The sequence below is a fragment of the Prionailurus viverrinus genome, chromosome B2, assembly GCF_022837055.1.
Source record: "Prionailurus viverrinus isolate Anna chromosome B2, UM_Priviv_1.0, whole genome shotgun sequence".
Lineage (NCBI taxonomy): Eukaryota > Metazoa > Chordata > Mammalia > Carnivora > Felidae > Prionailurus > Prionailurus viverrinus.
In genome coordinates this window covers 81,412,209-81,556,387 of record NC_062565.1, presented here as the reverse complement: position 1 = coordinate 81,556,387, position 144,179 = coordinate 81,412,209, and the positions used below count along the sequence as shown (strand labels likewise).

Here is a 144,179-nt window from a genome sequence, read left to right as displayed (position 1 = left end):
GGAGAGATCACAACCAACACTGCAGAAATATAAAAAATAACAAGAGTATATTATGAGCAATTATAGGCCAATAAATTGGGCAATCTGGAACAAATGGGAAAATTCCTAAAAACATATAAACCACCAAAACTGAAACAAAGAGAAATAGAAAATTTGAACAGACCCATAAACAGTAAAGAAATCTAATTAGTAATCAAAAATCTCCCAAAAAACAAAAGTCCAGAGCCAGATGGCTTTATAGGGGAATTCTACCAAACTTGAAAGAAGAGTTAACACCTATTCTTTGAAGCTATTCCAAAAAATAGAAATGGAAGGAAAACATCCAAACTCATTCTATGAATCCAGCAGTACCTTGATTCCAAAACCAGACAGAGACCCCACTAAAAAGGAAACTACGGACCAATTTCCCTGGTGAACATAGATACAAAAATCCTCAACAAGATATTAGCCAACCGGATTGAATAATACATTAAAAGAATGTCAACCATTAGTATGATAGATGGTTCTCCATCCCCTTACTTTCAATCTGAAGGTGTCTTTAGGTCTAGAATGGGTTTTTTGTAAACAGCATATAGATGGATCTTGTTTTCTTATCCATCCTGTTACCCTATGTCTTTTGATTGGAGTGTTTAGTCGATTGACATTTACAGTGAATACAGAAAGATATGAATTTATTGCCATTATTTTGCCTGTAGAGTTGGTGTTTTTGATGGTGTTCTCTTGTCCTCTCTAGTCTTTGTTGCTTTTGGTGTTTTTTGTTTTGTTTCATCTTTTCTCCTCTCAGACAGTCCCCTTAAAATTTTTGGCCAGCTGGTTTGGTGATCATGAACTCCTTTACTCTTTGTTTCTCTAGGAAACTTTTTATCTCTCTTTCTATATTATTTCCATATTATTTCACCAAGACCAAGTGGGATTTATACCTGGGATGCAGGGCTGGTTCAATATCCACAAAACAATCAATGAGATACATCACATCAATGAAAGAAAGGGCAAGAATGACATGATCCTCTCGATAAATGCAGAGAAAGCATTTGACAAAATATAGCATCCTTTCTTGATAAAAACCCTCAAGAAAGTAGGGATGGAAAGAGCATACCTCAAGATCTTAAAAGCCATATATGAATGATCCAACGCTAATATCATCCTCAATGGGGAAAAACTGAGAGCTTTCCCCCGAAGGTCAGGAACACGACAGAAATGTGCACTCTCACCACTGTTGTTCAACATAGTATTGGAAGTCCTAGCCTCAGCAATCAGACAACACAAAGGAATAAAAAGCATACAAATCAGCAAGGCGGAAGTCAAACTTTCACTCTTCTCAGACAACATGGTACTCTATGTGAAAAACCCAAATGATTCCACCAAAAAACTACTAGAACTGATCCATGAATTCAGCAAAGTTGCAGGATATAAAGTCAATGCACAGAAATCAGGTGCATCTCTATACATAAACAATGAAGCAACAGAAGGAGAGATCAAGGAATCGATCCCACTGATAATTGCACAAAAAAACATAAAACACCTAGGAATAAACCTAACTAAAAGAGGTGAAAAATCTATATACAGAAAATTATAGAAAGCTTATGAAATAAATTAAAGAAGGCACAAAAAATGGAAAAATATTCCATGCTCATGGATTGGAAGAACAAATACTGTTAAAATGTCAATACTACCCAAAGCAATTTATATATTCAATGCAATACCTATCAAAATAACATCACCATTCTTCACAGAGGTAGAACAAACAATCCTAAAATTTGTATGGAACCAAGAAAAGACCCTGAACAGCCAAAGCAATCCTGAAAAAAGAAAACCAAAGCTGGAAGCATCACAATCCCACACCTCAAGATGCATTACAAAGCTGTAATCATCAAGACAGTATGGTACTGGCACAACAACAGACACTCAGATCAATGGAACAGAAGAGAGAACCCAGAAATGGACCCACAAACGTATGGTCAACTAATCACTGACAAAACAGGAAAGAATATCCAATGGAAGAAAGACAGTCTCTTCAGCAAATGGTGCTGGGAAAACTGGACAGCAACATGCAGAAAAATGAACCTGGGCCACTTTCTTACACCATGCACAAAAATAAACTCAAAATGGATGAAAGACCTAAATGTAAGACGGGAAGCCATCAAAATCCTAGAGGAGAGAGCAGGCAAGAACTTCTTACTCAACACATCTCCAGAGGCAAGGGAAACAAAAGCAAAAATGATTATTGGGACCTCATCAAGATAGCTTCTGCACAGCGAAGGAAACAATCAGCAAAACTCAAAGGCAACCAATGGAATGGGATCAGACATTTGCAAATGACATATCAGATAAAGGGTTAGTATCCAAAATCTATAAAGAACTTATCAAACTCAACACCCAAAAAACAAATAATCCAGTGAAGAAATGGGCAAAAGACATGAATAGACACTTCCAAAGAAGACATCCAGATGGCCAACCAACACATGAAAAAATGCTCAACATCACTCGTCATCAGGGAAATACAAATCAAAACCACAATGAGATACCACCTCACACCAGTAAAAATGGCTAAAATTAATAACTCAGGCAATGACAGATGTTGGCAAGATGCAAAGAAAGAGGATCTCTTTTGCACTGCTGGTGGGAATGCAAACTGGTGCAGCTCTGGAAAACAGTATGGTGGTTCCTCAGAAAATTAAAAATAGAACTACCGTAAACCCAGAAATTGTACTACTAGGTCTGTATCCCAGGGATACAGGTGTGCTGTTTCAAAGGGGCACATGCACCCCAATGTTTATAGCAGCACTATCGGCAATAGCCAAAGTATGGAAAGAGCCCAAATGTTCATTGATGGATGAATGGATAAAGATGTGGTGTATATATACATATATACAATGGAGTATTACTTGGGAATCAAGAAGAATGGAATCTTGCCATTTGCAACTACGTAGATGGAATTAGAGGGTATTATGCTAAGTGAAATTAGTCAGAGAAAGACAAATATCATATGACTTCACTCATATGTGTAATTTAAGATACAAAACAAATGAACATAAGGGAAGGGAAGTAAAAATAACATAAAAACAAGGAGGAGGACAAAACATAAGAGACTCTTAAATATAGAGAATAAACTGAGAGTTGCTAGAGGAGTTGTGGGTGGGGGAATGGGCTAAGTGGGTAAGGGGCATTAAGGAAGACACTCGTGGAGATGAGCACTGGATGTTATACATAGAGGATGAATCACTGGATTCTACTCATGAATCACTTTTGCACTATATGCTAACTAACTTGGATGTAAATTAAAAAATAAATTTAATAAGTAAATATTAAAAAATAAGAATGAACATAGTGGTAATAAATTTTAAAAATAACAACTTTTGTTAAAGTCTGAAAGAAACTTTTTTAAAAGTAGCAATAAAAACAAATTAGAGAAATATAGTAAATATGACATAATACACACAGTAAGTACAATATAAAATAATATGAGGGGTGCCTGGTTAAGTGGCTGACTTCGGCTCAGGTCATGATCCTGCAGTTTGTAAGTTTGAGCCCCAGGTCAGGCTCTTTGCCATCAGCGCATAGTCCACTTTAGATCCTCTGTCCCACTCTCTCTCTCTCTGCCTCTCCTCTACTCATTCTCTCTGTCTCTCTTCAAAATAAATATTTAAAAAATAAAAAAAATAATAATAATATGACACAGCACTAAACATGTCATATCAATAAATGTGAATTAGCTTAACTTGCCTGTTAAAACATAAACACTTTCAAACTGGTTCATGAAACAAAACCCAGCTAATTTGTATAGAAGAGATACATCTAAAACAGTGATTTTAAAAGGTTAAACATAAAGTTATGGGCATAGATGTATAAAGAAAATGGAAACAATAAGAAAGCAGAGTTTGTAATCCTACTATAAAGCATAATTCAAGCCAAAAATCAATAAACAAGAAAAATAAAAACTCTATGTAATGTCAAAAGCCAGAATTCACAAAGGAAATAGAATATTTGTGGATACCTATGCCCCAAGTAACACATACATTAGCAAATCAAAAATGATTGATGATGCAGGAAGAAAGAGATGAAAATTTACAAATAATATTTGTATTTGAAATTTTACAAACCTTAATACCACTCTTAGTACAGAACCAATCAGATAGAAAAATATAAGTGAGCACATAGAAGATTTAAACAATATAATCAATAGAATATGCCTTATAAATATAAGTGAAATACGCTACTCCTGAAAATAAAAAATACTTTGTTTCAGGGTACTCATGAAAAATCCACCAAAATTGATGTTACATGACAAAGAAAACATCATAAAGTTGCATACAGTAGAAACATTACAAATAACACACTGATCAGAAATATAATAAAATTAAAAGTGAAAATGTAATAAAAAATCAAAAAGGCCTTTCAACTTAGATTTTTTTTAAATTTTATCAAACAACTCTTTGAAAAGTAAAAAAATACCAAGAGAAATTGTCAAGCTTGTGAATAATACTAAAAATGAAAATACTACATTTCAGAGAGTCTGTTGGATATATTTATGGCAGTGATGAGAAGAAAACCCATAGCCTTAAACATCCATATTAATTAAAATGAGGGGCACCTGGGTGGCTCAGTCAGTTAAGCATTTGACTTTAGTCCAGGTCATGATCTCATGGTTCATGAATTCAAGCCCCATGCTGGGCTCTATGCTGACAGCTCAGAGCCTGGAGCCTGCTTCAGATTCTGTGTCTCCCTCTCTCTCTGCCTCTCCCCTGCTTGCACTCTGTCTCTCTCTCTCTCAAAAAAAAATAAAAAAATAAAAAAATAAATAAATAAACATTAAAAAATAATAAAAGAATTAAAATATATAAATTAAATTCCCAAAAGCAACAAAGTAAACCATAAATAAGCACCAAAAAGGAAGATAAAGTAGAAATAAATAATTCAGAGAATTTTAAAAAAATTTTTTTTTCAACGTTTTTTATTTATTTTTGGGACAGAGAGAGAGCATGAACGGGGTAGGGGCAGAGAGAGAGGGAGACACAGAATCGGAAACAGGCTCCAGGCTCCGAGCCATCAGCCCAGAGCCCGACGCGGGGCTTGAACCCACGGACCGCGAGATCGTGACCTGGCTGAAGTCGGTCGCTTAACCGACTGCGCCACCCAGGCGCCCCAAGAGAGAATTTTTTAAAAATCAAAATTTTAAAAACAAAATTCTGATTCTTTGGTAAAAATTAACAAATTAGACAAACCACTGCTTAATTTAGAAGGAAAATAGCACAAATACACACTCTAAAAAAGGAAAAGGAGGAAATACCTATTGATAAAAGATTGGTTTTGCATATCCCTATGTAAATAAGTGCACAAACTGGGAAATTTCTTAGAAAAACACAGTTTATCAAAACTGATTCCAATAGAGATAAAGAGTTTAATGCACTTATTTTTATAAAAGAAATCTCATTATTTGGGAATTCTACACCAAAAAAAAATTTTTTTTTAATAAACAGGCATAATGGTTTTACAGGCAATTCTACTAAACTTTTAGAGGCCAGGTAGTCCCAAGGCTATATAAATTATTTCTGAGAATAAAAGATAACAAAACTTTGAAATTGCATTTATTAAAAAAAAAACCACTAAAAAATATGGGGCACCTCGGTAGCTCAGTTAGTTAAGCGTCTGACTCTTGATTTTGGCTCAGGTCATGATCTCAGGGTTCAAGAGTTCAAGCCCCAATCAAGCTCTGCACTGATAGTGCAGAGCCTACTTGGGATTCTGTCTCCCTTCCTCTATGTTTATTTATTCATAAAAATAAATTTTTAATGAATAAATAAATAAAATACATTATAGACCAATACTATCTATAAATATCAGTGCAAAATCCTAAGCAAAATATTAATTAACAAATTCTAATACTGCTTAAAAAAATAATACAGCATGGCTAAATGGGATTTATACAAGGAATACAAAGATTTCTGGTATTAGAAAATCTATTAACATAATTCACCATATTAATAATTTTAAGGAGAAAAATAATATATTTCTCCATATAGATGCTAAACACAATTTAGAAATTTAACATGATTCTTAGTAGAAACTTGAGAAAATAAAAACAGAGGGATATTTCCTCAACATGGTAAAATATATGTTATTTAAAGTCTGCATCTTAATGAGTAAAGACTAGAGGTATTAACACTAAGGTCAAGAAGGTAAAGATGCCCACTATTTCCACTGCTATTTTATATTGTGCTAGAGTGTTAGCTAATGCCATTTAACAAGAGAAAAATAATTAGAGGCATAAGAATTGAAAGGAAGTAGAAAGGAGGAGGCTGAGAGAAAGAAAACGTCACCTTACAGGGCACATTTTTAGTATTTCAGCTTTGTTGAGGTATAATTGACATAAAATCATAAAATACTTAAAATGTACATCATGGTGGCTTGATACATGTATGCACTAAGAGATGATTCCCCCATCAGGTTAATTAATGCATCCATCATCTCACACATATATTTTTGGGGGAGGGCAGGTGGTGAGAACATTTAAGTTCTACTCTCTAAGCAAACTTCAATTATATATTACAGCATTAATGACTATAGTTAGGTTTTACATTAGATCCTCAGAACTTACTTATCTTATAGCTAAAATTTTGCACCCTTTTGCTGACCTCTCCCTATCTCCCCCATCCCTCAGCTCATAGCCACCACTTTTCTACTTCCTGTGTCCATGAGGAGGACTTTTTTTTTTTTTTTTTTTAGATTTCATATATAATTCAAACTGTTCACTATTTGTCTTTTTCTATCTGGCTTATTTCACTTACTATAATGTCCTCAAGGTCCATACTTATTGTTGCAAATGGCAGAATTTCCTTCATTCTCATGGCTGAGTCCATTGTGTATATATAATACATCTTGTTTCTCCACAAATTTTTATGTTTCCATATCTTCACTATTGTTAATAATACTTCAATGAACATGGCAGTGTAGATAAATTTTTAAGATCCTTTTTTCATTTCCTTTGAATAAATATCCAGAAATGGAATTGAATATCATATATAGTTCTATTTTTAATTTTTTTTAAATCTCCATACTATTTTCCATAGTGGCTGCACCAATTTACATTCCACCAACAGTGTGCAAGTGCTCTGTTTTCTACACATCCTCACCAACACCTGTTATCTCTTATCTTTTTTTATGATAACCATTCTAACAAGTGTGAGGTATTACTTTAGTGTGGTTTTGATTTGCATTTCCCTACGATTAGTGAAGCTGATCACCTTTTCATGTACCTGTTGGCCATCTGTATGTCTTCTTTGGAAAAAATATGTATTCACTTCCTCTGCAGATTATTTATTTATTATTTTTTTTTAAATTTAATGTTTATTTTTGAGACAGAGAAAGAGCACGCGCAGGGGAGGGGCAGAGAGAGAGGGAGACACAGAACCTGAAGCAGGCTCCAGAGCACAGCACAGAGTCCAAACACGGGCTCCAACTCACAAACCATGAGATCATGACCTGAGCCAAATCAGATGTTTAAACTGACTGAACCACCCAGGCACCCCCTTTGCAGATTTTTTAATCAGATTGTTTGGGTTTTTTGCTATTGAGCTGGATATTAATCCCTTATTAGATATATGATTTCCAAATATTTTCTCCCATTCCAGAGACTGCCTTTTCATTTTGTTGATGGTTTCCTTTGCCGTGCAAAAGCTTTTTAGTTTAATATAGTCCTATGTATTTATTTTTGTTTTTGTTACTTTTGCTTTTGGGGTTAAATCCAAAAATTCATTACCAAGAAAGATGTCAAGAGGCTTACCCCCTATGTTTCCCTATGGGAATTTTACGGTTCCAAGTCTAATGTTCAAGTCTTTAATATATTTTGAGGTGATTTTTGTGTATGGTATAAGATGGGGTCCAGCTTCATTCTTTAGCATGTAGCTGCATTCTCCCAGCACCATTTATTGAAGGGACTATCCTTTTTCCATGTGTGTTCTTGGCACCCTAGTGAAAAATTAGTTGACCATATATGTGTAGGTTTATGTCCAGGGTCTCCATTCTGTTCCATTGATCTATGCATCTGTTTTTATGTTAGTATCATAATGTTTTGATCACTATAGCTGTGTAATATAGTTTGAATCACTCTATTGAATTTTTTAGCACAATTATATTCTTCAGCTCTGTGATTTCAGTTTGGTACTGTATTATATTTTTTATCTCTTTATTTAAATTCTCACTTTGTTTATGCATTGGTCTCTTGACCTCAGTGAGCGGCTTTACAACCATTATTTTCACCTCTTTATCAGAGACATCACTTATCTCCATCTCATTATGTTCTAGGGTTTTATCTTATTCTTTTGTTTGGAACATATTCCTCTCTTTCTTCATTTTTCTTGACTCCCTGTATTGGATTTGGTGCAGTAGATAAAACAGCCACCTTTCCCATCTTGATGGAGTGGTCTGTATGGGAAAGGAATCTTATCTTTCAGCTCAGCTCTAGCCCTTGGTTGTCTCTCAAACCGTTGTGATTGTCCAAGTTGACTTCTTTGTTCTTAGTGGCTCCCAGTAGTTGAGGTTATGCACAAATCTGTCAGTATACCAAAGCGGAGGATCTCAGTCAGCATCTAGATGCAAGCTGATGGGAAGCCAAATACTCAGACCGTAGCTTTTAAAGTATGCAAGTAGACCTCTTTCATGGAAAAAGACTGAGAGCTGGGTGTTTCTGTCTGTTCCCTCTGCACTGAGCCCTGGGGAGATAGCCAGTTTATAACTGTTTCTTTGTTGTCTACAGTCCAATGGGGCCAGAGAACATAAGCCCCAGTGGCTACCAGAGCCAGATGATCAAGGGGTATATCCTCTGGTGGCAGCCACAAAAGCCAGAGCTTCAGACATGTGTATAAGCTCCTTCCAGGGAGACACCAGCAACCTGGAGCAGAGAGGAGGGAAGACATGGAGAGAACATACACCAGCCTCCTATGTCTCAGGGGAGGATCACAATCAACCCCTAAAAGTATACTAAATTAGAATCCTGACCCTCAGATAGCAGCTATTACAGCATACAAACAGACCTCTTTCAGAGGAAGATTGGGAGATGGTGTTTCTGTCTGCTCCTTCTGTGCTGAGTCCTGGGAAGAAGAGCCACACTGAGTCCTCTTAAATCCATTAAGAACTGTTTCTTAATATATATATATATATATATATATATATATATATATATATATATATATTTTATATATATATATTTTTTTTAATTTACATCCACATTAGTTAGCATATAGTGCAATAATGATTTCAGGAGTAGAATCCAGTGATTCATCCCCTACTTATAACATCCAGTGCTCATCCCAATAAATGTCTTCCTTAATGCCCCTTGCCCATTTAGCCCATCTCCCCACCCACAACCTCTCTAGCAACCCTCAGTTTGTTCTCTATATTTAAGAGTCTCTTATGTTTTGTCTCCGTCCCTGTTTGTATATTATTTTTGCTTTCTTTCCCTTATGTTCTCTGAGTGACTAATTTTTCTTAGCATAATATACTCTAGTTCCATCCATTTTGTTGCAAATAGCAAGATTTTATTCTTTTTAATTGCCAAGTAACGTGTGTGTGTGTGTGTGTGTGTGTGTGTGTGTGTACACATCTTCTTTATCTATTCATCTGTCAATGGACATTTGGGCTCTTTCCATACTTTAGCTATTCTCAGTAGTGCTGCTGTAAACATTGGGGTGCATGTGTCCCTTTGAAACAGCACACCTGTATCCTTTGGAGAAATACCTGGCAGTACAATTGCTGGGTCATAGGGTAGTTCTATTTTTAATTTTTTGAGGAACCTCCACACTGTTTTCCAAAGTGACTGCACCAGTTTGCATCCCACCAGCAGGGTAAAGGAGTTCCTCTTTTAAGAACTATTTCTTAGCTTGCTACCATCTTATATGTTTCATGGATGCAAGCCCCTTTGACTTTCAGAACTAGATATTTTAGCAGCCCATCCCTTAGGTGGAATTTTTAAAAACTGAGGTGCTGGATGTTGAATTCAAATCCTTTGCTCCTCAGGGAGAAGCTAGGAGTTGTGAATTCCTTCTTGATTGTATGTTATTTTGCTGGGAGTGGGGTTTGTGGTAAGAGTTTGTCTCAGCCTTTCCTGTCCATTTTAATGTGTATATTTTCTTATTTGCCAATATGTAGTAGTTATTCAGCTAGTTTCTGGATTTCTTTCAGAGGAAATTTCTCTACTTATAGCTATGAATTCAATGTGTCTATGGGAAGAGGTAATTTCAGAAGCTTCCTATATTGCAGTCTTGAACTGGAACTCACAAAGAACATTTGAATACATCTAGAAACCCCTAGAGAATCAGTGATAAAACTATCTTAAGAAATTAAAGAATTAACAAAGATATGAATACACATAATTAATATGTAAAAATCAGCAACCTTCAAAAGCACAAATAATAAATAGAAGATATGATGGAAGAGAAAAACCCATTTACCATAGCAACAAAAAGGATAAAATTCTTACAAAAATACTTAACAAGAAATGTTCAAAGTGAAAATATGAGTAAAACTATAAAACTGTATGAATAAACTATAAAACACTCGTAAGTGAAAAGATACTCTATGTTCTGGGTTACGACATTTCAATATCACCAAGATGTCAGTTCTCTACTAAAGTTAATTTACAAATTTAATGCCATCCAATAAAAATACCTACAAGTTCCTTTTCTAGAGCTAAATAAGATGATGGTAAAATTCACATGGAAAAATAAACATCAGGCAAATTACAAAATGGGAGAAGATATTGACAAAGTACATATGTGATAAAGGGTTAGCATCAAAAATATATAAAGAACTTATAAAATTCAACACCCCCAAAAAATGAATACTCCAATTAAAAAATGGGCAGAAGACATGAATAGACATTTTTCCAAAGAAGACATACAGATGGCAAACAGACACATGAAAAGATGTGCAACATCACTTATCATTGATAAATGCAAATCAAAACTACAGTGGGATATCATCTCACACCTGTCAGAATGGCTAAAATCAACAACACAACAAACAACAGGTGTTGGCGAGGATGTGAATAAATGGGAAACCTCTTGCAGTATCGGTGGGAATGCAAACTGGTGTGGCCACTCTGGAAAACAGTATGAAGATTCATCAAAAAGTTAAAAATAGAACTACCCTACAATCTAGCAATTGCACTACTAGGTATTTACACAAAGAATACAAAAGTACTAATTCAAAGGGATACACACACTCTGATGTTTATAGCAGCATTATCTACAACAGCCAAATTATGGAAGCAGCTTGAATCCGTTAACTGATGAATGGATAAAGAAGATGTGGTGTGGGTGTGCATATATATGTGTAAAATATATGTGTATATATACATATATATATGTGTATATATATATATACATACATAGAAACAGACTCTTAACTAGAGAGAACTGATGGTTACTAGAAGGGAGGTGGGTGGGGGGATAGATTAAATAGGTGATGGGGATTAAGGAGTGCACTTGCTGTGTTGAGCACCAGGTGATATATGGAAGTGTTGAATCAGTATATTATACACCTGAAACCAATATTACACTGTATGTTAACTAACTGGAATCTAAATAAAAACTTAAAACAAATAAACATGAAAGATTACCACAGGAAAACACAGGAAAAGAAAAGCTATGAAAGGGTACTATCCCTATCAGATATTAAAAGACACCATAGAATAGTATACTACTAATGCATGAATAGACAGACCAATTGACTAGAATAAAAAGTTCAGGAACAGGGCCACATGTATATGGAAATTTTGTATATAATAAAGGTGATTTCTCAGATTACTGGGATGATGATGAATGTCTTAATAAATGGTATTGGGACAACTTAATAGCCTTTGGAAAAGATAAAATTAAATCATCCCTAACACATACATTAAAACAAATGAAACAACACAAGCACTATAAGAAAACACAGGTAGATTCCTTTACAATCTGGCTATAGGTAAAGACTTATTAATAATGACAAACTCCAGGTACAATAAAAGAAAATTTGAAAAGTCTTACTGCATAAAAATAAGATGCCATTTGTTTGACCTAAGACATCACAAGACAAAAACAAAAGACAAATGATAGATGGGAGAAAAATCTGTAACATGTATCACAGATACAGGGGTGATATCTCTGACATAAAAAGAAATAAAAAATGACAAAAATCCTCTGGAAAAGTAGACAAAAGACATGAACAGTAACTCACCAAAAAAAGTTTTTAATGACTCTAAACATATGAAAAGATGTCCAACTTCACTCATAATAGAAAATTAAAAGTACACTGAAATACCACTTTTAACCCATCAAACTGGCAAAAATTCAAAAGCTTAACAATATATTCTTTTCATAAAATTATGCAGAAAAGCACTTTCATACAAAACTCCTGGGATGCAAAATGATACAAGCCTATGGAGGGAAATTTAATAATACATAACAAAACTGCAAACACATTTACCTTTCAATCCAATGATCCCATTTCCAGAATTTTACTGAGAAGTTACAACAACATGAGACTATTCATTTCCACATTATTTGCAATTAAAAAATCCAAAACCCAAACATAAGAGATTGAATGCATTAATTATGGTACAAAAACACAATGAAGTATCATGTAACAGTAAGAAAAGAATAAAGAGAATATCTATGAACTGATATGCATTGATTTTCATATCAATGCAAAAATGCATATACAGTACACTACCTTTGCTTAAGAAGGAAAAGTAGGAAATATACAGGAATATGCTTGTTTTTAGAAAAGCCACAGAAAAGATCAACTAGAAAATCATGAAACTGATTGCTTATATAGAGGTGAGGGGTAATGGAATGAAAGGGATTGAAGAGGGATTGAGGATACCTAAGTATATCTATTTGGATACTTTTGAAAGCATGTTAATGTTCAATATATTTTTAAAATATACATAAATCAACAGATATAAGGAAAACTATAAAATTAAATCCAAACATAAATAAATGATCCAAACTGTATTTTAAATAAATAATATAAGCATACCGTGTGAGAAAAACAGAACTGATCTAAATTACTTTTGAGCACTGGCTAGCAAATAAAAGAACTACAAACAAATCTGGATCTCATCTTAACAGGTTTGTTTTTGTGGTGGTAAAGGTACATGAATTCTTAAACTAGTTTATGTGCATTGAAGGGATAACCAAATGAGTAAATGTATTGATGTGGCCAGAGCCAGAGTTCTCCCTGCAGAAGAAACATGCAAATATGAAAGAGAGAAAGGCAAGTAAAGAACTTTGTGAATTTGGACTGAGCACATTGAACATCTCATCTTTGTTTCTAAATGCTACTAAACGGAACAATAGCTCCTTGCAGAAATGCTAACTCTAGGTCTGTGGTAGGAAAAGTTTGAGATCAGTCTTACACATCTTTTTATACCAGAAAATAAGAAAGCGCTCAAAAAAATGATGGAAGCATGTCAGAAAAACACAAAGCCAGCTTAAAGGGCCTCCCACTCACCAAATCTGGGGCAATCTGAGCATGAAAATAAACATAGTAAGAATTATAATCCAATGAATAAAATAGGGATCCTTGAGTCCATACTGGTAGTAGATGACAATGATAATGATAGATGGTAGACAGATACATACATACATACATAAACTTTTCTAGTATATCTTGTTTCAATATTAATCTTTGATGACTACTAATAATAAATTTTAGATCCTTTTATTTCTTCTTTGAAATGCCTGCCATGTTCTTTCTTCTTATTTTGATTGGAGTTTCAGTATCTTTTATAAGACTATAAGCTCTCTCTCTCTCTCTCTCTCTCTATATATATATATATATATCAGATAGATATATGATGGCGAAGCCTTATTGTATTTATTGCAACTATTTTCCTAACTTGCTATTTTCCTTTCAACAAAACTTCATCATATTTACTGCAACTATTTTTCCTAATTTGTCATTTTTAATAAACAGGAACTTTTTAGTTTAAAAACTCCTTCTGACACTATATACACGTTAAGAAAAATACTTATTGTGTTATATTCCTTCAAACATATTCTTTAACTTTTCCTCACAAAAATAAAATAAAATGTCATCCAAAATCCCTAGAAGGCACCACTAATGCCAAAATGGAAGAGGAAAGGAAAGAGATAGAAAAGAGGAAGCCAAACTGTGAGGGTTAATGAGAGAGGAGTCATATTCCCTCTGTTGTGCCTTAAACCATTCAATTGCAATTGGGAAGGACATCAGAAGAGAAAAATGTGATCTTCTTCCACAGAGAAATTAATTACTTTCTTAGATTTGAAACCTTTCCAATGAAAAATTTCCTGTTGCCCAGAAGCACCTTTCTAATTAATGATCTTTAGTTTCTCAGGTAAGCTCATGCTGCACAAATCCCTTCTCTGCTTATAAGGAAAGAGGCATTTAAGAAGTGAACTGCAAGCTGAAAGAACAGGAGAGTTACACAGAGGAAATGAACTGACAGCTGGAGTCCAGGCGTCCCACTCTTATGCTTGGAGCCAATGAGGGGCTACAAGGATCTTTGTCCCCTGGCTCGGTGGAGAGGAGTGTGTGCTGACTCAAAGCTCCGGCACATTCTTGAAAAATCACTGCACAGTTAACTTCTAAATTACTGAGGACAATTGTAGAGATCAATAGAAAACACCAACCTCTAAAGACATTTCCTACAGCATAATTTGAAGAAGTAGAATACATGAAGCAGTGAGCCACAGAAAATCAGGTCTTAGCACTAATTAGAAATTTTTCTAAGCTTTCCCTCCCAAGAAAATCAGTTCATCGGATAAAGGACCAATTTGAAACATGGTTGGTTTACAAATTATCATTTGGGCTGAAAAAAATTACAGCCGGATATTTGAACCAACATTCTAAATAAAATTGTGAGACTCGTTAATTACTTACTGTTAATAAAATTGTAATGGAAATTGATTATTCGCTAGTAGTTAAAAGCTGTTTTGCACATATCAGAATGAAGACAGCCTATGAAGCAGAAAAAATAAAACACTAGAGTATCTCTTTTAATCACAAAGGAAAGAAAGAAGCTTAATACTGTGTCCCCAGAAACATAACTTCTTCCCTTAAACTTTGATTTTATAACATTTACTTGCAAAAAATTAATAAATACTTACCTCATGATTAACTATTAAACTAAACTAGGAAAGCAATCTTTTTCTTTTTAAAAAATTTTTAAAATTTTTTATTTATTTTTGAGACAGAGAGAGACAGAGCATGAGCAGGGGAGGGGCAGAGAGAGAGGGAGACACAGAATCTGAAGCAGGCTCCAGGCTCTGAGTTGTCAGCACAGAGCCCAAAGTGGGGCTCAAACCCACGAACCGCTAGATCATGACCTGAGCCAAAATCGGACACCTGACGGACGAACCACCCAAGAGCCCCAAAAGCGATCTTTTTCTTTTATAGCTTGATCCTTCTTGACCTAGAGTCATTGTGTGTGTGTGTGTGTGTGTGTGTGTGTGTGTGTGTTTCCCAAGTAATTCACATAGAGGTCATTTCTGCTCTTCCTAAAATAGAAATTCCTGCTTAGCTTCCACTCAAATCCACCCATCTCATTTGATTTTTGTATGTGTGGTTCAACTGTTTACACTGATGTGTTGCCTGAATTACAGTACCCTGAGAATACACCTGCCAAATGCTACGCTTTTAAATAGAAGTAAGAAAATAAACTTCTTGAGCAGATCAATTAGACCATGTTTCCTCCTCAAAGGGATTTAACCTTATATAAAGGCAGGCAGGTGTTAGCCAAACCATCATCTTTTTTCTTTTTTTTTTTTTTCAATTTTTTTTTTAACGTTTATTTCTTTTTGAGACAGAGAGAGACAGAGCATGAACGGGGGAGGGGCAGAGAGAGAGGGAGACACAGAATCTGAAACAGGCTCCAAGCTCTGAGCTGTCAGCACAGAGCCCGATGCGGGGCTCGATCATGACCCAAACCGAAGTCGGACGCTTAACCGACCAAGCCACCCAGGCGCCCCATCCATCATCTTTTTTCAAATAGTCACACCTTCGTTCCTGACTGGTTTGATCAATCGTTACCAATAGTTCTATTATCCTCCTCCCCATGTGCAGATTCAAAATGTGATATAATATGGATCTATTTCCTTTCATTTCATTCTTTCTATATGCCCAGGTCACATCCAGTACATAATTCCTTCATATGATCTTAAGTATTCCCTTCTCCTATATTCACAAAGCTTAAATTCAGATCCATTGTTCAACTGTCCTTTTTGTTTTCTAGTTATGAATTCACTCTATATTCTCATTTGTATGAGAAAAATTAGGTATTACCTATGATATATTTTGCTAAATGTTTAATATTCGTTATAGTAAAATGTATAAATACAAAAGCAGAAGACAAATGAATAAACAGGAATTGTAAATATATGTTAGGACCAACTAAATATCAACAAGTGTACATAGCTAAAGTCATATGAAGATTTTGCTGCTAAACATTAGGTAGACCAGAATAATATGTGATATTAATATATCATGATTTATTGCATTATTAAATATATTTGCTGTAAAAAATTTAAAAAGTACAGATATGCCTAATGAAAATAAAAATCTCTTACAAATCCACTGCCTTAGATGACCACTATTAACACTGGTATATGTCCTTTCTGGTTTTCCCCATTCCTACATATGTTCTTTTTTCTTATAGTAGCAGGCCTCAGACTATACAGCCTGTTTTGTAACATGGTATCTATGTCAATAAATGCATACCTGAAACATCATTCTTTATGGCTGCATTTTATGAATACCCTAAATTTGGTTTTCCTAACCTTAAAAGATTTTTAGATACTATACCTAGATCCATTTTTTGCATATAATTTTGACTAATTGCTTCATAATAGTTAATGCATACTGACCAGGATCCACTTAAAGCATACTATTATATAAAAACATCAGCAAAAATTTTTAGCTCTTAGAGGAAAGCTGATGTATGATGTACATCATAATGTGAAATCCAACTAAATAAATTTTTTATTAAACTACAGCATTTAGTTCCTTGGGCTCATCTGCTATCAATTAGGGTGATAAGCAGGCACTCAAAAGCTAGCTTTTCAATTATGTTTTCTACCTTTCAACTGAAATGTTCCTGTCATTGCACATCGTGTAGTAATTCCGAAAAGGCTTCATCTTAGCAACCAAGTGATAACTTTAAAATCAAGAATCTGAACCAATTAATTCCTAACATTAATTACTTCTTTTAAAACAAAAGGCACTTTAAAGTAAGTGACTGCAAATATACTTTTTAATCCCACTAACAGTCCTTATCTTTTTCCCCCAGCTCACAATTCTGTTGACAACTCATGCTCAGACTCAAATCATCATTCAAATCATAATTAAAGCATAATTCTGAGCTCTCTTTGTACATGCTAATTCCACAGCCAGCAGATGTAAAAGCCACACAGAAATTCCTATAGAGTATTATTAGCTTGCAAGGAGCAGAATTAAGATGCATAAAAGTATCTTCTATAGCAAGTAAATATTTTGGTTTTAATTACATTATTACCTTGTTTTATGCAACTAATTACTACGATTTATTGTATAATTGACTTTCAGGAAAAAAAATTACCAGAGCAGTTCTGCAGTCTTAAACTGAAGATAATATATACTAATGACTTTGCCTATACCTTTAGTTCCCTTAAAAATGTAATGTAAAATAGTTTTTGTGGTAGGCTTGGTAAGTCTCTTTTCTCTTTTCCCACTAATATATAAAGTTATCATATACTACAGCTATTAGCTGATTTATTTCTTTGTAAACCAAAGGGTATTTAAAACAAAAAAGCTTATTTTCAAGCCAAGGACAATGTATTGATCTATCTTTATTCCCTAGCACTTAGCCCAGAAGTTGAAATTTAGCAGGTGCTCACTTTGTTTTATTAAATAAATTAATGAATTAGTCATTTAAAGTATTCCTTTAACTTAACGTCATAAAAGCATTATTGTTAAATACTAGCTGGTATCTATTTCAGCCTTACAGATTAAAACCTGCAGCCTTTAGAGCAAAAGACTGAACATTAGAAATAATAACAGTTTGCTGTAGATTGAAAACAAATGAACTCATTCTGAGACTCCGCAGTCATTCATAAGCCTCTTGAGCTGCCTGCCCTCTCGCAGTTTATGACCTCAGCCAAGCCTTTCTAGTGAAATAAAGCCTTGTGTTCACTCTGGGGCCATCTATTGTTCTCTCTGTAATTTGTACCAAATTTTAAAGGTTATAAATACTCGCAGTGAAGCATAGTTGCTGAGCTACATTCATTCACACATAGGTTTTTTTGGTTTTTTGTTTTTTTTAACTACAAAACCAGGGGCTGGCATTTACTTACTTTATAATAATCTAATCGTATGTAACTTTGAACTCAGGATGTTCTTCAAATGCCATGATTTATTATGTCCTCCTTGGTCACATAATAGTCAACCTTACCAAATTCAACTAGGCCAACCTTATTCTCCTAGGAGAAGTAACTAGCAATAAAAAGCCTAGAGTTATTTCTCGTAAGAAACTATATATACCTGAATTATTTTCAGATTAAGAAAAAAATCTGGTAAATTATGTTGCAAATGACAATGAGGGAAAATAAGCATAAATATATAAATTTTCACTGCCTACTACTTCTATTTCCTTCTTGTTGCTGTGCTTTTTGTTTAATATTTCTTGGACTAACGTGCCCTCTAATGGTTAAAATAAAAATATAATCAGAACCATAAAAGAAGTGCCAACACATTAACTCCAAGGACTAATTCTATTTAAAAGATAATTCTTTGACTCAAACCTATGTCTTCAAGATGAAAATGGATATGCCTTTAATAAAGAACAAGACGACTATGCATTTTATCTGTTCTGTATGATAGGCAATGCAAATGAGGTGCAGCAAACAGAACTTTGTCAAATAGATTTAAACATTAGCTCCCATAAAAAGGCATCAGGTATTTTTAATAATGTCTATAATTAAGTCTTTGCATGCACTGAAGTTGAATTATGGATTGGGATTATGCCTCTTCTAATATTATAATTTAAGCATTTAATTTAAGAAAGATATTACTCCAAAATAGATTATTTTGGTTCTTCCTTCATTTTTATTTTTCTAACCTAAAATGAAAGCCTGTCCTTAACTTCTAAAAAAATATATATACATGTACACAAAAAGACTTAAATAGCTGTGCTATTTGTTCACAACTTACCCTCAATGTTTGTGCTCTTATTTTTGGTTCAGCTGTAATGTCAGAAAGTAATGGAGATTCAGTAATTACCCAGTTAATGTGACCAATGGCAACAGTCCATTGAGCTAAGGCAGGAATTCAGGGAGAAGAAATTGCTTGAATGATTTGGCTTGGCTTACTAAATTCCAGAAAGTTATTGTAGTTTTACAACACAATTTATTTCTGACAAGAATTTGGTCAAGACAGAAAAACATATATACAGAAAATATATTTAATTCTATCTAAAAGAGTAAAATTAAAGTCATGGGCATAAACAAAGAATATCAAACTTAATGATTTTCAGCCTTGCTTAAGTATTATTCTTAGTACTTCAAATAATTTGCTTCTTATCAAAACATGATAGTATGTTCATAATGTGGAATTTTTAACCCTTTCAATTGTTGATGCATTAAAAAAGAGAGATATCAGCATTTTCTCTGCCTCAGAAGTAAAAACAATATTTTTCCTATTATATACATGGGGTTACTGTCACTGAGGTGAACTGTCCTACCAAATACTATCCAAAGACAGTGACAAAAGCAAGATTAGAATTTAGAATTATTTATGCAGTTTGCTGATTTTGGCACACAGGAATGTGTTACTTTGTTAGAGAAAAAAATTACATTTTCCTGAATTAGATTTCTGCCTTTATCTTTCAGTACTAGCATTATAGAGTACATTCTGTATTCTATTTATATGATATTAATTTTTTAATTTAAGTGAATACAAAACTATTAAAAGGGATGCAGCCTAAGGGACCCTGTTTCTGTTTGTGCTTTCAAGCAAACTTGAGCAAGGCATAAAAGATTCTGATCCTCAGTTGCTCACCCTATAAAGGAGACTGAATTAGGTAACCTCTGATCTCTCTTCTAATTTAAAACTAAAGGGTTTTTTTTTTAAAGATTTTTTTTTTCAACGTTTATTTATTTTTGGGACAGAGAGAGGCAGAGCATGAACGGGGGAGGGGCAGAGAGAGAGGGAGACACAGAATCGGAAACAGGCTCCAGGCTCTGAGCCATCAGCCCAGAGCCTGACGCGGGGCTCGAACTCACGGACCGTGAGATCGTGACCTGGCTGAAGTCGGATGCTTAACCGACTGCGCCACCCAGGCGCCCCAAGGGTTTTTTTTTTTAAACAGCACACATGAAAAGAATATGCAGGAATTTTGTGAATATAATCTAAAATTCTGGATTTTATTTAGCTTTTTAAAGATACTATAACTTTTTCTTTAGTATTTTTATCATTGTACTTGACCATTTTGCAAAAACACTCGATAATACTCAAACAGGCGAGTATAGGCGAAAATATCTGGTGAATACCCTTTTAAACTATAACCACTGAGAGTTAATATAAGTGAATCCTATTATCATCTGCCCTTGTTCATGTTGCTTTCAATTACATTATCTTTTGTTTTTGTTTTGTTTTGCGTTGGGACTCGTATACTTTGAAGACAAGAATTATTTTCTTCTCATGATATCATTATTCAATAAAAAGATCCTCAGTAAGATTGACCAACACAATCAAGATTAAGTTTGGCAGTTTAATGAATACAAATAACTGAGACCAGGTGAGTAAACTATCAATAAAAGAAGTGAACGAATGTAGTCTCATATTCTTAAAGGAAAACTTAGAAACAATATGTCAAAGAGATTAAAAGTATATGTTAAGTACATGTTTGCCCCAAAATCAATATGATGATAAATGATTAGAACCAAAGATATCTTGGTTGATATGGATGAAAATAATTGCCTAAAAGACCAACACAACCCACATTAGAACTGGCAGCATATTGCACCCAGTGCTTGAATCTCATAATTTCGTACTATAAAGAGAGCTGAAAATCAAGGAATAAATAGACCCAGTGGTTTCTCTGTGATTTCTCAGCACAAACTCAGCATTGTAGAACTTCTGTTTGGTCTCCAGCAGTTTAATGGTAGCCAGGATTGAAGGCTGAGCTCAGTGCATTGACTAAAAACCTCCCTTTGTCCCACCCAGCTATCTTTCATTCTTTTGTTCCCTGGAAGTAAGAGCAAGTCGGTCCCTTCTATCAACAAAAACTGAAGCCAAGGTTATGTATATAGCTCACGTGTAGCCCAAAAGAATGGTCAGGAATCTCCATTCCCTACCTTTATTCCTCACCTAAGTCAGATGTTCCTTTTGCCTCTGCTTGCCCTGGTGGGTTCACCATGGGTTATCATTCCTACTTCCTTGAAGCATGTGTAAAATCCACACCTTAAGAAGCACACCAAGGGTCATCCATAACTGCAGTTTCATTCTGTCATTTCTCATTTATAATACCAGATCCCTAAGCATCCACTTCACAATCTCCTACCCCAGGCTTCTAATTTTTTATGGCCCCCAGGATTGCAAACCTATGAGATCTGCTCAGCCCTTAAAACATTACTGCTTTTAAAGACCTGCCTCCACAACCATTAGTGTTAGATTCATGAAAGGCATAAACTCTGGAGGCAAAATAACTAGGTTTGAATCCCACTTCTTTTAGTACTAGTTTTGTGACTTTGGACAAGCAATTTAACCTCTCTAGACCTCAGTTTCCTTATCTATGAAATAGGGATGAGAGTAGCAACCTCATGGAGTTATTATGAGGATTAATCATATTTTTACAAATAAAATACTCATAATATTGCTTGGTATATAATAACTGATCTAAATATGTTAACTATTATTAGAATAGCTAATTTAACTGTTTCCTCCATCATAATGGCAGAACAATAAAAAAAACAATTAATTTTAAAGACTCAACTATTCTATTTTTTATAATCAACGTCAACGTGCTCATAAGTCCTAGTTCCCCAGTTCATACCTGTTGTCCTGGGGTAATTATTAATAGCAACCTCTTTTATTTTCAGTGTCCAAATCTGGACAATAAAGTATGTAACCACTCTAATTATAATATAGAAAGTCAGTTCTCCTGTACAATCAGGAGAATGAATTAGATGGTGAGAGTTTTCATTAAAATAGATGGGTTATACATGGAAAGAAATATTTGAATGCTTTATTAAGTCTAAAATATTATAAAGTGCTATTAGCTTTGGTTAAGATGACATACTTTGATGTTTTTTTTTCTTTTTTCACAGAAGAGTTTGAACTTACATGTAGGGAACTACTTTTGTTTCACTCGTTCAAAATGCATGAGAACCCCTCTGGAACTGTGCCCTCATTCCCCTTTAACTTTTCCTCTCCTCTTCCCTAGGTGGTCTCACTCCCTCTTCTCCCAGTAGACATGAGGTGGAGTGGGGAGTGAGCAAGGAGAAAGGGAACTTAACTGCTCTCGTTAAACTCACCCATTAAATCAGGGCTCTTACAGAGGCTGGCCAGTCTCCAATCTAAGCCTGGTGAGCAATCACTCCTAAACAAATAGTAACTGATTTGCCTGATTTGTAACTGATATTAACTGATTTGATTAATAGATTTGTAAGCATTGTCTGTCACTGCGTGATAGGTACAGAATGGCAATATCAAACCTGAGAAGTAATAACATCTTCATTTAGTTCATTACCAACATTTTAAAGTACTTAAAGCTAGAAATATCTTCTGGAGGATGACAGGACTTCTTAAGATTAGATTAAAATACAACATATGGGAATTGCTTTTATTTCTTATCTCTTTCCCATCATTCAGAGTAGCTTTTCCAATTTGAATATTATACTATTTATGTCCATCTTTAATCACATTGTTTTGTTATAAGTCATTGATTGATATAACTTGTAAAACTTGGGCCAAATAGATATTACTTACAAAGGATATGTTGCAATCAATACTACTTACTTAAAAAGTTGATTGATTATGTAAACATAGTTCACAATTATACCTCAGTAGACATGCAAAATTTAATCTTAAATATGAATCACACTATAATTGCTTGATTGTTGCAATGAGCTGAAAGAAAGAAAAAAAACACAAGGATCCTGCAGAGAACAAGAAATTGTGAAAGCAATCATAGAGGGAAATAATTGTTACATTTATGATTCTTTCAATTATGGATTATGGAGACAACTGCATGGCAACCTCTTCAGTTTCAAGACAGCATGGTGTTTTATATAATAAGGCTCTGAATACAGCAACTATTACCAATAGTGTTTGCAACTTAATTGGCTACCTTTGAAGCTAAAGAGGTCTTTCTGCTTTCTAACTCTGATTCTTAGCTATATTTTAAAACATTGGCATTCTGTCCAGCTGTTTAACTTCCATTTATGTTCTTAGATTCTCTAGAGGATAGCATATATATGTTTTACTGGAGCTGAGAAACATTTTCACTAGGCAGGAATAAGCACAGAATCTGTTGAGCACCCATAAATTTATGTGTTTATCCAACAACATGCCTACATTGCACCTCTACCCTATTATAATTACATTTAATGTTAAAAGAAACATCACCTTAAGCCACATGTAGAATTTACTAAATCCTCAAATAAAGCTAGCCTCTAATGCCTGGCACATTTACCATAACAGCATTAAGAAAGATGAATTCCTGTTTGGGGCTTAGTTGGTTTAGTTGGTTAAATATCTGACTTCGGCTCAGGTCATGATCTCACGGTTCATGAGTTTGAGCCCCACAGCGGGCTCTCTGCTGTCAGCACAGAGCCCACTTTGGATCCTCTGTCCTCCTCTCTCTGTGCCCATCCCCCACTCATGTTTGCTCTCTCTCTCTCTCTCAAAAATAAATAAATATTAAATTTTTTTTTTCAAAAAAAAAAAAAAAGGATGAATTCCCTGTTTAAAGTTTTGTCTAGAAGGGGGACTTGCTAAAATAGGCTTTGGTCTGATTAATGCTGATGTTCTCAAATGTATCTGCACCAAGAGAAATGCCAGTTAATGAGGACGATAGTTGCACTGCCCTGGTTCAACCAACAACAACAACAACAAAAAAAAAAAACAACAAGAAGAGTCTTGGTATAGCCAAAGAAAGGGAAGGCTTATTGATACTGTAGACTAGGAAGAAAAGAAGGTAAAAATGTACACCTCACAATTAAAAGGAGAGATGAACAATTCTATGACCTAAAAATCTTGGAGGGTTCATTTGGGAGAGGGAAACATTCATCTCAGTCTGATTTCAATGATCCATCACATTTGATTTTCCTATAGTGAGTCTCAGCTATAATATGGCATCATCTTTAATTTATGCCATAGAAAATAATTGTTTATTTGATGTCTTTAAGTGCCATTTGATTAGTAATACTAACACAGAAAGTGGAAGAGAATGTATTATTAGAAATAAAAATATTTAAAGAGCAATATACTAATTCACAAAGCGAACTTTCCACATTGTGATATAACCTCAAGGAACTCAGTATTTTGAAAGGTTCCTCTAAGACTATTTTCTGTTCTTCCTGGATGATCTGTGTTTATAGGAAACCATTAGGAAGGAATTAAATGCAGTTCTGGGAAGTAAGGTCCCACTCCTGTTCCCACTTCATCAGTCCCTGCAGGAAGGGTGTCCATCTGTCCCTCAGACAGTTCCTCCTGCTGTTAGCCCTACTCCCCACTGGCCCTGAACAAAGGTATAATTTCAGACATTGAAAGGATCCTAAATACCTCCCCATGAAATCCAATACTGATAAATTCCCACTTTTACGGCTTTTCCTGTACCTCAAAGGATTGATTCCAGAAAACCCTTATTAAAATACAATATGTTACTGGAAGAGCTAACACTTTATCATCCACTATGATAGCAACACCAACTTTGTAATTTCCTAAGCTCTTTGTTAGAAAAGGCAGTGAAAAAATGAGGTTAGTATTCATTCATTCAAACATATATTGTCAATCTACCACAGCTAGACTAATTGCTGGGAATCTCAAGATAAATAAAACAGTGTCCTAACTGTCAGGGAGTTTACTGTCTGGTGGAGAAGACAGATATGTATGCAATAATTTTCTCGCATATATTAGATCAGTCTTAATAAGGAATCATTTTATAACAAAAAACAGAAACTCAGTTGGACAAGTTAAATAAAGAACATATTAGGGGCGCCTGGGTGGCTCAGTCGGCTAGGCATCCGACTTCGGCTCAGGTCATGATCCCATGGTTTGTGAGTTGGGGCCCCGCGTTGGGCTCTGTACTGACAGCTCGGAGCCTGGAGCCTGCTTCCGATTCTGTGTCTCCCTCTCTCTCTCTCTCTGAGCCTCCCCTGCTCACATGCTGTCTCTCTCTCAAAAATAAAGATTAAAAAAATTTTTTTAATAAAATAAAATAAAACAAGAATATATTAGCATAAATAGATAAGAGTTTCTAAAAGGAAAATGCAGTCTCAAGAGGGACTCTGATAAGAGTCGATAAACTAACGAGAACCTACTGGTGTTCCCTTTCTAAGCATATCTTTCATATATACTTTTTCCTGCAATTTGCCCCATTTCCCTACCTTTTGCCATAGATCAACTTTTTTGGCTTGTACATATGACCATATCAACCCTTGAGACACTAAGACCTTACTTATCCAACATCCATAGCCAGCTAATTCACTCTCTCTCTATCCCCATATCAATTTTTGGAAGAGAATCTAACTTCATCCTACCCCAGTCCAAGGACAGATTCTCCTAAAAGGAAGTGTGGGAATGAAGAGGAAATAATTGCCATCTTCAATACAATAAGGTAATTTCAAGGTGAGCCTTGAAGGAAAGTCAGGCATCTTTCAGAGAAACAAAGGGAAAAATGCAATCCAAGCAGACAGACTATCATGTTCAAAGGTATGGATGGAGCAAAATAGCTTATAAAGACACATGTACAAAGATCCACAGTCAGGTAGCAACTGATGATGCTGGGAAGATAGCCAGGGACCAGACAATAAAGTTCTTTTTATATTCTGCTAAAGATTATGATTTTTATTTGAGAACTGATGAGTGGGGTGTCCAAAAAATTTTTTTAGAGAGAAAGTGAGTTGGGGAGGGCCAGAAGGAGAGGAAGAGAGAAATAGAGAGAGAGAGAATCTTAAGCAGGCTCCACACTCACCACGGAGCCTGATGCAGAGCTCAATCCCAGGACCCTGGGATCATGACCTGAGCCAAAATCAATAGTCAGATGCTCAACCGACTGAGCCACCCAGGTGCCCCAAGGTGTCAAAATTTTTAACCAGAGGAGAGACAAAAGCAGACCTGTGTTTTAAGGAAAAAAATAAATAGGGGTGCCTGGGTGGCTCAGTCAGTTAAGCCTCTGAGTTTGGCTCAGGTCATGATCTTATAGTTTGTGGATTCAAGCCCCACGTTGGGCTCTGTGCTGACAGCTCAGAGCCTGGAGCCTGCTTCAGATTCTGTCTCCCTGTCTTTCTGTCCCTCACCCTGTTCACACTCTGTCTCTCTCTCAAAAATAAATGAACACTAAAGATTCCTTGTTCTTTCTCAAAAAAAAAGAAAAAAGGAAGAAAAGAAACAAAAACTCTAACAGCAGGTGAAGGATGGAAAGAAGCTATTGGAGTAATTCAATAGCTACTACAAAAGAGATGGTGTAGTTTCAAAATAAGACCGTGGTAAAGAGGATATAGAGGAGAGGAAGGATTCAAGAATATTATGAAAGCAGAATCTAATATGAAATGGAGTCAGTTCAGAAAAGCAAAGAATAACAAGCTTTGACCCAGAGAAGAGAATGAAAGTCTAAATCCAAACCAAGACAGGTGCTAAAGGATGCTCTAGACATAAGAAAAAGAACACATTGGAAGAAGGGATGGACACAGAAGACGTGCTTTGCATTCTTTCCAGTCTTTCCTGGGGGGGTAGCCTTTCCTATGGTCTCTGAATATTTCAACCACATAAAGAAATGCAGACTCCGAATCTTCAGAATATAAGCACAAGAAGCAGAAAATAATTGCTAATCAAACCTTAATCAAAAGCATACTCTAGTTATCCTGTCATTTTATGACAATGTCTGTCAATTCAGCCTATCACATTAAAGGACAAGAATTCATTCTGGTGAGGCCTTAACTCATGGGTGCTGGGCCTTGTTTCGTTATGTATTTAATTAGAAGTTTTCATGGTGTTGTTTTCTTTTCAATTCCAAGAATAAAAAGTGAAAAATGAGAAATGCAAACTTCTCAGATGATCCTATGACTTTGAAGACACATATCTGAATATATGATCTCTTGCTTTTGCATTTAGAAGCCCTGGGGAGCAACATTATCAGACTGATTATGAATGTGTATATTTTCATAAGAATATGCAATCTTAGCCAGCTCAGCACAGGACACTGAAGTGACTAAGTATCAAATTAAAGATTATTCTTTTTTGTGTGGAATTCACTCCAGCAAGAAATTGAACAAGGGGATTTAAAATCCAAAAACAGTAGGACCACCTCCTGAGACATTATTAATTATTAGTGGGCCCTAGTCTTCCAGTTTCTTATCTCCCTATACACCCAATGCTCCCATTGCTTTAAATTATTATCATTATTTGTTAAATGCCTTCAATGTGCTTGGTACCCTGGCAGGCACAGAAAAAAAGGTACCATATCGGCCCAGGGGCTTTCTACCTAAATTGCACAGATATAATTTAAGTTTGAAAATGGGTTGTAGTTGTCAGTTACAGCCTTTTCCAAAGGCTTAGAAGCAATAGAACAAAAACTAAAAGTATATAAGTTCCTATCCATCCCTTTCTCCCCTTGGGTCTTCTTTATATTCCAAGTAGCTTGGTCTACTAACCCAGAAAACAATATTATGGAAACGTGCCACAGGTCAGTAATGAGAGGCCATCAAGAGCTCAGAGAAAATTATCAACACCTAGAAACAACCCTGTGTGTCTGACTTCTCACCCTGCTGCTCCCTGCTGTCCTAGACTTGAAGGGGGCAGGGAGATGGGCACTGGGGAGCCTGTGTTCAGAAGCAGTAGCAAGTGAGGAGAATTGACTGGAGAGTAAAGCCCCAGAACTGACTTTCTCTTCCCTGTCCTTACCCCACCCAGTCCAAGGTGTGACATTGCCAGCAGCGCCCACACCCCCACTGCAAATCTTCACCATCCTTTCAGAAGCCTTGTGCCTCCCCCGACATCTACTCCAATTCCTGTGACAAATAACTAACGTGAAATCTGAAGCTTACCCTCTGATTTAGGTTGTTCTGTATATATTTTGATTCCATAAAAATCTAGTTGAATAAAAGAAGGGAAAAATGGGGATACCCTCACACCTCTATTTATCCCCTCTTTTCCCATCATTACTATTTAAAATAATCCTTTTCAAAAATAAAAAAAATGCTGTGCTTGCCTCAAGGTCAGATGGGTGATAGGGCAAAAGCAGTGAATCGGGGCTCTATTCCACAACAGGATGAAGAAAAGCCCACACAAAAACCATAGGAGACAGATGTGGAGAAGGAAAGCAGGCAGACCAACCCTCGGGCCGATAAAGAAAACAACAGTAGGAGGACTGGTGGATGGGATGGGGGATTAGGATATGGTCTTAGCCTCCAGAGAGTGACTGGGGGTTCACTCTACTAAAACATTTCCCGTCCCCCAGGTCCCACCCCAGCCTCCACCAGTGGCATTGGGATCCACTACCAATGGTTTGTCATTAGAGCATCTCAGCAAAGAAAGGGAGGAGCTCTTCCTGATTGCGCAGAACCATGAGGTGCACATAGAAGTTCACAATCGTTGAAAGTTATTTCCTGATACATCATTACACATAACAACTTATCTAAATTCAAAAACATATGTTTTCCCTTTGAAATACATATTCCTTGAAGGTAAAGCTCTTATCTGAGCATTAATATAGTGAACAGTGCATATGGATGCATTTCCAAAGGATAAGTACTCCTATCTCCACTGCATAATTGCCTACTGGCTTCACCTTTCTGCTTTAATTCCCAGATCCGGTTCCTCAGTCATTGCAACCCAGCAAAGCACCACCAATTATGCCCCCTTCGACAATTAACAATGTCCCACTCTGCCACCTCCTCTGGCCTTCTCCTTTCTGTTTCCTATCTGTATTCTTTCTGTCCTGCATTCTTTCTCCATGCATGTTACACAAACATTCATTATTGGTGTAAAAATTGTCCACTGAATGCCTACTATGTAGAAGACATCAATCGTGCTGAGTACAAAGCCTTGGAGTACCTAGAGTTTTAGCATTCCATTCATGTCTGCTCTAACCCACCAATTTCTAAAATGTCAACTAGGTCTTAGTCCACTGATGCACTATGAAGCTAAGTTCTTATTCCTCATACTCCTGGCATTTGTCTGGAGATTGTTGAATGCATGCATAGTTCTTTTCTTACTGATCCTTACTAGTCTTATTATGTGGACCACAAAAACCCTAGCCCATTTTCTGAGAATTAGCCTCAGTTGTTCAATCATTCAAATAAATGAAATTGCCTTTAATAGATAGTTTTGTGTTTTACAGAGATTATAGAAAAGTAATTTTTTAAATGGTTATGTCCAGAGGTAGTTCTGAGGACATAAAGGGAGCAAAAGGAATAAAAACTATAATAAAAGTGAAATAACAAAAATCCTGAAAGTAAAAGGTTTAAATGTGCCATGTTTACTTGAAAATACAGATTTTCAGAGGAAAAAATTGAGGTAGAGGTGAGTTTTCAGTTAATAAAAAGATTTATAATATCACCTTGCAATATGAATAAAGTATGATTCAATTAGTGAAAATAGAATATACATAGTTATTTTCTGGCATATATGGATATAGCAAATCTGTAGTATTTGTACACTTCACTCAATATGTTTGTTAAATAATGGATACCCACTTCTCAGTTTTTAGCTCCCACTTCATCTTCAAAACGTTTCCAAATATCCACAAAAATAAGAATAACCAGGTGAGAGGCATATTTTAAGAACAGGTTAAATGATTTAAGATCGGATCTGTCTTCTGCTTTTTCTTAGCTGCCCAGACAAAGGCTAATATATGATTGTCAGATCTGGAATCCATAAATGTCATAAGCACAAAGCTGGATAATCCATATCAGTGTGCAGGGGTTGGGGGAAGGTGTGGAAAACAGAGGATAGAGAGGCAGAGCAATAACATTAAAAAAAAAAATTTTATAATCATAGTTTCTAAATGTTGGTTAAAGGAATGTTTTGCCCTTTTTGTAATGTATTTTTTCCTAGTTTCTATACTGCCTGAATTCTTTCTATCCAAATTATTGCTTAAATGTTACTTTTCCTTGCCAGTAAATTCCCTTTTTTTCCCTCCAGCTTTTCTATAGGTCTTTTATATTCCAGGTTTTCTCATCCTTGCTTCTACCCTTTTCATTAGTCTACGCAGTCTATTCTCAACATTTTATTTTTTCTCATTTTTCACCTTAAATCTGGCGTGTATACAATACATATATCTGTATAGATACAGATCTATAGGTAACAGTAGTAGCTAATATAGGATGATACAAATAAGCATAAGAACAATAATATTCTAGTTTTAGGGTTTTTTAGTCAGCTTTTTGTTTTTCTCAAAGAGGATTCTACCTTATCTTCTTTTCATTGTTAAAAGCTAAATGTAAATCAATGTTTCCAACAAGAGCTCAAACCCCAAGCTAGAAACCCAGAGAATTCAGAGTCTGTAAAAACTTGCCAGTGCCTCCACTTTTTGATGAGAACAGATTTGGGTCTGGATGAAGTCACCGATGTGCCTCTCAAGAAACAAATGTCAGCGCGACCTATTAAAGTCAACCCTGAGCTAGGTAGCAACAATGAGCTGGGGATTAGCATTGACAGCTCCCTTAATGTGATTCTTTTGGACAGGGATTAATTTAATGTGTTGCTGTCAAATGAAACAAAAAACGAGATGGATTTACTAATGACTCTATTCTATACCACACACTTTTCCACCCCTGATCTATGTCAGAATGAATCTGACAGCAAAAGAAAATAATTTTTAAGATGAAAAGGAAGAAGACATTGCCTGCTTGACAAACTTTCAAGAAGGGAGTTTTTCCTGGGCTCCCAAGAGGGAAGATGAACATAGGATGGGGGCCAAGTGAAGGGAGGAAACCGGAGCAGGTGGCCACCACCCCCAAGGAACAAGGGTGGGACGGGGAGTCGGCCCGTGCTTTGGCACAAACTTGCAAGATGCCCTTAACTTCTCCAGGCCTCTTTTACCTCCGATGTGAAAGTAAAAGGTTATATGTGGTAGAAGGCTTCTAAATCTCTTCTTACTTCTAAACTGCTAAATTCTGAAAGAGAGGGGCCCCAAACCAGCTGGGAGCATTAGCCTTGTTGCAAAGACGACCCCACACTGAGGCTGTGACAGAGAGGGGGCGAGTCAAAGAGGGAAGGTTGATCTTTTAGCAAAAGGGTTTGCCAAGTCAAATGCTAAAGCCTCCTTAAAATAATTTGGATTCTTCTTTGTTCTCCCTAACAAAGAAACTTTAATTCGCAGTTCTCTGAGAAGAAAGACAATGCAGACAAGCCATTTTGCAGGTGAAAGGTGTCTCGTCAATTAATAATCATTGAATAATCACTAAGAATTGGCAGGAGCTATTCGTCGAATGGGGTGCTCATAACATCCAAACTGCACCGATTTACAATACAAACTAGGCATTATTCCCTGTGACTGTTTTGTTTTTACCTCCTGTGAGGGTGCACACATCTCTACCCTTAACGTACTTGTGTATGTTCATGTAAGTTACAGTTAGGTTAGTAAACATCCCCGGCTTCCCTGTGTCTGAGTCTGGTCTCACTGGCAGGTACGCTCCACCACAAAGCTTGAGCCCAGGCGCCTGGAAACACTGTCCTCTGAGCCCTGCCTGAGGCGTATGGTTAACTTTTGCACGCATCCCATGCAGCGCCCGCCCGCAGCCCTCAGGGCGCGTTGGTGGGGTTGTGTGGGTCTGGAGGTGCTGGCCAGGAGAGGCGAACAGAGGGGCCCCCGCGTTGGCGTGGCTGGGAGATCCCAGCGCGGAGCCAGGAAGAGGCTGGATGCGACCGGGAGCGGAGGGATGGGGTGACTCTCCCCTTGCGGGAGCCCAGCGCCGCTCGCCCTCCCTCCTCTGCCCAGACTCGCGCTGTGGAGAGGATGTCTAGAGAGGCCCCCGAGCCGCGCCCTTGCTTGGGGAGGTAATGACCGATCCCCGCCCGGCCGCCTCTGCTGCACGCTCATGGAGCTGCGACTCCAGCCCGGCGCGTCCTGCGCTCTGCCCGCCCTGCGGGCCCTTTCCCTGGGCAGCTGGCACGATCCAGCCAGACCCTGGATCTGGGTTGAGGAGGGGTGAGAATCCTGGCTCTGCTACTTAGCTCGGTGACCTTGAGCAGTTATCTAACCTCTTAAGGTCGATGTTTCCAACCCGTGAAACGGGACCGAAGACGCCTTCTCCGCGGGCTCTCTGTGGGATGAAATGAGAGGCCGGATGCCCAGCCTCCGGCTCCTAGTGTCCTGCCCGTCTTCGTTCAATTCCGCTTCTTGCTCTTCTTTTCTATGTTCTGCCTTTTCTCTTCCCCGGCGTTTACTGTCATTTTTGATCCTGTTTTTTTCCCTTGGTTTTGTCTCCCCAATCTCTCGTAGAATACCTTTTCTCCTTTCTTTTCCTCCCATGTTCATTATTGTAGCCAACAAATTCATCAAAGATTTGTTTCCACTTCCTAGACTCTGGGATTCCCATGGCAAATCCGCATAATCTCCATCAGCCCGCTCCCCGGGCCACCCCAAAATAATCGGGCAGTCTAGGAAGAGCTCTGCTTACTCTGTGAATGCAGTCTCAAGACACACTTGCTCTCGCCCCACTTAATTTTTATGCAGGACCCCTGAGACCACCGCTGCCCTGAGGGCAAGGGCCGCTGTGGCACCTCTGTCATCATGTCCCCTCTGCCAGGCCCAGAAATCTATGCAAGGTCTCAACAAATGTCACAAGCTACCAGGGGGCAGAACCAGGAAGTTGAGGCTGGAACCCAATCATGCAATGACTTGCCTTGATTTCTTACTACAGAGAAAAACAAACATATATAATGTTCCATGTTTATATACGAACTTAGTTTTTAATCTTCAAATAAGCTGAAAGATACAGTGTAAAAAGAAATATCTACTCAAGTGTTTTGTCTTTTTTTAAGCCATGTTCTGTAATTTTTACTTATAGAACTGAGGGAAGTTCTTTATTGATATTGCTTAGAAGAGGGAGAAAATCGAATTGCCTAAAAATGAGGAGTTGCATTTATGCTCATTAATTGAAACATTTTAAAGATGTCTGCTAATACTTTTTATAATAGCAAAAACTGCTACTACACTATCATAGTATATATAGTATAAAGAGTGTACATAAAATACCATAAACTATAACCAAAATTTGTACATGAACTTTTTAAAAAGAAGCAAAAAGTTAGGAGGGGAAACTCTTATTAGAAGGCTAGAGAATTTTTAGTTGCTTGCCATTTACCTCAAACTTAAAAGTATCAAATTTCCTTTGAAATTATTTCTCATTTTTATTAGAATCTAATTGTAGATCACCTGTAAAATGTTGGGGGAAGGAAGACAAGTACAGAAATATCAATTCTGTGCTTAGATTTTTGCAAGAGTAAAAGAACCACAGTACCACCTTGTGGGGAAAAGAGATTTTTTTCATCTTCTATATTATGGCTGTTTTCTTTTCCTCTACTATATAGTCATACGTACGTGCACAAATTTTAAATAAAAGTAAATAAAACCATTTAAAGCACAGAACAAAAACTTGGGTCTATGTGAATAAACTATGACAATATGCTTCTCTATTATTTTAAACACACTAGCATGTTTAGATCAAAATAACTTTTATTAACAAACTAGCATAATGATATATGGCATTAAGAAATTTTGCTTCTAATACTAAGCCCAGAAATCAAATGTTAGGCATGAAACACTAAATATAAAATTATGTACGCATCCCAAAAGAAGAATAATTCTTTCAAAAGTTGGTTTAAATTTCACTATTAAATACTAATTATGCTTTTTCTTTGTTCAGTTGCTTGGACCTGAAAGAGGGATATTCTTAGACAAAAACAAAATAATATCTTCCTTTTTAAAGTTGTTTATTTCATTACGTTTAACATTGGCAAAGAAGTCAGACATGTATAGAAGCTATATTTGTTAGTTTAACAACTGTTCTCGTCACTTTGTGGATATAAAAAGGGCATAGATCATAAAGCTTGGATTTTTAAGAAGATTATGACTCCAAAGCCAAGGAATGCAAAATAAAAACTGTCTCTTATTGTACATCTGGAACTATCTTACATGACATGAATATCTCCTGCTCTAAACGTGTTTTCTGCAAGGCAAGAGAGAATTCTGGGGTTACCTGTAGGCATTCTTTATTCTCTGTGCTTTAGAATCACAGAGCTGGTATATCCCTCTGACCTTCAGGAAGGACTAAATCAAAAGCATCCCGGGAAGAGAACAGTGTATTTCAAACTGTGTTCAGCAAGCCCTAGGGTCTGTCAAAAGATTATAAGGAGAGGGGAACACTGACAGAGGCCCCTCACTCTCAGGTTCCACCAACTGACTCTGATTTTATCGTTTTCACATACAAGAATTCTGCCTAGGATTGAGTTCAAACAATAGACTCCATGGCTTTAAAAATGCCAAAAAATCACTAATCTAACCTAGCCTATTTTGTGAAAGATTAGTAAAGAATTGCTACAAGAAATGTCCTAATGCTTCCTGCACATTTATTAACAAATGTATTTTAGGAACAGCCCACCAGGTTTCCACATAACACATTCTTTTTCTTTAAAAAACAGTTCACTACAAAATGTATACAGTTTGGCTGTTTAAAAAAACTCAATTAAAACCTAAGTATATTAAATAAAAAATCTCTGTATCACAACTTCAACCCACTCACTTCCCCAGGAATAACATAGTTAACAATTTGGTTTGTAACCTCCCAGATACTTTATCTCTGTGAGGACAGATACAAACGTGTGTGGGTACACACACACAAACACACACAGTATTTGTTTCAAAACAACTGCTTATCACCTGTGTTTCTCCTTAAATTAAAAAGTATCCTTTAGTGTCAATACCTACAGAACCACCTCATTTATAAATTTCTCCACATTATCATTCAAGTTATAGATGTATATACTTAATCTCATCTCAATTGTTGAATATTTGAATATTTGTTTGTATATCATGTATTTGCACTTGCTCTTCCCTCTATCTAAAATACATTTCCTACACTACACCTGGCCAACATCTACACATGCAAGTTTCAGTTTTTTGTTACCTCTGCATAACCACACTACCAACCTATAAGCAACAACTTCAAAATTTTAAAAGTTTCTCAATACAACATACTTCTCTACCTGAACATTTTAAACAACAATACAGGATTTTTTAAAGCATATTAATTTCTTCACATGAGAATAATAAATCTACATCCTTTTTAGATTTTCCTACTACCCCAAGAATGGAATTTATGCCCCTTGGAGAGCAATTTGGCTGCACCTATCAATATTTTAAATGTGCATATCTTTCAACCTAATAGCCCTGTAGCTTTTCTATACGAATATTCACACAAATTTGTTAATTCTTTCAACACATTTATTGAACCCATGTAAATGCTAGTCATTTTTCTAGGTTCTCATGAAAGAGTAGTTAAAAGAAGGAGAAAAAAAAAAGCCTAGGGAGATAATAGTGTATTGGGATAAATCCACACTGGATAAATAATCAGATAGTATGTTGTCATTATTAATTTTGATAAATAGGAAAATTACATTATGATAAACTATTTTAACATTGGGTTTTCTTCTTAAAGAGCTAAAAAATGCTATGCTTACCTTTTAAACTCAATCTTTGGTGGTGTATTTCTAAAGTGTCCCACATATGTTTTCTTTTTTAAAAAATATACCTCAACATACAAATCCCTTCAAATCTAACAAACCTTTGGCTGAGATTGACAAGTCAGTCCTTTCAACTCATTCAATGATTTTAGTCTTTGTCCTAAATGTATTAAGATATTTAGGCCCTAGTTTCTTAACCAGCCCATTCATTTTTCTATTGTGAATTCATTTTTCAAATAAGGATAAAATATAGTAGGATATCAAAGAATTAAACAAACACTGCTACTTGGGTACAGCCAAGAAGATAGGTGAAGCTAAATTTTTGGCTGCACTGTTTCTAAACCATTGATGAGAAGATGGTGTAAAAGAGTCCAAATTCAAGGTACAGAAGGTAGTCTGCATGTGTTAATGTTTAATGTATTAAAATCTTCACTTTAATATATGAAAAGGAATGTATGAAAGCTAAAGGCCAACATAAAACAAAAAGTTCTTTCCACTGTATTGGAGTAACAGCTAGAATAAAGGTGTGGTCCTTATCAGTGGTTTTGTTTTCAAAAATATCATCTGTAATTATAGCAACAGACACCAAGGATGAAGCTAAGCTATGAACCCACAGAAAATTCAGATGTGTCTGAGTATACATATCTAGAAAACAAGTGGGATTTGGCCACTGAAGGTCTATTCTTAAAAAGGCCAAGCATGCTCCTGGGAACCAGTTTAACCCAAGTAAGGGTAAAAACCTAGTGTTCACAGAGCTATGATTTTGGTCAATTTAGCAAGATTCTATACAACATGCATGGAGACTTCTTCAAAGCACCAGTAAGAAGAGGCCAGAATGACCTTGGAGTGACCTAGGTAGTGGGGGGAAAATAGAGAGGAAGTAATACCACAGAAATACTGTTTGTTTTGTTTCTGTTAAAGTGAACTTGTGACCCTTGATCCTACTTTTATTCTGTATCTGGTGCACCCTGTGGAAATGTGAGTTAGAGAACACAACACTAGGCCCTAACCAGGGAAATCCATTATAAAGAAGACACTGTACCAAGTTCTTTCTTTCAAGTTTTGGTTGATTTTTCATTTTAGAAGTAGAGTTTTTATTTGAATCATGAGAAGAACAGATACCATAGAAAGATTATTTAAGGGTTCATTAACGACCCTAACCAGTATAAGCTGATGTCTTCAAAATATGATAGGGAAAAACAACAAAACAAAAAACAAAACAGAACAGCCAGCCCTGGCCTCCAAGGGTCAGGCCAGGAATTGACTGGTAGAGGGTATAAGGGAATTTACAGGGATGATGACAATGTTTTACAACTTGATAGGGTTTGAATTATATAAGGGTATTCACTTGTCAAAAGCCAGCAAATGGATACTAAAGATTTGTGCATTTTTTATATATAAAATTTACCTCAAAAGAAAAAATTGTAAAAAATATTGAACTCTTGCTAATGATATGAATGCTGAAGCACTTAAAGGAAAATATATCAATGTCTACGATTACTTTCACCAATGAATATATCAAAAATTAAGATGTATTAGTAGGTGGATAAAGGGCTAAATAGATGCTTGTAATAAAACAAGCAAAATAAAAATGTTACTGTTAGAATCTAGGTGGAAAATATTCGAATTTCACAGTAAAATATTTTCAAGTTTGCTGAACATTTGAAAACTTTCATAATAAAACATAAGGGAGAAAAATTAATATCTTGGCTCTAAGAAAGTCTGAAGTCTAAAAGGGACCAGAGTAGGCTGACTGGATCTGTTTATACCTCATCCAAAACCAACAAAGAACCAGTATGGAATGGGAATAGGCAAGAGCAGTATGTCAGCTCATCTCATTCCCACTGCCTCCAATTCCCCCCAGCACCCCCCAGCACCTCAGGTTATGTTGATTCTCCCACCTGGAGGGTCTACTTTGCCTGATTATCCAGACATTCTGTGTGTGTCAGGCAGTCAGTATGCAAAAAGTTACAGCTGTCCACTATACCACTCCCAACTCACACAAACATCACACTCCAAACAAACAAGCTTACAAGCTGACACACTTGCCATATTCCCAGTCTCCTCACTGGCTTCCACATTGTTGCCTGAGTCTCTTTAGCCCACAGTCAGTTTGGGATTCAGTGCTCCCATAATCACCATTGGGTTTCTGGGATTACCCTGCCCCTTTCGATTCCGGCTCTGAAAAGCTCTAGTTGAAAGGGCAGAGTTTCTGTTTTGGTTCAAGTTATCTCATCAGGTTTCTGTGGTCACTCTCCCAGTTGGTGCCTGTGGCCCAGCCTATAACATAAATAGATGGTGACTGCTGTACCAGAATTACCTCTAGGATAGGCAGCTTAAAGAAGAGGGCTACAAAGGGTCCTTGACTTGGAAAGCATGAGGCTGAAAAAAGGGTTAAGACAGTAGAAGCTACATCTAAAGAGGCTGAGGTCAAGCCACACAGTTATACAATATATTTAAGTCCCTACAATGTGCTAGGCACTATTGCAATCCAGTGGTGAACAAAACAAATACAGTCTCTGACCTCACAAAGCTTACATTGGTGGGAGAGGTAGTAAATAAACACTAAAAAAGAAATATATAGAAATACATATACATATATATTAAATTCATTATGACAAAAGAGATCCAGTATTAAGGAGGTCCACTTTAGACTGGGTGGGGAGAGAATGTCTCTCTGAAGAAGTATCATTTAAGCTGTGACCATGTGAAGTGTCAGGGATAGAGATGGACAAGATGGAGAGCAGAAGATGTGAATATTTGTGAGAGAGATGAATGTTCAAAGAAGGGAAGAGAGCTTGTTTGCCTGTAGCAGCATGAAAAAGGGAGTGTAAGTTCTTGGATAAGGTTTTAGACAAGTGAACATGGGCCAGACCTTTGCCGTACTACTCTGTGTTAAGGCCTCTGGACTTAAGTACAGTGGGAAACCACTGGGTTTTAGGCAGAGGCATGAAGTCTTCCTGAGTGCCATCTGCCCCAGAAATGGCTCCAGTTCTGGGTACCAAGTCTTCTGGAACAACACAAGAATGTCAGCTTCAAGAGTTCAGATTTTTATCTCTATTGCTCGCTGCTCTATTCCCATGCCTAAAATAGCAGGAACTTGGTATACATTTTTGAGTAACCAGTATTGTCTCTAAGGACAATAGGCCTTCTTTATGACTGCAGATTTAGGTCATACTCAGTTTCAATGGCTCTGCTCTCCTCTAAGCATCTAACTATGGTTTCAGCATCATAGAAAAGAAAGCTTCACCAAAAAGAAAGTTTAACCCTCAAGCATATATGCCAAGAGCCAAAAGCTTTTTAAAATAGAAGTCTATCTATTTGGTGTTTTGGTCACAACAGTCTTGTTGGGGAGGGAGAACAAGGGTTTCATATAGTGTATATAGTAAGTATTAGGAAACCTACAGTTGCAAGTAAGAAAAAATGCAAATTGTGAAGGAGTGGTAGGAGAGTATTGGTAGAAAGCTGAAAGTTAATGGTTCATGTAAGTGAGAGTTCAGAGGTAGATCTCCAGCCAAGATGTTCAGGCATTGTCATTAGGATCCTGTCTCTTCCCATCCATGCTCCAATTCCCCTTACAGGCTTTATTCTCAAATAAGGTCTTCCCAAATGGTCATAAGGTCAGCTGGTAGTAGCTCTGGGTATACAGACTACCAGTCTAGCAACCCTAGTAAAAAGAGAATGCCTCTTTCCCATAGTTTTAGTCACTCTATTGGCTCTGATTGGCCTGATTTGGTTTACATATCTACTCCTGAACCAATCACTGTGACCAAAGGAAGGTACTACACTTTGTGGCCACAACTAGATGGTTTTCCCACCACTGAAGCAGGGGAGAGCAGTCAACCTCACCTGAAACCCACGTACAGAGAGGGGTCATTCTCTAAGGGAAAACCAAGATGCTAATGCCAAAAGAAAGGGAAGCGAATGTTGGGTAGACAAGTAAAAAGCCAACTACATAGTGTTAAGAATCATTTCTATGCGAAAAAATATGGAAGGCAGAGAATGACTAATAAACAATTGGTTTTTTCAAAGGAACACACACATGATATGAGTAAAAACCTTTAAATAACAGACTCTATGTATATAAACTTCCTGCTATTTTCTCAAGGTTCAGCTGGGTGCAAATTTCAAGTGAACACTCCAATCAATGCATGCACTTGGAAAAAAACCCAAAGCTTTCAATTTATGTTTATCCTGACATGCGACAGGAAAGCAATAACCATTTATAAAAATTTTACGCATTTCTAAGGAATTTTTAAATTAATATTTTAAAATTAAGCTGAATATTGTTACAATGTGAAAAGCTAAATGTGGCACTTATCTCAAACTGCTATATGCTATCTGCATAGTATTAAGAATTACTTGTGTTTTGGACCACTTATTTACTTAATCAAAAATGTACTCAGTTTTGAGAATCTTTATACTTAATCAAAAGCTTCAAAAATCTTAAGAGTAAATCTGGCTGAACCAAATATGAGAACACTGAAAAATGCTAATTGCTGTGAAACATTATTGGAATAATAAAGTAGACCTTGAAACAAATTCTACAATAATGAAGTCATTCTTTAAAGAGAATGACTGAAACTGAAGAGGAAAAAAAAAGAACTGATTAAGGAGAACTACAACTACCAGATATGCAAAATCAGTAAGCTACAATCAAGATGGAAAAGCACAACAGAGGAAATATAATACAACTTTTGAGTCTTGCAATGCTAGTAACAGGGAAAAGTATTAAACACATTGAGTAAAACCAATAATATACTATTAACGACTATTAAGATTTGCAAGAATAGTATGTCAATATAGCTGAAAACAACAAAATAAGCTCAACTTTAAGCTTCCATAAAAGGGTGACTAAGAAAGAGTGAAGACTAAGTAATCAATAGTCTTATTAATTGCTATATCACCAAAGCCTAGAATAGTACCTGGCATACAGTGGACATTCAATGTGTTTTGTTCAATTAAAAAACAGAATATGTAACCACTCTGCCCAGTTACTTTCATTAATTAAAAGAGAACAATTTGGCATATCATTTGGTGAATCCATTCACTCTTTGTCTTTTTTTTTAAATAGGCTTCACGCCCAGTGTAGAATCCCAACATGGAGCTTAAACTCACCACCCTGAGATCAAGACCTGAGCTGAGATCAAGAGTTTGATGCTTAATCAACTGAGCCACCCAGACACCCCTCATTTGGTGAACCCAATACAGAATTTACGTGAATGTGAAATTACAATTAACTATACCCAGTAAGATTCTGCCAGTCATATGTTGGGGTATATAAGTTTTCAGGTCTGAGAAAGTAACAAAAATCATACCTACTATTTGTATTTCATAGACTTTTATGGCTACAACCAAGATTCTATATGTATTGTTTACAGAATACCAAGTTCTATGTTAGGTTTCCCCTAAAGGCATATTCTGAGACAAGGACTGAATACACATTGTTTACTTGAAATAGTGACCTTGACAGGGAAATGAAAATACAGAGAAGTAAAGGCAACTATTACAGGGTGCATTATTTAAGCCAACTACCACAATGGACACCACAGGGAAGCTCTGTAATTATTCCAGTAAAGGGGTGAGGAGCCTGGTATTTATACCTCTATAACCATAAGTCACTGGGTTAAGGGCCATCACCTAAGGAATACTACTTCTCACATACTTTCAGCCTGCACAGACATGTAGACAAACTGAGTTTTGGTAGCCCAAAGTTAGCCCCCAACAAAGATGTATTTGCTGGCCCTTAAAAATCAAGCGGGCATGCCTGGAAATACTAAGAGAATCTGAAAGGATATGAGTGTGGCACTCATAGTGTCTGCTACAAAAGGCAAGAAATGGCAATTGGTATGTGAACGGAAAAGCCTCTAGAGTAAAAAGAGACGATAATAAAATAAAACTGTAACTTCATAGCACCATGCTAAACAGCCTACTACTGTCCACACTCAGTAAATCACTGCTGCTTGATGGAAGAGTGGATAAATGAATTTAAGACCGAGCTATCCAGGAACAGATACACCAGAACAGCACACATAGCCAAAGCAGCCCACTTGCACTGAGCTCTGTATTTTATTTTTGAAAGTTCACTCTTGACAACCTAGCTATGAGGGGATGGTTCTCACATAGGACTTTTTTTTTCTAACAAATAGTTATATACTCCATTTAGCCATAGAATGCCAAAAATAAAGATGATAGATTAAACACTAACAATTTCTCCTAATATAAACACAATTATAAAGTCAACTAAAAATCTAAAATAAAAAAGCATCTCGAAAGAAGTGCAGTCATTTAACTTCTTATTCTCTGCATATCCTAAATCTCCCACATTCTTTCTCAAAATCTAATGGCATTTCAAGACTAAATTTTTAACCCAGATTTCACCTTATTACATACAGTCCTACAGCTAAATTTTGCTTCCAAAAAACTTTTTAAGTTTACTTATTTATTTTTGAGAATAAGAGAGAGAGGCAGAGAGAGAGGGAGACAGAAAATCCCAAGCAGGCTCCACGCCATCAGCACCAAGCACAATTTGGGGCTCGAATTCCTAAACCTGAGATCATGACCTGAGCCAAAACCAAGAGTGGGACACTTAACGGACTGAGGCACCCAGGCGCCCCCAGAAATATTGTATATGTCAGTTCAATATTCTTCAATTAGAGGTGAATTATCAATTCTGATATGTTTGGTTTTTTGTTTTGTTTTGTTTTTTGTAAATTAAGCTAGAGACACAGGAAGTAAGGTATTCTTTGTTTTCCAAAGGGGATCAATCTGAGGTTTATTAAAGTTGATAATGAGTCCTTTAGAAAAAGCAGAAATCGAGTACAGCCCCAAGATTCGAAGATGCCGCCCAAGGGAAAAAGCCATTCCGGGAAAGGGGGGAAAGGGAGAGCAGCCTTTGGGAGTGACAGTTCTGACAAGAAGGCTCAGGATCCCAAAGGTAGTGGCAATGCAGTAAAGGTCAGGCATGTGAAAAACATGGGAAAATCATGGAAGCCATGGAAAAGTTGAAGTCTGGAATGAGATTCAATGAAGTGGCCATACACTATAGTGAAGATAAAGCCAGGCAAGGGGTGACTTGGGTTGGATGACCAGAGCTACCATGGTGGGACCATTTCAGGAAGCAGCATTTGCCATGCCCATAAGTGGGCTGGATAAGCCTGTGTTTACAGACCCTCCGGTTAAGACAAAATTTGGATATCATATTATTATGGTTGAAGGGAGAAAATAAAATTGTACGCAAGACTGAAAAAAAAAAAAGAAAAAGTAGAAATCAATTCTGGGCAAGAAAGTTAAGGTAAGCAATATTATATGAAATTGAAACCAAAGACAACTCCATTTTTATAAGTTTAATAAACACCATATGTCAATTCATATATGCTACTGTTTTTCTTTTAAGGAAGATACCTTATATTTATAAACTTTTGAATTGTCTGGATATGGGGAGGTGTAAAACTTACTCTCGTTTAGATTGATCAAGAATTGCTTCTTTTGATATCAGAATGAAATTTCCCTTTAGGCTGTGAATCCAGTTTGGATGAGAATAATGACATACTCACCTTAAGACATTGCTATTTTTCAAGGACATTGCCATTTCCTATTTACCAGGAAAGTTAAAAAATTTACAGATTTAAAACCCTAACATAAACTGAATGATAATATTCTTCATCCTCCCCAAATTACCAACTTCTACCTAATCGCCATCAGTATAACAATATTACATTTGATGCACTCGTTACAGTACGACATTCCTAAACATAAACATTTACATTCCTAAACATCCTTGAAGATTCATTCTTAATGACTGACCTTGTGCTCCTTAAAATATTTTACTCTGCCTAAATTCCAACTTTAATTTCTTCTCCCTGAAACCAAAGAATCTTACCACACCATCCATCCCCAAGTTTTAAGCATAATTGGCCCTAAATTCATAGTAAATGATAAGAAAGAAAGTACTATTAGGAAAATCATGATGATACGATCCTAATGTATAATTATCTCATCAAATAAATAAATAGAAAAGGTTCCATACTTTTCTGGAGAAGGCCTTATTCAAAAAACATCCTGCAAACAAATAAGGCTATAATTAATCATTTTTCTTAAGGGACTCCAATATACCCAGAAGCAATTTGATCATCTGATAGCTTAATAGGCAAAAGCCCAGAACCTGATTGTCTAGCAGCTAGAACTAGTAGTGGAATCTAATTCAATAGCTCAACAGAAGATAGGACTACTAATCTGGCTCTAAGCTTTCAGGTAAATAGATTTTGGTGATTTTACAAAGAACCTCAACTGGTCCACTACAATAAGATGTCTTCCTATGGTTACAAAGCTAGTTATTGTCCTTTCAAAAGTGTTCAGAGAATGTTGATAAAATGATTTTATAGGACAAAAGTGAGTTCATCAAACCTGCATTGATACGCCACCCCTTTAAAGCCTCCTTTTGTTAATCTACTCTAGTATAATGGTCTCCTGCTTTAACTAGGCTCCCTTTCTCCAGCCCTTCACTGCAAAGAACTAGTATATAGTATTGGCTTTTTAATTCATATGGTCACTAATGGTTTTGACAAGCAGGAATCTAAAGCATAATCATCCTTTGAGTGAACCAATAAAAATGAGTTACTGAATGTATAAAACCAAAGATTACAGCAAAGATCAATGTGCTGTAATCAAGGTGAATTGTTCCATAGACGCTACTAGAAACAGTCTTCAACTGTGTCCAAACCAAATGTATTACAAATCAGAACAGAATCACTAACATCAACTTTCTTCTCTTAAATAGAAAAATAGGCCCAAGATTAAAATGTTACAATTTTTAGTTCTTCAAAATGAATTATGAAAATTATTTGTTAAAATGCATGCTGCTGTCTTACGTGTGACCTTAACAGTTCTCACTCTGACAAGTCTGTGAAATAGAAACTAAGGCTGCCTCAGCCACATTTTAGACCTACCCAATCAGATTCTCCGGGAGTGACACTCACTGACAGATCTTTAGGCTGTGGCTAACTTTTGTTGTCACATCATGTCATCTACTTCTGTTCCTCTATCTAGTATTACATTCACATTAACATTTCTGAACACCACATATTCTCTAAGCACTGTGCTATATACACTTTTACATACAGTTTCATATACATTAAGATCTGGATTGACATTTTAATATTTAACAACTTTGATATGATTCATAAGACACAAACAAAATGTTTTAATATTAATAGGAATATACTATAACTTACAGTGTTACTTATTTAGTTCAATACTGACAGTGTAGGTAGGCAGGCTTCAAATATTAAACAATTATGCTACTGTTTAACATTTCAAGCTAAAGCTATCAGCATGAGTTTAATAATCCAGGCTAAAATTGTCTTCTGCAGTACAAGTAGGAGATTCCATTTAAAGAATAATTGCATAATTCCATTTCCTGAATTCTTCTAATACTTCCAATGTTTCTTCAAATATCTGAGCTTTAAATATTGATTTCCCAAACTTATCAAATGTGATAAAACAAGTGAATATTGAAGATCAAACTAAAACCCCATTTGGAGGTGATTTTTGTTTAGACTATTTCCCTTAACTTTCAGAAAGCCTCTGGGCATAACTGAAAAATCCTGTTTTTTTGTTTGGTTTTTTTTTCCTGTACCATGTGTTAAAGTTTAAGTGCATTACACAATTGAATTGATTGACAATTTTTAGAAGATTAATTAGCATCCCAACAGAAATTTAACAGAACTTTTCATTAATACCTTAATCTTGATAGTACCAATTTCCCTCTCAACACTTTGAACTCCCAGAGATGGCTTCTAAATACAGAGCCTCTATTTACTTAATGGAGCTTTGCACCACTGAGAGTAGCTCTGTGGGGTGCTGGGGAACTCAGAGAAAGACGTGAAATGGGCTGCTTGCGAATAAGAATGCAAAGTAGGCCCTCTCAGCCTTGCAGGTTTCCAGCACTATGTGTCCCTTACCCTGATTGCAACTTCAGCAGAGTGGAGTGGTTTGTTTGTTAAAATAATGAATAGTAGATGGCATCCATTTTAGTGGAAAGTTTTAATTTGTGATTCCCTGAGGCTGTGTGAAATAAAACACTCTTATTTATTCCCGTAAATGAAGCCAAATTGCTTCTGGAATTTCTTCTGAGAAAGACCATCTAAGAACACTGATTTGACATATTAGTCTGTGAAATAAAACATTTAATGAATGCACTTTTGTAGTGAACAACATTATTTCTATGAAGATTATTTTTATTTCTGAAGTATGTTCTTATCTGATTAAGTTTTTGCTTTTAAAAACGGATGAAGTATATCATGAGTTTTAAGCTTGCCTCAGAAGCTTAGAAAATAAAAATCCGCCTATTCTGTCTGATTTTACATCTCTTTTATTTTATTTTTTTAAAGTAAGCCCTACTTAGGGCCCAACATGGGCTTGAACTCAGGACCCTGAGATCAAGAGTCACATGCTCTACTGACTGAGCCAGCCAGGCATCCCTAATTTTACATCTATTTTAGTTAAAATACCAATTATTTCTGAAAGCAATTATTAGCACCACAATAACACCTTATTAATAAATTTCAATAAGCAATTTAAGTGCATTAAATAATAATGTGTGTTTGGAAAGAGGAACTAAAGTTTATCCTTGCAAATTCTAGAAAGAGAAATATGTTAAAAATCAGTAATTTTAAGGTTAGAGAAAGATTTAAATTGACCAGGAGAACAAAGCATTTCAAAACTCTCAAATACTTAAGAAATCTGTATGATAAACACTTGATATGCAATTTATTAAATCTTATCTCAATGATTATAAAAAATACTTGGTTAACCCATTCCTTATACCTGAAATAAATTAAATAGTATTTACTTAGTGATAAAGATACTCATTTACATTTTAGAAAATTACTAAGTGCCTGGTACAGCTCAGGTACTGTTGTAAATCCCGACAAACTGCTGAGCACAATCACTTATAATCCCTGTCCCAGTGGAACTAACAACCAAAGGCAGGAGTGGGGAGGGGTGGGAGGACAGAAAATAAACAAGACAGCAAATAATTAAATAAAATAATGTCAGATAGGTAAAGGGTTAGAAAAAAAATAAAATTGAGTAATGGATAGAAAGTGAAGGGGAAAGTTGCTGAAGGAAGACTAACATCGTTACTTCTAGGGTGGTGACTGAGCTGACACATCCGTGGGAAAATGGGGAAATGCAAATCCAAGTTGAGAACAGCTTACCTGTAGACCACTAGTATATAGGAATAGAAATCTAACATAAAAAAACAGACCTTCCCCTACCATTTATGGAGTCCAGGGCAAGAATACAAATGAAGGCTCACATACGACAGGACTTATATTTATAAGTTCTAACTCGAGATAACAAGCTGGTAAAGGAAATATATTCCAACCTCTTCCTTTGACAATATTACCTTCACCAGAATGTAGTGATATGAGTGAGCAGTCTGCCTTCAGCTCCTGACCTAGCCTCCTCCTCTCCTCGGGCTCAAGTCTATACTGTAAGGAACCTTACCCACCCACATGTGTATACCTTATGTTTAACTTCTTGGAAGTATTCAACACTGAAACAGCCTTTTACCTTGGTTTCCACATCAACATTTTTAGTTTTCCACAAATTTCTTTAACAATTCTTCTGCCTCCACTCATGCTTTAAATATTTTATTTCTTAAGGCTCTGTTTTAAGTCCTATCCTTTATTACTTTGCACATCTTCCCTACGTGACCTAATTCATTTCCAGGACTTATTGTCAGCAGGCCTGTATCTATTTCCCTAATGCCGTGTTTTTCCCTAAGACTGTTTGATAATTACACCTGGAAGTCTCTCAAGTCCCTCTACTCAACATGTCTAAACTGATTTCTTTATTTTTTTCTCCCCCAACCTTGTTCCAATCTTTCTCTGCTTCTGTAAATAGCACCCTTCCTATCCAAGTTGCACAAGTGAGAAATTTGGGAATTCTTCACATTGCCCTTTTCTTTACTTCCTTTCTCCACATCCAATCACTAATTCTACCAGTTCCATTTCCCCAGTATCTCTCAAATCTATCCATTTATCTATGACCCCTAAGGCCACTATCTATATTGTTCAAACCACTATTAATTCTTTCCTTGACTACTGCAACAGCCCCTAACCTTATGCTTCTTAAACTTTTTCATGTCATGGGACAGGGAGAGAATAACATGGTAAGATACTCTGAAATGAACTGTCAAGGATCTGGAGGTATCTATTTGGGCCTTAATAAAAAATACACAATTGCTTTTCTCATAGTATGTAATTTTGAAAAATAAACACAAAATAGAGACCATGTTAAACACTGAACTTATATAAATATCAAGTATAGGGGCGCCTGGGTGGCTCAGTCAGTGAAGTGTCCGACTTCTGCTCAGGTCATGATCTCACAGCTCATGAGTTCAAGCCCCGTGTTCGGCTCTGTGCTGACAGCTCAGAGCCTGGAGCCTGCTTCAGATTCTGTGTCTCCCTCTCTCTCTGCCCCTAACTCACTCACATCCTGTCTCTGTCTCTCTCAAAAATAAATAAACAAAAAATAATAATAAAAATAAATATCAAGTATATTTTTCAAAAGTTTAATAGGAATTTTCAGTAAGCTTTCCTTCATAAACATAATTTTTTTAATATAAGATTTTCTGCTTAAAATGCCTACTATCACTTCCTGATCAAGGCCTTTAAGGATGTTCTCTTTAAACTCTTGATAGTCATGATCAAAGAGAAACTTCGCTCACAAAAAGAAATGAAAAAAGTGTTTAAATACTTTCAGAACCATTTTAAAATTTGCAACAGTTGAAATATTTAAGACTCTAACAGCTCTTCCCTTTTAAATGCAAATGTGATGTTCAAATTTCTCGTGATAATATGAATGAATTTTGAAACCAGTTGAACGTTTTCACATCAAATATTTCAAAAACAATGGAGATTTTATCTGCAGGACACACAGGCACCATCAAAGCAGCTGCCTTGCAGCTAGCTCAGCTGAGGGAGTAAAAAATAAAACATGAGTTATCTGCAAACAGAAATGTCAGTTATATGTAATGTCAGAGAATGCTCTGGAGCTGCGCCTGCCTCTACTCCCCTCTCAAAGGCCTATCTTCACCATCCACATTGTGAACGCCTAGAACAGCAGCTCCATTGCCTGCAAAAGACTTAGGATGAAGATGTGGGGAGCGGAAAATATGGAATAAACTCAGATATTTGAGAAATGCATGAATTTGGGGAGCTGCTCTCCAGCAGTGTCACTGAACTGCTAAGGAGTTGGCTATCCTCTGTGTACTGCAGTTTTGAATACAGTACACCAGAAAACTATTTCTGAACTTCCTGGAAAGAATAACGTTTGATCAGGCTGGGCTAGTTTGGTTCTAGGATAGGCAGTAAATATAGCACTTTCTAGGTATACAGCTCAACCTGAATAGACAGATGAATAATGAACAATTGTTGGTTGCAAAGCAAACAACCATTCCCTGCTTTGCTCCTTGTGGGAGTCCAGATTTTTCTTCTGCCTGGGAGCTCCTACTTCTCAAAGCCTATGATCCCACGAGTCTTCAATATAAGTTATACAAGATATTTGCAACCTCAAACTTCCTATGCCCTATTGCTCATTCAAGGGTACAGCTGCCAAGGGCTTTTAGTAAAAGAAAGTTCCCTGCTCATCTGAAATAGCTCCCAAAAGAGACACTCTCTGCCATTGTACTGGAGTATGTATGTCATATGAAAAATGAAACTGCTAGAGCCTATATTCTCAATGCGGGTGATATCTCCTCTGAGGGGATGAAAATTGGGGAGAGGAAAACAAATCATACTTTCTATGTATAAAGCATAAAATAGACATACAGTATATAAACAGATATGCACAATACCTGTGGTATTAAGACTTGGGGGGGGGGGGCATTGAGAAAAAAATCTTAAAAGGCTCCTTAAGGGAGCAATATAACGAAAGGTTGAGAAACACTGTTCTAGAGCAATGGCAGATACCACCAAAGGCAGAAGACAATAATGGAAACTAAATTATTGATGCTATCATTATGTTTTTGAGTCAAAGTTTATGACACCTAAAACCTGTTCTAGCTCTTGACTTTCCATTTAACTAAGCAAATATATTCCCTTTACTGTTGAAGCTATTTTGCATTGTTTCCTGTAAGTCATAACAAATGTCATATTAACTGACAAAATATGGAACTCTTTATCTAATTACATGGCCAATGCAACAGAACATTAAAGTGGAACTATTTTAGTCTGTCTCTGTTAAGGCTTCATGAATATAGGTGCCAGATATCCTCATAACCAAAGGGAGCCAAGTAAGATGAGAACCCCATGCAAAAAGAGGTGCCTGGGTGGCTCAGTTGGTTGAGCATCTGACTCTTGATTTTGGCTCAGGTCATGACCTCACAGTTGTGAGACTGAGCTCCACATCGGGCTCTGTGCTGAATATGGAGCCTGTTTGGGATTCTCTCCTCTCTCTGCCCCTCCCCAGCCCTTGCTCTCTCTCTCTCTCTCTCTCTCTCTCAAAATAAACACACGTTAAAAAAAGAAAAAAAAAAACATGCAAAGAGATAGTGGGAAATGGATTTCAAAACTCTTGGTCCTCATCCATGGATAGTGCAGAAGACAAAATTGAAGACAGGGGTGAAGGTTAAAGAATAGTTATTAGGACATTTACATGAGGGTGCTTGGGGGAGAGTGCTCAGACTGGAGGGACTTCAAGGAGACCACCTTGTATGTATCTCTGGAAATCTGTGTAGACACAATAGACCTGGTAACTGAAGTTGACATGAAATTATGAGGCCCAACCTTCCATTCTCAACTCATGAAAATTAAGGAAGTTAAAGGGAATGCAAAGTAAAAACTGACATGAATTAAGATGGGTTCAGCACACCCCTTCCTCATTTCTCTGGGTTCAAACTGTATTACTTAGGAATCTTTGGTCGTGAGTAACAAAAATAGAACTTGACTCAAATGAAAAATGGGAATTTACCACCTCACATAATGAGAGGAGAGGAGCGGGGAAGGGAGAAGAGGGGAGAAGAGGAGAGGAGAAGGGAGGGGAGGGGAGGGGAGGGGAGGGGAGGGGAGGGGAGGGGAGGGGAGGGGAGGGGAGGAGAGAAGGATTGGACCTTGGGGATGACTAGATCCAGACATGAACAGCGCTGGGACTTCATCAGAAGCTAGTGAAAAGGTGCCAGGCAGATCTCCCCACCACACCCCACCCCAAAACAAAAAGCAGTCTGCAAGCAAATGGGAGAACTGACTTTAGTATCAATATCGTTAAGTCCAAATCAGTGGATAAAATATAGAAGCAGAAATAACTGAGATTTCAAAATCATTGTAGGAAATCCACCTAGAAATGTATCCAACAAAAAAATGATAGAAGTATGTGTGTATGGGTGGATGAATAGATGGACAAATACACACTTGCTCAAGTGTGGCAAAATGTTAACATTAGAATCTTGGTAAGTATGTAAGTATTCACTGTAAAATTCTTTCTTTTCTGTATGTTTGATATTTTTCTAACAAAATGTTGAGGTGGGGCAGAGCAGGGCAGGGGGAATCAAGCAGGAGAATAGCACCATGGCTGTAATGATTAGTCCATCAGCAGGATTCTAGTTCTAAACTGAAGGTACAGAAAACAGACCTCACACTCCAGGCAAAAAGAACTGGCAAAAAGCTCTTCATTCATCCAGAGCATATAACAAATGTTCCTTGAATTTCCACTTGGTAGCATCCACTGAATTAAGATCAAGGTGTTAAAGAGAAATCAGAAATGACCTGCAGAGTAAATAGCATGAGGTTAAGAGATGACCATCCTGGTTTGGGAAATCAAGTAGAGAAATGACAGGTGAAAATGGTTATCTCATTGACTTAATCTGCTTCTATTTAGTTACTAGTGCACTAAGCATCATTTTAAATGTACAAATAAAGCTCTGATTTCTCACTTGGACAAGGGAGTAGATGATGGTATCCTTTAGAGAGACAGAAAACGCACATGGAAAAAGATATCTGTGGTGGGTAACTTTTGCATTGACTTTAGGAATCTTGAAGTTTAGGTGTTTATGTTGCACCTAAATAAAGATGTCCAACAGGCTGGAAATTCAGGAAGTATTTGAGCATCAGGAGAGATCGGCAGTAGTCACTGACGTGTCATCAAGATACTGTATCATCCAGAGTGTATAGTGAGAAATGTTTCTTTCATTCTTTTATATCCATTCATCAAACTATCATTATTACTAGAATTACAAAAAAAAAAAGAGATGTTTTTCAGTTTATAACTTAATTGCCAAATCCAAAGACCTTTGTGCAATCCCAAATGTGTTTACCTTACTTTTGTACAGCATTTATTGGGTTGGCTGGTCTTTAATTGGAAAGCTCTCCTCCAGTGATATTCTGATCACCATTCCCCTCACTTTCTGTTCCTTTTCTGTCTCTTACAAGAGTCTTAGAATTTGACATTTACAGGGTTTTCATCCTTGGTCGGTAAGCCTTCATTTCTAACTCCCAATTTTTCTAGTAGGCTTCAGGTCAAACCGACTAAATAAAGATTAAAAGCTAGTTTAAAACTAAAAATTGTGTTGATAGTACAACACAGGCAACACTATCCACCTTGAAGCTACATTGCCTTAGGTTCTACTAGCTTTTGAAATGCATAATTTTTTTTTCCTATCTCTGAGCCTGTTTTCTCATGACCTTAAAATGGCAGCCAAAATATTTAATTTGCAAGGGTATTATTAATGATTACATTATAAATGTAAAGGATCTAAGCGCTCCGCACTCGATGCATACAATTAACACAATTCATAACTTCAGATGAATACAAATTATGCCAAGTTATAAATATCTACCTTACCTAATATTAACTTCTGTTCCTGAGCACTCAGTCTACATAGTTATTCAGGTTACATGCGCTGGCTCGCTCAGTATTATTTCCCTTAGAATCTCTCATAGCGTCAGGGACTGGCTCAAATCAACAGTAGCAACTCCTTCCTTCCATATACCGCATTGAGGGAAACACATTTTCCACGGCTTCTTAAAGAAATCATTCAGTTTAGCTTAGAGGTGAAAGTGAAAAGTAAGCTTCGTCACAAAAACTGAGTCCAACTCTACTCCACCCGTCTGCAGGTCTCTGAGAGAAAAGCGAGCAGGGTCACAACAGTTTACGAAACGACTTGAAACATTAGTTTTTAACTTTCCCGCAAGTCTCTGACCGACCAACCGCACTGATACTCCGTCAATCTCCGCGCCACTTCCGTTTGCGCATTTTAATTACGTCAGCATATCAGCTCTCGCGGTATCACCCGATGTTGAGGTCCCTTAATAAAGATCTCGCGAAATTTGTTCTACAGCTCCAAGCTAGCCTCACTTTCCCCCACCCCCAACCTGTCCTTCCTTTCCCGGTCTCAATCACAAAATTCTTCCCTCCCCTTTCTTGAGCTTACAGCTCTCCTTCTGTTTCCGATTTCAGGCCGGAACCGGAAGTTCAGTGGGCGGGGCCCGGCGGCGGAAAACGCTGCGGAGCCGGAGCCGGGATTCGGCTGTGGCCACTGCCCCTGTCCCCGCCACGGAGCGCCGTGGCTTCAGGCTGAAGGTCGGTCCGGAGGCGGGTGGGCGCGGGTCTCCCCCGGAGTGTCCGGGTGGCAGCCTCCCCGGGCCCCCCGGGCTCCGCGAAGGATCATGTCTACAGCCTCCGCCGCTTCCTCCTCTTCCTCATCTTCGGCCGGTGAGATGATCGAAGCCCCCTCCCAAGTCCTCAACTTTGAAGAGATTGACTATAAGGAGATCGAAGTGGAAGAGGTGAGTGAGGCCCGGCACGGAGGCGCCTGTCTCCGCCTTTGCCTGGTCCCGACTCTTAAGGTGCCTCCCCGGCCTCTCATTCTCGGGGCCCTGCGGAGTCTACCCGGGAGTCCCCACCGAGGCCAGGTATAGAGGGGACTCTGCGTTCAAATGCTCTGGGAAGCTTTCTTTTTCCCTCATTTCGGCATTCTTGAGTTTGGTCTGTTACCGGAATTCGGTCATCTCAAACACCAAGATGAACTGGTGAGATGTTGTGGAGCACCAGTTCTTATATATGTAAATAGTAAATTCACCAAACACCATGATCGTTCTGGAGTTTAAGTTCACTAAGACTTGGTGTTCTTAAGGGCCAAAGTTTGTATTATGTTCGACTTCTAGCTCAGTGTCTGGTATGTAGTGTGTGCTCAATAAATACTTGGCAAATATATCATCATGTCTAATGAAGTGTCCGCCTCAGTACTGAATGCTTCTCAGTTTCACCGATTCGATAGAGCAGTAGTCGTAATATTAAATATTCTGCCTTCAGTTGGACTAATTTGGATAACTCTTACCATTAGTAATGTAGACTACAGTGAAAAGATGTCTCAAGCAGCATATTCCGAAGAGAAACTTACGATTTCTGTGACGACCGCAGTGTAACAGAAATCGCTGTTAGAAAACCCAAATCCATTCTTTATTCTGTAGTAAGTTATTTTAGGGAAAGGTAGTAATATGCTTTTAATATATTGCTTCTTTTCAAATATACATAATAGATTGATTCTAAAAATCATAAAATGTAGAAAAGTAAAAACTGTGTTTTAAACACACACTTTAGAAAGCGTTCAAACTTTGGTTGAAAGTAATACTTATCATGGGCCACCTAGGTGGCTTAGTCATTTAAGCAATTGGCTAAGTGTCGACTTATGCTCAGGTCATGATCTCATGATTCCTGGGGTTCAAGCCCTGCCTGGGGCTCTGCGCTGAGAGTGCAGAGCCTCCTTCTGGATTCTCTGTGTCCCTCTCTCTCTCTCTGCCCCTCCCCCATTCTCTCCCTCTCTCAAAAATAAATTAATAAACATTAAAAAGAAAATACTATCAATTACCACTTACTCATTTTTAAAATTTATTAAATATTTTGCATTACATATGCCACAAAGAACAATGTGTGACCCATGTTACAGGCTTTCAGTGAATTATCTTTACTGTAAAAATCCAAAATTATTTTTAAATAGTGGCAAGCTAAAGTAGTCAGATAATTACCATTCAACAAATACATTTTTTTCTGTGCATATTTTGGAAGAATAATGGATTCCTAAATCATGTCTTTCTATTGCATAAGGTAATCACTGAGAACAACGTCATTTTACAAGATAACATAAACAAGGCCTTTGGAGTTAGAGGGAGGTTCAGTATATCAGGTATACATACCATTTATTAGCCATGTGATGTGAAGCGAGCTTCCTAACTAACCCCTTTAAGCTTTATAGTTTCCTTAACTATAAAACAGGGATGATAATTTCTATTTAATTTTACCTGTATAACATCCTATTAGACAATATGATCAAATACCCAACACAGTACCTGACACTTATGACTAGGAAACTGAATTCCAGAGAACAGTAACCTGCTTTAAGGTCACATGCTAAAAGAAGAAGGACCCATATTTTGAAAAGAGAGGGGAATTTATTTATGTGTGGGTGTGTGTTTTCTATTGAGGCTATGATAAATTCCTTTTTCAGAAATGGATAGTTGATCCAGCTTTCATGGCTAACTTTCTTTTTTAAGAATAAAAATTCAGTGAGTCAGTATAAAAGAATTGCAGTTTTTAAATAAGCATTTACGTCTACTCTGTGGCAAACTGCTCTGCTTGTAGACTACAAATTGTTATGTAATAATAACTTGTACTTCATGGTCTAACAAATGCTTCCACAGACTTACATCATTTATTCTTACAGCCTTCATTTTCTCACACTACTTTCTAAAGCATTTTACATTCTTCTTGGAAGAATGGAAGTTACTGAGGAGAGAGTCATCATTTTACTGCTCTTCCTGGAAAGCCACTTAACTTCTGATTAGGCTTTTATGTTTCTAAAGATTTTTCTTTCAGTTTAGATATTGTTTCAACCCTTTTTAAGTACATTTAAGACATTCCTGGGGAGTAAATTTTTGTTTTCAAATGAAAATTTCTAGTATTAGCTGGTTCTCTAGTTTAGTTTTTATTTTTGAGTACCCAATTTATTTTCACTTTAAAGATTGAATTCAGACCTTTCTAACGCTGAAAGTATTACATAATTCCCATTGTATTTGTGCACATTAAAACAGTGTTATAGGGGCGCCTGGGTGGCGCAGTCGGTTAAGCGTCTGACTTCAGCCAGGTCACGATCTCGCGGTCCGTGAGTTCGAGCCCCGCGTCGGGCTCTGGGCTGATGGCTCGGAGCCTGGAGCCTGTTTCTGATTCTGTGTCTCCCTCTCTCTCTGCCCCTCCCCCGTTCATGCTCTGTCTCTCTCTGTCCCCAAAATAAATAAACACTGAAAAAAAATTTTTTTTTTTTTTTAAAAAATGTTATATAATCCAGAGTGCACTATAGGCATTCAATAACTATTTCTTTTATTTTTTTATTTTTTTTAATGTTTATTTCTGAGACAGAGAGAGACAGAGCATGAGTGGGGGAGGGGCAGAGAGAGAGAGAGACACAGAATATGAAGCAGGCTCCAGGCTCTGAGCTGTCAGCACAGAGCCTGACGCGGGACTCGAACTCACAGACCGTGAGATCATGACCTGAGCCGAAGTCAGACGCTCAACCGACTGAGCCACCCAGACGCCCCTTCAATAACTGTTTCTTAACTTAGATTTTACTTTTGGTTAAAATCATAAATAAGAGAAGAAAGATGGCTAGAAACAAAAAGTATTTTTATGTTGCTTTCAGTATTTTACATAGTACAAATATGTTGCCTATAAATAAAATCATGTTCTGTATTTCCCAAATAACAGTGTAACTGAAGCAGCATTATACTGATTCAGTTAGAAACTATGTATGAAAACTACTCCAACCACAGGCCAAATATGTAGTCATTTAGTAGATATATATCTTTAAGGTATCAGCTGATTCTAATCCATACATTCCTAATTAGTGTGGCACTTCTTAAATTCAGTTCTGATAGCAAATTATGTGAGACCTTGGCCTCAGAAACCTAGGTAGGTACTTAAAAAAAAAAATCACCTAGTTTTTACCATTCTGGGGCTGAGTGTAGAGAACATTAGAATAAATTGTGAAGTATGTACATTGAGGACTAGGTTGCAAGAAGTGGTAAAGGCAGTGTGGTGTGGTAAAAAGTGTACTGGGCTGGGTATTTAAAAAATTTGGATGCCATAGTCATTGTGCCATAATATATTTAAGTAACTTGGATCAGGTGATCTCATTTTTCTGGGTCTGATTTCTCATGTGAAGTGAAGGCCTGAACATGATTATTTAAAGTCTCTTCCAGGTCTGAAATGAAAACACATTTATTCCAGTATTAATGCTCTGTTTCCACAATATGTGTCATATGATCTCTTGTGGAAGGTAGTTGGTAACCAACTAATCCTGGTTAGACAGGACAAATATCCCCATTTTACAGATATTGACAGTGGTCATAGAGATTGATTTACTAGAAACCTCTTGTGTAAGTAAATGGTAGAGCTGAGAATTGAATTTGAGATTTCTTACTCATGAGTCACTTACTCTTTCTACTAAGTTTACAGTGTTGCTTTGTTTCTTTCTGAAGCACTCTGACCAAACCTTATTCTGAAAATGGAGAAACAAAATACTGATTTCCTTTGCAGTAGTTGGTGCTACGCATGTAATGAACATTCTCTTCTGTGCACAATATTGCTAAGGTACTGTGGAAGATGAACAGAAGAATTCTAGGATTCTCTCCTTGAAATTTTTTATTATTAGGAGACTAGAATAAACACAAAACAGTTAATAATTAACATTTTCAGAACCACTAATTTAGAACTATGACTATAATGTAAACTGAGCACTGAAGCTATAATTTGAAAGTAGGGTTAATCACAGAACACTTTGTTGAATGGAAAATAATTTGAAAATAGATTTTGAATAAAGTAAGCATCATAGATTGGGAAAGGCACAAAGGTGAATTGTCTTTGCAGTTGTTCCCTCCCCTGCCCAGCATGCTTTTCCCTCAAGAACTTCACATGGCTGGCACCTCTCACCATTCAAGTCTCACCTCAGATGTTTATTCCAGAGGGAAACTTTCCCTGAGCAACCTAGATTTTGTTACTTCTATTATCCTTTGTGACACTTACCAGTAAGCAAAATTGTGTATCCCGCAGCACAATGTAAGATGCCTTATTCACACTTGTAACCCCAATGTCTAGCACCATGTTTTTCAATAAATATTTGTTGAATGAGTAAATGAAGTTATCACAGCATAATTGTGAGAATTTAGTGCTCATCTAGTTCTTTTACATTGCATGTGATAAAACCAGAGGTTGCAGTAAATTTGTGATTTGGCTAAGGCAGCATTTACACTAGAAATGAAATCTGATTCTCTTTCCAAATGTTGATTCCATTACTATTATACCTAGCAAATATGTTCATTTGGGGTAAAAAATGCTGTAAAGGGGCAGGTGCTGTAAGTAAACCATGTATTGGTGGGCTTTTCTACTAAAATGTTACAAAGACCCTATTTTTGGCATGGCTGCTTTTTTTTTTTTTTAATTTTTTTTTTTTTCAACGTTTATTTTTTTTTTTGGGGGGGGGGACAGAGAGAGACAGAGCATGAACGGGGGAAGGGCAGAGAGAGACACAGAATCGGAAACAGGCTCCAGGCTCTGAGCCATCAGCCCAGAGCCCGACGCGGGGCTCGAACTCACGGACCGCGAGATCGTGACCTGGCTGAAGTCGGACGCTTAACCGACTGCGCCACCCAGGCGCCCCTTTTTTTTTTTTTTAATTTTTTTTTTCAACGTTTATTTATTTATTTTTTTTGGGGGGACAGAGAGAGACAGAGCATGAACGGGGGAAGGGCAGAGAGAGAGGGAGACACAGAATCGGAAACAGGCTCCAGGCTCTGAGCCATCAGCCCAGAGCCCGACGCGGGTCATGGCTGCTTTTTAAAAGGGAGACCCACAGTGTTGACCTCAAGTGTAATCTAAGCAAGGCACATATAGTCACTGCATTGTTTATATGTTCTTAAGCTTCATTATAGAGACCCAAAGGTTTTGTTTTAAAGGGAAATCTAGAAAGAACTTTGGCCATGATATTTTGTAGTTTTTAGAGGTAAATGGGCATCTGATATTGGAGAAAAACCTTACTTATAGTGGTCTTCTTAAACTGAGTCTGTAGATTTGTTATACTCAGTATTTAATTGTGGGATATCCAAAATTATTAATAAACTCTTCATGTGAAACTTAATGATCATTGATTTCATTAGAAATCTGGAATTGTTACCACAGTAAAGAGATAGTCACACGGTAACTCTTAAATTGTGCCTGTGTAGCTGAGAAGATGACATGGGCATGTATTTGAAAGAAAGGCCTACTAACTGGGTCAGGTGTCTATGGCAGGCTTTAAAAGATTGCACAAAAATTCAAAAGTAAGTTTGAATAATAAAAGCTTTACTTTCATGTTATCAAGTCTGTCTTGTCAGCAGATGGCAGTTCTCCTCTGCCACAGTGTATTAATAGATATTGAAGTTCTAAGTTCTGAAATAGTTGGAGGCTCTAAGTTCTAACAAATAAATATATGATCTATGCTTGTTCTGTCATGTTCCAAATTTCTAGCCAGAGCAGTGGCAACATAGCCAGGATCCATTCACATAGTCCAAAGAGCAGGGCCAAACCAAAGTGACAACTATAGTCACTGAACTAAAAATAACGTGAATTGGGGACAATTAAGAATTATTATTTCATAGTAAATTAAGAACACAAGGTCATCCTTTCCTCCCGTTTAGTGTAGTTCAGGTGGGTTTATGTTTGTTTTTAATAACATGACTTGTATGAAAGAATAGTCTTCCATCCTGAAGAAATTAGCTTTTTTTTAAATTTAATTTATTTTTTTAAATTTACATTCAAGTTAGTTATCATATAGTGCAACAATGATTTCAGGACTAGATTCCTTAATGCCCCTTACCCATTTAGCCCACCTCCCCTTCCAAAGCCCCTCCAGTAACCCTCTGTTTGTTCTCTATATTTAAGAGTCTCTTATGTTTTGTTCCTCTCCCTGTTTTTATATTATTTTTGCTTCCCTTCCCTTATGTTCATCTGTTTTGTATCTTAAAGTCCTCACTGACCCATGAAAAAATGCTCAACATCACTCATCATCAAGAAATTAGTTTTTAAAGGAGTTGCTTTCTTTAAACACACAAAATGAATTCTGATTTTGATACTTGTGCTTTTTAATACTAATTATATGGAAATATTTTACATACTATCTCATATTCTTCTGTTCTATTTTTATTTGAAAAATACGTTTAAATCTGCTTTAAAATTTGAGATTAAAGTCGTGGACCCAAAATCACTACACCACAGGGGGAAAGATGCACATCATTCTTAAACTTTGTATGACTAAAACACAACTCTGTGTTATTAAAAAAAAAAATCTGCTTGCTCTGTTCTTTGTTTTCCTTCATTAAACTGTTGCCTAACCTAGACGTTATCCTTGATTCATCTCTTCCTCTCTGCCCCTCCTGCATACATGCATGCCATCAGCGAGCTCTTTTGACCCTACCTATAAAACATATCCTGGATCTGCCCGTTTTTCTGCACTGCCTTCAGCCTTGTCCTCACAGCTATTCTTTCTTACTTGGGCTGCTATTAGCCTTCTATCTGGTCTCTGTATATATTCTAGCTTCCCTAAAGTCCATTTTTCACATAAGAGCTAGAATTCTTTTTCAATGTAAAATAGTATCACATCTTTCCTTCTTAAATTTCTCCTGTTGCTTCTTATTGCACTTAGACTGAAATCCAAACTCCTTTTTGTGATGCAGAAAGCCATTCAGGATGTAGATTCTGCCTGTCTCTCCAGTCTTATCTTGTATCTCTCTTCCCTTCTCCCACTATGCACCGCCCACACCAAACACTCCAAGTGTTTCTCTAGGTCATCACTAAAATGTCTCCTTTCTCAGTGTGGCTTTACAGGACGACTGTTTAATAAAATTGGGTGGGGGTAGTGCATACATGTGTGTACACACACACAAGATTTTGTTCCTTTACTTTTTAGCACACTGGTTATTTACCAAATATTACATGTTTTTACTTTGTCTCTTTCCACAAGAATATAAGCAGTAGAAACAAAGATTATGGTTTATTTTGTTCACTTCTATATCTTGAGTGTCTAAGGTAGCACCTAATCTATAGCTGAGGTTGAAATATTATTGAATAGGGAATGAGGGTTTTTTTCCCCTTAGGGCCTTCAGATTACTTGTTTCTTCTTCTTTGATTGGTTCCTTGTATCATTCAAATATCAAGTTAGTAACCTCCTCAGATGGCCTTCCCATACTGTCTGTCCCAAAGCTTCCACCAGTCTCTGTGTCCTGTCATCCTCCTTTTTTGTTTTCTACATAGCGTTTTTTTGCAATCTGATATTCTTCTTATTCATCTTTTTGCCTATTGATTATCTTCCCCCTCCATTAATTGAAAACAAATTCCATGTAGATCATAGTCTTTGTCTTATTTATTGCTATATCTCTGATAACCTAAATGGTAGCTGAATATAGTAGACGTTCAAAAACTACCGATTTAAGGAGTAAACAAATGAAGTTCATTGTTTTCTTGGTATGATCCTTACCTTCACACCTTTGAAAGGAGAACTTACCCATTTCTCCCTTGCTTACTGACTAGGCCTTCCCCTTTGGCCTTCATTGATTCTCCAAAACTCAGCTGATCTCTGTATTTAGCTCCCTGTATTTGAGCTGTCTACTATCCCACAGCCTGAGATACAGGTTCCAACATTCTGCCCTAAAACAGTCTCCTCCCTATAGTCCAAGAGACTCTAATTTCAGTTTCTTCACTTTTCTTTTGGCAAGAATCTTTGGCAAGAGTTTTTTTTTGTTTTGCGGTTTTTGTTGTTGTTGTTGTTGTTGTTGTTATCATTTCCATATTCTGTTGGGAGAGAGAGAATCCCAAGCAAGCTCCGTGATGTCAGCTTCGAGCCTGGCACAGGGCTTGATCCCACAAACTGCAAGATCATGACCTGAGCCAAAATGAAGAGTGGGATGCTTAACCAATTAAGCCACCTAGGCCCTCTCCCCTTGCATTCTTAATCATCTGTAGCTTCCCAGGGTGGCTAAGCTGTGTGAGGCTGCCCTCTCTTAAAAATCTCTTTGAGGGGCGCCTGGGTGGCGCAGTCGGTTAAGCGTCCGACTTCAGCCAGGTCACGATCTCGCGGTCCGGGAGTTCGAGCCCCGCGTCGGGCTCTGGGCTGATGGCTCAGAGCCTGGAGCCTGTTTCTGATTCTGTATCTCCCTCTCTCTCTGCCCCTCCCCCGTTCATGCTCTGCCTCTCTCTGTCCCAAAGAAAAATAAATAAACGTTGAAAAAAAAAAATCTCTTTGAGAAATGGGAAGGATAAGTCCTTTCTGCCCTCAAATTCCTAAGCCTGTCCTGAATCTCTAAGCCTATCCCTGAAGGGGATGAGGTGTTTCTTTAACCACTTAAGCTAGTAAGTATTTAAAAAATTATTTAAGTACTGTTGTGTTGTCTTGAATTTTTTCTCTACCTCACTTTTATTCCATGAAGGCAAAAGTCAATTCTTTTTTTTTTTAATTTTTTTTTAACGTTTTGTTTATTTTTGACACAGGGAGAGACAGAGCATGAACAGGGGAGGGTCAGAGAGTGGGAGACACAGAATCTGAAACAGGCTCCAGGCTCTGAGCTGTCAGCACAGAGCCCAACGTGGGGCTCGAACTCATGGACCGAGAGATCATGACCTGAGCCGAAGTCGGCCACTTAACCGACTGAACCACCCAGGCGCCCCAAAAGTCAATTCTTTATATATATATATTTTTTTTACTCTTAATATATCTACATTTATGCCACTTGAAGAAATGGGAACTCATTTTTTTTTTTTTATATTGCAGTGTGATGATTTATAAGGAATTTACATTTGGTCATCTGAATGACCAAACATAGGGGCACCTATGTGGCTTGGTCGGTTAAGTGTCTGACTTCAGCTCAGGTATGATCTCATGGCTTGTGAGTTCAAGCCCCGCATCAGGCTCTGCTGACAGCTCAGCACCTGGACGCTGCTACAGATTCTGTGTCTCCTCCTCTTCTCTCTGCCCCTTCCTCACTTGTACTCTGTCTCTCTCAAAAATAAGTAAACATTAAAAAAAAAAAATACAATTATAAAAAAGAATGACCAAATGTGTATTTCTTCATATATACTTGGTCTTTGTCCACAGTTCCTCACTCACAGCTCCCAAAACTTTCCGAATTTCCTAAGGGAAGAAAAATAAAAATGTTCCTGTTTCTCTCTCTCGTTATGTTGAGGTTACTTTTACATTTACTTATTTTTTTGAGAGACAAAGAGACAGGGCACAAGTTGGGGAGGGGCAGAGAGAGAAGGAGACACAGAATCCAAAGCAGGCTCCAGGCTCTGAGCTGTCAACACAGAGCCTGACGCGGGGCTTGAACTCACAAACTGTGAGAACATGACCTGAGCCGAAGTCGGACGCTTAACCGACTGAGCCACCCAGACGCCCCTGTTGAGGGTACTTTTTAACCCTACCACAGGATGGGGGCTAGTTGCTAGGAGAAACTACTTTTTGGTTAGAGGGTTGGAACTTTCAGTCCCATCCCCCTGACCTCCAAAGAAGGGAGTGTAGAAAGGAGAGGGGCTGGAGGTCAGATCATTTGCCATTGACCAAAGAGGTAATCAATCATACCTGTCTAATGAAGCCTCCATAAAAACCCAAAAGGCCAGGGTTTGGAGAACTTCCAGGTTGGTGAACACATAGAGGTTCAAGGAGAGTGACTTGCCTAGAGAGGTCATGGAAGCTTTGCACACTTTCTGTATATCTTGCCCTCTGGTTCTCTTCTATCTGGCAGTTCCTGGGTTATGTCCTTTTATAATAAACTGGTAATATAGTAAGGAAAATGTTTCAGTTTTGTGAGCCACTCCAGCAAATTGATTGAACCCAAGGAGGGAGTCATTGGAACCTCCAATCTGTAGCCATTGGTCAGAAGCACAAGTAACATCCTGGACTTGTGACTGGCATCTGAAGTTGTGGAAGGAGGGACAGTCTTATAGACCTGAGCCCTTAACCTGCAGGATCTGGTACTCTGTGCAGGTAGATAGTGTCAGAGTTCAATTGAATTGTAGGACACCCAGCTGGTTGGTATCTGAGAATTTCTTTGGTGGTTTGGGAAAAACCCCTTTCATTCATTGGAATTAGTGTTCAGAATCATTAGATACACAAAGGTTTAATTCTTTAAGCATTGACTCTGCTTCCTTTTTTTTTTTTAATGTACTTATTTATTTTTTAATATATATTCAAGTTAGTTAGCATATAGTACAATAATGATTTCAGGAGTAGAATCCACTGATTCATCCCCTACGTATAACACCCAATGCCTCTAACCTCACTCCTTTGAATTCAGTTATTATTTTTTTTTAATCATGCATTTCACTTTATGTGTACAACCTTAGGCATCTTGTACTTTCTTTACTATCATTTTTATATCTGTTGTTTCACCATACATGTGAAATATCTTAGACCCCTAACATGAATGGAGGCTTCTTAAAGCCATTGGCTCTCTTCTTACATAAATGTGCCTATTTTATATTTCAAAGTGTTTCAAAAAATTGCTGCTTTCTTGAGCAAATAGAAGAAGGTTTATCATGTCCTTATTTCTCCACATTTTGTTCCCAAGATTTTAAGTTGAAAACTCAGAGTCAGCCATCATCTCAGCACTAGATGGCACTTGTGCATCACAACTAGTCATATAACACCTAACGGTTTTTGTGACAAGCAAATGATCTACAAATATAATGTTTGGAATCCCTATGTGGACTTTACTTAAAATAGGAAAATGAAACAGGAGGACACCTACTAAGTACAGTTGCTTTGTAAATACATGGTTGAAGAATATTTTGAATTCATAATCATTATTTCATTATCATATCAATAGGTAATCTGTTCTCCATCCATACCTTCTTAGTCTAATGTTGCTGTAAAGTTGAAATTTGTTTTAAAGACCTGTTTGCTATTCATCATGGTTAATTGTACAGCTCCTTACATTGATTCATACCTAACTCTAAGCACTTACTATTCTTTTGTAGGATATAAGAAACTACATGGTTTTGGTTTGAGTATGGATTCTGTAGATACCACTGAGGAGATTGTAAGCATCTCCCCTTTACTGCTGAGAAAACAGAAGCTCAGAGATGTTACTCTGCCCAGCACTAATAGCTAATAGGTAGAACCTTTATTCAAACTCGAGTCTGTTGGATTTCAGAGCCCGGGTGTGCTCTTTCCATTACTCTGATGGTGCCAGGTTTAGTCAATACCCATTCATGTTAAAGTAACTGGATGACTAGTGCAAATGACTGATGTTGGTTTCTTTCTCATATGAGAGATACAACTCAACACCCAAAAAACAAAGAACCCAATTAAAAAATGGGCTGAATACGTAAACAGACATTTTTTTCAAAGAAGACATCCAGATGGCCAACAGACACATGAAAAGATGCTTAGCATCACCCATCATCAGGGAAATGCAAGTCAAAACTATAATGAGATATCACCTCACACCTGTCAGAGTAGCTAAACTCAAAAACAAAAAACAAATGTTGGTGAGGATGTTGAGAAAAAAGGAACCCTAATGCTCTATTGGTAGGAATGCAAACTGGTATAGCCACTGTGAAAAATAGTATGGAAGCTCCTTAAAAGGTTAAAAATAGAACTGCCCTGTGATCCAGTAATTGCACTATAATGGGTATTTACCCTAAAAAGGGATACATGAACCCTTATGTTTATTGCAGCATTATTTACCATAGTCAAGATACGGAAGTAGCCCAAGTGTCCATTGATAAATGAATGGATAAGGAAGATGTGATACACACGCACGCACGCACATGTGCGATGGAATATTATTCAGCCATAAAAAAATACCAATGAAACCTTGCCATTTGCAACCTGGATAGAGCTAGAGAGTATTATGCTAAGTGAAATAAGTCAGAGACAGATACCATATGATTTCACTCATGTGTGGAATTTAAGAAACAAAATATAGGCGGCACCTGAGTGGCTCAGTTGGTTGAGCATCTGACATCAGCTCAGGTCATGATCTCACAGTTTGTGAGTTTGAGCCCCTCATTGGGTTTACTGCTGTCAGCACAGATCCTGCTTCAGATCTTCTATTCCCCTTTCTCTTTCTCTCTCTGTCCCTTCACCACTTGTGCTTTCTTCTCAAAAATATATAGAACATTTAAAAATTAAAAAAAAAAAAAAGAAAGGAGCAAAGGGAAAAAACAAGAGAAATGCCAAGAGAGCAAACTGATGATTACCAGAGGAGAGGTGGATTTATGAAGGGGATTAAAGAGTACACTTATCATGATGAGCACTGAATAATGTGTAGAATTCTTGAATCACTGTAGTGTACACTTGAAGTTAATATAACACCATATGTTAACTATACTGGAATTAAAATTGAAAACAAAAAATACTTAGAGATGACAAAATAAAATAAAATGGAAACATTCAATAAATGTTAACCATTTGGGTGTTTTTATACATTATGTAACATGAGAAATAGCCATACTGTTTTGTGTAATGTATGAAATAGAATTTGAGCTATTGCTAAACTGGCCATACATCCCCATTTACAGCTACTGTCCTCGTGGTTATTATTGGCACTTACTTCTTACTCTAAAAAGAGTTCTGATGTAAATAATAAATTATCTGATCCGCCTAGCTAGAGCCAACTTTGTTACAGAAGAGCTTTGTGCCCATGGATTTGTTCTTGTAAGTTTGTCTAAAGTGAAAGCTCCTCGGGGTGTCTGGGTGGCTCAGTCGGTTAAGCATCCGGCTTTGGCTCTGGTCACAATCTCACGGTTCATTGTTTTGAGCTGCACGTAGGGCTCTGTGCTGACAGCTCAGAGCCTGGAGCCTCCTTCAAATTCTGTGTCTCCCTCTCTCTGTGCCCCCTGTTCTGGCATAGAATAGAGTTATATGTGTACATATTAAGATCCTTCACATTCTGGTGTTAATTTCTCTGGGATCAATATGTACTTGCTCTTTACTAACTAATACAGCTTTGAGCGAGTTAGTTTACCCTTTACAGCTAGAAGCTTTATCTTTAAAATAAGAATAACATTATATGTACCTCCTATGGTTGTGTAAATGAGGTAATGTATGAAAGCAAAACATAGAAAGTACATAAATGAGAGATGTAGACAGATATTTCACTTAAGGAAAAAGCATTGCCACAAGGTACTTAGATACATTGGAAGCTGAAAAATTGGAGTAGATGGCACTTAACTAAGGTCGTTTACAATAATAAAATCTTAACAAGCTTCAAAAGCTATTCTGTTGTTTTTATATTATGGCAAATTTCAAACATTTGTAAAAGTAAAGCAAATAGCATGAGAGAGCAATGAACCCATGAGGTCCCTATCAGTTAGCTTTCAACAATAATAAAATACATGGCCAACCTTTTATAACTTAAAAAAAAAAAAACTTTAATGAAATATTTACATATTATGAAATTCACCAATTTGAAGTATTCGGTCATTTGTACAAATATGCCAAGTTATGCACCCATCATCATAAATCAGTTCTCAGACATTTTCACCCCCTTGGTAATATTCCTCCTACCCATTTACAGTTAATCCCAATTTTCACTCTCAGTTTTAGGCAACCACTGATCTACTTTCTATCTGTATGGATTTACCTTTTCTGGACATTTCACGTCAGTGGAATCATCGTGTGTGGTCTCTTGTATGTAACTTTTTTCATTTAGCACAGTGTCTTTTGAAGTTCATTCATGTTGTAGCATTTATCAATCAGCAGTTCATTTCTTTTTCTTGATGGATTCCAAGTGTATTCCATTATATAGGTAATACTAAGTTTTGTCTACCGTCACAAGGGCCAGTCTTTTATCATCTGTATTTTTGTCCTTTCCCTCTGTTTCATACCCCTATTGAATTATTCAAAAGCTATTTTTAATTTCATAAGTATGATAGCTTAAACACCGATTGTATGTTCCTGCTTTTTATTTTTCTTTTCCCAAACCATCTCTCTCTCTCCTTGTTCATCTTGTCTCTTTTCTTTTCTTTTCTTTTCTTTTTTTCTTCTTGTTCCAGGAGTCTTTTTTATTTGTTGTTTTGGTTTTACTTGACAATGAAGAGCTGTCTAGGTCATAAACTTTCAAAAGATAGAGACAAGTTCATTATTTTTTCACTTCAGTGAAACTTCATACATGCTCAGTGGCAAATCCAGAGAGTGATGATTTCTAAAATCATTTCCAAATCTTTCAAGTCAGCTTCAGTGTTTTATGTTGGGCTGGATCTATTTATTTCTGATTCTCATGGGTGATTTGTTGTTGTTGTTGTTTTTGGTTTTTTTTTTCTTAACTCAGGTTGTTGGAAGAGGAGCCTTTGGAGTAGTCTGCAAAGCTAAATGGAGAGCAAAAGATGTTGCCATCAAACAAATAGAAAGTGAATCTGAGAGGAAAGCTTTTATTGTAGAGGTAAGTTGAGATCTTATTTCCATTGTGTAATTCTTTACCTGAGATACTCTATGAATTTAATATTGTGAAAGAAGTTGTTTCTCAGTTGTCACTTCTCTGTATACTTCAACCTCAGCAATTTGGTAGATCCAAAGATAATGCCATGGAAACATTTTTCATTCACACTCTTAATTCTGATTAAAAAGTAGAGGAAAAGACTCTTAACTAACTACATAAGTGAATCATCCCTTTATTAAAATATAGTCTCATCCATGTAATTCAGATCTATTTCAAGACACAGAATTTAAATTTTAAAATAGAAATGATATTTTCTCCCATTATCTAAAATTAAGGGAAATTTTATGCATTCATTTTTGACTGAATATTTTTAGAAATTCAAATGAGATCATTTTACAGGGAAAAATTTCAAATTTGATTATTTCACATTTAGCATGAAAATCTACAACTATTCTCTTACAGATTTGATGATGGAGAATTTAGTAATTGAGATTATTCTATTGTCAGATTTATTCTTAATTTTGCACTATGTTGTATATTAAATTATAGTAGTTCATTAAGTCCAGTTTTGGGGTGCCTGGGTGGCTCAGTCGGTTAAGGGTCTGACTGGTTTCTGCTCAGGTCATGAACTCATGGTTTGTGGGTTAGAGCCACATGTCACGCTCTGAGACGTTCTTGCAGAACCTGCTTGGATTCTTTCTCTCTTTGCCCCTTTCCAACTCATGCACAGCTCTCTTCTGCCTCTCTCTCTCAAAAATAAACTTTAAAAAAATATCAGTGGTTTTATCACTTTTTAACCAGTGGATAAGTGGTCTTTATCTTACAAACCTTTCTGAATTTATGTTTGTGATTATATTTAATTATAATTTAAAAGTATGCTTTATGATATTTTTAAATGTATAGCATGGAGACTGAGAACCTAGTTGGGATATGACGAAGTGGATTTTTGTAATTAATTGAATGAGTTGAAAAATGCTAATAGTTCGGGGTCATCATGAAGAAAAGATGATCTCTAATAGTATGCTCCGAGAGTCTGGCCTCAGCCTTGCCTTACTCATGATATTTGTTCATGGTTTAGATAAGGTCTAAAAGTGTATTGGCACTTTCACAAAACTAGGTAAAAGCATATGTGTTAAATACTAGGAATCAGGACTTGAAAAGATTATAATAGCTTGGATAAAAATTTTTTATCAAGGTTATATATACATATAATTGAGATTGTCAAATAGTCCACATATTCTTTTTTTTTTTTTTTCTTTTTTTAAAGCTTTATTTTATGTACCATAAAATTCACCTGTTGGAAGTACAACTGAATGGTTTTTAAGAGATTCACAAGGTTGGGACACACTTCTTCCTTCATTAGTTCTGAGACCTTGGGCTCCTGTCTCCCACAAAGCAATTGGTCTTCCCTCTACTCCACCTCCTCTGTGTGTCTCTCTCACCTTCAAATTCGATTTCTTTCATTTACAGATCTTTGACTCCCTTGCCTGCAGCCAATCCCTTCTAATCCCATCTCTCAACTCCAGATAGTTTATCAGACATTCAGAGAGACATTCAGACATCAGAATTAAAAAATAAAATACATAGGGGCACCTAGGTGGCTCAGTTGGCTGGGCGTCCAACTTCGGCCCAGGTCATGATCTCGCAGTCCGTGAGTTTGAGCCCCACATTGGGCTCTATGCTGACAGCTCGAAGCCTGGAGCCAGCTTTGGATTCTGTGTCTCCCTCTGTCTCTCTGCCCCTCCCCTGCTCATGCTCTGTCTCTCTCTCTCTCAAAAATAAGTAAAAAAAATTTTTAAGTGTAAAAATAAAATAAATAATTAATAAAGACTTTATAGCACTAGCCCAGTGCGCACCTCCCCTATGAAAACCACGTGATGAATTCTATCAGGTCACTTCTGGAAAGACCTTGGCTCTTCCTTTGTATATTATCATCCTACCTAAAAAGAGCAATAGGTGTTCTCACAGGCTGCTACCTTCAATCTGTCATCCCTTCCACTGAGTTATGTCTCTCAGACAAACTTTCAGTAAGACCCAGACAGAGAGCCTGGTTCAGACTCCTTTGTGTCATCACCCTGGCCTCTACCCCAACAAGTGGGTACAGTACTTTTGGTTGAAGGCCTAGGCTCCCAACAACCACAGCCTAGACTTTCTGAAACCAAGGAGAGAAGGAGAGGAAGAAACTAGAGGAGAGAGATGCACACTGGGCTTTGGATCAGCCACATTGGATGTGAGTCCTCTACATGTTCTTACTTTGAAAACTTTTATTCCCTTACCCTCCTTCCCATCAAGTTTTCTGCTTCTCAGAGGCAACTACTTTTAGCTCATTCCTTACTTTTCTTTGGTATCCCCCAATCCAGAGACTCTTTGCTATATCAAAGAAACAGCCTCTAATCGTTGGGATGATACAGAGGCATCACTAAGCTGTTTGAAGTCAGGAAGGGAGGGAATTTTTGGTCTACCTTTCAGCCAGTCTCTCTGTTCCATTATTGCCTTATTTGCATAGGTACCTGGTACTCCCAACCCTTTGGAGATTTTATGAGATAAATCTCATTGCTTCTCATTTTTTCTTTTCTTTTCTTTTTTTTTTTTTTTAGATCTGCTATGTCCGTTACTGCTAATCATTTGCTTTCCAACTTCAAAAATGTGTTGTTGTCTTCTCATTTCACATTGTCTTTATACTTCTTTGTGCCTTGAAAAAATGCCTTTAATGTCTTAGTAGGATTTGAGGAGGGAGCAGGAATACTTACATAATCTGCTATCTGAAGCAGTCCTGAACCTTAAGATGAAATATAATAAATATGTATTTATAATAAATGAATATAATAAATAGTGATATTCTTGTGTTAGGACTGAAAATACACAGATGTTGGCTGTAGAAAAATATAGCTTTCTACTAGCATATAGTAAAAAGGTTTATCTTTTTGGACTTCATATGAGCCAGCAGTATAATGTAAATAATAAGAGGAAGAGAAAGGAAAAGACATAAAAGAGAGAAGAAAGAGAGTAAGGTGCAGTTTGGAGGGACACATAAACAGATGTTTGAGATGTAGAGCAAGAGAAACAGTATAGCCAAACCTCTCACTGACCTTAGTGTGATTCATTGGATTGGGGAAGATTAAAGCTGGAAGTAGGAAGAATAGCTAGGAGAACACATGGCAGTTACTACAGCAGTCATGTTACTAAGGCAATGGTAGTGGGAATGCAGAGGAGGCAATCAATTCAAGAGATAGGAGAAGGAAATAGGGAAGACAGCACACATATGCAGAAAGAGTGCAGATTTTAAGTCAGATAAACCAAAGTTCAAACCCTGGCTATACCACTGCCTAGCTGTATGATATTTAACAGCTCACTTAACCCTCTCTGAGCTTTATCTTAAAGGTCCCTCTTCTTTTAAGGTAGAAATGACAATACCTACCTTGCAGAGTTGTGAGAATTATATGGTATCTATAAAGTACGCCCCCAATGCCCGGCACAGAGTAGATAGACTGTTCAGCCATAGTTATGAAGATGATGACAATGATATGGCTTCTTCTGGCTTCAATAACTCAGCTCAGTGCCATCTCTGGGATAGTGTCCTAACATTTCTTGGCAAAGTTTATTCTTATTTGTACTTACCATGACTTGTTCATAACTCCTGTTACAGCACTTTGCACATTACCTTAATTATTTGTTTACATGTCCATCTCTCAACTAAAGCGTGAGAGCTCTAGGGCAGGGAATCTTTGCCATCCTGGGCAGGCATTTATGACCACAGTGCCTGCTTACATAGTGAATGATGATTGTTGAGTGATTGAACTAATGTTTTGTACAACCATGAAATTACAATGATGCTGTGAAATCAGTTTCTCATAAGTTAGCACCTTTTAAAAGAAACCTTAATTTGTTACAGCTTCGACAGTTATCCCGCGTGAACCATCCTAATATTGTAAAGCTGTATGGGGCCTGCTTGAATCCAGTAAGTTTGTCACTTTTTCATTGTCACCCATCTGTAAGCAGTGACATGGTAAATGTTTGAGGGGATGTAGTTTTTGAAGCTGTTTTGATCTGTTAGATTATTTCAAAAAAATTGTGTTTTATGTATTTGTTTCTAGTCTGTTAACAACACAGTATATTGGAGGAATTATCTTAGGTGGTCTCATCCAGTAAACTAATCGTGTTATGAGATTTAGGACATCCTGTGATAGCATCTACTCAGCACTGGAGAAAGTTCTCAAAGATCTTGTGATTATGTGTTCACATTCATTTCCACTCTTAGACAGTGGGCCCCTTGTATTGAAGACAGAGTCTTGGGTCCCCTTTTCTTTTCGTTAATACCATTCACATACTAGAGACCAAAAGAATTTTTAATGCATTTATAAAATTAAAGATTGAACTGAACTGTCTTGCCCAAATCACCTAAGATGCCACAACACTGTAGTTAATTATTCTGACATGTGTTTCTTTTAGGTGTGTCTTGTGATGGAATATGCTGAAGGGGGCTCTTTATATAATGGTGAGTGTCATTAGACTTGTCTTTATCTAGTAGAATAAAATCATTGAAGAGATCTTAATATACACTGTTAGTTGCTTAATGTTCTTCACAGTTTACCCTCAGAATCCCAAAAGGAGGTAATTAAAAAAAAATCTGCTGAAGATTAGAAATGAAAAGATGAAATGCTGCAGCATTGGTATATGAAATTTAGAAGTCTAAGTGGTACTTTTCATAATACTAAAAGCATTTAAGTAAGGTAAAATTTGCGTTTTAAACAGATTTTAAAATATCTTCATACTTTTAGTGTTTTTGTTTTTTGCCCTCTCTTAGCTTTGAGCCTCCTCATTTGAGAACTCTTTAATCATACTTCCATTTCATTCTGGATAATTTGCTCTCTTTAGAAAAATAAAATTGTGAAAACTCCCTTCACGGAATGTTTTAACAATGAAGGACACGGTGTCATTTAGTTATTTTTATAGAACAGAGCTAACTTTTTCACTCTTGCAAAACACCGTGTAGTAAATATATTGTTGCATTTATATAAAATAAATTGTTGCATTCTATTTTTTAAGTTAGTATTTTATTTAAATTTTTATTTATATTTACTGTGTTCATCATTGTTAATGGGTAGCTCTCATACTCCATTGTTTTATTTGATTGAACTATTTCTAGTTTTTAGCTATTGTAGAAAGCATAATTGTAAACATCTTGATTTACATTGTTTTGTTTCCTTCTGTACTACTTCTCTATATCTGTGTTACAATAGTATGCTATCATATTGTTTATAATTTACATTATTTTGTGGAAGACAGTATCTATCAGTGGAAAAGTGGTAATATATATTGATTTTGCTAGATAGAGCATATATATAACCTTTACTAGAAGTACTATTAGATTTTAGGTACTTATGTGGTATGTATCCATTTGAAATTACTAGATATTTCTATCTTTATATTTAGAAAATAATTAAAAGCAGGACTGATGGGAACATATGTAGAAATAGACCTGGTCATGTGTTCCGACAGTGCTTGCATTCACCCTGTGTCTTTTGTTATATGCAATAAAGTTCTTTTTAGTTTGTGCCTTTCTTTTGCAGTGCTGCATGGTGCTGAACCATTGCCATATTACACTGCTGCCCACGCAATGAGTTGGTGTTTACAGTGTTCCCAAGGAGTGGCTTATCTTCACAGCATGCAACCCAAAGCTCTAATTCACAGGGACCTGAAACCACCAAAGTAAGTTCTAATAGTGCAGTGTCTTGCTCTCCTTCTCTCTCTCTCTCTCCATCCCTCCACCACACCACTCCCCCCCCTCCCCCACCACCACTTTCTAATTCAAGCTAATTGTTGCACATGATTTTCTCTTTTCTCTTCCCTTTGGCTTGTTTGAGAGTGTTTATTTTTAACTCACCTTCATTATTTAGTTATTTAAGCTTGCATTTTAAAATGTTCTCTTTAGTAGGATTTTAATTTTAGTTGAATTTTTATTTTTAATAAGTCTTGCTATGGATTTGCAAACTTCTAGAATTGGTAAGGCTATAAATTTATTTTGTGCCTGCTGTATATATCATTGCCCCTAGACAATTCCATGAGATCAGAGACAAGTTTGTCTTGTTCCCTACTATATCCCTAACAGCTAGCACAATGTCCACACATAGTAGACATTTTACAAAAATTTACAGAGTGGTTATCATTTGCCCTTTTAGAGGAAGGCAAAAGAACGTTTCTGGCATCTGGGTAGAAATTGAAAATCTTCTGGATTTCTCCATATTGAGGATCCTAGGATCACAATTCCCTGAATAAGTATTTTAAAGGGTGAAACTTTGGGGTTTTTTTTTTGTTGTTGTTTATATAGGTATTCAGTTAAAGAAAACATACAGGTATTGTCCCCTTTTCTCTCTGATTATTTTCTTCTTTATCCACTTGTGACAGAGTCTCCACATGCCATTCTCTCGTTCTCTACCCCCCAGCCACCACATCAGCCTCATATAAGAGGTTTCCCCTAGGAAATCAGTTTCAAGTATTCCGTTCTCTTGATGCAGGTTTAAAGCATTAAAGTGCCCCTTCTGGGTACAACTTGTCACTCTCATGTCTAATCTGATACATTCTACATAGGTTTCAGCTCTTGGAATCACTTGTTCTCACTAGTGTACCTTATTTCTACTCCCAGGCTTAAACTGATTTCTCTTTCCCCAGGTCCCTGGTCAAATAATGTTTAAGACCCAGATTCATGACACCTTAATTTTTTTAACTTGACTCCAGAGGCTAGTACCTTAGCAACCTGTTTTGCCTAGTGAAGAAGAAATCACTTTGTCTTTTTTTTTTCCTGTTTATGAAGATCGAGTCCTGTTTTTCCTCTCTTAATTAACATACAGCTGAATTATCAAAACAAACTCATGAGAATCATAGCTCTTATCCAACAACAAATTGACTATTGATTCAAAGGATCCAGGCAAGCATCAGGTACAAAGCATCTTTTTTCTGGAGAAGCCAGAAACCATCAGATGGAACTTCCAAAAATATCCCTTTTCTTCTATTAGGGCATGTTTTGGCTTTGGAATAACAAAACAATGTACATGAAAATACAAAAGGAAGTCCTTTCAGTTTTCCAATGTCTTTTCTATTCCATAATTATACAACTTAAGTGACTGCCTTCATTCTCCATCTACCTATACCCCATAAATCCATAAATGTTAGGTTTATTTAGCCAACCTACTTAGACTGGATATGTCCTACTAAAATCATTTGTGTATAGGAACTCTTCCTTTTGTCTTAAATACCATCAGTATACCTCCAAGAAGTCTGGCCTAAGTCATTCATTCCTCTTGGTCATCCTTCTGATTGTACTCATCCTATAGTATTGCAGATTGTCTTTGGGGCACTTAATGCACAATTTGGGCTTTAGAGTTAGAATTGATTTTTCAGAATGTAGTGGGGAGAAGAAAATTCTTTGGAATGGCTATGCTTACATAAATAATTATATATACAAGTCCACATGCTCTATTATTATCACTGGAAAACTGAATTCTTTGGTCAAGAGGAGTTCCACAGAATGGGTGACTCAGTCGGTAAAGCTTCCAACTCAATTTCAGCTCACGTCATGATCTCATGGTTCGTTGAGTTCAAGCCCCACATCAAACTGCACGGACAGTGTGGAACCTGCTTGAGATATTCTCTCTCTCTCTCTCTCTCTCTCTCTCTCTCTCTCTGCCTGCCCCCCCCCCCCAAAATAATTGAACTTAAAAAAAAAAAAGGCAACTGATGATTTGGTTAGGTGTTTTATAGAATATCGACTTGTGTTTGTACCCCTATTTTATTCTTCTTTTGCAGGTTCATTTGTGTAATACTTCAGAAATAAAAATGTGTTTTGGTCCCAGCTGTGTGAATGAATATAAGCCTGCAAAGATCACTTAGGTTCATATTTCAGTGAACCTTGAATGTCATGCTCATGGCTGATGACCTATCAAAATCTTATGAGTAAAGGAGTACTAATTGTAATAATAATAATATAAAAGTCATTCAGAATAAACTACCTTGATATACCAATATGAAACAAGGAAACCAGTTAGAGTTCTTATCTTGGGTAAAGAGTAGAGCTGGAACAAGAACAGTAAAACAGGAAACTTTTTGTTGAAGGACATATAAAGATAAATTGCATTTAACATTCTTTCCACTTCAATTAGCATAGAAGTATTTGTGACCTAATGGAGATGTATATAGTAGTTTATCTGGTTTATCCTAGTCATGCTGGACTGAAAAGAAACTCTCCAGTTAGAATTTTAGTATAAAATTATATGCAAAGAATTTATAAAATTTATAATTTGAATGAATTCCATTTCTGCTTTCGAATATTACTACAATGTGATGGTACAGATTATCTTTATTTTCTGTTTGTTATGAAGAGGAAAACCTAAGTAAGAGCATGCTACTTGGTGATTGTACTTGGTTAATAAAGCACTTAGGAAAGGCAGAATCTTAAGTTCAGAAAATTTTTCTGGAAATCTTTCATTAGGTCATTTTAACTGTAATAGAGTTATGTTCCTCCTGTACACACGTTTTAAACATAAAAAAATTTTTTTAGAAGGACGTTAAAAGTAAGGATATTTATGGAGTGCTTGGGTACCTCAGTTGCTTAAGCATCTGACTTCAGCTCAGTTCATGATCTCATAGTTTGTGGGTTCAAGCCCTCCGTCAGGCTTTGTCCTGACAGCTCAGAGCCTGGAGCCTGCTTTGGTTTGTTTCTCCCTCTCTTTCTGCCCCTCCCCCACTCGCACTCTGTCTCTGTTTCTTAAAAATGAATAAACGTTAAAAAAAATTTTTTTTAATAATAATTTTTTTTTAATTTAATGATCTTTAAAATAAAGATCATTTTTCCTTCTATATTGGTTTATTTTACCTTTTTTCTTTAATTAAAGTGTATGTTGTTATTTTCAAATAAATATATTCATGATTGAAAACAAATTCAAAAAGCACAGAAAAATATAAAGCAATATTTTCCTGCTTCCTGTTTCTGCTCCTCAAAGGTAACCTCGGTCTTATTTCGTTTTTTAAGCATGTATGGGTTATGTTATATATAATGTTGCTTTTTTTCACTTACATGGACATCTTTTCATGTCAGTATATTCAGATATTTACCTCTTTATTTTTAATAAACAGAATTTCTTATTACTTTCTAAGCAAGTATTTGAAACTATTTCTGTTCGTGTAAGCAATCTTAGACTTGGAAGACTTGATTTATAGAGCTGTTTTTAGAAAATACAATGCTACTGAATCACTTGACGTTTTGAGATTCTGTATAGTTTTCAATGCCCAAAATTGGTGCTTCTCAAACTTTCCCACTGCCTAGAACAAAGTAATGATATAACTTCAGTGTTCTACTAGGGACAGAGCCCAATAAGCCTTCTTAAGGAATATTGCGTGCAAATTTTGCATTCAACTTCATATATTGTGTGGTTTGTTTTCAAGTCAATCTTAGAAATACTCACAGCTGTGTAAAAGTGATATTCCAGGGAGAAGTGGTAGCTTTGACCTGGGGCTCTGTGGGCTCCCTACCACTTACCTTGGCATACACTGACATACTTGCAAGGTTTCATACCCTAGTTTGAAAAACACATAAAGTGAAGCCTTTAAAGCTATGCATTTAAATCCTGACAACCTATGTGTGCTGATAGAAATTGTATACAAATGTGGCTTTGATTCTTATGCTCACATGGTAAGAATTTTGACCCTCCAGCAATGTGGCAAACCAGATCAACTGAAAAATCATCCTACAACAAACACCCAGAGATACTACATATTACAACAGACCTCTTTTTTTTTTAATTTTTTTATGTTTATTGATTTTTGAGAAAGAGAGAAACAGAGCATGAGTGGGGGAAGAGCAGAGAGAGAGAGGGAGACACAGAATCCGAAGCAGTTTCCAGGCTCCGAGCTGTCTGCACAGAGTCCTATGCGGGGCTTGAACCCACCAACCATGAGATCATGACCTGAGCCAAAGTCAGATGCTCAACCAGCTGAGCTACCCAGGAGCCCCAGCAACAAACATCTTTTTACATCCATAGGTGATCTCACAAGAAGATGAGGGAAATCATCAGGGCAAAAGATGGAGAGAACTGAATCCTGAAAGAACTAAACCAAGCCTGGAAGCCAGGGACTCTACTGTGAGCTTCTTTCAGTATAAAAAATGTAGAGTCCCCAGTTTTAATGGCTCTTATGTAACTGGAGACAGGTCCTTTGTTCTGCACCAGGTAAAGTAGCAGACCTGAGACGTCTCTATAAAGTCAGTATCTTTGGAGAGAACAACTTAAAAGTAGGCTAGGAAAAAAATCAGTTTTCTAACTAGGCAGAGCTTTTATTTCTTATTTCTTAACAGAGCTGTCTCCCTTCCTGCTGTCGTGAGTTTGAATTTGCCCTACTTGCACAATCAAGAAAAATCCCAGCAAGACAGGTTAAAACTGTTTTGGGGATTGGTAGTGTACCAGGGAGGGCATCTAATAGTAAGTGAAAATCCATTTTAAAGTCTTATTCTTTCAGTCCAGACTCTTAATTATTGCAGATTAAAATTGATCAAATCGTAAAGCCACAATAAAGATTACGACACCTGTGGGGTGCCTGCTGGACTTGGTTGAGCGTCCGATTCTTGATTTCGGCTCAGGCCATGATCCCCAGGTTGTGGGATTAAACCTTGTGTCGGGCTCCATGCTGAACTTGGAACCTGCTTAAGATTCTTTTTCTTCCTCTACCTCTGCTCCTCCTCTGCTTATGCTCACGCGTGCTATGCCCTCTCTCTCTCTCTCCCTCTCTCTCAAAAAAAAAAAAAAAAAAAAAAAAAAATTACCGCCCCTGTAAGCATTCAGGTTACCATGAGTGAATGTCAGTAGAAATAACATAGAACAGAATAAAGCCCTCAAATATTAAGACTCCAAATATTAGAAATTATCAATATGGAATATAAAATAAGTATGCTAATTTAAAAAAAGGAATTAAAATGTTCAAGGAGTAAAAACTATTCAAAATGACCAAAAGAACTAAACACAACATTTAGGAATAATTAAAAAATTTCAATAGATCTGGAATAGGTGACAAGAAAATCAGTAAGCTGTAAGATATCTGCAGTTACCCAGAATGCAACACAAATAGATGAGAAAAATGATAGGTTAAGGAACATAGGAAAAAGGAAAAGACTAACAACATAGAACTCCAATGAAGAAAATAGGATGGGGAGAGATTATAATTTAAGAGGAATTGGCCAAGAATTTTCTGGACAAAGTTATGAGTTGTAAATAGGATAAATGAAAAGGAGTCTACCCTGTGACACACCTTAAGGAGGCTACAGAACAACAAAAACAAAGGGGAGATTTTTAAATCAGCTAATCAGAAAAGAGATTACCTACAAAGGATTGTCAGGTAGACTGAAGTATAGTTTCCAATCCCATTAATGGAAGCTAGAAAACTAGAATCATAACTTCACAGAGCTGAGAAAAAATAGTTACCTACGCAGAATTGTGTACCTGCCCTAAATTATTTTTAAGGAGAAAGGTGCAAGTTAAAGACATTTTGATAGAAAACCTGAGAGAATTTACAATACATGGACCTTAATTGAAGGTATTTGGGAAAGAAAGAAAATGATTATGTAGACAAGTACAAGGTTCAAGAAGGAGTGGTGAAACAAAATGAGTAAACATACATTAAGATAAATGTTGGCCATATAAAACAAAAATACCTTTTTGCGTGTAAGAAGGGGATTCAAAATAAAGAATTATTTCTACTTGTTTACAGATTAACCAACATGACTATAAGTCTTTTAGGTAAGGATATTAGAGAGTGTCTCACACATTTATTTTTAAATGTTTAATTAACTCTTTAATAACAGACTAATAAAAATTGTCTTTTTACACTTCCAGAATGCTTTATATATTTCAGTTCTTATAGGACTAACAAGTTACATTGGGATATAAGAAGCTTAAGACTCTGAGTATCAGGGTCTTTGGAATCTTAATAGCTGAGAATATTAGCTATTTTAACACCAGCTGCTGTAGCTCATACTGGGCTTATCATAGTAGAAATGTATTTTTTGTGCATGTAAAATCCAAAACAGGTGTTCTTCTTTGGCAGATGGTCTTCCATGTTGTCATTCAAGGACCCAGTTAGGCTCCCTCCATCTTGTATTTCTGCCATCCTCCAGGACTTTGGGAACATAGGCATTCAGGCAGCAGATAAAGAGAATGGAGATCATGTGAGAGATTTTTTGGACCACACCTAGAAGTAACCCTCCCTCTACCCACATATCAGTGGCCACAACTCAGTCTTAGCTACATCTAGAAGTTCAGAAAAGTGTTGTGTGCCCCAGAGGAAGTTGGGGGTGGCTTTTATGAGCAGTTGACCAGTCCCGGTCCCCCAAAGTATTTATTTACTGCTCTAACCACAGGTTAGAACCACTTACTGTTCTTTGCCAATTAAACATCCCAAAGGCTCTTCCAGTCACCATCTAGTTCACCATCCAGGATCTCAGGATGACATACCATGCTCTCCAACTGGTCTGGGTGTGGCCCGTTTAATTCATTTGGAAAGCAATTAAAAGGACAAGTTTATCTGTCACCTCTTCACCTCTTTCTCCCAACTCACACAATACATAATGGCAGAAAGACAGGACAATCAGTAAAATTTCCACTGGGAAAAGAGAAGCATGGAGGCATATAGCAGTTATTGGTGTGTAGGAATGAAGTCCTGCATTGTCTGGTCCCTCTGCCCTGGATTTGTGAGCGTTGGTCTTGATCCGACCTTGATTTTACCCTTGGAAAGGAACTCCCTTATCCATTGCTCATGACTCCAACTTTCACCCTCATCTAGACTCCTTGTGCATTTTCATACCACGTCAGACGTGGGTTTTGGCATAGACTGTCCTCAGAAGCCCTACAGTTTATATAACCTACATCCTGCTTATGTAGATCTGGGGTCCTGAGGATTGTTGTTAAGACTCAAAACAATCAAACTTTTAATTAGAAACTTGCTCCTTTGGCAATATTAATTTCTTCAAAAGTAGGTTTGTGGGGCGCCTGGGTGGCACAGTTGGTTAAGCGTCTGACTTCAGCCAGGTCACGATCTCGCGGTCCGTGAGTTCGAGCCCCGCGTCAGGCTCTGGGCTGATGGCTCAGAGCCTGGAGCCTGTTTCCGATTCTGTGTCTCCCTCTCTCTCTGCCCCTCCCCCATTCATGTTCTGTCTCTCTCTGTCCCAAAAATAAATAAACGTTGAAAAAAAAATTAAAAAAAAAAAAAATAGGTTTGTGATCTCTGGTTCCAGTCAGTTTCATGTGCCTATAACTATTACCAGAATTTTTTGTTAGGCAAAATCTTGAACCTGGTTTATTTGATTTCTGGCCACATCGCATTTTCTCAACTGAATAGTGGCACCTTGAAGCCGTTAAGTTTCGGTGGGAAGTACTACTCTCTTTTAATGTGTTTTTTGCTGCAGTACTGAGTCTTCGTGGACCTTTGTCAGTCTTACTTCCTTCTGTTTGGAATCTAGAAGCAGTCAGCTTTTGTAGTCCTTTAGGACCACAAATTATCGTAGGAGACAGATTTTACCAAATGTTTTGCCATGTCATTACATGGATTTTTCCAGCCTCCAATTTTAGCTTTCTTGTGCCTACTATTAAGCTAATATCAAATACAGTATATTAGATTTTTGTTACACCACTACCCACTTCTGTACCATTTTCTCATATTGGTTAGAGTGGCACTGTTATAATAGATAAGCTCTGAAATCTCATGGCTTTACAAAATATTTTTTTTTCCTTCACTCATATGAAGTCCAAAATGAGTGTTTCTGATTAGTGAGTTTTTCACATTGGTGGCTCAGAATCCCAGGCTTCTTCTGTCTTGTAATTCAAAATCCTCTGCATGCAGTGGCATACGAGGAAAGAAGAAGGAGTAAATTTGTCTGTGGGAGATCTTTATGGCCAGGCTTGAAAGTGAAGTACATAACTTCTACCCACAATCCATTGGCTAGAATGGACGAACAGCCCCATCTAACTGCTCAGAAATCTAAAAAATCTAATCTTTTTGCCCAGGAGGGAAAGGAAATAGGGTCAGTGAACAGTTAACCAGTCTGGATACATTAGGCTAAACTAAAGATTCATATCTGTTCGCCATAAGATTAATAACAAGTCTATAAACATTTGGACCATGATCCATGGTAAGACATACTTCATAGTCTATTGTGTACATATTAATGTGTATAAAACTGAAACAACATACATGAAACAGTATTTAATCTGTTTGTGACACACTTTGGTATTTTCTATTCTATTTTTTAAAATGCTGTCATAGCCTACTGAATCAATTTTGTGACCTAGGTTTCCAGATCTTTGGGCTAGATTTTATGATCTATATTTTATGACTAGGTTTCTGCCTGCAGCTTGAAAAACACTGCAAGGGGTAGATTAAGTTTAGGGTGCAAGTGATTTATGAAGGTATTGAAATCCATCCACTTTCATTTCAGGACACCATAACGTTGACCTAGAACTTTTTAAAACCCCATGTTTAATTTTGGCCCAGAGAGACATTTAGTCAGGAAAGATTATGGAGATAGAGATGGAGACATCAAAATGTGGGTCTAGCAGTCTCCCTAAGAGAACTAGGTTAAGGTCAGTTAATCTTTGCTAATATTCCTCTGAACTGTTAAGCTGTTAGAGTGACCAGGAAGCATTTGACAGAAGTTGAATAGTGACATTTTGCTTAACACTTTCTGTTTCCACAAATGTCTCTTCTTTTGTAGGAATCAAGTATTGGTCTAATAACCTTTGTTTTTGTTTTTTTGTAAACAGCTTGTTGCTGGTTGCAGGGGGGACAGTTTTAAAAATCTGTGACTTTGGTACAGCCTGTGACATTCAGACACACATGACCAATAACAAGGGCAGTGCTGCTTGGATGGCACCTGAAGTTTTTGAAGGTAAAATGACAAAAGCATGTTGTGATTGATAATCTTCCTTCTTACTCCATGTACATCCAGTATGTGTTTATGGCTTTACCCTGTTTCCATGGTTTTACTCCTGCATAGTACATATCATAAAGTATACAGTTAACCCTTGAACAATGCAGAGGTTAATGGCACCACTGCTCCATGCAGTTGAAAATCCACGTGTAACTTTTGACTCCCCCAAACTTAACTACTGAAAGTCTACTATTGACCAGAAGCCTTAGTAATAACATAAACATTTGATTAACACATATTTTATATATGTATTATATACTGTGCTCTTACAATAAAGTAAGCTAAGAAAAGAAAATGTTATTAAGATAATAAGGAAAACACATTTATGGTGTTAAACTGTATTTGTCAAAAAAAAAAATGTGTGTATAAATCCAGTATTCATGGGTCAGCTGTACTAAAGTCTAAGAAGGTAGTAAACAAATACAGTCCTAGATCATAATAAGATTTATATTGTCTAGCAACATTCTATGCAAATTCAAGTATATGTTCAATCCTCATTTTCATATTCTACCTATTGCAACTGTAAAAATCACCTATTTGTAACCCTAAAATCAGTATTCATGGTGCTTTCATGGTTATTTGTGGTCATGTATGGAGCAGGGAAAAATTGTGAATCATCCAACACACGTTCCCAGCTAAGGAACGAGACAGCACACACCTTCGTATTTCAGCTCTCATACTGTGTTGTTTTTATGATCTACATAGTACCACATTTTTTTCGTTCTTTATGTGCTTTTTGTTGGTGATTTTACTGTTTAAGATGGCCTCAAGAGCAGCATTGAAGTGTTCTAGTGTTCCTAAGTATAACAAGACTGGTATGTCTTACAGAGAGAAAAATGCATGCTAGCTAATCTTTATTCAGGTATGATTAATAGTGCAGTTCCATGAGTTCAATATTAAGAATCCACAATATATATTAAATAAGGTGTTTAAACAGAAACACACCTAAAACAAGGTTATGGGGTTTTTTTTGTTTTTTGTTTTTTTTTAATATATGAAATTTACTGTCAAATTAGTTTCCATACAACACCCAGTACTCATCCCAAAAGATGCCCTCTTCAGTGCCCATCACCTCCCCTCCCCTCCCTCCCACCCCCATCAACCCTAGTTTGTTCTCAGTTTTTAAGAGTCTCTTTTGCTTTGGCTCTCTCCCACTCTAACCTCTTTTTTTTTTTTTCCTTCCCCTCCCCCATGGGTTTCTGTTAAGTTTCTCAGGATCCACGTAAGAGTGAAAACATATGGTATCTGTCTTTCTCTCTCTGAGTTATTTCACTTAGCATAACACTCTCCAGTTCCATCCATGTTGCTACAAAGGGCCATATTTCATTCTTTCTCATTGCCATGTAGTACTCCATTGTGTATATAAACCACAATTTCTTTATCCATTCATCAGTTGATGGACATTTAGGTTCGTTCCATAATTTGGCTATTGTTGAGAGTGCTGCTATAAACATTGGGGTACAAGTGCCCCTATGCATCAGCACTCCTGTATCCCTTGGGTAAATTCCTAGCAGTGCTACTGCTGGATCATAGGGTAGGTCTATTTTTAATTTTTTGAGGAACCTCCACACTGTTTTCCAGAGCGGCTGCACCAGTTTGCATTCCCGCCAACAGTGCAAGAGGGTTCCTGTTTCTCCATGTCCTCTCCAGCATCTATAGTCTCCTGATTTTTTCATTTTGGCCACTCTGACTGGCGAGAAGTGATATCTGAGTGTGGTTTTGATTTGTATTTCCCTGATGAGGAGCGACGTTGAGCATCTTTTCATGTGCCTGTTGGCCATCCGGATGTCTTCTTTAGAGAAGTGTCTATTCATGTTTTCTGCCCATTTCGTCACTGGATTATTTGTTTTTCGGGTGTGGAGTTTGGTGAGCTCTTTATAGATTTTGGATACTAGCCCTTTGTCCAATGTGTCATTTGCAAATATCTTTTTCCATTCTGTTGGTTGTTTCCTTTGCTGTGCAGAAGCTTTTTATCTTCATGAGGTCCCAATAGTTCATTTTTGCTTTTAATTCCCTTGCATTTGGGGATGTGTCAAGTAAGAAATTGCTGCGACTGAGGTCAGAGAGGTCTTTTCCTGCTTTCTCCTCTAGTGTTTTGATGGTTTCCTGTCTCACATTCAGGTCCTTTATCCATTTTTAGTTTATTTTTGTGAATGGTATAAGAAAGTGGTTTAGTTTCATTCTTTTGCATGTTGCTGTCCAGTTCTCCCAGCACCATTTGTTAAAGAGACTGTCTTTTTTCCATTGGATGTTCTTTCCTGCTTTGTACAAGATTAGGTGGCCATACTTTTGTGGGTCTAGTTCTGGGGTTTCTATTCCATTCCATTGGTCTGTGTGTCTGTTTTTGTGCCAATACCATGCTGTCTTGATGATTACAGCTTGGTAGTAGAGGCTAAAGTCTGGGATTGTGATGCCTCCTGCTTTGGTCGTCTTCTTCAAAATTACTTTGGCTATTTGGGGCCTTTTGTGGTTCCATATGAATTTTAAGATTGCTTGTTCTACCTTCGAGAAGAATGCTGGTGAAATTTGGATTGGGATTGCATTGAATGTGTAGATAGCTTTGGGTAGTATTGACATTTTAACAATATTTATTCTTCCAACCCATGAGCACGGAATGTTTTTCCATTTCTCTATGTCTTCTTCAATTTCCTTCATAAGCTTTCTATAGTTTTCAGCATACAGATCTTTTACATCTTCGGTTAGATTTATTCCTAGGTATTTTATGCTTCTTGGTGCAATTGTGAATGGGATCAGTTTATTTGTCTTTCTGTTGCTTCATTGTTAGTGTATAAGAATGCAACTGATTTCTGTACATTGATTTTGTATCCTGCAACTTTGCTGAATTCATGTATCAGTTCTAGCAGACTTTTGGTGGAGTCTATCGGATTTTCCATGTATATATCATGTCATCTGCAAAAAGTGAAAGCTTGACTTCATCATTGCCAATTTTGATGCCTTTGATTTCCTTTTGTTGTCTGATTGCTGATGCTAGCACTTCCAAAACTATGTTAAACAACAGCGGTCAGAGTGGACATCCCTGTCGTGTTCCTGATCTCAGGGAGAAAGCTCTCAGTTTTTCCCCATTGAGGATGATATTAGCTGTGGGCTTTTCATAAATGGCTTTTATGATGTTTAAGTATGTTCCTTCTATCCCGACTTTCTCGAGATTTTGTATTAAGAAAGGATGCTTAATTTTGTCAAATGCTTTTTCTGCATCAGTTGAGAGGATCATATGGTTCTTATCTTTTCTTTTGTTAATGTGATGTATCACGTTGATTGACTTGCAAATGTTGAACCAGCCCTGCATCCCAGGAATGAATCCCACTTGATCATGGTGAATAATTCTTTTTATAAGCCGTTGAATTTGATTTGCTAGTATCTTATTGAGAATTTTTGCATCCATATTCATCAGGGATATTGGCCTGTAGTTCTCTTTTTTTAGTGGGTCTCTGTCTGGTTTAGGATTCAAAGTAATACTGGCTTCATAGAATGAGTCTGGAAGTTTTCCTTCCCTTTCTATTTTTTGGAATAGCTTGAGAAGGATAGGTATTATCTCTGCTTTAAATGTCTGGTAGAATTCCCCAGGGAAGCCATCTGGTCCTGGACTCTGATTTGTTGGGAGATTTTTGATAACTGATTCAATTTCTTCGCTGGTTATGGGTCTGTTCAAGCTTTCTATTTCCTCCTGTTTGAGTTTTGGAAGTGTGTGGGTGTTTAGGAATTTGTCCATTTTTTCCAGGTTGTCCAGTTTGTTGGCATATAATTGTTCATAGTATTCCCTGATAATTGCTTGTATTTCTGAGAGATTGGTTGTAATAATTCCATTTTCATTTATGATTTTATCTATTTGGGTCGTCTCCCTTTTCTTTTTGAGAAGCCTGGCTAGAGGTTTATCAATTTTGTTTATTTTTTCAAAAAACTAACTCTTGGTTTCATTGATCTGCTCTACAGCTTTTTTAGATTCTATATTGTTTATTTCTGCTCTGATCTTTATTATTTCTCTTCTTCTGCTGGGTTTGGGGTGTCTTTACTCCTCTGCTTCTATTTCCTTTAGGTGTGCTGTTAGATTTTGTATTTGTGATTTTTCTTGTTTCTTGAGATAGGCCTGGATTGCAATGTATTTTCCTCTCAGGACTGCCTTCGCTGCATCCCAAAGCATTTGGATTGTTGTATTTTCATTTTTGTTTCCATATCTTTTTAAATTTATTCTCTAATTGCCTGGTTGACCCATTCATTCTTTAGTAGGGTGTTCTTTAACCTCCATGCTTTTGGAGGTTTTCTAGACTTCCATGTTTTGACCAGTTGACATTAAGAGCCTCACAGGAACCCAACTCTGATTGCCCCTATGAGCAAATGATTCAGCATTCACTAATTTCAGTCTTCGCAGAAACTTTATAGAACATAAATACGAGGAATAGTAAGACTCAACTGTACTTTTGTATTGGTTTCCTAGCAATTAAAAATTGACATCTAAAGTTGAAATGAGCATGCCTTTGGAGTACAAGTAATTTGGCAGAAATATGATAACTAAGAAAGACAAGTAAAGAAAAATCTTATGTTTAGTTTCTTTTTTTAAGTTTATTTGAGAGAAAGAACAAGTGGGGGGAGGGACAGAGAGGGAGAGAGGGTATCCCAAGCAAGCTCCAGTGCTGTCAGCACTGAGCTGGACGCAGGGCCCAATCTCAAGAAACGTGAGATCATGACCTGAGTCGAAATCAAGAGTCAGACGCTTAACTGACTGAGCCACCCAGGCACCCCTGTTCGCTTTCTTTTACATCTCCATATTTCACACAAGTTCTAAAAGAATGGTCTATAAATTCATGATAGGTTTCTGTATGAAAACATCAAGCTATCTGTTAAATGAGTAAAGTTGAACTGAAGATGTGTGATTTGTATATTAGGAAGTAAGACTGTCCATAAAATTTAGATATGTTTAGTAATCAGTCAGGTTCTGCTTATGTCTTATTTCTTTTATTTTTGATGAATTTAAAGATTTTTGTTTCTTTGTTTATAGCCACTTGAGGGAAAGAGAAATTTGCTGTGCACATGGTCACTTGAGTGGACCTATTTTGCCCTAAAATTCAATCAAAAAGTGAATGGACCAGCAAATGTTAAATTATACAAAATTAAATAATGTCTCCTGTTTTTAAGTTCATATACAGAATACATTGTTTTAAAACTATTTAAAATACTTTTTTGTGTGTTAAAATAACATAGTATTACTATAGTATGGAAAGCAAAAAGATTTGTTTATTCAAAAAAGCCCAGAAATAAAAGTTACTTTTAATATTTAGAGTAACAAAGCTCATACTGTTAAGCTAGACTTCTTCATTTCTGAAAGATGTCAGCACCTGTAGCCCAAGTCCGACTGTAATCTCATTTTAATGCTTACAGTGTGCAGCTTAGTTGCATGTGTAATGCACGTGCTAAGTACATGTGTAGCTATCACTATAATAATTGCTCGTTGTTACAGTGGGGTTTTTGTGGGTTTTGGCTGTTTATTGTGCTGATTCACCCACCAATTTAGTGATCCTACAAATTTGGCAGCGTAATCTGCTTACTATAAATTTGTTATGCATAATTTTCACTGCTTACAACTTTTAAGTTTGCAAATTAAATTTTATCTTGCCAGATATTGAAAAGAAAATCTTATCACTAAATTAGAAATTTCTTCTGCTTTGCTAGTAGGGTAGTTCTATCCATCAAAAGAATGAATGGGAGAAGAAAATTTAAGATTAAAAAATTACAGAAAGTAATGTACAAATGTTTCATACTGTGTCCCAGGGAAAGTATAAGTCTAAATAAATAGAAGAAAGGTCCTATGCCTCGGAATGAAAAGGTACAAAATGACCAACTTTCTAAGGTGATTTTTTTAGTGCATTAACACTCAGTTCATTAAATAAATATATTTGTTGCAGAGTCTTAAGGTATTTCACAAAGAGTAATTTCTCAGCTCTACATGCAGCATCCTCCTGTACACAGTGCTCACTCTTAAAATTTATGAAAACAGTTGTTTCTGTAAGTCATGTGGAAAAAAGTCTTGAAATTATACCACCTTTTTTTCTAGGTAGCAATTACAGTGAAAAATGTGACGTCTTCAGCTGGGGTATTATCCTTTGGGAAGTAATAACACGTCGGAAACCCTTTGATGAGATTGGTGGCCCAGCTTTCCGTATCATGTGGGCTGTTCATAATGGTTCGTAAAAAGAAATTTTTCTTTAATTATTTTGCATATTTTCTGTCTGGAAAATTGTGTCTACTCAAAGAAAATCATTTATCCCTAACATTAAAACGTCCAGTTCTTTGTTGCCAGAATACTTTGCTGCCATCAGTCTCCTGCACTCCTCCCCACACCCCCCAAATCAGTCAGGGCAGTGCCGAGACTGATCCTATCCTTAGAACAAGGCTGAGGAGGTCTGCTGATTCTGCTGATTTGGGAAAGGCCATCAATACAGCCAGAGCCAGCTACCTAGGATGGCTTTCTCCAGGGGATAGAAAAGCATTGGGTTGGACTCTGTGGAGAAAATAAAATTTAAAAATTAAATAAATAAGTAAAATCTCTTCTCATGATCAAGGTAGTTGAGGGAGGTATAACCTTTTCTCTTGAGGAAGCAAATAATAATAATAAGAGTTGTTACTTAAGCTATTCGTAAAGACAAAACAGAGTTCCTCACATACTCTTTCTTTTTATCTCCTCATCCATCCTTATGAAGGGAGTACTATTCCTCATTTTACAGTTTTATAGGTTGGGAAACTGAGACCTAAACAGGAAAAGGAAGTTGCCCAAGGTCACTAGATTAGTAAGTGGTATTGCTGGGATTCATATCCAGATCTCTGTGACTGTCGGTGCCCATATTTTTAAATTATATTGATATATGAACTCTTTCTTTGCATCCCTCCCGCTCCTTTTAGACCTGTAGTTATGTTTCTAACCACTTATGATGTTAAAATACATGTTCTTCATAATCTAGTTACTTCACATTTTATTTGGAATATAAATAAACTCTTCATGAAGGGAAACCTTGTTTAACCTTCCTAATTTTTACATCACTCTCTAATTTATCATTTGGCTGTAATCATTCTGATTATGGCATTTTAGTTTTATTGGCATTTTAATACACTATTCCACAAATCATACAAATACCTGCCTAATTAGGTCATTAATAGACTTGTCAAACAGTGCCATCATCTGAGTAATCTTAAGTGTTTTTACCAGTTTCCTGTACTACCTTTCAGTTTACTACCTTTAATGTCATTGTAGAGAGTACTAGAGCACTGACAAGACAGTGTTTCATGTTTTCTCTGTCACTTGTCAGTAAATAATTGACAGTGAAGTAAGGAATAAAAGAACTAACTTGTTGGTGAAATTACAAAAACTTCATTATATTTGAGGCTTTCTTTAAGATAGGGACCTCACTAATAATATTACAGTCTTGGTAATTACGTAAAAGTTGATAGTTTTCAGCTTGTGAAATGACAGATTCACAGCAGCTAAAAAATGTCTGCCACCAACAAAAGAGTCATTTGGAGGTCAGTGAGTATGATACCACAGTGATGTGACTTTTCTGCTATGGAAGATTTTTCAAACACATTTGAAATTTTTACAGTAAATCTGAAAATACAGTTCAAGGAAGATTACCTCAAGCCACCATTTTATTTTCTTAATAAAACACTAAGCCATTATTATTTGTTAAAAGAACAATATTAGAACAAATGAAATATTATTTCTCAGTCTCACTCTTAACCATAATGCATATAAAAATTTTAATTTAACTTTGCAAAAAGTATAGCTTCCCCTTTATGAAAATATGTTAACCTAATAGACCAAAAAAAAATGTACTTTTATTATTCCAAAATAAATCTTAAATTACAAGAACTATAAAATAACTACTGTATTGGAAATACATATAAAAAGCTTACACCATTCTTTGGGTAAATACATTCTTTCCCCCCTCCCTCTAATTTTCAATTATAGGTACTCGACCACCACTGATCAAAAATTTACCTAAGCCCATTGAGAGCCTGATGACTCGTTGTTGGTCTAAAGATCCTTCTCAGCGCCCTTCAATGGAGGAGATTGTGAAAATAATGACTCACTTGATGCGGGTATAATCCTTCTCTTGAGGGGCTTTGGATTTAGGGGAATTTGATATATACTGAGTTTGAATGGGATTTTGAAGTAAAGAGACATTATTGCTTTTTTCTGCTTTATACTTTTCTGTGTTGTCCAAGTTAGAATGGGTACTTATCACTCCTATAATCAAAGGAAGAAATGTTATTTTGGAAAAGAAAAAAGTCTAGTTCTTTATACTGGAAAGATAGCTAGACTAGGTTTCTGGACTTGGTTTTTCCTCCTGTGTAACTTAGTGGACAAATGTGTTTGTTTTGGGGGCCTGTTGCCTCATCTGTAATGTGAGGGAAGCTGAATTAAATGTCTTTACAGGACTTAGGTATATTCTGACTCTAATACTTGCCAAACTAAATTTTAAATTTTCTTGAGTGCAGATCTTCTTCAAACAATCATTTATCTGCAGGGCAATAGGATGGTTGCATTCCCAGACACCTTTATTTAAATGATTTTTACCTTCTGGTTTTTCATTGCATATTTTTAGCTTTTCATTTGCCATTAAAAAGTTAAACTTCTAGGATTTATGGAATTTTTAAATTTAGAAGAACCCTGTTAAATGATCATCAAAATGTCTTAGTCTATAAACAAACACTTTTAGAATTATTTGAATAATTTTAGGACTCTGGTTTTTGGTGCACTAGCAAAATCGATCAAGCGCTACTTTGACTTTTAAAAGTTCACATACTGGGGCGCCTGGGTGGCGCAGTCGGTTTAGCATCCGACTTCAGCCAGGTCACGATCTCGCGGTCCGTGAGTTCGAGCCCCGCGTCAGGCTCTGGGCTGATGGCTCAGAGCCTGGAGCCTGTTTCCGATTCTGTGTCTCCCTCTCTCTCTGCCCCTCCCCCGTTCATGCTCTGTCTCTCTCTGTCCCAAAAATAAATAAACGTTGGAAGAAAAAAAAAAAGTTCACATACTTATGAAAAGTCCCTGAATTTCGGAACAATTTGCTCACTAGAAGAACCCTTCAAACTCCTTAAATATATACTTCCTAAATGGCCAAAGATCTGTTTATTCTATTGAAACCAAGCATGAAGTACTCTGATTAAAACTTCCCGTCATATGTGGATACCAGCTATACATCAGGCCCTAAAGATATGGTCATAATAAAACAACTTGGTCGCCATAGTCAGATACTTGAAAACATTGGGATACATAAATTGTTCAAATTATAGTTGTACTTATATTTGCTTTGTCTGATTTGAAAAGAAAACCTTCCTTTTTTCCCCTAAGTTCTAATATTTATCCAGCAAAAATTTCCAATATTACATCTCCAGTTTATAGAGAAACAGCCATAATCTATCTCTGATATTCAAAATATTAGTTCTAACAATTATTCTATGACATAACAGGCTCAGTTGCCAGACTAACAATAATTTCAGCAGTTCGGAAGTGATATATATGTGATATATCTGTGTTCCCTTACAGAAATGTATGCTGTTTTCTTCAAAACTATCTAGGCTCTATGTAAAATAGATACTTAAGTAGATATATGGCATTGATCATAGTGGAAAGTCAAAAGAGTAGCACATTATCATCATCTTTGTAAAATCAAAAACTTAAGGAACATACTGAGTTTAGGTATCTGTAAATTCAGTGTATGCCTTACAGAAAATAAAGCAGCACTTTCCTACTTTCAAATCCCAGAAAAAAGAAATAATTAATGTGTACTCTGCAAGTTAATTCTTACAGGATTTAATTTGTATTAAAGAAATTTTAAATTGTAATTTACTTTTTCATACATAGTACTTTCCAGGAGCAGATGAGCCATTACAGTATCCTTGTCAGTACTCAGATGAAGGACAGAGCAATTCTGCCACCAGTACAGGTAAATGGATAGATTGGAAGAGTAATAACCTAATTTTTTTGTGTCTCTGTTCCCATGAAATTATAATCAAGAGGCAATGAATGATGTCTCTATTTGCATTTTAATTTCTTCATTTCATATGATTGACTGCAATTTGAGTTTCCTGGTGCATCATTCTTCATGAAGGTACCGAGATTAAAGAGTTACTAAAGACTTGCTTCCAAGTCTTAGAATTCTTGCATAGTTATATATAAAAAGATGGGATATTGTATTGCTGGGAATGTCATTCTTTATTTGAAAAATAAAAATCATTTTTACACTGATACTGCTACATCAAAGAATATTAGAAATTATTGTAAATATAAAAAACAACGTATTTCTTCATCATGAACACCCTACTTTTTGGTCTTTGTAGAAGAGTCTATAGAAACTCTTATTTAAGAACTCTTATTTTTAGTTCAAAGTTCCTTACTTTTCTAAATATCAAGTAGTAGTGGGATTGAAGTTTGTGATCATCAAAAAAGACCATAGAAATAACTCTCTTAGAAAAATTGTGCCTCTCAAATTATATGGCATTTTAAGCATTCATTGTTAATTTAATTAAAAGGGCTTGTGTGTGTATATACACAATATTTATCCTGTACTTAAAATTGTATTTTTACCGACAAATATTTTTACTGATCTAAATAATCGCATTTATTTTAATCTGGTTTAATAGTTCCCAAATTCCATTTTTACCGAAAATCTTTTGAGTTGCACTGAATTCTTAAATGCACTTCTCTAAAATTCCATCATGTGTTTCTACCACTGCTTCCAAACCCTCTCTCTGTTTAAGTGCTGTGACCTTCAGTCCTTTGATTCTTCTGTTTACTGAGCCACAGTTCTCTTAGGTCCTTCCTTTCATCCTCCCTTCACTTAATTCCAGCTGGTTATTATAATTTCTTATCTTAAGCTTGTTTGGCTAAACTTAATTTGTTAAGTCTGACACTCAGTTTCCCCTTGTCTATAGCAGTGCAGCTGAATGTGTCTGGAGACAACTCATGTTTAAGGTCTTCAAATGCCTTAGTGATTTAGTGACGTTGGATAGTTGTGCCATATTTTAGTCTATCTCCTCTCTCTTAGATGTCTTAATTGTATACTTTAGCCTCTCTCCTCAAACTTCAAACATCTCTTCACTACACACTTTTAGCTGATCCCATTTGTTATTTCTTTGAGAAAATTGGAGTAATCAGAAAAGATAGCTTTCAGAAGCTGCCCCGCTACATCTGCCCACCTACCTGTATCTGGGCCCTTCTGCTCTCCATTCTCTTCTGTTAAAATGGCTAAGCTCTCCATGCTCTCACCAAAGGCAGGCGTGTCTGCTTGTGCACTATATCCCATCTGCTCTTTCCAGTTGTTCTTCCCTCAGTCTCTTGCCTCATCAGTGTTAGTCTTTCTACTGGAATCATTCCCAAGGCATGTATAGTCTGTACTTACATTCTGTTACCTCTTCCCATTCTTTCCTGTGCCCAGTCCATTCAGGCTTTTATTATACCGCTACTCCAGAATTGCTCTTGTCAAGGTCACCAGTTGTCTCCACATAACTAAATCAAAATGAATGATTTTTAGTTCTCTTCTTTTTTGACTTTCAGTAACATTTGACACAGTTCATTACTCTCTCCTTCTATAGCATGTTCTTCAGTTGATCTTCAGGATACCATAGTAGCCTGGATTTCATCTTCCGTCTCTGGCCACTTTTTCTGATGGTTTCCTAGGCTGGTTATTTTTTTATCTTCCTAACCTACACATGTCAGTATTCCTAGGGCTCAGTCATTGAGCCTTTCGCTTATTTCTCTACACTCATCTCCTTCATGATCTCATCCAGTATCGTGGTTTTATATACCATCTATTTGCTGGTATTTTGCTCCATCCCAGACCTGACCTTTGTACTCCTATATCCACCTACTTGCTTGATACCTGATAGGAAATCAAACTTATGTTTTCCAAGTTAAACTTCTGATAGTCCCTTCAAACTTACTTCTCCCATCATCTTCACCATCTTGATTAATAGCCACTCTGATTTACCAGCTCAGGCTAAGAACCTTAAAGTCATCCTTGTACTGTTAGAAGACTGATAAGCATTTTGGTTCCCTTTCTGTGCTATCCTTAAAATTCCATTTAAAATGGATTTGTTTGGATATCTTTATTGACTTGAAAAGTCTTATTTTGTTCATATTCATGTCTTGTTAGTTTAGAAAATAATTTACGTTACATATTATTGAATAAAGCATCTGTATTATTCCAACCTGTAGTCATAAATGTTTCTGCTTTCCTAGGCTCATTCATGGACATCGCTTCTACAAATACCAGTAATAAAAGTGACACTAATATGGAGCAAATTCCTGCAACAAATGATACTATTAAACGCTTAGAATCAAAATTGTTGAAAAATCAGGCAAAGCAACAGGTTTGTTTTGTTACTAAAAGTAAAATTGTGTGATGACCTTACTAGTAGTCATAACTTTATGCTAACTAAAATTAATTATTTGACATCTTCCATTATACAAGTGCTGAGTCTTATTCTTGAAGCAGATAAGAATAGAGACATAAAATGAGATTCTCCTACTGTTTATTACCGATCAAATTGTTTTGTCTTCTGATTATGGCTGCCTTTGCCAACAGCGCAACTCCCTCCCTGTGATGTTCCCTAACTTTAATGGTTAAATATGTAAGATGATTATTTCTTGGTTCTACTACTCAGTTAAAGGAGTTTATCCTCAGTCTGTCATTTCATACTGTTCAGATTTATTATGTTTTTGCTGTTACTGGTTTAAAAGTATGTTAAGTAGTGATTTTATTCATCTTACATGATACATTTAGGTTAAAGAATAATCGTAGCATTTAACTTCCAACTCTAGTGACTGCCGTTTCCTAAAGGCAGTGTTTGTAGCTTGCTCTCCCTTAGAACCTCCTTTTTCCTTCAGAACAGCACAGAATCTCTAAGAATCTCAGTTGATATCTTCCTCCTCCTAGGTTGCCCAGGATTTTTAAATTTAAAGAATTTCAATAATTCAAATTGACCTGTAATTTTAACAGAGTGAATCGGGACGTTTAAGCCTGGGAGCTTCCCGTGGGAGCAGCGTGGAGAGCTTGCCCCCCACCTCTGAGGGCAAGAGGATGAGTGCTGACATGTCTGAAATAGAAGCCAGGATTGCTGCGACAACAGGTAAAAAGGAAGTAAAAATCTGCAGAGGAGTGGAAAGAGTAGTTTCAGTTGTTTCACCTGTGGCGATGTCAGGGGTTTTTTGTGTTATGAATTTTTTTAAAGCAGGAAGTGGGCTTACAGTAGACTTTCTAAGCTGCTAACAGTAATTTATGTTTTTCTCCAGTTCCAAATAAGGCAGGTATGACTTGTAAAATTATTTGGATCATAAATTATATTTTTATCAAATGTAATTCAACTCAAACATGAGCTAAACATTTAAGTGGGAAATTGAAATTTTGCCAAAACTAGTATGTTTCAGAGGATTTTGAGTGATTCTACTAGAATTTGTGCTAACTTCACATAATGGCAAATATTTTGTTTTGAAATTAGCAGAAAAATATACTATAGATCCAAGTGTGGTTTGGCTTTACTGTCTGCTCTTTCTCCTTCTGGTAGCAAAAATAGATAAGTGTAATATAAAAGATCACGGTAATTTCATTCAATCTTGGAAAAGTTAGCATTTGAATTCCATTTTTTCACTTCTTAAAATGATTAATTACAGAGGTACTGGTCAGCACAAAAACAGTTACAGTTGACTCTTGAACATTGTAGAGGTTAGGGACATTAACCCGCCATGCAGTCAAAAATCCACATGTAACTTTTGACTACCCCAGAACTTAACCATTAATAACCTACCATTGACCTGAAACCTTACAATAATACAAACAATTGCTGAACACATATTTTGCATGTTATATGTATTATATACTGTATTCTTAAAATAAGCTAGAGAAAGAAAGTGTTATTAAGAATATTATACTGTATCTTTTCTTTAATCACATGTAATTGGATACATGCAGTTGAAACTCATGTTGTTCAAGGGTCGTAATACTGGTTTAATTTGTTTTCTTTCCAATTCTTCTAGGAGTAGAGGGGAGCTAATTATAAAAGTAAATACATTTCTTTTGTGGAAAATGTGGAAATGTAAACAAACAACAAAAAACCCACAATTTTCTATAATTGTCCCACTCAAGAGAGAAGCATTTAACAATTTTATATATTTACCTCTGGTCTTTTAAGCCATATATGTGTATACATGTGTATTCTCATGTATATTAGCGTATATATTCTTTAACTTAGCTAACCAGGTTCGTGTGTTTTTTGTTTTGTTTTGTTTTTTAGGTATTTTTCTCATTTTTTTTTTCTAAATGGAATATTCTCATTTTGTGTGGAGCTTTTTTCAGAAAGAAGTTTTCCAGAGGAATGTCATACTGTACTTGTCTTCATCTAATTATGATCACTGACTGTATCAGCATTAGAATCAGTTAGATATAGAATATTCAAAATAGCTATGTCTTTAACACCTAAGCTTTTTTTTTTTTTTAAATAAAGAAATTTGAAGGTAGGCTCCGTGATCATTAGGCAGCTGAATTTCTCTGTCTCTGTGCCACAAGCCATATTGCGTGACTTGTCTCCTCAAAGACTTTGTGTTGCTGAATAACTATTACAATTCTAGTCATCACATCCACAGTCAGGGCAGCAAGAAAGGAGAATTAGGGGAATGCCAAAGGGTATATGCCCAAGCTCTTTCAAAGATCTTTATCAGAAGTTCCCCCTAACAACTTCCATATATGCCTTTGGCCATCATAATATGGTCAGATGGCTACAGATGGCTGCACGGGAAAGAAGGATCTGTGATCTTTTATCTGGGAACATTGCTGCCTTGAATAAAGTCAGAGTTCTGTTGCTAAGAAAGATGGGAAAGACAGAGATTGGAAGGGGACTTGCAGTCTCTGCCACATGGATGAATCTTCATAAATAATCAAGTTGAATGGAGCTCACTAGCCACTAACAAGCCTTCCTGGTCCCTGCGTCATAAGTGTTTTTCTGTCAAGTGAGGGCTTCTCAGTGTAGTGTCAGGTGAATAGCGCACACAGTGACATACCTTCACTCTTGGGGAACCTTTTTCCCTTCAGGGATGTCATTCAAGTTAGATCAGCTAAGTAATGATGGCTAGTGGCATTATTAAGATAATGGCCTTAAAATAAGTGGCATTATTATAGTTTTGTATCTTTGCTAGTGTCAGTTTTCTAGTCAGGTACTGATTTATTATTATTCTTTACAGAAGTGATATTTCACTAGTTAAAAAACAACCACACACATTTAGATTATCTCACTCTCTAAATGTAGAATAGATGCTGTTGAACATCCATTGAATTCATACAATTCAGATTTTTTTTAATGAATTGTCTTACTTTGAAAGATTCGAATTCTCCAGCTTCTAACACTGTTCACATGTAATGGGAATGCACCTTGAACTTTGAAAACTACAGTAAACATTCAGTTTAATAGAAGTATGTGTAACATTCAGTTTAATAGAAGTATGTGTAAATATTTATATTTATAAAAGCATATACATTTCATTCTTTGATTCAATAATTACTATTTAATCACCGAATTTTACTTTATAGCACACTTCAAGAAACGTCTATCTGGAATATATATTCCTGTGTTTGTGTAATTAAAAAAATATGGCAGCTTATTTCTTTTTAACTCCTCTCTCCCTTCCCACTTTCATCCTAGCTCCCCATTGCTTATCAGTGATTTCACTTAGGTAGATTGTTTCTATGAACATGTTTGAAATTTTGCTTCCTCATTATCCTGCAGCTTTGTTTGTCTCTGTCCTTTTTTTTTTTTCTCCTAATTAAAACCAGTATGTGACACGTCTTTATTGATAGTTTTCTCCTAAATCACGCCTTTTCCAAGCATGGATGAAAAGTTAGACAGTCCTGCATGCCATTCTGCATGAAGTATTATTAACATAGCTATTTGAAAATTATTCTGTTTTTATAGTTAATCATTTTCTGTGTTACTGTTTGTGGTTGTTTGCATGTATACTGTATATATATGTTTTTGCAGCCTATTCCAAGCCTAAACGGGGCCACCGTAAAACTGCTTCATTTGGCAACATTCTGGATGTCCCTGAGATCGTCATATCAGGTATCAAAGACCACCTGAGTTGGTCTAATAGCTGTGGGACCGGAATAATGATCCCTGGTACTTATAAAATGCTTCTTGCTCCAATCTTTATAGGACATGAAAATAGACACCTGCATACAGTAACTAGGGAGACAGATTGAAAACTATACATTTATATACAATGAAGCAGGCTTGACAGGATACCTTAAATCTCCAAAAATGAGAGTAAAATAGAAGGCAAAGTAAACCTTTTCACACAAAGGAGAATGCTAGCCCAGAATTCTACCATCGTCCTCCCTGCTTTTAAATGAGCACGTGAGCTGAACCAAGACGTTGTTTTCTCTCACCAGAAAGAGGAAACAACTATTTAAAAATATTTGATGTCCTGGGCTCTTTTCCTTCCTTGGTTTCTCCTTTTTGGACTCTGTTGAGGCTTCCTATCCAAGCCTCTTTCTGTTGGTAGCAAGTGAAATACGAAGTTGAGAAAAGAGAATTGCTAAATACCATGTTGCCTTAACATAGAAAATAGAAACAGAGTAAAATTAAATGAGATTTGCTGTTTTGCATGGTGTCTTGACAAAGAATCGTGGTCAATTCTGATTCTTATGTGTTATTAGGAGAATCTTTTTGCAAATTACATGTTTTTATACCTAAGTCACACATGGTACTTCAGTGTCTTAAAATTGGTAAATTGCCTTTATTTCTTCTCATGGTGATAATTTCATAGATGAATCTAAATCACCATTTTTGATAGAAATTTAAATGGCATATATCGGTTAATGTATGTCACCAAAGTGATCCTGTATTCGGGCACCTGGGTTGCTTAGTCAGGCAAGCATCCATCTCTTGATCTCAGTGCAGGTTTCATGAGATCGAGTTGCACATCAGGCTCTGTGCTGATTCTCTCTCCTTCTCTCTTTGCCCCTCCCCACCACATGTGTACATGCCCTTGCTCCCCCCCCCCCCCCAGAATAAATATATAAACTTAAAATAATATATATCTTTTATTTATTCCTCTGCTTTAGGTTTTCCTCCACCTCTTCCCAAAAAGAAACACAGTTTTCCCTACACACATTCATGGATGTGATTTTGGTGAATTCTTCAGCAGTGTGTATTGCTTGTGATTGTATTTCTAGCATAGCATTGTAGTTGAATATCTAGAGGTCTTTTTCTCCCATAGTAAGATGAAAACAGAATAGACACCATGCCTTTGTTACTTATTATTGATTGTATCAGAGTTATCTGGCACGATGCCTCACACATTGCGTTTAATAAATATGTGCCTATTAACTGAACAAACTATTATTGACCTCCCATGGCTGGGAACTAGGATACATATAAAATGTGTATAAATTATAAATATGTATAATACAGAAATTACACAATTCTTAGGATCCTGGCATTTGGTCTGTATAAAACTATATTAGAGTAATTAATGTTTATTTTTTCAAAGTGATTTATTTTATAATACCACTGTTGCTGTTCAGAGAGGAGTTAACCCACTTCTCACATAGTAATTTTACTTATTGAGTCATGGCCTGCTTGCAGAACTTGCAGTCATTTTACCTCCATACCAAAAGGTGCTATGTTTAAGGGAATAATATTTTGACTAAAAAAGTGGCAACATTTAAACTTTTAAACTGTGATTATCATTAATGTTTGAGTGAATCAGGAGAAGTTAGGTAAATGGCAATATAATCTTAATCCATGTCTTAACGAATAAAGCATTAACAAATACACACACACATAACGAATGATGTAGCCAGTACTGTACACAATAATGAGGGAGAATGAAGAGAAAGAATAGTCTCAGTGGTTCTCAACCAGAATGAATTTGCTCCTTACAGGATATTTGGCAACATCTGGAAACATTTTTGGTTGTCACAAGTGGCAGGGGGCATATAGTAGGCAGGAGCCCAGGATGCTGCTAAACATCCTACAATGTACCAATCTTCCACAAACCAAGAATTATCCAGCTAAAATGTCAACAGTGGCAGGGCTGAGAAACTGGTTTCACATAGATGCTCTATGTGACTCTAAAGTAGTTTAAATAAAGTACATCATCTTAATTGATGTCCATAGCTGTCTTATAACTGGATTACCAGATAAAATTACAGCCATTTTACAAATGAGGAACTTTGATCAAATAGGTTTTGTGTGGTTTTCCCAGAAACACATAGCTAGGGTCCCAACTTAGATCTGACACCAAATCACATCAATTTTCTCCTCTTCTGTTTGAGTCAGAGAAGATAGAGCAATTCTGCCTTGCTCCTCTTTAGTGTTCACATTAAAGAGAGCTCTTTGGCCAGCAGACCCTCTTTTATGGTAACTGAGTCCTTATGGAGTCAGGAAACTTTAATTCTGCTCTTAATTTGTCAGAGCAACAATGCTGTTCAAATAGAAATGGTATTCATTAATACATTTTATTAAATATTCTTGTTGATTCCCCCCCCCCAGATATCCAAATATTAACTTAATCAGCTTTGCTTTCTTTAATGAAAGAATATAAGCACTGGAATTACTACAGTTGGACATAAAAGCAAAACATTAATGTGTTCTTATGTTTATTTTTAAATTGAATTAAATATGAAAATATAACCCATGCTTTGGGAATATTTCAAATGTCTTACATGGCCATTTTAACTATAAAGGAGGGCATTACTTAATTCCCAAAATTTCTTAGTACCTTCTAGAATTTTTTTTTCCTCGAAGTCAGTTTCCCACAAGTTCTTTGTGGTATTACAGTGCCTCTTGATATACCCAATCTGGTATTCATTAGCACTGGATCCCAGTTGTAAGCATTTTTTTAATATAGATTTTTTTTTTATCTTATCTGTTATGAATAAGTAGTTTGAATAATAACTTTCCTTTGGCCAGGTGCAGTATACTGAGTCTGATGTACTTCTTGGAATAAACTGCCTCTTTTTCTTTTTCTAATTCTGATTTTTTTTTTTTAAGTTTATAATTTTGAGAGAGAGAAAGAGCAAGAGAAAGTACATGAGCAGGGAGGAGCAGAGAGAGAGAGAGGATCCTAAGCAGGCTCCGTGCTGGATCCCACAAAACATGAGATCATGACCCAAGCCAAAATCAAGAGTCGAGTGCTTAACTGACTGAGCTATCTAGGCATTCCTGAACTGCCTCTTTTAGTAAGAGTGTTCATCTAAGCATCACAAAAATTTTTATGTGTACTTATTGGTAATATACAAATCTATCTTTTTAAAGTGTATATTGCTTCTTGAATTTTTTTTAAAAGTTACCAAGTTTTTAAAATTGTAAAATACACACTGTTACTCTAAAGAATTTTTTTTTAAATACATCTTTAGAGTGACTAAAACCCCTAATCTGGTCACAGGTAAACAAATTCAAATCATGTTTGCTTGCTCTTCAGCACTATTTTATACTTGCCATCATTCAAATGAGGAGGAGCAAGCAACCTATGGCTAGCATTTATTAATTTAGTAGTCACTCAGGTCATGCAGAAATGGACCTTTAATACCTCACGAGTTCCTATGGATCAAGCTACACAATTTTCTATACCTCTTCCTGGCCTAGAGCCTGCTTCAGATTCTGTGTCTCCCCTTCTCTCTGCCCTTTCCCCACGTGCTCTGTGTCTCTATCAAAAAATGAATAAACATTTTAAAAAATTAAAAAAAAATAAAGCATGGAGTAGGAGACTCTGATAGTTATGCAAATTTTGTTTGTGGCTCTAGCTTTGGTAATCAAAAAGGATGAACTATTCTGGAGTGCTTGTGTGAGTAGTTAGAACACTTCAGGAAATCACCTGTGATGATGCATTTTGAAAGCCACTGAAAAAGGTACTAACAAATCCATACATATATATCCACCTGTAAAAGATTTAATTGAAACATTAGTCTTCTGCACTCCTTTCTAATATGAAATTCCTTATACATAGTTTATACCAGATTAATTGCTACCCTGAAATGATATATGTTTCCAATATGAGACTTACAAAAGTAAATTTTTCCAAATAAACAGTTTTTATGCTGTTTTACTCAGTACTTCTGAATATCTTAGTTCAGACTAAATTATGCAGCTTGACTTCATTTTAAACACTTGAAAATTCTCATTTATTCTGTAAATAAGAATTTGCCTTAATGTGCTATTTGAGAACCTTGAACAGTGGTACTTTAGTAGTATATGTATTTTAAAGCTAAAATAATATGGCGTAACATTTTAGAATCGTAGAATGCTTTGACCAAAGATGATTTTCTTACATACTGTTTTTAAGGATATATTAAATAATAAAGAATATTGAATATACAAATGTCTTTTAGTCAATCATATAAAATGTTTTTACCCAGGTCCTTGAAGAGCCTGAACTTAATTGATATTTTTTGTCTGTAATATTATTCTTAAAGCTGAAAAATCAGGCTCTGAGCTCACAGCTTGCACACGCACTCTCTCTCTCTCTTCTCTCTCTCTCTGTCTCTCTCTCTCTGTCTCTCAAAAATAAACACTAATAAAAGAGGGGGGGCACCTGCATGGCTCAGTCGGTTAAGCATTCAGCTTCGGCTCAGGTCATGATCTCATGGTTTGTGAGTTCGAGCTCTGCATCTGGCTCTGAGCTGAGAGCTCAGAGCCTGGAGCCTGCTTCAGATTCTGTCCCTCTCTGCCCCTCCCCCACTTGCACTCTGTTTCTCTCTCTCTCTCCCTCTCTCTCTCTCTCTCTCTCTCTCTCAAGGATAAACATTAAACTTATTTTTTAATTTTTTTAAAAGTGAAATTTTAGGTGTCCTTATGATTTCAGCTGCATTCAGATATCAAAAATTTAATGAATATTCACTTTTAACTTCAATCAGACACATTTTGTCCTCTATTAGTTGCTTTTCAAGAATATGATGAGTAGTTAAGTAGCATAAGAGGAGTATGGAAAAGCCCAAATATATTTAACAAACATAAATGGGTAGTTGAGTTTCTAATACTAATGTAAAGTTTTTTTTCTTTTAGAAGTTTCAAATATCTTAGGTAATTGGCAAACAGATGAGGCAGGGTGCAGTAAGGGTTTTGTAGAATGCTGGACAGCTGGAGGCTGATACTGTTCAAGGACACTTAGGCACTATCTTGCTTTCTCCCATCAGGTTAAGAATATAACCTTTCTAATACTGTATTTTGTTCAAGAATCAGTAGGTACTAATGTTTATAAACATCCTTTAGGGGTGCCTGGGTGGCTCAGTCGATTAAGTGTCCGACTTCAGCTCAGGTCATGATCTCACAGTTTGTGAGTTCGAGCCCCACGTCGGGCTCTGTGCTGACAGCTCAGAGCCTGGAGCCTGTTTCAGATTCTGTGTCTCCCTCTCTCTCTGACCCTCCCCCGTTCATGCTCTGTCTCTCTCAGTCTCAAAAATAAATAAACGTTAAAAAAAATTTTTTTTAATCCTTTAACTGTAGTACATAAATTATTGGTGTAGTTTTTCCCCCTGAATAGTGTAGTGCTAATGTGTAGAAACAGTGAGATAAAAAGAAGTAAACTTTTCTAAATCTTTCAAGTTCCTACCTACCTTGGACATATGGTGTCATTAACAGCTGTAAACCTTTGAATTAGGGATTCTGAGGCCCAAGGAGAGCTATGCTGAAATATACCTGCTTCTCCATGTGTAGCCACCTCACCTTCAATGAAATTCTGTATTTGTGCCTAATTAAATAGGAACGTTCATGTAACCAACCCTAAAGAGAATGTTTAGGTAGTCTCTTTATATTGTATCAAGATCACTTTTTGTAATATAAAAAGTTGATCTCTAACCTAATAACAGTGGTTTATCAGAAAGCAAAACTCATCAATAATATTTTCCTTTGATAGGAGGAAAAAACCCACCCTGAAGGGCGTTCCTTCTAAGGAATAAGCCAGAATTTGTAGAAATAAGTAAAAGAAAATGAAATTTGTGGCAGCCTAAATGAGAACATATGTTTTTAAATTACATATTCAGTTTACCATGAAGCAGTGATATAATGCAGTGTAGTGCTATACAATTTTTTAAAATCTTATGTATTTTACACATCAAGAGAACAGTGTCCCACAATTTTCAATATTCAAAACTTATGAATCTCAAATTTTCCAACATTTGGTTAAGAGATGTCTCCAGGAAAATGTAATGTTGATTTTTACATGAAAAGGGTCTCAGGAAGTTTGGGAGATAGAAAAATAAGAGTAGTTAAGATAAGGAAAACATTGAGCTTACTTAAACCATTAAGAAAAACCACAGAAGTGGCTGTCTGGGAAGGACTCTGTTCAAATACCAGTTCAGGAAATAAGTTGTACTTATAAGAGCAGCTTTTTGAAGAGACTGATTCTGTTTTTGTGACATTATTGTAAAAACAACTGAATTGACCTATAAGCTATTTCAACTGCCCTTTCTTTTTTTTTGGGGGGGGGGGGGTGGGGATTGTAGGTCTTATGATGGGCTAGGGATGTAGCTGTTTTGTTTTGTTGCTGTTACTTAGAAAAGTTGTTCTAAAAAAATATCACTTGTTCTCTATCATTGGTCATGAAAGCTCCGGAACTTATTACACAATGAATACTCAGGACATCATTGGCAGGATTCAGATTTCTTGATCAGGCATCTGTTGACATCATATTGGCCCTCGATTCTACTTTTTTTTCATTTATACTACCATGTGTAATATAGGTATGTACATTTCAAAGAACCATAAAAAAATGTAAAATAAGAGAGTTTCTAAATTAGTATTTAGTTGCAAAGAAAATTCAGCATTAAGTTAAATTTACTAAGAACACACCCAGTGTTCATTTGCAATAATAGTTTTATTTTTTTACATTCATATTTCTAAAACTTAAAAACAATATTGGAGCAACAAGTATTTGTTGATTGCAGTCCTTTTTTGCTTTGTCTAAACTATTTGCCAGATGGTTTCTGCCATGGTTATGCTAATTAAAATGCATTGACTAATATTGCTTGCTTTGACTCATGTTTTAGCTTGAAGATTTCTCATTTTATGGCATTTGTTAACTGTGTCACCTCTTATTTACCCTACTTCCTTAAAAGTTTTTTTTCCCCTTCTACCCCCACCTAGATTTGATTTTGTTTTTGGTGTTATTGTAGTGGTGATGTAATGATTTTTAGACACATGTGCTGGGTGGTTCCTGAGATTCACAAATGTTGCTAATCTGAAAAGAGAATTCCAGACACTTTTACAAGCCTGTCTCATCTAGGCTAATTTTAGAATGATTGTGTTGAATGAAATGTGCCTAAAATTGCTTATTACTCATGGTGGTGGGATCTTTTTGTCCCCGGGAAAAGGGGGTAGTTAAAAATTATCACAAAAGTATATTAGTGTGCCTGATTCAATAAAAGTGCTATTTTTTTGTTATTTTAATTCGTATTCAAAAGTTGGAACTTGGAATAAAACGGAATTTGGAGTAAATTTGAGCTAAAATTATGCAAAGAATTCTAAAACATAGCTTAAAATGAAAAAAAAAGTGATGATGTCCTTATAAATTTGAGTTGGCTATAAACTTGAGTTTTTATGCTTACTGCATGTATTACGGCATTAAACATTATTCTTCTGTAAGGTCCTTTTAGTTTACATGCAAAATAATAATGGAGTCGTATGGATTAAGATGCTAAGTTATATTGCTGATTGGTTTAAAATAAGAAACTTAGGATTAGAGAAATATAAAATTATAAGAACAAATTCTGTCTGCTAATCAGGCCAGAACTGTTAGAGCACATGTTCTGAGTGCTGCCTCCTCGCTAAGAAATTATATAATATAGCTTTCAGAGTCAAAAGAATTTTGAGTATTGTGTCAGCTGTTACAATATTTTGGTGTTTCCTTTTAGACAGCTGATCTCTCATCTTGGATATACCATATAAACAGCCCTATTCCCAAATAAAAGTGCTGAGTGAAGCTATTGCTTAATTCATTCTATTTTGCTAAAAACTTACATTTGTAGAATTTTTTCATAAGCTGATTTTTAGATTAAATTGTTATTTGCATGGAAGTTCCTAAAGCAAGATTAACACGATAGCCCAATATACAATTTTCAACAGGCTGTATATTTGAGAATGGAATGAGAGTCATTGATTTTCAGTAGGAAATTAAGAGTTGTTCTCCAATAATAAATTGCTAGGTTCTGACAAAGACTAATGGGATTAAGTAAGTGTGACTCTGTAATAAGTTTAAGCCTAAGCATCTTTTTTGGCCTTGAATGAACAAGGTACTGCTGTTGGTTAAAGTCAGTCACATCATACAACCTGCTGGCTAGCTGTCTTGCTGTAGAAACTGTAACGTAAGACCCTTGAAATAGATGCCATCATCAGCCCTGGCCCACAAGCATTTATCTATTTAAATACATGACAGAAGATGGTGCAAGAGAGTTCAGCAGCTATTCGTGTGGTAGGAGTGGTTATTGTATTAGAACCTACTTTATTGTAGACCAGCAATTTTTGAGTTAAAACTCTACAGCTGTTTCTCTTCCTTTCCTTACATCATTCTCTTCTCTCTCTCTTTTTTTTTTTAAGCAATAAACTCACTTAATTATTTTTCCCACAAACATTTTGTATAGATCCAAGGAGCAACAAATTCCAACTTCCTACATAGCAGTAGCAACCTTGTTATCTGTTTGAATAGATCTCAGTATTCTATTTTTTTTTTTAATCTTTTAAAAGGCAACGGACAGCCAAGACGTAGGTCCATCCAAGACTTGACTGTTACTGGAACAGAACCTGGTCAGGTAAGACTTGACATTTGAATTCTCTGTCTTTGAAGGAGAATAATGGGCAGAAGTTAAGAATTAACTGTAATATATATACAGTGCAAAAGTAATTTTATGAGTTCACCTAAAATTGTGGTAGAAAAGTTCATTGGCACTTGAATTTAAATACTTAGGAGAAAAAAGTATAGATGCCATTATTAGGTTAACTTGAAGGATAATTTATCAAACTAAGTTGATTAATTCAATAGTGCTCCATGTATATTATAAGGTTTTTATATATGATTTAGTAAGGAAGTATCAACTGTGTAATACAACACTTTGTCATTATCCCTGTCTCTAAAGTGAATCATAGTGACTCCTTTTTAGCAATAAGGTCAAAAAGATTTTTTTAACTAATTATTTTACTATAATTACTAATACTTACTAATAAATATTTCCGCAACAAAATGTCACTCCTGTAGCATCACATAAGGCACTAACATACCTAGATGACTCTAACATCTTTCATTTTTGTAATATCCACTGGATATTTATTTTTGTGAAATATGCTTAAGACTGTTTACTAAGCACATGGGTAAATTCTAGAAAGGCTTCTATCACACTTGCTAAGATTTTCTTCATCTTACATTTCTGGATGCTCTTCTGAACTCCTCTTACCTTTTTATCACTTTCTTTCAAAATGATCCAGACAGTGCTATAATTTAAACCATTAGTGACTAGTACAGACTTTTAACCAACAAGTATATAAAAGTGGCAGCTCAGCCATTGTTTTTTCTGTTATTCAGATCAATAGACTTGACATATGTAATTTATATATTTTTAAAATGAATGAGAATTACGAGGTATTGATTTGTTTTCAGTTGTATTCAAATAAATTTTATGAGTATGCCATATATCTGAAGTCATAAAAATATCACATTATAGTCCATATTTATGTAAAATTACAGGATTGTATATTATAAACAAAGTGATTTAACTTATGGTAAAATGTACTGGTACCTTTCATTCCAGAAAGGTGTTTTATTATTACTTTATTTTTTATAAATCTTTTAAATTTTAGAGAATCTTTGTAGTCATTAATAAAAATTTGAAAGCCCTTTATAGCCATCAACCTAACTAACACAAACCACTTGAGATGTTTAAATGATAAAGATCCTTGATCTTCATTTATATCTGGAAATATTTTTATTTCTCACAATGCCTATACACACACACATACATTAAACATATATGTTAACTTATTATATATGATAGTAAGTGACCCTAAATCTGAAGGTATTGTAAATGAATACAGTCATTTTATTTTACTTTATTTTATTTTATTTTATTTTATTTTATTTTATTTTATTTTATGACTTTTTCTGTATATCTGCTTTTATGAAACTCCAGAACTTTTGGATGAAATTTCCCACTTTCTCCCCCTCAAATACGTCAAGTATTAATGAGGGCATTTAGTAACAGATAGTTCAGCCTCTGGTATTTGCTTTGATTCCTCAGAGGCTTGATGAGCTCAGCCTTTTAAACTCTGTTTACTATTGCCATTGATATTCCAGTTATGAGAAATTATAGCCAAGTGTTCTCCCTTCAACTGGGAATGAGAAGCCTGCTCTAAGGCAATTCAGGAGCATCTGCTAGTGCAAGTGCTTTTCTCTGTGCTCAACAGTAATGGCATTGGCTGTAATTCAGGACTGACCTCACCAACAGCAAGCCTTCCTTATTTCCTCTTAAGTTTTATATTTCTTGAGATTATGATTGTTACCCTTTTCATTTACAAGACCTTCAGTAGGAAAACCCTGGAACTGAGACACACTATGGTTGTTTGATAGTCATTTGCCTGAATTGTCACAGACCGCTATAGATTTCGAGTGAGTGGGAATTTGGGGTGGCAGTGCAGCCTGTTCTAAGACAGATGATATGTAGCCATTGTACAGCCAGTTTTTAATATTGATCAACTCTTTCAAAATTATTTAAGTGCTATCAACTTAAAATGTCAGTTTGGGATCAGGATGGCAAATAATAATCCTAATGATTAGAAAATCCTAAACATTTTCCCCTGAAATGTTTAATGGCAAATGACCATTAAATGTTTTTAATTACTCATGAAAATAACATTCATTATATGAAAAGAAAACTATGCACAATCTGGATTTTCAGAATTGAAGGTATACTTCTTTTTAAAGTCTGGCTACACAGTGATAAAACATACATGGGAGGTTTTGGTTGGTTGGTTGGTTGGTTGGTTGGTTGGTTGGTTGGTTTTAGCCATGGAAATTGATAAAGAACATGAAGAAAAGAATTTGCCCACCCCGTATAGTCATCAGAGGAAGAGAGAAAACTTATTAATAAAATTTAAGATTACATCTTATACAGAAAAGTAAAGTGAGTAGAGTTTATACTTTGGAGCTTGATTCAAGACTGACCTTAGAGCATCTGGGTGTCCCAGTCATCTGACTTCAGCTCAGGTTATGATCTCGTGGTTTGTGAATTTGAGTCCTACATCGGGTGAGCTCGAGCCCTGCTTCGGGTAAGCCCTGCTTCAGGTAAGCACGAGCCCTGCATCAGATGAGCACCAGCCCCACTTCTCTCTTTCTCTCCCTCTCCCTCTCCCTCTCTCTCTCTCTCTCTCTCCCTCCCTCCCACTCTCCTCCCTCCCTCCCTCCCTCCCTTCCTCTCCCTCTCCCTCTCTCTTTTCTCTGTCTGCCCTTCGCTCATTTGTACCCTCTCTCAAAAAAAAAAAAAAAAAACAACTTAAAATCACTTAGACTTTACATCCGTAAATTAAAATTAAATTGGTTGTTTTCATACTGCCATTTCTCTTGAGTGGAACAGTGAATGAAGCAAGCTTCTGAATTAAAGGTAGTTGTGAGTATTTGTGTAAAATATTGCATCCTTACAACTTACTTTTAAATTAATTCAGGTTTGTATTAAATCAGGAAACTTATTAAGCACGTATAATGGATCTGGCATCTTAGATACTTTGAAAACATACTGAGAAGGAAAACAGCAGCCCCAGGATGTCTAGGGACTGATCTGACACTGAGGCCTCAAGTACTGTTATAGAATCTGGACATAATAATTTCTCAGAACACCAGTAGACAGTGTTATGCTGAGACCATGGTAAGATGAGGCAAAACAAGAACATATAATGTTGTCTCAGCACAGACAAAACCAAGGTCGCTGTGGCACACACAAAATACCAAACATTGCCTTCTAGCTGATGTGAGTGACTACTTTACCAGCTGCAGCTTTATCCTCACTCTAGTCTGCCTTCCCTGTAGAATTGCCTCTGCTTTCTGACAGTAGCCAATCTAGAGTGAACCCCTCCTTCCTTGGAGCCTGCCCCCCAAATCTATAAGCTCTCTCTCAAACCCTCTCAGAGAGACCCCACAGTCCCCCATAGTGAGCACTGTGCTTCATTGCAATGAATGTTAAGCCCATTGCATCCCACCATGGGTATGTTCCTGGTGGTCTTTGGCTAGGAAACATTGACAATCCTAAGAAGGCCCAGCCCTCTGATGTTTTTGGGTACATCAGACTTATGCCCAGATCAATTAGAGAACTATAGTAGTAACAGCCACCATTTATTTGTTGTGCACCAACTTTGTGACAGTCAGGCCTTTATGTTATTTAAATCTTAACCCTGTAAATTTGGTACTTTTTATTTTCCTCATTTTGCAGATGAATAAACTGAGGGCTAGAGAAATGTCTTCCCTTGTACTGCCAGTAATGGGTATAACCAAGTTATGAATCCAGATCGATTCCAAAACACACAAACTACGCTGCCTTCTGTCTTGCATGCAAAACTGCATGTATTGTGTGCTAAAGTAATCCTACATCTCTTCCATTTCAAGTGTTTTGACTTCCAGTAGTCTGCATCATGATTACTAATTTAAGTAGTTTTCAGTGATGATGAGTTTTAGCTTTACCATATTATTGAGCAAGGCCAATCCACCTTGATAATAAATTTCTACAGATGGCTGCACAAATTTATCTTTTATACATCTGGGTGAGCCTTTCTATGTTTTACTAAAATTAAATATTTTCATGTATGTCTGCATGTCCCTTCTAGAGTTGTATCCAATATAGATCTGTTTTCAAGATGTCTCTTGGAGGGGGCAGCAGTCAGTAAAAATCACAACTGCAAGATGATGTGATTATGATTACTTAGAGAACTAGGCATGCTGTATTTTTATATGGACTTTAAAATCTACTTTTATTAGTCAGATATATACCTCAAGGCAAGCTCTTTAATTTTCCTGAGGTTTAGCAATCTTATGTACCAGTGGGGACCATAACACTCACCCCATGGGGTTCTTACAACATGCGAAAGTACCAGACACACTGTAGATGTTTAGTAATGTATACCCACTTCCCAGGGTACTTACCACTTCCTTGCTCTCACTATAGTATATTTTTGTTTTGGTTTAGTTTTTTGGTTTTGGGGGCTTTTTTTGGGGGGGGGGGCACTTTTTTAATTCAAGTTAGTTAACCTACAATGTAGTCTTGGCTTCAGGAGTAGAACCCAGTGATTCATCTCTTACATCCCAAAAAGTGCCCTCCTTAATGGCCATCACCCATTTAACCCATCCCCCCACCAACTGCCCCTCCAGCAACCCTCAGTTTGTTCTCTGTGTTTAAGAGTCTCTTACGGTTTGCCTCCCTCACTGTTTTTATCTTATTGTACCTTCCCTTCCCCTGTGTTCATCTGTTGAGTTTCTCAGATTCCATACATGTCTCACTACAGTATATTACTATCCAGAAATCAAACAAAAATAGCACTAAGAAAGAAGTAAAATCCCGGCATTCAATTATTTCTATATCAAAGAGAAGGTTCTGTTAAGGATCATAGAAAGTATTTGCCTTAAAGACCTAATTTAATCACATATCAATTGTTATTTATTCAAGGGATATAATTTATTATACTACTTCTTTATTCTCAGTGTGCATCTCCGTCAGGATAATTTTCTGTTAAAGGTCTAAATCAGAGACTTACTTAATAGTTTTAAACAATTACTGGTTCAGGGGCGCCTGGGTGGCTCAGTTGGTTGAACGTCTGACTTTGGCTCAGGTCATGATCTTACTTGGTTTGTGAGTTTGAGCTCCACATCAGGCTCTGTGCTGACAACTCAGAGCCTGGAGCCTCCTTCAGATTCTGTGTCTCCCTCGCTCTCTGCCCCTCCCATGCTCATGCTCTGTCTCTCTCTGTCTCTCAATAATAAATAAATGTTTAAAAAATTTTAAATAATTCCTGGTTCATAGTACACCTTTCTCTTGGAGAATTTAAAGACCAAAAGACCATATAAGAATAATAAAATTCTAAAATTTCCTTAATGGATTTCCTTATAGTGAAGCTAGAATTAGACTGAGCCTATACCTTCAGATTAGAAAGAATGTTGTCAGTATTACCTGTCATGTATGGATTTAATTGAATTATCTGTGACTGCTATAATGGAGGAAGTACCCTTGTAAAACCACATCACCAACTTGATACCCATTTCTTTTTAATGTTTATATTATTCAGATGTTACTTCAGCAAAATTATTATATAAATCACTATTTAATCTCTGTGTTTTGTGTTTGTATAATCTTAACAAGTAAGAAAATTTCTGAGGGTTTTAAATAGCTTTTAAATTTCAGTCTAAATAGTATCTCTGGCCATAAATTCTTATAAAAATATTTTCCCAGTCGTTCAGGTGAGACATAAAAAGCAAAGCTTTATTTTTGTCTGTAAAATAATTCCCAATTCCTTTTTATAAACATAGCGATAAATTCTGGGCAAAGTCCAATTCTGTTTCATATCCACTGATGGTAATTTGCCCTCTGGTTTAATTTTGGGTTAGTATTCTTTTGCTGCCTTAAATTGCACTGTGGCATTTCTGAACTCCCATAACCACTTTCATATCCAATCCTGTGGTAAGTCAAGTTTTTCTATCTCGCTTAAACTTTATAGTTTGTATAAGAATAAAGTAATTGTAAATATCCTGAAGGAAGGAGGAACCCAAATAAGTTTTAATAGTTTGAGAGCATATATAATCGTAAGAATTTCACCAGTGATTTTTTTTAATAGCTACTATAAAATAAGACTATACCTTAGTTTGCAAGCAGTAACATAACTTTAATCCATAAAATCGTTTGATTTTTTTCATTGTCAAATATTACCTGATCCTCTTACTTATATCTTGTATTTTTCCGGTGTTCAAAAAATACAGTTATGGCTTGTTTTTAAATATTTCTTTTGTTTTTTAATATGAACATTTTAGCATATTGTTATTCTTTGAGATACCAATTTCTTGAAATAGGAAGGCTTACTTAGTTGATTTAAGGATATAAATTTACCTCATGTCTTTTTGTAGTTTTAAGGAAAGACTAGTTTTGAAACTTGACTTAAGAATATTAGTCTTATTTCTTAGTTTTTATAGCCATAGGAAATCTCAAGTAGAACAAATGATTATGCACCTGGGGTGCTAAATGTTCTTGGAAAGTAGAGAGTGAAAAATAAATGAGTAGCAAAGGATTCTCCTGGGAAAGATTTAAACTTAAGGAATACGGTACTATAATTTGTACTAGGTCCAGATAGCAATATGTGTTTTAACATGACAAATGGTCAGTGACTTTTTAAAAAAATTTTTTTTAATGTTTATTTATTTTTGGGACAGAGAGACAGAGCATGAACAGGGGAGGGTCAGAGAGAGAGGGAGACACAGAAGCCGAAGCAGGCTCCAGGCTCTGAGCTGTCAGCACAGAGCCCGACACAGGGCTCGACCTCAACAGACCATGAGATCATTACCTGAGCTGAAGTCGGAAGCTCAACTGAGCCACCCAGGTGCCCTGCTTTTTTTTTTTTTAATACAAATTCATTCTTATCTTTTGTAAGCCCAAGTCTTACTTATACTGTATCTTGTTTAATTTCTCATAACTTATATTGAGTCTCACGTGTCCACAAGCACTTGTATTTATTTCTCCTCTTAAAATGTTAAAGTAAGAATATTAGCACAAAATTAGATTGACTCTGAAACCCCCCTCTGCCAGCATTTTGAAGAAAAATTGTTCTTGGTTTATGATAGAAACTATAACTATGGTCAAATCATTTTATCCTTAAGTCATCAAAACTTTCTTTTAGTCAGAGAAGGTTTAAAGAACTCGTGAGTAATGTCATAGAGTCTGTACTTGTTTTACCAAGGGTAACAACTTCCTAAGAGGAAGAGTTACATATTTCATCACTGGTTCTCTTTGGTGTGTATTCTAATTCTCCTGAGTACAAAAGGTAAACGAGTCTAAACACCCATCTTATATCTGAGTGCTAACAGTTTATGTTATCATTTTATTCAGTGAGTATTTATTATGTAGTTACTGTATATTCAGCAATATCCTAAATCCTGGGGAATACAAAATAAAAGTATACATGATTTCTCCCCTTAGGATATTATAATGCTTTTGAGGAATAGCAACCTTTGAGGGTAATATAAACTATTTCCAGCTCAAGTTTAAGTTTATGTAGTAGCAGACTATAAATACAGCCAAACTTCAAAGGAGAAAAATGTCTTTGTGATAGGAATTAGTCACTAAATATGTTTTATAGAAAGAACTGTGATTTTGATCTTGAGAGGGAATTGTTAGGTGCTGCAAGTGCACTCATATATTCCTATCTTGTGATACAACCTAATTATCATTCATTTAGTGAGCATTTTTATCGTGTCAGGAACCCCTTCAGGTACTTTATTTCATTTGATTTTTTACAAACTGATGAAGTGGGTAATACTGTCCTCATTTTACTGTTGAGTCTTAGAGGTTAAATAACTTAACCTAAAGCCACGGTGCTAATGAATGGCAAGCTAAAGACTCCAGTTCTGGGTTGTATTGTCTCCAGTGCCTGACTTCTTAAACTATTACTACTACTTCTCATCCACACTTGATAAATGAGCTTAAGGGCTGAGTTACTCAAGTTTACACAGCTATCAATGGCAGAACTGGGATTTAAGCCCAGGTCTGCAAAATATATTTAGACTAAATCATGTGAGTTTGCTGATATTTTGATGTTTAAAAATGTCAGTTTTGGAGCTCCTGGGTGGCTCAGTCAGTTAAGCGTCCAACTTCAGCTCAGATCATGGTCTTGTAGTTTGTGAGTTCAAGCCCTGCATCAGGCTATCTGCTGTTAGCACAGACCCTGCTTTGGGTTCTGTCCCCCTCTCTCTGTGCCCCTCCCCTGCTTGTGTGCGCTTGCTCGCTTGCGCTCTCTCTCTCTCTCAAAAATAAACATTTTTTTTTTTAAAGTCAGTTTCATATAGTTCAGTTTTCATACTTGGTCTTTGCACCAGACCATATAATCCTTGGATGAATATGGGGTCAAGATTAAAAACAGGGACAGAAAGAGGGGCATAAGGAATTGTCAGAGTAGAGATCATCTGGATAAGGTAAAACCTGCCAATGGAGGGTCAGGAACGCCAGGGTGAAAATTTCAGAATTATTCCATAACAACCAGTAAATGAACATTTTGTTATTCCATAACAACCAGTAAATGAACATTTTGTACTTTACACACTTCAAACACAGGGTCTGGCTTTGTGCTCAAAGAACCAAGAATATAACAAGAATGAGCATTTAACGTGGAAGGGACTCTGAGGTGAGCCTTACAGAATGGAGAGGAATTAGCAAGGAGGAGAGAACAGAATGAGTATTGTTATACACAGGGCACCTTTGTAAGTGTGGCATGCATAAACTAAGGATTTGGAAAAGACTGGTCTGATAATTGAGTTGAAAATTGTTTATGGTATAGAAAAGCTTTTTGGAATTTCAGTAGGTACCCAAGATGAGAGTAACATTCCACCAGTCATTTCTTCAATTATTTTATGATTTATTTCCGAACTTGTTATAAAAGTGCCTTTTATTTTTAGTACCCTCAATTCATTGTGAGTTGTCAAAACTTAAAATAACAGAACGTTAGCAGTGAATGATACACTAAAAGTCATCACATCTTTAACCCAGCCCCAACCCCTCTGTAGATAAAGGAGGCTTCTTGAAATAAACTAAATCAGACATTGTACTATAATTAGAATTCACATTGCTAATTTCTACTCAAGGGTACTTTCCACTGCTGTATTGCCCCTCGTTTTACTTAATGCAGTCTTTGAGTGTTTTACTTTTTTCTTTTTTTTTTTCTTCTAATGTTCATTCATTTCTTGAGAGAGACAGAGACAGAGTGTGAGCAGGGGTGGGGCAGAGAGAGAGAGGGAGACACAGAATCCAAAGCAGACTCCAGGCTCTGAGCTGCCAGCACAGAGTCCAATGTGGGGCTCGAACTTACAAACCGTGAGATCGTGACCTGAGCCGAAGTCAGATGCCCAACCAACTGAGCCACCCAGGCAGCCCTTTGAGTGTTTTTCTTTGTTTACATATTGAAATTGGACATAAGGTTCTTCATGAATGTATGTGCTTTTTATGTTTTACTTTGTATATGTATAACTCCATATTCTTTTTTGTGTCTTCTGTAGGGTATTTACTAACACTTCAAGAAAAACAGGTGCTTTTAAAAAAAAGATTCTTATAAAATCCATTTTAGTTCATATGTCCTTTGAGAGTTTTTAATATATGAAATAACAATACATAGATAAGAATATATGAATATGTAAGTTGCGAAAGCTGATAATAAAATGGACACTCATGAATCCACCACACAGCTTAGGAAATGGAACATGATCGATGCCTAGGAGTCTTTTCTTTGTATTCCTTGCCTGTGGCCTCCCTGTCATCCACCAGCCTACAGTACCATTTTCTCTCAGACCACGTTTCTAGACTTTTTATAAATGTCTCCGGTTAAGAAATTATCTTCTCTTAAATGGAATTTAAGTTTGCTAAATGTAGTTTCATAGATGGCTCTTAAATTTTGTCAAATGCCTTTTTATATATCTATTGAGAATTTTCTCCTTTAATCTGTTAATATAATGAATTGGATTAATAGAATTCCTATCATCAAGTGGCCTTTGCATTTGTGGGATACCCTCAATTTTTCAAATTATTTTTATTGTCTTTACATTGCCAAATTTCATTTGCTAGTGTAATTTTTAGGACTTTTAACTTTGCACGTATTTTCATCAGTGAGGTTAGCTAGTAGTATTTCTTATTCTGTTGTTTCTTAATCAGGTTTATTGCTTTCACAGAATGAGTCAAGAAGTGTTTCTTTTTTCTAGAATAATTTCTTTAAGATGGAAAGCGATATTTTCTTGATTGTTTGATAGAACTCAACTGTAAAATCCTCTGAGTTTGGGGTTTTCTTTAATGTGTAGAAATTTTGGTGATTTATATATTTTTTGGAATTTGTTACACTTGATTTTTTTTGTTTTATTTTTAATTTACTAACCACCAAATTTTTGTAGTATTCTCATTTTTATTTTGTTATCGGGGGGGGGGACTGATAACTTTGTTCTTTTTCTAACTTTGTAAGTTAAATGTCTATCTTGTAAATTGTCACTACTTCTGATTTTTTTCATCTAAATATTTAGAATTAAATATTTTTCTCCAAGTGCATCTTTAGTTGCATCCCACAGGTTTTACTGTGTTCCATGGTAAAAATCACATACTTTCTCATTTCCACTTTGTTTTCTTTGACCAGTGAGTTATTTAGAAGTATTTTTAAATGTCTAAACAGGGGCGCCTGGGTGGCTTAGTCGGTTGAGCGTCCAACTTCGGCTCAGGTCATGATCTCACAGTCTGTGAGTTGGAGCCCTGTGTCGGACTCTGTGCTAAGAGCTCGGAGCCTGGAGCCTGCGTCAGATTCTGTGTCTCCCTCTCCCTCTGCCCCTCCCCTGCTCATGCTCTGTCTCTCTCTGTTTTAAAAATAAATAAAAACATTAAAAAAAATTTTTTTTAATGTCTAAACATGAGATTTTTTTTTTTTCCAACGTTTATTTATTTTTGGGACAGAGAGAGACAGAGCTTGAACGGGGGAGGGGCAGAGAGAGAGGGAGACACAGAATCGGAAACAGGCTCCAGGCTCCGAGCCATCAGCCCAGAGCCTGACGCGGGGCTCGAACTCCCGGACCGCGAGATCGTGACCTGGCTGAAGTCGGACGCTTAACCGACTGTGCCACCCAGGCGCCCCGAAACATGAGATTTTTAAGGTTAATTTTGAATCAGTACAAAAATACATGGTTTATATAATACTTTTTTTAACTTTTTTGAGATTTGCTTTATAGTTTAGTACATGATCAGTTTTCATAAATGTTCCATGGTGCTTAAAAAGAATGCATATTCTCCAATTTTTAGTCATATCTTTTTGTTTAGATCAAGCTTGCTTTTTTTGGAGTTCAGGTTTCACTAGTGTTATATATATATATTTTTTGGTCTGCTTTTTTTTTTATTAAATTATTTTTTTAACGTTTATTTATATTTTTTGAGACAGAGAGAAATAGAGCATGAACGGGGGAGGGTCAGAGAGAGGGAGACACAGAATCAACAGGCTCCAGGCTCTGAGCTGTCAGCACAGAGCCCGATGCAGGGCTCGAACTCACAGACTGCGACATCATGACCTGAGCTGAAGTCGGCCGCCCAACCGACTGAGCCACCCAGGCACCCATGGTCTGCTTTTATAAAATATTTACAGAGGAGTATTAAAATATCTCATGATAATGGTGAATATGTCCCTTTCTCCTTGCAGTTTTATTGCTTTATCTATTTGGAAGCGATATATAGATACAGCATGTAGTATAATAGGTAGAGCACATAAGTTTTGAATTGTTGTTACATAGTGAATTGACTCATTTATCATTTTATCTCCTTCTCTAATCTTTTTTTTTTTTTTTTTTGCCCTAAAACGTATCCTCTCTCATATAATATAGCTGAATAACTTTATTTTGGGTAGGTTTGCCTGATTATCCTTTTTTATCCTTTAACTTCCTGTTTTCTCTGTCTCTGTTAGATCTAATTCTTATAAACAATGTTTAATCTAGCCTGACACTCTGATTTTTTTAAATATCTTAACTGAAGAGTTTAATCCATTTATATTATCGATAAGTTTGCTCCTCCTTATTTTATGCTTTCTTTTTTCTCTTTTTTTCTCCTTTTTTGCCTTCCTTTGAATTGAACAAATACATTTCTCATTCCATTATTTGTCTTTCTTATTTGGAGTCATATGTATTATGTTTTGTAACTACCTGAGAAACTTTAACACTCATACTGAACCTAAAGTTAACATCTTTATTCTTATCCTCAACAATATAAGCATTTTTAAAGCATTCCTTATTTTGCTTATGCTTTTGTTCAGTTTTTAGTTCCATCTTATTTATTTTTTGCTTGGTAATTTTGTAAATTAGTCATGTTTCCATTGTTTAATATTTTCTGTGTATAGATTCATCCTTGTGTTTACCAACATTCCTGATTGTAACTAGGCCCTTCCATCAGAGAAAAACTTTTCTTACCCCTAAAGTTCATGCTTTAGATATTGTTATAAGAGTATATGGATGGTAGACTCCCTTTTTGCTTGTCTAAGAACGTTATTTTGACCTCATTCTTTACATTTTTGTTGGCTAACCTGTTCTAAGTTGGCAGTTAATCTCTTTTTGCAGTTTAAAGATATTCCACTTTCTTCTGGCTTCTGGCTTCCTTTTTGCTGTTGAGAATCTGACTAGTATTCTTTTGTGGATAATCTTTCTCTGGCTGCCTCCTTCTATCTTCTATTTGTCTTTGTTTTCTAGAATTTGACGATGATATGACCCATGTTTAACTCAGTTATTGTAGCTTTTCTGTTATTTTTTCTGCTTGGGATTGGTTGTCATTGGCATTTGTTGTATCTTCTATCAATATTTTATGAATTCACAGTATACATTTTCTCCCCTTCACCCAGAGCCACTACCAATGCAGACAAATTTATTTGCTATCTGCTTTTATAGGGTAGATGTTTTTCCTAGTTTACTTTTTCCCCAAGAGTGAAGACTTTCTTGGGTTTTAGCTTTAAGCAAGGCAGTTCTCTGGTCTCACTCCCATCCTACAAAGGCCCAAGACTTTATGCTTATTCCTCTGAGTACAGAAAGTAAGCAAAACAAAAGCTCTAGGTCATTGGTGTTCAACTGAAATTCCCGTCTAATAGCTTAAGCACTTACTAGACTCCTACTCCTGCTTTATTTCTGGTCTCAGAGCATTTCTCTTACTTTCTTGAAAGCTCAGCAGTTTTGTTTCTTGTTTGTTTGTTTGTTTGTTTGTTTAAGTTCATTTATTGAGAGAAAGAGAGAGAGAGAGAGAGAGCGTGCAAGCAGGGGTAGGGCAGAGAGAGAGAGAGAGAGAGAGAGAGAGAGAGAGAGAGAGAGAGAATATCCCAAGCAGGCTCTGTGCTGGCAGCACAGAGCCCGAACCAGAGCTCAAACTCATGAACTGTGAGATCATGACCTAAGCCAAAACCAAGAGTCAGACACTTAACCCACAGAGCCACCTGGGTGCTCTGAAAGCTCACCAAGTTTTAAGAGGTATCTTTTTAGAGGATATATTTTTTGCAAGAGTGTTTTAGGATCTCTGCTGATAGAAATGGAAGCCTATCTTTTGCTTTATAATAAAAATTTTCTCTTGTCTTTTTTTATTCCCACATAAACATCACATGTTGTTCCTTCTATTACTTCTTCCTACAGGTAAGCAGTAGGTCATCCAGTCCTAGTGTCAGAATGATCACTACCTCAGGACCAACCTCAGAAAAGCCAAGTCGAAGTCATCCATGGACTCCTGATGATTCCACAGGTGACCAGTGTATTTCCTCATTATAATTATGAAGCTGAATTTATCATATTTGTTTTCATTTCTTTGTGTTATGATTCTGATCTTTATAAAGGCAGGCATTTTGGGGGGTGCCTGGGTGGCTCAGTCGGTTGAGCATCCGACTTCGGCTCAGGTCATGATCTCATGGTTTGTGGGTTCAAGCCCCACGTCAGACTCTGTGCTGACAGCTGAGAGCCTGGAGTCTGCTTTGGATTCTGTGTCTCCCTCTCTCTCTGCCCCTGCTCTTCTCACACGCTGTCTCTCTCCCTCTCTCTTCAAAATAAATAAACATTAAAAAAAATTTTTTTAAATAAAGGCAGACATTTTACAATAGGTTAGATTTTTATACTAATAAAATCAAATATTTAGCAGTAAACTTAAAGACGACTTTCTGAGTACTGAGATTGTCTTGCCCTCTTCATTTCCCCAGATACTTCATTTCCCCCCAGATACTAAACATGTATTTTGAACATGGTTTGATTTGGGGTTTTTACAGACAGGAAGATATTGTATTCTTGAACTTACATCTCTGATTTTCCTATTTTTGATCCATCCTACTATATGATAGTAGTAAAGTCATTATTTTTTAAAGAACTAAAATCAGAATAATAATCCTCTTCATCTCAGTCTTTTGTTTTAAAGACACAAGATGCCAGTACCTCACTTCAGTGAAAAAAAAATTTCTGACCATTGACCTTTCGAATCATTTTTAACTGGTAGGGAGACTCCATTTCAGATACATAAATTTCTAGTTAGAAATTTAAATTTCTAAATTTAAATAAATAAATCTCTAAATTTTTAACTAGACCTTAAAAAGCCTGTGAAGAGTCACTAAAATCCTTAACATGAATGACTAACTGGTTAAAATATTAGTATTAAAATCTAATGATGGAATAGGTTTATTATGGGCAAGCAGGAAATTATGTACCATAGTGGAATTAACTTTTCCTTAGCATTAAGAGAATTCCTTAATAAATACTCAGCAGTATGGTTCTATAAAAATTTATTATTTATATGTTATTATGTCAGAGAAGGAAAGATGATCTCTTAGACCTTAGAAAATCAGATCATTTGGGATCTTGTATAAGATCAACTATGTTATTAATAGTGGCAATTAAATCCAAATTAAAAAGTCAGCTTTCTGTCTTTACAAACAAAAACACTACTTACAAGTATTTATAGATATTTGGCATGGCTTAGTCAAGTTCATAATTTAATATAAAAAATTAACTGAGTAGCTTTTCTCTGTTTCGTGTAAGATACAACTATGTTTAGCCAAGGGTGTACTCTCTAGTTTTAGCAAGTTTAAATTTAGTGGTGGCAAAAACTCCTCTAAGTCTCACCCCTAGCATTGCCCAACCTAGGACTGTCCAGAACATTAACCAGTACTCAGCAGTGCATGTGCAGAATTCATCATTGTGTGCTTCTCCTCAGAGGTACATAGGGAAATGCTCTTGACAGACTTGATCATTAACATTCAGGTACTGTTAGCTCTTTTTGGGTCTTCAGCCCTCTGGTGAGGGAGGTACTCAACTCGGCCTCCTGACTTCAGCCTAGACTGATCTAGACATACCAGTCACCATGTGGCAGATGTGAACTCATGAAAGTAAAATAAAAATCCTCTTACGTCCCTCTCACTTAACTGCTGTGTTTTTTCTACTTCCTGTGTTCTTCCAACCTTCCAACCCCAGTCTCATTTTTTTCTTTTTGGGACCTAAGATACCACAAAATGCCAATAGTTAGAAATTGTACTTGGGTCCAGAATTCAACTGAAAACTTGTCTTTGGCATTTTTAAATAATTTTTAATATAATTTTAAAAGTTGAGAGTGGTTTAAGCCTTATATTTAATGAAGTTCAGCTTTGCACTGTTTCTAAGAAAAGTATCGATGATCAAGCTAATACAGTAAATTACAGGGAAGAGATACTGGCAAATCCTTTTTCTTTGAAGGCCCCTGATTTAGGAAAAAATTACAAGTGCATACATACATAGTTAAAAAAATTAATCAGATGTTTTTACTTCAAAAGAGAAGGGATTTCTATGCATTTTCAGAGAAAAGTAAAAAGCATACATCGGTTTAATGCTCACAGCACATAATGAGGGCCTTTGGGTTTCTATTTATAATAGTGGGGATAAAGAAAGACACATACCCAAGAGCAGTTAGTGAGAGAGATGGCTAGACACAGTAGAGGGAGCCACAGAGGGGGGAAACACTCAATGTTTGCAAAGACAGAAGTATAAGACATGGAGCCCATTCCTTGTAATATTATTAGAGTCAGAATACTGGCCCATTAAAAATAAAAATAAACTTAGCATGCTTTATTTAATAAATTTAATAAACTACTATATTTGCAGTGTAAGCTGAGTACTTTAATAGTTAATAACAGTCCTTGGCTTTTTTTTTCCATTCCCTGAATACTGTGAAACACTGATATACTTAATTCTAAAATACATATCAGATACAGGGTATTTATTTAATAAGATACATCAAGTATGAAAGATTTAAAAAATTTTTTTAATGTTTATTTTTGACAGAGAGAGACAGAGACACAGCATGAGCGGGGCAGGGGCCGAGAGAGAGGGAGACACAGAATCTGAAGCAGGGTCCAGGCTCTGAGCTGTCAGCACAGAGCCCGACGCGGGGCTCGAACCCACAGACCGCGAGATCATGACCTGAGCCAAAGTCAGATGCTCAACCGACTGAGCCACCCAGGCGCCCTCAAATATCAAAGATTTAAGAAAGAGTAATAGGAATAGAAGTGTTTTTAAAAGAGTTCAAGACACTTAATTTTTCCTATAAAGTCGGGGGGAAATAATTTTAAAAAAAAAATTTTTTTTAATGTTTATTCATTTTTGAGAGACAGAGAGAGACAGAGCAGTAGTAGTGGAGGTGCAGAGAAAGAGGGAGACACAGAATCCGGAGCAGGCTCCAGGCTCTGAGCTGTCAGCACAGAGCCCGACGCGGGGCTCGAACCCACGATCCATGAGATCAAGACCTGAGCTGAAGTCAGGTGCTTAACTGACTAAGCCACCCAGGTGCCCCAGGGGGAATGAATGAACGAATGAATGAAGGAAGGAAGGAATGAATGAATGAATTTAGAAAGAGAGAGAGAGAAAGAGAGTGTGAGCAGGGGAGGGTCAAAGAGAGTGAAAGAGAGAATCCAAAGCAGACTCTGCACTATCAGCATGGAGCCCAGTGTGGGGCTCGAACTCACAAACTGCAAAATCATGACTTGAGCCAAAACCAAGAGTCTGACACTTAACCAACTGAGCCACCCAGGTGCCCCAATCAGTTGTAATTTTGTGGAAAATAGTGTTCCATGGGAGCATAGTTTGAAAGTCTTGTTGTGGGTGGGGAAAGAATTGGTGAGGGAAATAACAAATTAAGTGTATTTCTTGTTTAACCATTTCAGGAAACATTTATGATAGTATATATGATTTTAAGGTAGGTAGGACTCTACTAGGCAATATGCTGTTATTTTTCTTTATTGCACTCCGGTATTTAATAAGCATTACTTTTTCAATCGGAAAACAAACTTTAGAATTTAAATTGCCTGTCCTTTCTAATGTTCCCATTTTATATCAATAACAACAACGACTACAGTAATAGTAACCATCACCACCATGTGTTGACTGCATACCATATGCCAGCATTGCATGGTATTTCTTACATGCATTATCTTATTTCATCTGATTTAGCTTGGCTTTTAGAGTTACTTGCAAGCACATTCTCAATGGCTTTAAAAAAGGAAACTAGAATATTCATCAGTCAACAATAAATTATTGAGGTTAGTGAACCATCAAACTGTCCTAGTTTTTTATTGCATTGCATACAGTGCCTTACTGTCAGCCTGACCTTGTCTTTATCTATACCACTCTTTCAAGGAGTCACGTGTCAGGAAAAGGGCTGAACAGTTCAGTTGTGTAGCTCATTTACTCTTTCCTAACTGTGGGAAGGCAGCTACTTCTGAAATAAAAAGTCCGTATTACTTCACAGTTATCCTGCCTGCTTCTGGAGGCATAAATGTTAATCCCATGTGACTCATGCAAGTTATGACAGTTTACCTCTTACGAAATACAAACAAAAGCCGTCCAAACAATTTGGTAAAATCGACTAGTTGTTTGATTTAATCCATTTAACTGTTTCACACAGGACACTGAACTGCAGTTTCCATATACCTAACTGTTCATTATACCTGTGTTTAACATACTCCCATCAAAAACATCTTTCATTTTCTGCAGTGATTCTCATTAGGGGAGGTGGGTTGAGGGTTCACACTAGAATATATATAAATTGAAGGTAATCCATTGGAAGAGAATGTATCTCTTATTTTCCCCCCTTTCTTCGTTAAAGAGCACAAATGTTCAAGGGGTTGACACAGCCTTATAGCAAACTTAGCATGGTCAAGGAAAGAAAGAGATACGAGCTTTGATTAGGTGGGGTCAGTGAAGACCAAATTTTAAAAAGGTCCCATACCACTGTTTTTGTTTTTAATTGAACAAGCATTTGTAAGCTTTAATATTATGTAATTTATAGCCAACTTAAATTGTATGAGAGTATGATTGCATTCTGATTATCTGGTAACTGGATGTTCTGTGTTTACCTTTAAATTCAGAAATAGACTCTTCATTACCAGTAGCAATAACTTTTATTTTATGTGTTGCTTACTTTAGGAACAAAATGCCAATATCTCATGAAGCTTTCTTGCTTTTTGTTTATAATTATTTATGATAGAAAATAAATAAACACATATTTGAATTCCAGATACCAATGGATCGGATAACTCCATCCCAATGGCTTATCTTACACTGGATCACCAACTACAGGTAAAGGAGTAGTTTCTCAGTGACCGTTTTTACTTTTTCCTTATAGAAAAGGTTTAGAGAATCTATCTAGAAAGCTATCTAAGCTAGAGAATCTTTCTAGAATCTACCTAGAAAGTGTTCATATCTTGTCATCGTATATTCATTTATTTATGCTTTTAGTTGGCTTCCCCAAACTTTCTAAATTCAAGTTAAAATAATTCATTCAGTTAAGTTAATCAAGTTTAAAATTGGCAAAATCATGTTCTTAACAGTTGTCTTAAAATACTCTCATATCTTTGTTTAAGGATGCCAAGAATAGCATTTTTGCTCTTTCAGTGCGCTACAATATAAAATTTACTTAGCTCATTTCTACTTAGTAGATTTTGTAATACACTGTCCCGTTCATTGTGACTGAAAATATAAGTAATACACTTAAGTGTCTGCTCATGAGTATGAGAGCCATAAACCCTCTTGGTATAATATGGTTTGGCAACCTGAAATGTAAAACCAGAGGCCAGTGATCACTTTAGTCATGATCCGCTATAACAATGAAAGTGTTAAAACCACAGGTGTGAATTTAAGCTGTGAGTTAACTCTGACAAAAGGACACTGAAATTTTCTAGGCCATGGGTTAACACTTATTTTTAAAAGATCATTGCTTTAGTGCTATAAAAATATATCACAGTCACCATATTAACTCTCAGCTTGATATTGAGATTTGATTTAATTATGTTTTAACTTTCTTTCTTTATTTTCAGCCTCTAGCACCGTGCCCAAACTCCAAAGAATCTATGGCAGTGTTTGAGCAGCATTGTAAAATGGCACAAGAATATATGAAAGTTCAAACAGAAATTGCATTGTTATTACAGAGAAAGTAAGTTGACTGTTATGAATAAAAACATTAGTATTTTGGGTCTAAAATATGTTAAGGTGAAATATTGTTTAAAGACATGAAAACTGTATTAATTTTTAGAATTAATCATTAAGCATGCACTTGACTTCCTTGAATAGCTTGGGGGTTGGGGTTGTGAACTCCCACTCATTCAAAAATCTGCATGTAACTTCCGACTCTGCAAAAACATAACTGCTAATGGCCTATTGTTGACCAGAATCCTTACCAATAACATAAGCAGTCAATTAACATATATTTTATATGTTATGAGTATTATGTACTGTATTCTTACAATAAAGTAAGCTAGAGAAAAGAAAATTTTAAGGAAATCAAAAGGAAGGGGAAATACATTTGCAGTACTATACAAAAATCCACGTATAAGTGGACACATATAGTTCAGACCCATGTTGTTCAACTATATTTGTAATTTGGAGGTTCTACGTATGTTCTGCCTTTCGGTTTGTAGCACCTTTTGGCTATTTTTCTTGCAAAACTAAACCTTTTTGACTACATACATTAAAACTAAGGAAAATAAACTGGTGCTTCATAAACATGTTTTATGTTCTAAGAATTTTAAAATTAAAAGCTGTTTAGATTTATAATTATAAAGATTTATTGTTTCCTTGGACATAAGTGAAATAATTTGATTTACTAATGTTCACTTGTGCTTTATCTTAGAAACATTTTGTAGATCTGTTCTCTCCAGGTATCTGTTTAGGAGAATAGAATTACTTTATTTTATACCTGTGAGTGTTTTTCTTGGGAGTTTTATACTCACATGTGTCTAAGAGTTATGGAGGCTGCCTTCCTCGCTTTTTTAAGAACTACAATTCCCATACTCCTTTATTTGAAATTCTTAAAGAAACCCAAAACTTCAGTTTTCTTAAACATGAACGTCATGAAATTTTGTACCTCATGAAATTTTGTACCTCCGAAGCTGAGTTACTGTGGTAACTAAAATGAAGTGCTATATGAAAAACTCATGGCAACTATATGTATATATGGTAATAGGATTCTGTCTATTAATTTTAATCTAAATAAGTGAAAATTTCTTGCTTCCTGGAATAATTTCTTTTTGTATTTCCAAAAAAACAAACAAAAAGTAGCTCCATCGCAATTTATAGTTATAACAATGTAAATGATTTCAATTCAGTACCTTAAAAGCTATATAGGAAATAAATATTAGAGTCTGCAAATTATGGAGCTAACTATAGAACTGTTACTACTTTGTTTAAAAAAAAAAAAAACTTTCTTATTTCACATGTTTAACCTATACTTTTTTCATACTTTATTCATTTGAAAGAGGAGTTCTGAGCTGGAAAAAATGAATGGTGGATTGAGGGAATATGAACACTATGATGGTTTTAATCAATTTTAAATACTTTATTTTTTTTTTTAATGTTTATTCATTTTTGAGAGAGAGAGCAGAAGCAGGGAGAGACAGAATCCAAAGCAGTCTCCAGGCTCTGAGCTGGACAAGAGTTTGACATGGGTCTCAAACCCACGGACCATGAGATCATGACCTGAGCTGAAGTCAGAAGCTTAACCAGTTGAGCCACCCAGGCACCCCTTGAATACTTTAAAAATGAGAAGTATTACAAGAAAACCATTTGGAGGCTTTTCGTTAGTTATTCAGTTATATCCAGTAACTTCGCTATAGGAGCTAATATTGAACATCTCCCAAATAAAAGGGGGCTTAAAAAAGTTTATCAGGCTATGAAAGTCTCTAAGGGTCATTCCTGAAAATGTTCTTAAAAGTGAATAACTCATTTGAAAGTGGTACTTTGTATTGCTCTCACTGTTTTAAAATAAGAAACAGATTTAAGTTGATAGCATCTATTTTAATTAGCTTGCAAATGTTGTATTAGCCCCCACTTGGCACTGTGGTTAAATAAAACTGACTTCAAAACATGAATAAAAGTTCATGAGTGTAAAAGTGGAATGTGAATGGTAAAAACATCATGTTATTTTCCTGTGGTCAGAGCCCTTCCCCAGCCTTTTTCTTCCTACACAAAAAGGATAGCAGATAAAATTTTCTAAAACTTTAATTATACCATTTTATCTGTATTCACTAATTAAGTAGAGTTACTTATTAAAATAAAAGGATTATGGTGTTTGTATGGGTAAACCAGAAGAGTGGATGCTAGTCTCCATTCTAGCCCACAGTTACATTTGCATGGTGTCCCTGAGATGCATAATGACAGAGCCAGAATAAAAGTTCTAATTAGTTGAGCTCATTGGTTATTAGTGTATAAATTTTTTCTATCGTGTATCTTTTACTATATTTTATTATGTGGTATTTGTTTTTAGGCAAGAACTAGTTGCAGAACTGGACCAGGATGAAAAGGACCAGCAAAATACATCTCGTCTGGTACAGGAACATAAAAAGCTTTTAGATGAAAACAAAAGCCTTTCTACTTACTACCAGCAATGTAAAAAACAACTAGAAGTCATCAGAAGCCAGCAGCAAAAACGACAAGGCACTTCATGATTCTCTGGGACCTTCAAATTTTAAAATATGCAAAGAAAGACTTTTTTTTTTAAGGAAAGAAAAGCCCTTCTAATGACAATTCGTGAGTGTTAGCTTTTGGGCGTGTTCTGAATGCCAACTGCCTATATTTGCTGCATTTTGTTTCATCGTTTATTTTCTTTTTCTCATGGTGGACATGCAGTTCAACTGTCTCCTTGCATAACATGGGGGCATCTGTGACTTGAATAAGCAGCAGTTCTCAACTTCAAAACAGATGCAGTGAACCATGGCTATATATGCATGCTCATTGTGTGAAGGCTAGCCTAACAAAACGGGGTATCAAACTAGCTGCTATGTGCAAACATCGCCTTTTTTCGAGGTGGAACCTCAAGAATGATTTTGTTCTTGTATCTCATCTCAAAAAACAAATAATTTTTTTTTTCCAAAAGATGGTATATACCAAGTTAAAGACAGGGTATTATAAAATCTAGAATAATCAGTGGTACATTATAGAAATGCAGAACCTTTAGAGATAGTTCCAAAGTGAGGGCTCTGATGCCAGCATCCTTCAATCAGTACTGAACTTAGTTCCATCCATAAAATATTTAAAGGTAAGTGGCGGCTGCTGTATTTAATAAAAGCATATTTCATTGGACTGAAATTATGATACATTGAACAAAATGGAACCCTTTTTTATAAGATATAAAGATTTTTAATTCTGTGATTGTATGTGTGTTGAGACTGTAAAGACTTTATGACTCTAATATTAATATCTCCTAAATGAAATTAAAAGGTAAATGAACACGATCCAGCTTAAATGATCATTCCTTCCTGCAATGATTATTGGATTGTTGTAGTGTATATTTGAAAAACTGAAGAGAAATGATGGAAAATGGAAATAATTGCTCCAACTAAAAGGCTTGGGCTTAGATTTCTTTTATGATACCAAAAGAGTAAAAAATTTAAAAAAACCTGGCAAATCAGGAGAAGTTTAGTAAGGAAGTTAAAGAAGGAAATATAAATTCATCAAGTATACTCTTTATCAACATTGGAATAATTAATTTTTCCTTATAAGCCCATCCTAGAATGCCTGCTGCCTTTCAACACTTTTAAGGGAATTTCAACACTTATAAAGAGAAAATTTATATTGTTAACAATAACTTTGCTACCGTAAACTTTGAAAATAAAAGTAATAAAAAAACTTCATTGAAATAATAGACTATATAAGCTCTATTTTTTCAGTTGGTATTAAAATAAATCACATTTTGATACCAGTACAAGGTGTCTTTTAAATAAGGATGTCATCAACCTCATTTTTATAGCATTAATGTTTTATGAAGAGAAAATTAAAAATGAAAGCATAATTTCTGTGATTATTAGAATTATATCATGATTGTATTGTAGTTCTGCTCTGTTTCAGATAAGCAAGTTGATCTAAGAAGTTATCAAAACTATTCTTAAAAAATGCTAAAGCAGGTAACTTTTTCTTCTGTTACTTTTTTCCTCCTTCCACTGAGTTTTATAATGTATTCCTGTGTATACAAGCAATAAAGGTAAAGGACAGTTTGTACTAAACTGTGTCATTTTTAGCTTCCTCAAAATCTATTATTAGAAAGTTTCCAGTAAATAAATGTCTACCATTGCTTGATTTAAATGAAAGAAAGGTTATCGTTCCCAAATAATTTGATTACCTAGCTGAAAGTGATACTGGTCTCAACACATTAATAGTAAAATAAAATTGGCACAGAAAATACCTGTAGACTAAGGAAGATTATAACTCCTAGCATTGCTGCTTGTTACATACATGTGTCACTTCACCAAGAGGGACCTAGTCAGTGTTTAGAGACTTTTCTGATTATCTCAGAGCACAAGACATTCAAGTGTGGATGCTAATGCTTGACTTCAGATTTTATTTTAGTCATTAATGTGTTTTTACTATATATCATATATACTTAAAGGGAAAATTTATTATTGTTACATGTAATCACTTCATAAAAGTCTCAAGTAGGAAAACGAAAGAAAATAGTAGTGTTACGTCATGGTACCAAGTACAAAAACAGGCTCTTGAACACTTGCTTGTTTGTTTACAGTAAGTTCCTGGGGGTTCTCAAACAGTAATTGTCCTAGACACTGAGTGCAGCTCAGCCTACATGGTTTGTAAGTAGTTGTGTTGCAAAGCTCATACTTTTTAAGTCCTGATTATCCCTGATGGGATAAAAGTGCAGCAGGGATAATTAAAATCCACAGCTAGTTTTATCAGCATCCTCACCCATTAAACCTCCAAACAGAGACTAATAAGGAGCCAAAATTTTTATTGATTCTGGTTTTACCTTTCACTCTAACCCTCATTTTTGGGTGGAAATAGCAAAAAGACAAGCAAGTGGCTCAAAGGCCCCCCTCTAAGAAATTCAGAATCTCGAACAATACCTAATTATATTTTATTCTCCAGGGAAAGAAAACAAAGTCTAGAGAGAAATACTCAGCAGTAAAAGTAACTTTTCTGAGTCAAATGAAAATCAGTTAAGACTTGACTTTATAGCAACACCACATAGTAAAGAGATTTGTTTAAAAGTTGTTTACAAATGTTTGACTCTTTTTGCTAAAGCATTTTGGAGTATTTATTGTCTTTTTTTTCTCCAAGCTTCTTTTATGTTCCTAGTTTCCGCTCCTGCCTGTAGCCAGAGATGATAGGTTTTGCCTGTGAAACTTTTTTCTTTCTGTTAAGTGTATGGTTTTCAGCAGTCAACTCCTCTTCAAATGGTAGGAAGTCCCACTTGTATCATTCAAAACATTTTATGTAAAACCATGTAATGCAGAAATCCTTGTGCATACTGTATAATTGAAGGAAGCTTTCTAGATTATTTTTGTTTGTAATAAAATTCAGATTGTTATTCTAAACTTGTTTACAAAAAATGGTTAATGATTTATATCAGCAAATAAGCTGTGAGGTGTTCTGCTCTGCAATATGTTTACCTCACACAAAGTCAAATAAAAACTGAGTAGTGAGTATTCTTACAGTACTCAACACTGTTGTAACATAATCATGATTTTTGAGAAGCTAGATGATTGGCCATTTAACATAATCTATCTAACCATTCAAAGTTTTTGTTAAATGGGTGCTCTTCACAATTCGTTAAATCATGATTTATATGAGGTATAAATGGCATATACATCACTGAGTGATTCTTCTCATTAGGAAACTGGTTTCCTGTAGTATATCTAAGTTACATTAAGCATTTCATTCCATTATCTAGCTACTAACCCCCCAACCAGCACCTGTGTGCACATACACACATTCTTATAAACTCGATCTTCATTTTAGTAAATCAGCTCATTGATTCACTTATTTCTTTAACAGATATTTATTGAGCATGTATTATAAGTGAAGCCCATATGGCTAATGCCAAGTTACATGTTCTCTTTAGTCACATGGTAGTTCGATTGTACTCCCATTTCACAGATGGAAAAAGGGCTCCTAAATGCTAAGACTTGTGCCTGAGTCTACTTTTCCCCCATCAGCTGTTTTAGGCAGAATCTCATGCAAGGGGACTCTGTAGCCACTATAAGCCCATGATGTGAAGAAGAGCATGGGAAAATTTGTAAACTGAGTAGCAAATGGTCAGTGGGGGAAGGGGGGGATTTGAGGTAACTTGCAGGCACAGAGGCTTTGTGACCACTCTATAGATCACAACAAAACCAACACTTTATTTTTTTTTAAGTTTATTGATTTATTTTGAGAGACGGAGCACAAGCAGGGGAGAGGCAGAGAGAGAGGGGGAAGGAAAATCCCAAGCAGGCTCTATACTGTCAGTGCAGAGCCCGACACAGGGCTCCATCCCACAAACCATGAGATCATAACCTGAGCCGAAACCAACAGTCAGACGCTTAACAGACTGAGCCACCCAGGTCCTCTAGCCAGCACTTTTAAACCCAAGTCTGTGCTCTATACCACTTTGCCGTAACTTAAAACTTGCTGAGTGCTTCAGTTTCCACATTATTTATTCAATGTGGTGGGGTGTCGTCACTCTTTCACTCCCCTCAGCTGAAAGACCTGCTAAAAATGGAAGTACAACTAATGATATTGTGAGGTTTGGTCTAGAAAGATTTGTTCTCTGCTCTTAGGAAAGGCTTAATTCAGGCTTTTCCATTTTTGGTTTGTTTTGTATTTTTGTTTTTACCTCTTTGTTCTTTGTCTTTTAATTGGGATATAATATTTACACACTAAACTGCATCCACTTAATGAGTGCAGTTTACTGAGTTTTGACATGTGTATACACTTGGGAGTCCATCCAACAAGCAAGATACTGAACATTTCCTTCCCGCCTCCCCAGGGTCTCCCATGCCCCTTTGTAGTCCTTGCCTCCCTCCACTCTATGCCCTAAGCCCCAGACCCTGATGTGCTTTCTAACAGTATAAATTTGTTTGCATTTCCTAGTTACATTAATGAAATCATTCAATATGTATTCTTTTTAAGCTTTTTTTCCTCCTCTTGAACAGTTGTTTTAATTCCTTTGACAGGAAATTTTAATTAAACCACTTATAGTGATACTTGAAAACCTTTCAGTATCAGTCTTCAAGAGAAAACATAGGTTTTAAGAGGCTGTAGATGTGTCCATTGTGGCCAGCTTGATTGTGCATTGTTGTCAGGTTCTGAAACATTTAAGATTGCTTTATTTTTGTTTTTAGGGAACCTTAACACTTTGCTTACAAAATCCCTTGCATTGTTTGGTAAAGTAAGCCCGTTTATCTCTGTATTTGGGTGTTAGAAATGCAACATGGACATGGACAGTAGCACATTAGTAGGTTCATGGTAGTTTTCAGGAAATAGTCGTTGGTCAGTGTCACTTTTAAAAAAATCCTGCTTTTCATTTTTATTTAGATTGCAGCTGCTTTTTTGCTTGTTCAAAAACCTGGGAGACAGTATTCTAACTGAACAAAACAGTCTTTGGTAAAAAGTATTTGATAGGGATCTCTCATACTGATGCTCTCTGTGGTCCTGTGTACTATTGCGGTGCCCATGGGAATAACTAAGATGACATTGGTAGATCATGTACTGCTTACTGCCGGGACCTGTGTTCCTTTTCCATCAGTAATGAGTAACTGCTCTCAGAGCTTCTCATCCCTGCCATGAGGTCCCACCAAAACTGAGTTTGTTGAAATGACCTGCCCTTGATGTCAGTTTTTTCAGTGAAATCATTTCCAAGTAATGAAATGCATTTTTTATCCTGTAATTTAATGGTCAGTGATATCTTATAGATGCCACATAGCATCACGATAATTGCTTTGAGTACACCAGAAATCTTCTGAAAAGCAAAAGTCATCTGCAAAATGCAGTTGCTTCTCAGACTTACTGTTTCTCTTTGTGGAATCTCTTCTTCAGTTATTAAAGGAATGACTACATTAATCATTGATAACTTTACCAAATTCAAATTAGAGAATGAAGAAACCTAAAAACGGGTGTAATTTTTTGTGGTTGAAGAAAAAATGCTGATATTCCCTCATACACCTTTTTGACTTTTAATCCATTTCCTGCAAAGATACTTACCTAAATATCCATATGTCATGAGCATATTACTTGCAAAAATCAGTACCACTTGTTTCTTTTGCATATACCATGAGAACCTTTTAACAGATATCATTTAAGGATTGGAAACATATCTTTATTCTGTAAGGCACATATGCAGTTTATAATTTATATGCTCACAAACAATCTATTTCCATACAGTAGGGCTAATATATACTAGTACATTGTTGGACAATAGTCTTAACTTCAAAATTCATACTAAAACTCATGTCTGACCACATTAATTCTGTCCTCCCATTCATGATTCCACATTTTATGTATAGGAGACTTGAGGAAGTGGTACCAAGTTCCTAGACCTAAGCTGAATATTTCTTCCCTTTTCACTTTTTTTTTTTTCAGCAATATCAGAAAATTCCCCAGTCTTGGTGCTGCTGCATGTAGCCTATGATTCATAATGACATAAATTTGGATGCTGCCCAAAATAATGGCTTCTATGATAGTTTTGCTCATCTGCATCCTGGCCAAAGAGGAGAGGGAAAGGGCAAGAGCAGCAAAAGTTCAGGTCACTTATGGTCACATCCATTTGCCAGAATTTAATCACACACCTTAACCCTACCCTCTTTGAGGCCTGAAATGTCTGTATGAATGGGCAGCTGTGTGCCTAACTGGAAGGGGGGAATTCAGTTACAAACGAAGGATCAAAAAGATTTAGAGGACAATGAGTAGCCTTCTTCACACTCTTGGAAAGGAAAATAGACCACTGCCTCCCCCATTTTCTCTGCCCCTGTTCTCCACAATAAAAATGGAAATAGGAAAAGCTGGCCCCTCACAAGAATGGACATTAATGTCAAAACCCAATCAATATGGTGTATAATACTTAAAGATTTCCCTATATTTACAGTTGATACAGCTTAGAAAAATAAAACTTCAGAGGCGCCTGGGGGGCTTAGTCGGTTAAGCACCAACTTCAGCTCAGGTCATGATCTCGCAGTTTGTGTGTTCAACCCCTGTGTCAGGCTCTGTGCTGACAGCTTGGATCCTGGACCCTGTTTTATATTCATTCTCTCTCTCTCTCTCTCTCTCTCTCTCTCCCTCCCCCCCCCCCCCGCTCGCTCTCTCTCTCAAAAATAAAAATTAAAAAAATAATATGTTTAAAGAAAAATAAAACTTCAAAATGTGAAGTTAGAGCACTTTAGTTAGAACACTGGTTGGAAATCAGACTTGAAGTAATTTAGATATTCAGTAATGACAATCCACCTTAGAAAAGAAACTTTATATCTCGAATGAAAGAAGTAATAGAAACTTTGGTAGAACAAATTATGAGAAAACAAAATTAGCCATATTATGAGGAAAAAATTTTTAAACTTGGAGGTATCATAAAGAAAGTAACTAACACTTACTAAGTGTATACTATGTTTTAGGCATTTTGTAAATGTTACTCTTGCTTTAGAAATAAAGTGATGAACAGAGATGTTTAAAACTTGCCCAGCTAGTAAATGATGGGCTGCAGTTCAAACCCAGGTCTTCTTAGCTTCAAGGCTCACAAAAATCTCATTTTAATAGTTTAGAACTTGGAATACATTTTCTTATAGACCTAATAAAGGGGAGGAAAACTAGGTTCCTAAGCATATTTATAAAAGTCTGGTCTTTAATGGAAATGAAATCATAATGCCATTGAATGGAACAATTCCAACAAAGACTATGAGAGAAAATACTAAAGTGACATGGTGGTTGTCTTCAGGTATTGACATTGTGGTAATTTTTTTCCTTTTAAGAGTTCTTTACCTTTTTATTGTTTTCTGCGTAGTAAAAATTAAAACCAGGAGGACAAAGCCTTACACAAACCATGTTTCTTTGGCAGGAACTCAGGGCCCTTTGCCATGGGCACAACCATTGGAGCCCTTGCATGAATCCTACAGGGGCAGGAACTTCCCTTCCCACTACTGGCCCCAACCTGGATCCCTGCAGGTAGGGGTGGACCCAAAGGGAGTGATTCCAAAGGTTGTCCCATGGATTTGGTGAAGATGAAGCATAGTGTCAACAAGAGGAGTAAAAAAATAAATAAATCAGAACTTTAATGGCTTTAAGTTTATTGTTGTTGTTATTATTATTATTATTATTATTATTATTTTATCAATGCACATTCTAGGGGCCCCAACCTTCGAAATTCTGCTTCACAATGACAGGTTATCATTCAGGGATATAAACTTTTATCCAGTTCCTGAAGTGATTCTGTTACACCGACAGATTTGAGAATTACCTATACCATAGAGTGGATAGAAGGGGTATTGCCATCGTCAGCTTTCTAGATTCTAACCCATCTAGTGTTGTGAAAGCTGAGAGGCGGAGTGTGACATTGTGATTTATAATAAATTCTATATTTGGTCTTCTTCCCTGTTCCTGGTACACAGCACCTAAAACCTTTGAAATTCCTTAAGTGGTGAGAACCATAAAGATGTCTTGTTATGGTAATGAGGCAATTTTTGGGAAAGCCCCTAGGTGAGAATGGGAGCTAGTTGCCCCAGAAGCCAACTACCCAGTTAGAAGGTGAGAAAACTTAGCCCCACCCAACACCCACCTTCAGGGAGGGGAAAAAGGGCGGGAGGTATGGAATTCAGTCACCAAAGGCCAATGATATAATTGGTCATGCCTGTGTAATGGAGCCCCCCATAAAAACTCCAAAAGAACAGGGTTCATAGAGTTCCTGAGTTGGTAAACATACAAAGATGGGGTGGGAGTGGGGAGAGTGATGCACACAGAAGGCATAGTATTATATTACCATGTAATACTATATGTCTGTTTAAAAGTATCGTGAAACTGAATAAAGGAGATCTCATTTAAAATGGAATTGGGAGGGGTGCCTGGCTGGCTGAGTCAGTGGAGCATGTGACTTTTGATCTCGGGTTGTGAGTTCAAGACCCACATAGGGTGTAGATATCACTTAAAATCTTTAAAAGTTGGGAAGCCAGAAGGGGGTGTTCTTATTCCCTACCACTCACCATCAATTGCACACCCCAACAGGGAGAGACATACCTTGCATTCCCAATAGGAAGAGGCCTACTTGACTACTCCAGTAGGAGGAAGAATGAATTTCTCCATGCCAGCAACTACCCCAGCCAATAAGAAAATACCACAACTCAGCCAATGAGAAACCCTCACGTCCCTGAACTCTCACTTTCCTCCAATAGACTGGTTCAAAACAACCCCTCCCAACTTCCTTCTTTTCTCTATGAAGTATCATTTTCCTTTAATCTGACTTATTTATGGTTTGCCATCACTTACATGACCCAAATTGCAATTCCTCTACTATTCCCAAATCCTTTTGCTGGCAAAATAACTGTGTTAAGGTTGACAGTATAATATAGTTCTACAACTGGTATATAAAGTTGTCCAAATTGAGTGCTTCAAAATATTAAAAGATTGGCACATGAAGTAGTACTGATAGCAAAAATGAAACATTTAAAAAAATCCAGTGTAATTCATTATGTAAATTAAAGGAACTGTACAATTCTACCAATAGATGCCTAAAGGATATTTGATAATATTTACAAATAAAAGAAGGATTAAAATGGAATTTCCCAAACTTGATAAAGAACACTCCTCTAAACCAACAGCATATTAAATAGTTAAATTACTGTCATTTTAATGAATCTGAAACATTATAATCTGAAAGCAAAGATGCCCTGTCATTATTCAACATTTTTTTAAGTTTTAGCTCATGAAAGACCCCAAAATAGAATAATTAGTATAATAACTAGAAAATAAGAAAGATTATCTTTATTTGCAGAATGTAAAACTATATAGAAAACCCACAAAACTAATTTGATAGATTGTATCTGATATGTATCAAAATTAGTAGTTTGTCTATAATAACCAGAAGTAGAAATGAGATTTTCCTTTGCCCTACTGACAATGTCAATAATACTACAAAATACCAAAGAAAACATTTAAAGGAAATAGGGCCGATGAACACTATAGCCTTAATAATATATATAAGACGTTAACATTTTCCTAAATGAGAAAACAATATCATAAGGGCACCTGGGTGGCTCAGTCAGTTGAGCATTCAACTCTTGATTTCAACTCAGGTCATGATCCCAGAATGTGGGATCAAGCCTCAAGTCAGGCTCTGTGCTGAGCATGGAGGCTGTTTGAGATTCTTCAGCCCTAAGTGCGCTCTCTCTCTAAAATAAAAAATAAATTAAATTCTTACATAGCTGTATGTACTTACAGATTATTTGTTTAATGTAGTTTTAGTCAAAAATCCAGTGGAGTTGAGAGTATGTTTGGTTTGAACTGGACAAAGTGATTTTAAAGTTCTTAGGAAATAAGTCCTCAATAGTTAAGATATAATCTTTATACAGATTGAACATACTTAAGTGTACAGTTTGATAACTTTTGCAATAAATGCATCTGTGAAATCACCATAGGGTACTGAGAGTCTCCACAATTCCAGAAATTTCCTTGTACCCCTAGATAATCTATCCTTCCTCTACCCGCTTTCCCAGACAACCATTAATCAGCTTGCTATAACTAATTATTTGGCATTTTCTAGAATTTAATCCTATAGAGTACAGTCTATTTTGGCTGGCTTTTCACTCAGCATAATGATTTTGATATTCACCTAAGTTGCTGCATATATGAATGGTTTGTCCCTTTATTATTTTCAGCAGGGTTCCATTGTACAGATGCAGCAAATTTTGTTGATGCACTCAACTACTGATGGATAATTTTTGGTTTCCACTTTTTGGCTCTTAAAGAAAGCATCTATGAACATTTGTGTACAAGTCTTCACGTAGATTTCTTTGGAGTAAATACTTAGAAATGTAACAGCTGAGTTTTATGGTAGGTATATGTTTTAACATGTTAAGAAACTGCAGACCTCCAAAGTAGCTGTACAATTCCATGTTTCCACCAGCAGTAGTAGAGCAGTATTAGAGTTCCAGTTACTCCACATCCTTGTCAACATTTGCTATGATCAGTCTTTTTTAATTTTAGCCATTCTAATAAGTGTCTAGTGGTATCCTACTGCAGTTTGGTGGGGGAGGGGCCGAGAGAGAGGGAGACACAGAATCCCAAGCAGGCTCCAGGCTTTGAGCTGTCAGCCAAGAGCCCAACGTGGGGCACAAACCCACGAATCGGGAGGTCATGACCTGAGCCGAAGTCGGACGTTCAACCGACTGAGCTACCCAGGTGCCCCTCCTACTGCAGTTTTAATTTGAATATTTCCCTGATGACTAATCTTGGCATGTGCCTGTTGAGCTTTCATATAGTTTATTTTGCATAATGCCTGTTAAAATCCTTTGTCAGTTTTTTAATTGGGTTGTTCTCTTCTTAATATTGAGTTGTAAGACTTCTATATACTCTTGTTACAGTTTTTTGTCTGATATTTGTGCAGTGAATATTTTCTCCCAGTCCATGGTTTGCCTTTTTCATTTTCTTAGTATTTGTCAAAGAGAAAAAGCTTTTAGTTTTTATTATATAATAGTGTTATATATTAGTTTCAGGTGTACAATATAAACAATAATTCTGTACATTTCTCAGTGTTCATCAAGATAAGTGTACTCCTAATCCCTTTTATCTATTTCACTCATCCTCTCACCCATCTCCCCTCTGGCAACCACCAGTTTATCCTCTGTACTTAAAGAGACTGTTTATTTGTCTCTTTTTTTGTTGTTGTTAATTTGTTTTGTTTCTTAAATTCCACATATGAGTAAAATCATACGGTATTTGTCTTTCTGTGACTTATTTCACTTAGCATTATATACTCTAGGTCCATCCATGTTGTTGCAAATGGCAAGACTTCATTCTTTTTTATGGCTAGGTAATAATTCTGTGTGTATGTGTGTGTGTGCACGTGTGTGTGTGTGCGTGTGTGTGTGTGTCTATGTATATGTATACATGTGTATTTATACACATACATACACCAAATCTTTATCCATTCACCTATCATTGGACACATAGGTTGCTCCCATATCTTGGCTATTATAAATAATGCTGCAATAAACATGTGTGCACATATCTCTTTGTATTAATGTTTTCATTTTCTTTGGTAAGTACCCAGTAGCAGAATCACTGAATCAAAGGATGATTCTATTTTTTCATTTTATGAGAAACCTCCATACTGTTCCCACAGTAGCTGTATCAGTTTGCATCCTTGCCAACACTTGTTATTTCTTGTGTTTTTTATTTTAACCATTCTGACAGACGTAAAGTGATATCTCACTGTAGTTTTAATTTACATTTACCTGATCATTAGTCATGTTGAGCATCTTTTCATGTGTTTGTTGGCTATCTGTATGTCTTCTTTGGAAAAATATCTGTTCAGGTCTCTGCCCATTTTTAATTTACTTATTTGGGGGTTTTTTGGTGTTAAGTTCTTTATATATGTTGGATACTAATCCCTTATTGGATATATCATTTGCAGATATCTCCCATTCAATAGGTTGCTGTTTTATTTTTTTGATAGTTTCTTTCACTTGCAGAAGCTTTTTATTTTGGTGTAGTCCTAGCAGTTTAATTTTGCTTTTGTTTCCCTTGCCAAAGGAGACCTATGTAGAAACATGTTTCTGAAGCTGATGTCAAAGAAATTACTACTTGGGGCGCCTGGGTGGCACAGTCGGTTAAGCGTCCGACTTCAGCCAGGTCACGATCTGGCGGTCCAGATGTTCGAGCCCCGAGTCAGGCTCTGGGCTGATGGCTCAGAGCCTGGAGCCTGTTTCCGATTCTGTGTCTCCCTCTCTCTCTGCCCCTCCCCCGTTCATGCTCTGTCTCTCTCTGTCCCAAAAAAATAAATAAACGTTGGAAAAAAAAAATTAAAAAAAAAAAAAAAGAAATTACTACCTATTTTCTTTTAGGAATTTTATAGTTTCAGGTCTCACATTTAGGTCTTTAATCCATTTTGAGTTTATTTTTACATATGGTGTAACAAAGTGGTTCAGCTTCTTTTTTTTTTTTTTTTTTTTTTTTTTTTTTTTTTTTTTTTTTGCATGTAGCTGTCCAGTTTCCCTGGCACCATTTGTTGAAGAGACTTTTTTACATTTCTCCAATTGTAAATCTTGTCTTTCTTGTCGCAAATTAATGGACCATAAAAGCATGGGTTTATTTCTGGGCTTTCTGTTTTGTTCCATTGATGTGTGTGTCTCTTTTTATGCCAGCACTGTCCTGTTTTGATCACTACACCTTTGTAGTATATCTTGGAATCTGGGATTGTGATACCTCCAGCTTTGTTCTTCTTTTTGAAGATTGTTTTGGCTGTTCGGTGTCTTAATTTTGATGAAGTCTATTTATTTTCTTATTTTATGTTTCATTCTCTGTGTTCTGAAAAATCTAAAAGGGGGTGCCTGGGTGGCGCAGTCAGTTAAGCGTCTGACTCTTGATCTCAATTCAGGTTTTGATCTCAGGGTCATTAGTTCAAGCCCCACACTGGGGCTAGGCATGAAACCTACTTAAATAAAGTAAAATAAAGTACCTTAAATAAAAGATTTTTCTTCCTGTGTTGCTTTAGACGTTTCCCAGTTTTAGCTTTTACATTAGGTCTATGATCCATTTTGACTATTGTGTAATAAGGATCCATGTTCATATTTTTCTATACAGCTATCCAGTTGTATTCTAGCCCTATTCTTTGAAAAGATTTTTCTTCCCCCATTGAATCACCTTAAGTAAGCACCTTTGTTGAAATCAACTGACCATATATAAGCAAATCTGTTCGTGGTTTTCCTATTCCTTTCCATTGATTTATATCAAATTGTAGCCTTAGAACAAGTCCTAAAATCATCAAGGTTAGTTCTTTATTACAATTAAAGCTTTAACAATTTTAATATAAATTTTAGTATCAACTTACTAGTTACTACCAAAAAATTTAGCTTATTGGACTTTTGATTGGGATTGCCTTGAATATATAGACCAAGTTTGGGAGAGTTGACATACTAACAATATTGAATTTTCCAATCTGTGAACACGGTGATTTTCTCTGTTTATTTAGACCTTTTCTAATTTATCTAGGCAGTGTTTTTATAGTTTTTAGTGTAGAGATCTTGGACATGTAGTCTAGTAGCTTCTATGAAAAGTAAAATCGTATTCTTAGAACATTCCCATTTTGAGAAATACAGGATTAAGAACACTTGTACATAAAAATATAAATACCAGGAAGTTACTTGAAATACTGTATAATGACCAAATATATTTTTTAATTTAAAAAATACCCTAAACCTCAAAAATGTCTATTAATAGGGAAAACATTAAGTTATGGTAAACTATGTAGTTTTTTTAAAAGACTGAATTAAGTCTATATATGTTGATCTGGATTAATGTCCATGACCTATTGCTACATGAAAATAGGACACTGAAGAGCAGATATATGATGCTGTTTGAGTGAAAAAAAAAAATTAAAGTGAAACAAAAAGCCTGCATGTATAATATGACATGCATATGAATACTGAAAACAGTAATGAAGGATACTCTTAACAAGTAGTGATCCCAGAAAAGGTAGATGACAGTGGACAGATTATTACCTTTTTTATGTAATTGTGAATTGTTTCACATGTTTAATGAGAATAGATAACTTTATAATTTAAAAAGCTCAGCAGGTTTGAAGGAGAAGGAGACAGAAGTGACAACATTGGGAAGTCATGCATTAAAA

At 36.3% G+C, this 144,179-nt stretch overlaps 1 protein-coding gene, 1 long non-coding RNA gene, 1 other non-coding gene and 1 pseudogene across 9 annotated transcripts; 2 read left to right on the top strand and 2 right to left on the bottom strand.

Moving 5' to 3' along the window:
* The first annotated feature begins 42,723 nt into the window (after positions 1-42,723).
* Positions 42,724-43,130, top strand: LOC125166710 (peptidyl-prolyl cis-trans isomerase NIMA-interacting 4-like; annotated as a pseudogene).
* Positions 43,131-51,141: 8,011 nt separating this feature from the next.
* LOC125166273 (uncharacterized) lies at positions 51,142-53,127 on the bottom strand. The gene is made up of 3 exons (XR_007152421.1): positions 52,747-53,127; positions 51,839-52,129; positions 51,142-51,671 (listed from the first exon to the last, which is right to left on the bottom strand). It is a non-coding gene; the product is annotated as an uncharacterized LOC125166273 (long non-coding RNA).
* A 155-nt stretch (positions 53,128-53,282) lies between these two features.
* Positions 53,283-137,620, top strand: MAP3K7 (mitogen-activated protein kinase kinase kinase 7). Of its 7 annotated transcripts, none has more exons than XR_007152170.1 (19): positions 53,283-53,690; positions 68,256-68,366; positions 72,256-72,321; positions 72,813-72,858; positions 73,934-74,072; positions 83,162-83,286; positions 89,396-89,524; positions 91,304-91,434; positions 93,200-93,281; positions 95,576-95,706; positions 96,336-96,465; positions 99,364-99,444; positions 108,067-108,131; positions 121,724-121,829; positions 126,612-126,673; positions 127,411-127,526; positions 129,855-130,625; positions 131,435-131,490; positions 137,400-137,620. XR_007152170.1 is itself a non-coding variant. In XM_047858748.1 (17 exons), the coding sequence occupies exons 1-17, from the start codon at positions 53,571-53,573 to the stop codon at positions 130,033-130,035; spliced, it is 1,821 nt and encodes a 606-aa protein (XP_047714704.1). In that variant the 5' UTR covers positions 53,283-53,570; the 3' UTR covers positions 130,036-132,912. The 7 variants fall into 7 exon arrangements, 2 of the variants coding, with proteins under 2 accessions (XP_047714704.1, XP_047714706.1); XR_007152169.1 differs by having other exon boundaries at positions 131,419-131,490; XR_007152166.1 differs by having other exon boundaries at positions 129,855-131,490.
* Positions 124,477-124,561, bottom strand: TRNAQ-UUG (transfer RNA glutamine (anticodon UUG)). The gene has a single exon. It is a non-coding gene; the product is annotated as a tRNA-Gln (tRNA).
* Positions 137,621-144,179: the final 6,559 nt, after the last annotated feature.

Coding starts and splice junctions, on each gene's coding strand:
- MAP3K7 (XM_047858748.1), top strand. CDS start 53,571: ATGTCTACAGCCTCCGCCGCTTCCTCCTCTTCCTCATCTTCGGCCGGT. Junction 53,691..68,255: donor AGGAGATCGAAGTGGAAGAG/GTGAGTGAGGCC, acceptor TTCTTAACTCAG/GTTGTTGGAAGAGGAGCCTT. Junction 68,367..72,255: donor GGAAAGCTTTTATTGTAGAG/GTAAGTTGAGAT, acceptor AATTTGTTACAG/CTTCGACAGTTATCCCGCGT.